The sequence below is a fragment of the Pagrus major genome, chromosome 2, assembly GCF_040436345.1.
Source record: "Pagrus major chromosome 2, Pma_NU_1.0".
Classification (NCBI taxonomy): Eukaryota; Metazoa; Chordata; class Actinopteri; order Spariformes; family Sparidae; genus Pagrus; species Pagrus major.
This window is the reverse complement of record NC_133216.1, coordinates 4,433,084-4,560,602: the sequence shown is the minus strand read 5'-3', so window position 1 is coordinate 4,560,602 and position 127,519 is coordinate 4,433,084. Positions and strand designations below refer to the sequence as shown.

The window sequence follows — 127,519 nt, the reverse complement described above, 5'->3', positions numbered from 1 at the left end:
CTCTCTCTCGCTCTCTACATTCTCCTCACTCCTCACACACACACACACACACACACTCAAACACATACCGTATTCACTGTAATCTAATCTCTACTCCAGCACTCTTATCATGTTATCACATTCTTCATTGTAACCGCTTTATGTTACTGCCTGTATGTCTGTATTATTTATTTTCTGTGTTTCTGTATTTCACCAATTAAAAAAACCTGCTGTGTTCAACTAGATGCAGCGTGTGTGTACGTCCATGCAGTATGATCTGCACCTGTGTGAATCCATGCTTGCTCACGTGTTCAGATGCCCGAGAGAATTTGTATCTGTTGTTTAAAATGTCTGAAAATGGTGACCTATAATTGGACAAACCGCCTGCACCCACTTCTGTTTATATCTGTGCCTGTACGTTCAGATGCCTGTGTGGATGCGCAGTGCTTTGCCTTTCTGTCTGTACAAGAATGCATTCAGACGCACGGGGATGAGCTTGTCGGCACTCTGTCAAACCAACAGATTTGAGGGGAGCAGGGACCAAATGTTAGGCTGCCCTCTGCCAAAGAGGAAATTGCTGAAAATGACGTGAACAGCCCAAAACAAATTACAACACAATGGAAACTCTTGTCTAGTGCCACGCTGCAGAGATAGAGGCAGTTTATTGGTCATTGTTTCAATGGACACTGCAAAATGTGGATGTTGCACCCTGTTGTACTATTACTTTATATTCAATCTTCTCAATGAGCATCTGAGAAATGCTTAGATCAGAGTGTTGTATTATGTTTTATTGTATAATAATGTATTATTTATTGCTGATGTTACTACTGAAACATTTATCATTGCAGTTAAATTCCCTTTTTCAAACCTAATACTATTCTGTTGTAAGTAATGTGATAAATAATTGATGTAGTGCAATAAAAGCAATCATCTCTGAGATACTGAAGCACAGAGGAACAGTTCCCACGCTGACGATGTGTTTGTGATCTGAATTTTTCTGCCCCAGCTGTATTGATGCCTCCTTCTCCCTGATCACAGTTCATTTTTCACATCACTTGAGCATCAGTGGAGCTCAGCTGTGATTACAAGCCAGCAACACAAATGTTCTGTCAACAGGCAAACACATCTGACCTCCTGTGCTGTGGGAGTTCACTATTAATCAATTTTATCAATTAATAATCTGTTTTTTGCAATACATTATTAAAAAATGCAACTGGCTCAAAACTGACATTTGCCCTCAGAAGCTGCGGCATCCTTTTCTGCCAGCACACATGGCTCTGTGTGAGACAGGTGCTGAGGGGAACGACCTTGATTAGCTCATATGCTAATCCCCTCTTTAAACAGAGCGACTCAATTAACCAAATGACCGTCTAACGAAGGCATCGCCTTGCATATTGATGCTTTATTTTCGAAGGAGGATTTGCATTCTAATGGTGTAATGAATTCTCGCCTGACAACTGACTGGTGGTAAATCACACAGCAATGCGATGAATCATAGAAAATCTGTCTCAATAATGAGTGTTGAAATGCGTTCTGGGTGCCGAGCGATTAGAAGAGATATGTGCTAATTGCCTGCTGTGTGTCCTGGATCATTCTTTTTTTCCTCAGGCTCAGCTGTCATATGCTCTGTTTCACAACTCATAGAATAAAGGGGAACAGTCCGCACAAAAGTTTTGCGCCATCAAAAGCAATTAAGGGATCACTTTGAAGGTTAAGGCCTTTATCCAGATTACATCATTTCCTTGGTGGCTGATTGATGGAGACTTAAAAAAAAGGTTATCTACTCCCATCTCATCTGTTTTTGATGTCATGGTATGAAGCCCTGCAGTAATCACCACCTGAAGTAAAATGAAACATTACCTTTGCTGTTTAGGTGTTGGCTCAGTTTTATGGTCGTTTTTACACTAACACTACATTAGCCCACGCTTAAAAGGCACAGTATGTAATTTCTTCTGCTAGGAGTCCCTCAATAAAACAAAAAAGAAAAGATGTAATTAGCATGGGTTCATTGGAGTTGTTCACTCTCTGACTCTACCCCGGGAGTTAGAGTGACAGATGAGATTTTGTCCACAGCATTAACTGTATAAAATCTGTGTCTGAAGTGAAGCCGATGCGTAAGTGCATTAAACCTGCATTCTTTCTAATTACTGATTCTTTGTAAGCTTATGAGAAAAAAAAATTTCACTTGATATGTTACCTCAGTAAACAGTTTCTAAATGAGTTTATAGTCTCAAACGCAGGTTTCAAGTCTTCTTTAATGCAGCATGATGTTCATTTTGTGGATTATGTTTCCATTTAGAGTAAAATAGACAGTTATGCAGGGTATACTTCAGGGTGCTCACTAGGATCTTTGTCTACTAACATAATCATTGGAAAGATGAGAAGCATTTAGAGAGAAAGAGAAGACCTTTTGGATGATACCAAGAAATTACAAGTGGTGAATGAAAACCATATGAGACAAAGATTGCAAATAAAGCCACTGTATCTCCCCACTTCCTATATGTGAGGATGTTACTGTACCACGGAGACAACACATGCGTGTGCATGAGTAAGAGAGATCACTGGTGGGCATCAGGTGAAGCTTATTTTCCAGTAACCTTTGTGTCCTGTGGTCTGCTCTGTGCTATTGAGCTCAGAGGGTTTGATTGATGAATGAACCGCAGGCAGGTTAGCAGGCGAGGAGCCAGGTCGCCTTGTGAGCTGAATCACACTGAGCTGATTATTATCCATCACACAGACGGACGGAAATAGAGACCTGTGACACTTGAATCGGCTCTAAGTGAGAGGTTTTTTTTTTGACCCTGAAACTGAAAAGCTGTTGATTCCACTTCTGCAACACACAGCTGTGTGATGTTTTCTGCACTTAACCTCTTGTGTAGAGTACAACTACAACACAATGTACCACTGTGTGTGTGTGTGTGTATGTGTGTGTGTGTGTGTGTGTGTTTGTACCATTACAGAATGGCCAATTATGGAGGGTTGCTGAAATAGGAACTGTTTGTTCTGTACATTTTTAGCCACACATCAGTGATCAAAGCTGTTTCCTGGTCAGTCACTGGGAAATAAAATGAATCACAACTAAACTTCGCATTTCCTGACGTCAGGATCTATCCAACCTGGTCTGGTCCCAGTGTTACAGGAGGAAAGTGTAATTTGATTAGTTTAAACCTGCATTAATCATGAATCAAATGAAAGCATGTTCATTTATTCAAACCTTTATTTAACAGGGAAGGGCCAATAAGAGCAAGCTCATTTAATACAATACACACATTACTAATCACGCTGGTCAAAGGTTCCTAAATTGTAAGAAACAGACAACCCTGTCAAATTTTTTATGGTTTGAGCATTTTTTCCTGTTTTTATGAAGCATAATATTTAAAAGCCAATTTTCCAACCTCAATATTAATATGTTGAGTGCAGTGCAAGTTTGATCTATTCTTCAAAAGACATGTAACATGGAAGCAGTCATTTGCAGTGATTAACAAACAGATTATTATCACTTTTAGCCACATTAAGCTCATTGTTTTGGTTATATAGCACATTTACTGTAATGTTCAGTCCCATTGTCTTCATCTACCTCTTTCATTTGCAACATGAAACTGTATTCAGCAAAAAAAACACCTCTGATTTCCTCGTTATACTGTACATTGCATGCCCAGCACCAAGTTGGAATTGGTGACCAAAGCAGAGCTAACAGGAGAATGAATATTGACTGCCCAATCATCACATTTCTTTTGGTTCAGTTTTCAATTTTACAATGACATGCTGAAAAATAACTGCCACAAACTCGGCTGGAAATTTTCCCGATGTCTCTTTCTCTTAAAAATATCCAGTAGTGTCACGCTTACAAATGTTGAAACACCTCGTCATGGTTCCTCATCAAAAATATCCAATGATTGGACACTGTGTCAACAACATTGAGACCCGAAGGGCAGTCACTGGCTTGCCAGCCTCCTCGCCTGTAACTCCACCGCTGTCCCCTCCACCTCCAGATATGAAAGTCTGGAAATAAACATCTTTAGAAATGTCTGTATGGTATGTAGCCTATGACAGTACAAATGTGAACATATCCGTTGTATGCAAAAATGTTATCTGCCAACATTTTTTCCTGGCGACTGCGCTGATATTGGACTTCCATCCATCAGGTGGACACAAACATGACTTCAAATGAATGCCAATATGCCTGTTGGACACATTCTTATCTGGTCGAGATAGAAATGGCAGCAGGCTAAGTAAAGTAGCCAAGACCTTCCTTTTGTTTTTCCCAGCCACATCCTCCGGCTCCTCCAGGGGATCCCACCCAGGCTAGATGGGACATGTAGTCCCTCCAGTGGGTTCTGCGTCTGCTCCAGGTCTCCTCCCGGGTGTACATGCCCCAAATACCTCCAGCTGTAAAAAGTCATGGACCTTTGATCTGAAGCTTATTCACCCCTAACATTTATTCTTGGTTTGGCACACAGTCTGTTGGACATGATTGAATATATATTTCAGGCAGGTTGCCAAGCTAAAAGACAGCTCTCAGGGCTGAATAAGACTCTGCTGATCAAATCCATAAAGAAGACAAAAAAAGGTGTATTCTCTGTCACAACTGAGGCGCTGATTGAGAGATACGAATGAAAACTTGAAAACTGAAATTTGACACACAATTGTTGATGCCATAAAGGTGCAAATGTGCATCAGGTTGGCTGCATATATGGCGTTATGTCTAATTGCATTAGAAATACAGCTGTTGTGCAATATATAACAGTTACTGTGGTCTACTTGTTTGTGAACATGCTATGGATGAAAAGCTGATAAGAGAAGGCACTTGGGAATTACCTGTTCTCTCGCCAACCTTTTCCTGAACTCATCTGAAACATGCTGAGCTTTGTATTTGCGTCAGTGCATGGAGCGTTCACAGCCCAGAGGGTTTTATTCCAACTAGAAAATATCCTCACAGCTTCTACTCAGAGCCTAAACAGGTCTATTTGTAGGGAAAAATGAAAAATGAAACACATGGAATAGCACCCATAAGATCCTTCTGTCACCCAGAACATGGCCGGGTCCAGGTTAGATATGTGTGTTTGAGAAAAGGGATATATTAATTTGATTACTGTCATCAATAAGGAAGTTAACTGTATGGTCCAATTTCTGCACATGTGTTATTTGATCAGGAAGTTTGCACAACTTCATAATGTCGACAGCCAGTGATGAATGTGTGTGTGTATTCTATGTAAATACTCCCTCACTATGCAAATCTGTATACAGAAAACATTTGTTAATCTGTAAACAGGCAGCACAAGAAGATTTATTTCAATCTAGTTGGAGCAAAGTCTTTGCATAATGAATTAATGTCTTTAATCTTCAGTGTTCTCTACCTGCATACTTTTCTTTGTTTCTTTTGGTGCTTGTCATATCTTTGTTTCCTAAATGTGTGGCACTGACACTGCTGCAGTAGATTTAGTAGTCATTTGACACGCTGTAATTTATTCTTCTATTAGAATAAAATTGTAAACTGAGAGTGATCATGAGGTATTTTGTGTGTGTGCAGAGTTTATTGATAGCTGTCAGTCTTTAGCACTTTGTAGGTCTTCTGTCAGCACATGAACACAACGAACATGTGAGCAGTCACTGAGCACAGATGCCTCACATTCGGTTGTTGTCCGGAGAAACTGTGCGTACTTTATGTGCTGCGTCTGTGAGCAGCGGGCTTGGCAGATATATGATAGACCAAATATAGGAACAGGAGGACTGTGGGATTGTGAGTGCAATTCACCAGGTGTGATGAAATTAAAGGAAATGTCAATACAGTAAAGGCTCTTGATGGCGACAGCAGGCAGCGCTAAGGAAGATATCATCCCAGTATACTCTGAAATCTTTCAGCTTGGATCATGATTGTTGCGGCATACAGATGAAGTTGCTGACATTTCCTGCTACACATATTCTGAGCTCCTGCAACATGTTGAAAGGCTGCAGTTGATCTAGAAAAACACCATAATTCAACATAGAATAAATGTCATCATACAGAAAAAACAGCACAGACCTTCCTTGAAATGACTGTATGTTTACAGGAGTAAACACATTTCTCCCAGCTGTTTGTGTAATTTTGTGTGTATGTCAGTGAGAACACTAAAAACACTGGTATAGGAATACTTGGAAAACCGCACACAGAAATAAGTGATGTTACACCTATTTGCATTAGATGTACAACTGTCATGCAATACATTATAGCCACTGCAGTATCCATGTTTGTGCACATTATGCTATGGATGAAAGGCTGATAAGAGGAAGCTACACATGGGAACTTGTCTAACAAATGCTGCAGAGTTCTGTATTTGCTTTGCAGCTGATTATGCAGTAGGATAGGTAGGATGGGAAAAGGCAGTGATGGAATGTAACTAAGTACATTTCCTCAAGTACAGTACTTAAGTACAATTTTGAGGTCTTTAATTGAGTATTTCTGTTTTCTGCTATGTTATGCTTCCACCCCAATAGATTTTGGAGGCAAATGTTGAATTTAACTCACAAATTGTTCTTGATAACTTTAGTTACTAGTTACTTTGCAGATTGCATGAAGCATCAGAGACAAAGTGAATGCTGAATGTCAGATCCAATAATCGGCCAGCCTGTCGACTCATAGTATACAGTATATACAAGTAAATATATGTATTATTTACTTCTACTTTTGATACTTAAGTAACCTACATTTAGCATCATTTACTTTAACTTTTACTCAAATACTATTCGTCTGGATCACTTTCACTCTAAATGACTTTTGCATACTTTTTACAACTCTGGGAAAAGGCAATTACATAAAAACACAGAACGTTAAAATAACAGAAATCCAGAGTGCATCAGAGGTATACGTCCAATAATACCAACTCAAAAAGTATAATAAAGTAAGTCTTAAGTATGTCAAAGAAAAAAATCTGTCAGTATGTCAGCTCCCAGTTGAAATGCTGCAAATCAGGAGACTATTGTCATTTTATTTGTTCACCTTATATGTGTTATTTGGGTCAGAACACACCTGTACCTCTCTGTCTGAACAGCTGAGCCCCAGAGTTAGAATATTGTCACAATAAAGAATAATATCCATGAAAAAGGATTTCAGTGCCTTGGCATTTTTTTTTGTTTTCCTATTGATGACAGGAGAAAGCATAGTAAGCATAGACAGTAAAATAGCAGAAATACAGCAGCAGAAGAATTGCAATATTTTGCACTAAAGTAAGGACGAACTGTCTTTTTATGTCATTGTTGGAGGCTATTGAGCCAGCAGGAGCAGCCACACTGATGCTTGACTGCCTGAGGAGACCTTTCTTTTTCTGAAGCAGCTGCAGTGCTGGGTACACCTTATCTACTGGCTCCAATATTTACTTTGAAAAACAAGGCAAGGTGGTTTAAGGACTTCCTATAGTGCAATAAAAACTGACTGACTTATCTGAATCTCAGCATCCAAAGTACAGCAAATATAGCCTCTGGAGGTTTTCTTCCATCTTGCTCTAAGTTTTTGTTTTCAATCATGGAGACAATATCTTATATCATTTATTAATGCATATTATAGGAACTTGAATCGTCATGACTGTCATGTCAGGTATTTATTTCATTTGTCAGTTGAGTATAGCAGTAATAATACTGTAAATACTACTCAAGCTGTAAATGGTGTTGTCAACATGACTTTCATGACGTAAATACAGTGATTTTGAAAGATAATGCACAATATTGAAATGCTAAGTATTACACTAACGCTGACATCAGGGCTGCTTTAATCAATCTGGAAATGATATTTCTGCAGGAAATACATGTACGTGTGTCACATTGGTTTTTGTTCCATGGAAAATGTCAGACACAATCAACAATCTGAAAAACAACAACTGCACTCTTCCAACAAGACATGCAGAAAAATGTACCTGCAACAATACAAAGCCCAAAACAAGCACAGTCCCCAAATGTAACGTACAAGTTACATCACATTAAAGTCTTTGTTTGCTTCAGAAAATCTCTTTTATGGCTTCTGGGCTCAATGAAATGCCAAGCAAGAATTTTCTTTTGCATATTTTTTACTATAAACAATGAAAGAAAATATATATTAACATACCACAGTTTCTCCATTTCAAATCACGTGGTAATTTTGTTTTATTCATGATTCAACAAGAATATTATCTTCATTTACAGACTGCTCTGACCTGCTTACTGCTTTTTACACTGTTCACTGCATTTCTGGTGATCAAGAAACTGTAAATGAATCCACCGTTTTTATTCTGGATACTGTTGTTAGTCCAGCAGGGCAGCTGTCACATGCTGGTATCAGGCGTCACCTTTGGTTCCAGTTCCTTCCGTCACTAACGAGGTGGCTGCTGCAGGATATGAACTGACTTCACTGTGATCCTCAGTCTCACCTCCTCACTGAATTTTAAAAAGGGAACAAAATGACCAAGGTGTGTTGGGATTAGTTTATACTGACTTTCATATTTACATTTCATTCACATCCGTACTCCCTCACAGCAAGAATCACAAAGCAGGCAATTTTAGAGTTGCCAGTTAATGGAGCCTGACTGTAGACTGTGGGAGGAAACCGACACTGAACACTCTAAACTGCCCTGAGGTGTGAATGTGTTGGACTCTGGTTGTGATGGATCAGTGGTTTGTCCTAGGTGTGCCTTGCCTTTTGCCAATGCATGCTGGGAAAGGCTGTTGCTGCCATGACCTTGAATGGGAATGAACTGGTACAGAAAATATTTTGACTGGTGAAGCATTTGTTGTTATTGTGATGTTGTTGATCAAAATGTATTATTATTATTATTATTATTATTATTATTATTATTATTATTATTATTAATAATAATAATACATAATAATATAATAATATTACTATTGTGGTTGTTGTTGTTGTGATGGATTGTGTTTTGGCTTGTTTTTGGTTCATTCTAGCTGAGCTCACTTTAAGGTTCAGTGTGTCAGATTTAAGGTGATTCAGGAGCTGAAATGGGATATAATATTGGCAAAAATATCATGTATAATATTTTTAATTATGTTTTTTATAAGAATATAATGACCTGAAACAAAGAATCATTGTATTATTGTTACCTTAGAATGAGGTATCCAAACAATGGCTCTAGAAAGGCCTTTTGAGGCTTCATTTTAGCTCAGAGAGTGATATTCCAATGCATGTAGCATCACAAGGATCACAGCTCTGACAATAATCCTTTAATGTTCACTGTGTGCATGTATCACAGTGGTGTTGGCTCAGCTTTACAAAGCAGATCTGTCTATTTGTCCCCTACAAAGATTCTCAGCAGCCAGAGGCTTTGTGGTCCTCAGCAGCTGTCGGGCGTATCAACGAGGACTTCAATCTCATTACAGCGAATCCAGAACAGACGTATTGACTCATTAGACTCCCTTCTGAAAAAGTTAGATGAAGCCACCGCAGAAACAGTGACGCTGTGACTCATTCCATCAGGAACACACACACACACACACATAGTACACTGCTCAGACATGCAGTCACAGTTACACATGCGCATACACACACCCCATGGTGATGAGCTTTCCAAGGCTCTAACTGGTGCAGGAACTGACCACAGATTGGATATGTGAAACATGGTGTGTGTGTGTGTGGATGTGTGTGTGTGTGCGTGTAAAGTCTGCATGAAAGGAAAAGATCAGAATAGCTCAGAGTGTTTCCTGCATGAAGCACATATTAAACACAAACCTGATAAAACTGCAAGCACCGCAATTTATTTCACAGTTCTCTCTCTGAATTAGTTCAGTAATGATTTTCCAAGTTCACTTGTTCACATATTGCGGGGTTTCTCTGCACTGCTGTCTCATTAACTTGCTGTGGTTATGTAGATGTTTTATTAATTACATTTCTTGTGGGACACATGGTTATGGCTGTAACAGCAGTCATTGTAATAATTCACTAAAGAAGGCGATTCTGATTTAAACACACACTGTGTGTATTTCCTGCCCCTAGGGGTCTCTCAATCAAAACTAAACAGGAGATGTAAGTATGGTGGATTCATGGGAGTTGTTGTCTCCATCGTTAAACAACCACCACTGATGATGAAAATCTATCTACGTGACTGAGGCAGAAACATTCAGCGACAAGGTAAAGTCTTAAAGTTTTATTTACTTTACCTTAAGTTAAGTTCTCCAGCTTCAATCTGTGACGTACCATCTGCTGTTTCACAGAAGTTATAGTGACAGAAAAAATTAAATGTTACCTTGCGTAAACCAACACATTCTCCAACCTAAACGACTGAATAGATCGATTACCAGTGACTCTTTTCGGATAATGTAAGTTCACAAGGTCTATTTGTTTTAATACATTGTAAAGCAAAAATGTTACCTTAAAAAGCTTGTGTTCAAATATGCACAGAACCAATGTAACTTCTGCCCTGCAGGCTCCTCTTGTTCCCACACAACCCACTGGGTAAATACTTCTCTGGTATCACAGGATCCAAGCCATCTACCCAAAGCCAAAGACCTGGGGGTGAGGCTCAACAATCGCCTGTCTTTCTCCATAAAGTTACATGTTATTGCCTTAAACTACAAACAGTGTATTCATTGAACGGAAGCTAGACTATAGAAGTCACATGCTGTTCCTACCAAAAATAATTGCTCATGCACTAATAATAGCATGACGATCACATGACCAAATCAATCTGCATGTAAATAATAGTCCTGGGTGACTGAAACCTACAATCAGGTGAATAGAAGCTTTTTCCTCCTGTAGCTCTGATTACAGTGTACACTGCAGCGTGTGTACAGTGCACTGTAAAAATCTAAGTGTTACATCAAAAGTAGATTGCAGATCATTGGTTTATGCACAAACGTGAGGTAGCATCAACATTTTCTGTCTCTTATCAGATTTTGCAATAAATGTTTTGGCTGTAGATTCTACTTCCTTTACGAAAGCTTGACTTGTTGTGCAGGTCCACAGGCTGTTATTTCACTGTGTCTTTGCTGTTTTCTATTACCGTGGTATGTTATTGTCTGTAAAATTTTGACTGAGCATTCTGCACAAAGAGGTTCATGTACACCGACCTCAAGTGACATTCCTGGTAAAATTAAACTTAAACTCTAAAAAGATAAACTAATACAGTGAGCGACTGTTTTGCAATGCAGTGGACTTTGTGTTGTTTCAATTATTAGGTATTTAGTCCACCAACTTGTGGCCAAAAGGCCACAACAATGTATGCTCCATGCCTAAGACATCTGACTCCTACATGGTGACTCACACTAAGTCACACTGGTTGAGAAAAACCTTAAAATGTGAAAAATAATTGTTGACAGTAAAATAATGGGTGGCATTTTTGGCATTTGCCCTTTTTTTGTCCTCTGGCATTCCTCGTAGGCACAATTCCCTTAATATACATTACCACCGTTGAACTTACAGTACCCCGTCAGACTAGGCATTTATCTGATTAAACTGACAGGAATGGGAATAAAGAAAAAGAGAGTAGGTGTGCAGAAAGTGCTCTGCCGTCAGCCTTGTAGCCTTCAGGGGAAATCAAACTGGCTTCTCTCAGAAAAGCATTCCACTGATTCTCCTCTGCTTTATTTTAACAGGTGATCTTCAAGACTTTTTGTTTTTGCAAAATTTTGGTCACACCTTTTTTGACAAGCAGTCATGATGGTGAAACACTCACTCACACTTTCATTACAAGCCATTTTGTTGTGATTCCCTTTTAACTGGATTGCCTAAAACATCTATAAGAAAGCTGCAGCTAGTTCAGACAAACAAAACGAAGATGGATCATATTAACGCTGAAGACTGGTTGCACTGGTTACGTCTTACACCCTTCATAATTGATTTTGAAGTTATTTGACTTGTTTGTAGAACTCTGAATGACCTTGCTCCTCCCAATATCAAAGATCTTCTATCATTTTATGTTCCAGTCAGATCCCTAATGCCCTCCACTGCTTTTCTTTTGAATGTGTCCCATGAAAGTACTGGTGAGAGTGCCTTCTGCTTTTATGCCCATAAACTGTGAAACCCACAGCCACTGGATATGAGAGTGGCAAGCTCTTTTCATGTTTTTAAAAAGGAAATAAAAGAATTGTCTTTTTAATCTGGTTTTTAATTTTAGAGTATTTTATAGCCTTAGTTTTAATCATTGGTTTTGCATTATTTCATCCCTGGTATTTTATTTTATTGACTTTTATTGGTCTTTTTTATTGTTTAATTGTTAGTCCTGTATATCTAATGATGTTTGTGTGTGTAAGCACTGGCTCATTTGAAGCATTTAGCTGATTATATTTCAAAGAGAGTGGTCCTTACTACAATATAAATACTAGAAATATACTGCTGAGACATTTCCCAGTTTTAATATCGACATTTAGATTTCTTTTGACCTGCAAATTACCAATAAAATGGTTCTGTAATAACAAAGACATCTGGTGACACTGCTTCCTGTTAAGTCCAAGATTGTTTTGATAATGATAATAATAATGTTTATGTGTTAATTGTAAAGTGGATCAATCACCTGTTAAAGTAATATCCACTTTATGGTATTAATCATCGTCAACACTGAGCACTTTATTTAAATGAAGACGTTGTATATAATCACTCTAACAAGTGCTTTCCTCAAGTGCAACAAATTTCAGGAACATGCTCAATGAACACCAATTAAGAGAAAATGTGTGGTGTGCTTGTTGGCCACCGCACAACCACCTGTTCATGTATTTTTTTTGTTCTTCTTACTCAGGTCAGGGTGAAGAGGGCAAGCAGAGCGACAACTACAAACCATTTCCCCTGCTTCACCTTCATGTGGGCTCAGCAGGTACTCAAAGACTTCCAGGGAGATGTTGAGTCTTCGCTGTGTGCTCAGGGTTGCCCTCTCGGATATCTGCATCAATGTTATCCTGAGAAACTGACTGTTTTAGTCACAGTTCCACATGTAGACAGCAAATATCATTTTGTCAGCTGTATGCTCACTGTCCTCTAAAAGGCCCCGGGTAACTTTTCATCTTGCAGAGCAGGTGTCACTTCTTGACTCAGCTCTATTTGAACATAACTCATCACTTACAGCAATGTCACCAGTTTCATAACAAGCCCTTTTATCCTGAGAGAAACACCAACCTGCAGTGTGTCAGAGCGAACCTTTCTGATTTATTCAGTCTTTCATCACAGAGTTGGTGGCTGCTGCGTCTCATCGCTCTTGTTTCTGTCTCTGGTAGACAGCAGTCAGTGTACAACAGTCTGAACTGGGGCATGCATCAGTGGAATAAGACTGAAGTTCTCAGCTGGAATGAAATAATGATCATCTGAAAGTCAACACAGTGGTCAGTTAAAAAATCACATTTGAAGGATTTATCTTATGCAGAAAAACTATCATTTATTTCCTTTGTGTCTCCTTCTCTACAACTGATTATATCTGCCTGTTCCTGCAGAACCAGAACCAGATTAGAGATGCTCTAATCTGGTCAAGGTCCACATGACGAGGAAAACAAAAAATAAATAAATTTAAAAATGTGCTACTTGTGTATGCAGCATGCAACCTGCAAAGTAATTTCTAAATCAAGAACTTAAATGAATGTAGTGGAGTAAAAAGTACAATATTTGCCTTCAAAATGCAGTGGGGTGCAAGTAAGTGTCAGGAAATGGAAATACTCAAGTAAAGTACAAGTACCTCAAAATAGTACTTGAGGAACTGTAGTCACATTATATCAGTGTTCATCATAGACTTCAGGTTGTTGTGATGGTGGTGCCATTTGAACAAGTACTTGGGAGTTTTGTAAAGTTTGGCAGAAATAATGAGAAACCCGGAAATTGGACTCTTTAACTTCAGAAATAAAAGTTAAAAACGAAACTTTCTGAAAATCAAAGACAATGACATAAAACATATATATGTAAATATAGGCTTTTAGATACATTATGAAGAGAAACAATGTTTTTTTACAGCAATGCTAAAATGTTTTGTGTTTGTGGCCAACAATGAAGGCATTATTTTGAAAGTTTGAACCGGAAAATATAATTTTTTTAGCTCCTTTGACACAGATTGATTTTTAAATGTGGAGCTGAGGAGGAGGCGCACAGCAGACATCTGTCCGGTCAGACAGCTACAAACAAACAGTTCAAGTAGTTTCTCCGGTTGAAAATGAAACAATAAACGTGTTCAGGCAAACGACAGTGAAATCAGCCAATCGCTGCTCTCCTGTTCGATTGCGTATTGATTTGGGTTGGAGTCTCCTGTAGCCGCCGGGCTGCTCTCATCAATCTCAGCCACATTCAGCACCTGTGTGTGTCTGTGTGTGTGTGTGTGTGTTTGTGTGTGTGGATCTCCAGTCCGCGGGATTAAACTTTGAATGAACGGACCTTTGCAGTTTGCAGCTTTTGTCTCTGACTGGACTTCACCGCTCGCGATTATAACCGGATGCGACGTGAACGAGAGGAGGAATTAAAACATTGATGAGAGTTTGGCGAAAAGTGCAACTCGATTGAATGCGCGGCGCGTCGCTGCTGCTGGACTTCATCTGAGAGGAAAATAAAACCCACAAACCAAATCTGTCACCTCTTCATCTTTATGACGATGGAAAGAAATGTGTGCACTGCATCCCCAAAATAAAGGATTAACTCTGTGAGAACGCGGCAATCAATCCGGATCGATCGACGAGCCTGGTCGAGGAGTCCACCACCACAGGTGTCTAAACTGGATCCTACCGCCAGCATCGATTAACGGATTTGACTGATCATCACACACTCGAGACCCTTTAAAGGTAAGTTGGGACATTAGACGATAAATTACCTTTCTGTGTGAAATGAACAGGCTGGAGCTCGTTGTTGCAGCCCACTGAGGTTTTTGGTTCGGTGCCAGACAAACAACTGTTGTTCGGATCGGTCAGGACCTGCTGGTGTCCACTCACACCACAGGGGTCCGCATAATATCTGCTATAATATTCATTTATATGTCTCAGCAGATGGTGAGTGCTGAGGAGAATGTGTGAGAATTAGGTTTTAAAATAAGTCAAATTAATTTTTTACTGTGCAGTGAGATTTGTTTACGACTGCAGCATCGTCTGATCCGTGTTTCATAAAGTTTTTTCATTCATTATTGAGGGCTGACGTGCTTTAAATAAACCGTCTGAAGATATCCCGCATTTACCACACGCCGTGCTGCTTTCAGGGACAAGCTTGTGTGATTGTTTTAAAACCCAACATCATGATTCTCCCAACACAGAATTCTGATCTTTTAATGAGAATATGGACACTAACGCCTGTTGGTGATGAGAGGAGCTGTTGCATTAATGTAGTTACTGTCACACTGATGACGAGCAGCTCACAGGAAGTGTGTGTGTGCGGGGTCGATGTGATGTACTGGAGCTGTGAACGGGCTGAGCTCTCACTGTGGACCCCCCGCCGGCCACCCACCACCACCACCACCACCACCATCATCATCATCATCATCATCATCATCTTCCCGTTGCGCAGCGTCTAACGCGCGCTCTTGCTGCTCACGGTGGCGCACGCTGTTACGCACGGCGCGCCCTCCCGGAGATGTGTCGCTCTCTATGTGATGCGCCTCCACAGCATCCCCGTGTTGACCTGCAGAGCGCACTGCAAGCTTCATCAGAAGGGATATAAAAGCGGCGTGTGTGTTCTTCCTGCACAAACACACACACTTGTCTTCAGCTGATGTCAATTTTGCTTCCTACTTTTTCGTCCTTGTCAGCTCTTGTTGGTCTGTCATTCCCAATTTTTGACTGTTTGTCTACACCCTGTCTCCCCCTTTTCTCTCTGTCTGACTCTCTCTCTCTCTCTCCCTCTCCCTCCCCCCCTGCCTCCCTCTACTTGTGTATTTTGTGAGCACAGCCTCAGGCAGGCAGGCAGGGCTGAGTCTGTCATTGGGACTCACTAATGAGCCCTCCACTCTGTCTCTCCATGTGGAGGAATGTTTGCACTGGAGAGTGAGTGAGAGAGCAAAGGGGGAGAGAGGGAGTCACAGAGAAGGAGGGAGGGAGGGAGGGAGGGAGTGAGGAGCCAAGGAGTGGAGCATGAGAGGAGCTGTCGTACCTGCTGCTCTCACTGCTCAAATATTAACAACGGGTTTCTGGGAACCAATGCCGCTGCTCTGGGACAAGCCCAAACTGTGGAGGCAGCCGGGCTCAGTGGTTTGTGGACAGGCAGTCTGCTGCTGCCGCTGGAGGCACCGCTGCATCTAAAGGAGTCTGATGGAGGAGGAGGTCACAGAGCCCGATCCTCAGACAGTGGAGCCCACCGGCATGCCGCCGCCGGGGACACACTCTGAGGTAAATGGAGACTTGCCAGGCAACCCGTACCTGAGGGACGGGGCTGTGGACGTGATGGAGAGTCCGGCGAGGGAGCCTGTTGTGCTGCAGGATCCTGCTGAGTACAGTGAAAGCCACCAGTATGGGTAAGAATCAGCAGGGGAGAGATGGAGAGAAAGAGAGTCTGTTGCTGCAGGAAGCAGCTGGTAATGTGTGCAGAGATGTGGCACTTCTGTGAGACGCTCCCGTCTCTTTTCTCAGTTTGACTCCTGTTTGCAGTGAGGGTTTGATGGATTGTCTTTGCACCCAGTTGGCTGCATTTTTAAAGCATCATGTGTGCCTCTACTGCACAGTCCACAACACTGGGAAGTCATTTGCACCCACAGAAGGCGTTATTGATCCATAATGATAATTTTCACCTTATTATTTACATTACTGACACATTGTCAAACACACATTTGTTTGGTTGTCTGCGTTGCATAACTTGGTGTCATTGTACACACCTTAGGATCAGATATGGTTGAAAACAGTTGGTAATTGTTCCATGTTAATCATGCCTTGCTAAAAGAAACTGCTTTGTTTTTACATTGATGATTTTTAGCATCTGTTTGTGTGTTTGCTGTAGCAGTGTAGAGTATTTTCAAAGGTGTTTGCACAGATCTATGAGTAGACAGTCATCAGACGGCACCAAGCTGCTTGGCTGTATGGAAACGCCACAGACGTGTCAATAAATTTAAGAGCGATCACAATACCTCACTTTTGACTTGATATAAATTTATAGATTCTAGGGCTGCAACTTACGATCATTATTATCAATCGATTAATCATTTAGTCCATAAAATGTCAAATAATTGTCAGGATCGCAGAGCCCAAAGTGACGTCTTTAAATTGATTCTTTTGTACAATCAACAGTCCAAACCCCAAAGACTCTTCATCTACTGTCATAAAATGACAAAGAAAAGCAGCGAATCCTCACTTTTAAGATGCTGGAACCAGAAAATGTTTGACATTTTTGCTTGAAAAATTACTGAAACGATTAATCGATAATCCAATTTTCATAATCCAAAAACAAATGGAAACCAATCTTTTTCCGATTGACTAATCGTTGCAGCTCTAACAGATTCTACAAAAATCACGATCTTAGCTATATTTTAACAATGCTGTCATTTTCTGAACTGGTCATTTTTATGACCAGGTGGCTGTTTCTATTTTTCTCCAGCAGTGATGGAAAATGGTGAAACCACACTGAAAACTTGCTGCTACATTTCTCTCTATGGGTGGAAAGTTTTAAAGCATTCAGCAAATGTGGCCACACCTCAGTGTGTGACGTCTTAGCAGGTGTTTTTTTGTTCTCGCTGTCACATCTCTGAATCCAAACAGAAATGTGAAGCGGCAGAGAGCAGTGCAGAAGGTGTTAACTGCCCTGTGTGATTCAGTAGGGGATTTACGCTTAAAGCAAAGCTCACCTATCCGTTGGTATTATAGTTGAGCAGTTTGTCAGTGTGATGGGAAGGAATGCCAATTCGTCACTTCTGTGGAAATGGAGTCTTTTTTTTCTGTAGCTTGAAAGGGGAATTATTGAAACTACTGGTGTCTTTTCTCAACATAGAATTTGAGCCATACAGTACTCATAAAGATGTCACTGTGTCCTGGTCCTTTTTACACAAATGGTTTTGTGGCTGGAGGGTCTGCTGCCAGTACACCGTGTTCTGCTTGTGTCCCCATCAGTATCGGCCCATTGCTATTGGCTGTTGTGCTGCAGGGTCTGATGTGAGAAATTGCCATCTGGCCTCCTTGTCATGCAGAAAGCTTTGAATAAAGCTGCGCTCTTTTCATCAGGTTGCACTCTCCAAGAGTCAAGACTCAGAACTGAGGACTGGTTCAGTGCTCTGGCGTGGTCGTTTGATTAGTCATGTCGTAAAGAAAGAGGGAGAGGCTTGGCACTCGCAGGTCAGAGTGACATGTCAAAATTCAATGCAGAGGAGAAGATCACAGTGTGTGGTTTGTTTACTGTCAGGCTACACTTTCTTTTAAGAATCATTTCATGATTATTGTTCAGTCTTTCAAAAGGAGACGATTAAGAGAGGGTTTTATTATTTTTGAGCAGCCTGTCCAATCAGTTTAGTCTGTGAGATGGTGACGGTTTCTTTCAGGACAATTAACAAACAATAAAGACATGAATATAGGGCTGCAACTAATGATGATTTTCTTTATCGATTAATCCGCTGATAAATTGTTTTCAAATTGCTCCTTTTGTCCAACCAACAGTTAAAAACCCAAAGACTCTTCATTCAGGATCAGCAAATCCTCACATCGAAGGAACTGGAACCAGAAATTATTGACTATTTCCTTTAAGAACGAATGAAACGATTATTCAGTCATCAAAATACTCAGTAACTTTTCATCCACAAATTGACCAAACGACTTATTGTTGCTGCTCTAGACACGAATGCACCTTTTTGTGCAACATGTTTGAATTGTACTGTGTAGATGATTTATCAGAAACAGAAAACACTGACAAGAATTTTGATAATCACTCCATTGTATTAATGAAGAAAACACACATACCTCTCTCTGGATTCTTAAATGTGAGAGTTATCTGCTTTTTTCTCTTTTGTTTGGTCATAAATTGAACTGTAAATTGTTTGGGCTTTAGGGCAGCCTCACAGTTTGAAGCATTGTGGCATCTCAGAGCTTTTGATGAGCATTTTGCATTATTTTTCTGGCATTTTGACTAAAAGAATTGATTCAAGAAAACAAGATTCCTTTTAGAAGTGATGCTTAACCACACCTCCATGTAAAAGTGTGACTCTCGTCAATGATTCCTTATTGGACACGAATGAGTTCATCAGGCCTCCTCATCGGTGCTTCGAGGACACGCAGCATTTTAATGGTTACAGCTTAATTGCAGCTCAGTGCTTCTTCCTTCAGGGTCAAAGTGTTTTGATTAGTCATGTCATCTTTGTCTTATCCTTGAAGTGTCAGTACAAGAAGTGCTTTCCCTGTAAGGCATGCACACGACTTCAGTGTAGGTGGGTTTATTTATGTCTCGGCTGTAATTGGGTTCAGTTTTACTGTGACCCAGTCTTAACAACACTGAAAAGACTTAAAAGCGGCTTTAATGACGCAGTAATCGTTTCTCTACTGTCAGGCTACCTTAGAATAGTTTTACTGTGGTTGAGTGGAAATGCATTTTTAAAAGAAAACCATACATTTATGCTCTGAATGGGTTTTTTTTCTTCTCAAGTTTACCATTTTCTAATAGGAGATGTCTTTTAAAATGAGAGATTTTGAAAATAGATTTGAACTGTACGTTCACACCACGTTAAACACAGTTAGTGTTTCTTGACTAATCATCATCATCATCATCATCAGAATTTCGAAACCCATCATCATATCCAGCAATAAATGCAGCCATCCTCTACGTATAATGTTCGGGTCTTTAGTTACTTGAATCCATCAAATAAAAAAAAAAAGATGAGTTTCTGCATGCTGTCCATTGAATATAGAGCTTTTTATCAGGAGCATTCAAAGTGTCCAAATATGTTGAGACTTTGATCAGTTAATTCGATCATCTTGATTGATATCATGCAGAACATTTTCTTCTGTTACTCTTCGACCTGTGAAACTTGTACACTCCTGTTGCCTCGACTCAGGTGGATGTTGTTATATGTAATAATAAATATCAGTTGTTCATTTTCTGTATGCCTGATGTACTGAAGGTATTGCTGAAATTAAATGACAGAATTCTGACCTATGCGGCCACCTTTTTGTGAGCTGTTAAACTTAATCGTTACCTATAGCGACTCAACTTTAGGAAATTAATAGACTGGCAATAGCCTGATCATGACATTGGCAACCATTATATAAATTGGCAACAAGTACTTGGTCTTTGGTTTCCGTCAGTGGCAACCACTGTTTAACATGTTAAAAATACAGACGGCAAACAGAAAAAAGTGCCCCGCAAAATAGATACATTTTTAATATTTGTTGCATTAGTGATATTTGAGTATTGCTGCAACAGTCTGAGCCAGAACCAGACAGTGCTAGTGTGTCTGGTGCTGGTGTGTTTACTCGCCAGTGTACAGGCATCTGTTTTCTGAGACAATGACAAAGCAACCAGTGACTTTCTGGATTCATTTTACAGCTGCACTGCCAGGAACCGAGGGTGGAAAGTTAACTGAAAACACTTAATTCTGTATATGCTTCATTTAACTATCAGATAAAACACAAACTATATAGAATCTTGTTCTGTCACTGTATTAAAACTTGTAAACATATTTTTTCATTATTAAGCTGAGGTATAAGTGCGTATTAATCTTAATCATGACTAAAAGTGGCAACCATGTATAAAATTCTGCAACAAAAAGCTGATTCTAGGTTATCATCTGGAAACCAAACCCTGGGAATCAATCTGTAAAGAAATACATTTTGAGCAGAGGAAAGAGCAGAGTGTCTGAATAAACTCCGCAGGTCCAATCACAGCTAGTGCAGCCGTGTGTCCGCTCAATTCAACGTGTCCTTGAGCCGGACACCGAATCTGACTTTACTCACTCCCTGAAAGTTACTCTGGATAACCGCATTAGCTAATGGCCTCAACGTGATGAAAAATTTGATGGACTACCCTGTAAAACCAGGGCAGGTTTATTCTGCTTTCAGTGTGTCATGTGAGATTTTACACATTCCTGAGTTGTTCTGCCTGCCTGGATGCAACAGCTCCACTACAACAATTAACTCTGGTAAGACCTCCATACTTTTACACAAGATAGACTTCTTTACAACCATTTAAAGGTAATGAGTAAAGCTGAAACAATTAGTTGATCAATTGATCAGTGAACAGATCTCGGAAACTGTGATCAGCATTTTATCTCCATTTTATCTTACTCGATAACATAAACAATCGATCAATCAAATAATTAATGAACAGTGATACTGAGAGGGATAGTGATCGCAGCCCTGTTGTCAGGTGGAAAAAGGATCTTGATTGTATCCTCAAAGAACTGGGAATGTAGAATTCATCAGAGCAGCTTGCTCAGTAAAATACTGAGGCGATTTTATCTCTGAGTCATTTCTACGGCTCATTTTTATCAGCTATTCAATCTGACTATTAAATCCCAGAATCCTCGCCTCTTCTTCTACTGAACTGATACACCAGTGTGCAGAGAATAGAGATTAGATGAGGGGAAAAAAGAGAAAACATTGGATGTGGTCTTGGTTGAGGCTGTGGTGATTACTTCCTGATTTAAGTGATTACTGTATGTTGCTCTGCTCCTGAAGGGCAAATTAGCTTGTTCAGCTGAGACCTTGATCAATTTAATCAAGTGTAATGATGCTGAGGGATGTGAGCAGCTCTGTTCAACACTGTCTTCCTAAGGGGTTGGAGATCAGTTGTTTCACTGTTTCAGCACATTATCTCACAGCTCATCTGCTGCATTAAAAACATGATATCCTTGTGAGATGTTAAAGAAAATACTGCAGTAAACGCTTATGTCTTGTTAAGATGCCACGCTCGCTCTATGCTCTTATAGGCACAACTACGTCTGTGTTTGCCCGTGCTCCTCTCCAGTTGTTTGGAAAGGTCAAATACGTCAATACATGTAATTTGTGTTGTTCAGTGATACAGAGAGTGTTCTTGTGTCAGGGACTCTAAGAAGTTGGCTCATCTTTGCAAAGCTGTCAAAGCAAATCGTTATACAGTTCTGTTGAATTGATGTCAGAAGCTCTCTTCTTTGGGGGAGCTTTCAAAGAACCTGTGCAGCAGCTAGAGTTATGCAGGGAGAATGGCTGGGAGGTATCGACTTTTTGCGGTATATCGACGTATTTTCAAACGAGATTTACGATAAGACAATACCATCAATTGATCTAGTTTGATGTTCTGTTAAAGACAAACCTGTTTCTTCCTGTGAAGTTGTGGGAGTGACTGCATCGAGCCTCTCTCATGCTCCACACGCAGCTGTGCCACAACTTTGCTCAGACGTTCTCCTTCTAACGAAGAGAGACAAGTGGCTTAAAGAACACTGGAGCCTTTAACAAGCACCGTTTACTTCATCAGGCCCACAGTAAGGCAAATCAAAGTTCTCAGGTGACGCTTAGTATCACACATTCAATGGTTGCCATCTTGACTCTCTTACTCTCTGTACACAGTCTGAACTAGTATCTGCTTTGCACCCCTAGTGGTATAAAGTAAAACACATATAAAAATATCTAGATATATATTGTGTATATATTATGCATCGCAATTAAGCCTAAAAGTACTGAGATATGATTTTTGGTCAGTATCGCCTAGTGATGCTTCATTTAATCGATTAGTGGAGTACGTACTGAGATTTACTTTTGTTTGTTGTTTTCCGCACCATCAGACCAAAATGAGAATATATTAAGATGTAAATTAATTAAGGGAAAGCACACAGTCCTCACACCTGAGAAGCTAGAACCAGTTCATTTGATTCTGGCTTCATAAATAATGAGTAGTTTCAAAGTCCACTCTCAGATGAGAAAACTGTCACCACAAAATCCATTTAGAATAGAACAGCTACAAAATATGTAGACCGTTGAGGTTATTTTCTCCGACTTGTCTCAGTGTCGTTCAACATCATTCAGCTCCTTGTTGTTGAACACGCCTGTCCTCTGCTCAGTGCTGGTTAGCGTGAGCTTTTAGCTGGATAAGCAGATTACTTAAGAGTGCAGAGACAAAGTGACAGAAACGTGAGAAGACTGACAATGTTGCACAAAACACACACTTCTGCCGCTGTAAAGCCAAAGGGCAATTTCCACTTTTCCCTCCATTCTCAGCTTTTCAAAGTAATTAAAAAAACTCAGAAAAAACTCAGTTATTCCGCACTGAATGCACAGCCTGGTCCTGACCGATTTATGGTAATGGCATGTAAGTAAATTCTGTCCCTGCATAGTAAATCCTTCTGACCAATAAACCCAGGATAGTTTACACCTGCGACAAACAGCTGACTTCAGACATTGTGTATATATAACAGCTATATGGGTTGGCCCGTAACAGAACAGACAAGAGCGATGATTGTAATATTCATAATGACAGCTGAGAGATGACTGAATAATTGATGAATTAGAAAATGAAAAAACCTGACATTACATGCAGGAAAGCTGGTCATAAAAAGGCTTGAGGCGTCGGTGCAGACGTCTTAATATTCATGCTTATTAAACTGACAAACAAGAAAGATGCAGGGGACCTTTTTTCAATTTGTGAGGTAACAGATGGCCGACAGCTCTAACTAGTGAAACATGATCATTGGTTGGTGCCGGACGTAGAGGTAAAAAGCCTTAAAGGGGCTAATGGTAGCAAAAAGTAAAATTAAAGATATATTTTACCATTTATTGAACAGATATTCCAATATAATTTACTGTCGCTGCCAAGAATCTTTTTTTGTCTTGTGCCTTTTTTATTGATAGGACTGCTGAAGATATGAGAGGAAAGAGGGAGAGGCAGAGAGGGGATGAACCCCTGAACACCAGACGGGCTATGTGGCGCCCCCACTACAAGAAAAGTTAGAAAACAGAGTTAACACTTACTTACTTAAACGCTTCTTACTGGTTCTGTTTGAACATACACATCAGATATTATGTGCAACACATGACAGTGCTGTTTATGTGTGTTATTTGTGTCGTTTCTATTCATATCTCATTATTCACTTTGCTATTATGCCAAAAACAAACATACTGTGTTTGTTTTTTTTAATCACTAGCTGCTGATCTCTGCCTGCCTCTGTGATATCTCCTGATGTTCATCTAACGCGAGGGGCGTCATTGTTTGGTAACATTACAACTTAATTGTGACAATAACAAACATTAGGCTGCAAACTTCCATTTCTGCTCCGTCACTGTGTGATACAGAATCTTCTATGTTCACTTCACATTGCAACCTAGAAATTTCCACACCTCTCGTTGCCAGGTTGTGAAAAATCCCTTTGCTGGTTTGTACCCTCCTCCAGTATAACTTGCTCTGACTTTTTATATCGCCATTTCTAAAAAGGCCTCATGTCTGCAGTTATAAGTAATATAAATGTTGCAAGTGGCTAAACTGTCCACAGAAGAGGTCTTAATGTGTTAGTACTGTATCTCTCTTCCCTTTATCTTTTAATTGCAAAAAAACAATTATCAGGCTGCGCAAAAAAAATGGCTTCTTGCTGATAAAGCATTGATAAAACATTTGTTACAACAAAAACAACCTTGTTACACTAAGTATGCTTTATTACAGAGCAGTATGACCAGTGCAGTAATGATTCACCTGCCAGAGGTATAGTATAATGTATAATGTCTAGTGTATGGGAGGAAACTAGCAACACAAGCACACAAGAGTTCGACTCATTCCCCTCAACAGAGAACACATTTGTGAATTTGGTAAGCAACCTTGAACAGCAGCCTGCACGTGTCACGCTGAGGATTACACTGAATGTTTTTAGTGTTTTACACTTGATGCTGCTGAAAACCCAAAGAGTAGAACTGCTGCTCGTCTTCCAAAGAGTTACTTGCTACTGTTAGACACATGTTGAATGTTGAAGGTTTGTATTATCAAAGCTACAGTAATTGTGAGGCTGCAGAAACATGTTGTAAAATTCAACTGATAAAGAGAGAAAAAAACATTGAGAAGCCCAAAGCTCTCTGGGTATAATGTTTCAGCCCATTCTGAACTCCTCATTCTGTCTCAAAAGCATCTCCTCCAGGTGCTCATCGAGACGAAATCCAATTAGAGAGAAGGAAGTCGGCGCCCAAATCTCTCTGCTCTGTGTGCTCTTATTTTCCTCCTGTGCCCTTGGGCTTCGATTTATTGAATAATTAATTGCCTCACTCACATTTGCACATACAGTACACACACGCATGCTCTCGCGCACAGACACATACACATACATTCACTACATTTACCTCTAGTTATACGAGTTCTCCTCACTGTGTGACTTCCCATTTAGCGAATGAGTTCTGCTTCATTTATCGATCTCGTTTATGCGGTGCCCCTCGGACCTTAATTTGTTTCTGCTTCACCAGTATCACAAATGGTCACATCAGCTCCTTGTTGCTGATTATGGCTTTACATTTCTTTTCTTTTTGTCTTTTACTTTGGTTTGGTTTGGTTGAAAAGAGGATTTATGCACCTCTCATGTTACTTCTCACAATATTATTCTTGATAAGTGGCTAGTTTGAATGCCTGACAACAGTGATGATCAAAAAAAATGCCACCCAGGCTTCCTCCCTCTTGATGAGCCTTGTTTAGAAACATGTGTAATGTGTGGAGCTTTTAATTGGTGTTTGTGCACAGAATTAATCTCCCAAAAAACCCAAGAGAGAAATCTGTTCAGCCCCTCTCCTCCCTTCACTTCTGTCTAAATGTGTCCTTCTGTTGTCCCTCAGGGAGGAGAAGATGCCGTTCCACCATGTGACGGCAGGCCTGCTCTACAAGGGGAACTACCTGAGCCGCTCGCTGTCGGACAGCGACAGTGACGTGATGGCCAGCATCTCTGTGGAGGAGCTTGACGGTAAGGCTTCTCAGTAAACTGTCTGGCTGCTGTCCTGCCGTACGCTTAATGTGCTTTAAAAGTGATTTGGCTGCTACTGCCTGCCTTTTTACCCCCATAATCATTGGCACCATTTCACTACTAATGAAGATGAGCAGATTATGCTGAAACATCTAGGCTACTGGATGTTGTTACTGTAATCTGACACATTTATTCAGTAGCATTTCAGTGTATAAAATATCCAGAACTCATACTCGAGTAAAACAAACATATTACTGTGGTAGAACTGAAAGTCACCTATGTGAAAACACTTGAGTAAAAAGTCTTAAAGTACATGTGCCCTCATAGCTCATCTGGTAGAGTCCTCAACGCTGGCCCGGGTTTAATTCCAGTCCTTTGCAGATGTCTTCCCTCACTCTCTCCCTCGTTTCCAGTCCCCCTCTAAGCTGTCCTATCAGATAAAAACTTAAAAAAGGTCCGTCTTCGATCGAATGTATCTGATATTAAATGTACTTAAAACAGAAATTGACAACTTTTCAACCCCCTCCAGCATTTCCCTGTGGTATTTTGACTTTGACACAACACTGGAGAGCTCTCCATCTAGTAAATGCCGGTCCGTTTACACTGAATGACTCTCCCTCTTCCCCTTCTTTATCTCCTCCATCACCCGCATTCTTTTTCTTTTGCAGTGTTTCCACAGTTATTCCAGTTGTTCCATTGTAACCTGGGGATGGCAACCAGGGAAAACAATGCCTCTTCCTGTTTTGGTTGCGCAACATGCTTCCTTTTGTGCCATAATTCAACCTTGAAAAATTGAGAAATGGAACAATGGCATTGTGAAAGCAGGTTATAGGGACCCAATCTATACATGGATGGTGTCATTATTCTACAGACATCAAGCTGTCTGTAGAATTAATTAATGAACTTATTATTAATGCCTGTGCTTGGGTTTGATCACATATAAAATCACAAACAAATACATTACCTCATCGTGATCCATCCTAGCAAAGATCTTTACAACAGCAGGCGCTGGTGTCGTACCGCTTTTGTTTTGTTTTAGAATCAACAGAAACTGAAAGTTCCTCGTTGTCACTTCTAGTATCAAAAGTAGTGACCATGTGTCCTGTGGCAGACAAAAATGTATTGTGATAGCAAGGATTACAGGGAACCAATGTAAACTTTGATGGTTTCATTATTCTACATCCATGAAAATATCCAATTAACATTTACTTCATAATGATACGTCGAAGTAGAAAATTTGTCTATTGCCAGTTTAAATACAGTACTTGAGTGATTGTACTTAGTTACATCCCACCACTGGCAGCATTTCAGTTGTTGTTGAAATCACAATCTAAACATAGTGCCTCTATCACAGTGTTCTGGAAGGAAAAATAAAGTACGTGTATTTGCTTTGTGTTTTCAGTTGTAGCCAAATTTCAGTTAATTTATTTTCAGAACCAACGCTGAGGTCAGCTCAACTGGGCAAATAAAAACAACAAAGTTAGACTAGAATGGTTGCAAATGGAATATAGTCCTGCATATAAATGATTAAAACTCACTGCAGCTTTATGTTTAGTTACACTTCATGCCAGGTTGAGGGGGACGCAGAGCCAAAACTAAGAAAAAACGTTAAAGCACTTAAAGAACAACATTGGCTGCAATTTCGATGGTCTTTGACTGTACAGTATGTACAAAAGCAAAGTGTAAACAAAGATAATGAAGCAGAGGACAACAGGAGACCCACGGCCAGTCACGTGATTTGAAGGCAGATCAGACGGTCACACAGTTGGAGCCACTGCATAAAAATGACTATTTTTGGGCATCAAGCCTGTTACACACTGCAGAATCCCAAACCATATGGAGCTTCGTTTTTCAGATAACATTTCAGGTTACCTAACAGATCCTCAAATGACATAGTATATCCCGGAGGGCTAATAGATAGACTTGTGACAGGTTTTGTTTTGAAGGACAGAAGGCGATCCAAGTCAGTTTAATAGTCAGCAATGCTTTGAAGACAACACAATGCTACAAAACCTCCAGCTTCATCCTCACCTGAGCCAACAGAGCACAGCGATGCATTATTCTCCTGGTACCTTATCTCACCAGGAGCATTCATGTCTGTTGGCTTCTGCCTCTGGCTTCACGTCTGTAGCAGCGGCTGTTTATGAACCTTTTGTTTTGGAGTCTGTCTGAGAGTAATCACCTGGGCCTGTAGAACACAAACCTGATCAATTACAGCCTGCTGGAGTCAGCAGTGGCAGCCTCACAGCCGGCACACAAACTCAACTCCTCCAGATCTCCAAAATATTAATCCATCGATGCAACATTAAGCTGCCGCCTGGAAAATTGGCTGCAGCGTGCACGGTAATAGCCAGATACTCTGTCAGGGTTGAGTTTTAATATGCATGGAGATATCTGCAGCGTATGAAATTCTCATTCCTGTTCCAGGGGGTTGATGTTGCTTGGAGAATAAGAAACTGCTCGTGTTTAGAGGGTCTTCATGAGGTCAACTAAACACTGTGAAAATGGAGCCTGTCACCTGTATAATTACTATGAGTATTTACTATATGCTGTTTGTTGAGTGGTGGTATCACAGCAGCTCAGGAGTGTGGATGTTACCACTCTCTGTAGTTTATTTGAGATCTGAGTGGGAGAAATTACTCATTCATAACATTCATTCTTGTTATGAAGTGCTTGTCACCAAAGCACTTAACCTCATAAAAAAATCTCACCCATTTTCTGAGTGTCATAAATTAGTCACACTGAAGTGCACAGATGTCACACATCCACATTCTGCTGAAATCACTACAGATTTCTCTCAGCAATGGTGTCCCTTGATTGTAAATATCCCTTGAGTTACTATATATAAAAACTCCTTATACACTTAAGATCCTGTCCTCTAATCAAATTCAAATTTTGATATTGGACACAAACGATGCAAAATGTAGACGTATTTAGGCTAAAGAGAGCGACTCGGGTGTAGCTCACAGCTGCAATGAGCTCACGGCATCATAACGTTTCCTGTTGAGTGATGTTGAATGAATCCCACAAAGCATTATTATTGCACCAAAACTGAAAACATTGCTCTCTCAAAGTGAAATAATCATTTTACACAAACTGTATTTTTTGACAGTTTTTATGTACCTGGAAGTAGAGCTGCAAAGATTAGTCGATCAGTCAGATGCAAGGAAGTAATAATTGATCGGGCAACTGATAATTGATCAGTTATTTCAGTCATTTTTCAGGCAAAAAGGTCAAACGTTTGCTGGTTCCAGTTCTTTAAATGTGAGGATTTGCTGCATTTCTTTGTCATTTATGACAGTTAATAAAGAGTCTTTGGTCTTTGGAGTGTTGGTCACACAAAAAAAGAAATTCGAAGACGTCACTTTGGACTAACATTACGATTAATCAATCAAGCAGCTTAATTGATAATTAAAATGATCATTAGATGCAGCTCTCCCTGGAACACTCTATCCAGTAAACAGATATTTGGATGTATTTTGAGAACTGAAGTCAAAGCCACCACACAATTTCCATTTTTCCTGTCATTGCAGCTTATTTTGAATGGATATATGGCATGTTTGCCAAACACATGTAGTGATTATGTAATAAATCTGCAAATGATTATGGTCAGTGGTGTGACAGCGATGGCAGTTTTGTGCAGAATACAGTATGTGTGTCACAATCATACATACAATCATCGTTTATTTGCAGACAATCTGGACATACAAGGTTTACATCAGACACTGTTAGAATTTACCTGCCTTGTTTCTTTCTCAAGCTTCATTAAGAACTCCTGTATGTGTCCCCACCGTCCCCACCCACTCCTCCTCCCAGTTCAGCTTACACAGCCTCCACATTCTGCACATTCAACACTCCTGCTTCACAATATTTAAAGAAGCAATTTACTGTATTTGTCCCAGGCCATTAAAAAAGCTTGCAGCAGCCGGCCGAGCTGTCACACTTGTAGGGGTGTGGAATCAGTCAGCTGGAGTGTTTTTGTAAACGTCTCGTGTCTCAGGAGAAGCTGCTGTTGCCTGCCGGGATTTATAAAGAGAACAACTGGCGCTCAAATAGGCCTGTCACAATAATTACGCTATTGACTAAATGCACAAGACCTCGATCCTTTTTGATGACCTCGATATCGTGTTTGCATAAGAATGTCACCAACATGATGATAAATAAACAGCGGGTTTTACCTTATATTGACCCTTATAAGACTTGGTTGCATCACTCAAGCCGAATGGGCATAAAAAAAGCAAATGTTTTGCTGTCATTTCTGGTTGCGCTGCTACTTGCTGCAGTTGCATGTCTTCAATGATGAAACGGCAAAAACAAAAGGTGTGTGTGTGGTGAGTGTGTGGTTGAGTGAGTGAAAGAGAGCGAGGGTTGGAGTGTGAAAAGCAGTGAAAATTTCAGGCTTGTGTCACGCAGACAGACAGCTGTTTTCTCAAACAAATTGATGAGGTGATTTTGTAACTGACTTAACCAGCTGACTTCGCTACAAGGCGCTCATTGGCAGCTGAAACAGGTGACGTGCCTTTTGCACTAAAACCAGCCGCTGGGACACTGGGACACTGGGACACTGGGACAAGCCGAGTTGCAGACTCGCTGAGTGGAGCTGAGATGGGCCAGTTCACTCCGCTGCAACTTCCTCCTGCAGCGTTCTAAAATCTTTTTTTGTGTTTTGTCTTTGGCCTGAACTGGGCTTTACTTGGGTGTTTATCTCGATGACTGCAGGAATGTGTGAGGTCAAGTTGAGTCAATTTTATTTATATAGCCCAAAATTACAATCATATTGCCTCAGTGGGCTTTACAATCTGTACAGGGAACGACATCCTCTGTCCTTAGACCCTCAATTCAAGTAAGGAAATCTTCCCAGAAAAAAAAAAAAAATGTAAGAAACCTCAGGAAGAGCCACAGGAGAGGGATCCCTCTCTCAGGACGGACAGGCATGCAGTAGATGTTGTGTGTACAGAACAGACCAACTTGATCGATACATTGTTGAGGCATCGCCAAGTGGTGCCTGAGCCCAAAGATGTCCTCTCCAAAGATAATACATTTGGGATCGGAAAGACATTCAAGTGGTCTACTATTGCACTCATATAACACTGTCAGACTCATTATGGACAGTTTAAAATCAAATTATCAAACTTGTTACGGCAGGAAGATATCCCCTTTTTTATTCCACACATTCTTCTTTCTTTTCAAGACCTGGTGCCTACATTACCCACAGTGTAACTGAAGGCAATTTCTCAGATCACATGCAGCCACAAAAGGCTATATACTACTTTTTTCACGTGTGCAGTAGTTACCCTTTAATCGTGAAAAGAATTGGCAGATCAGAATGATAATGAAAATAATTGTTAGTTGCAGCCCAGTATGTATGTATGTATGTATGTATGTGCATCAGGCAGTTATTCTCCAACAACTGTGGTGCAAAGCAGTGGTATGAAGTAATTGTCGAGGAAACAAGATTGACAAATCCATTGCATCACTGCCAATTTAGCCACTGAGACAACAATTATGTTCATCACTGAAAAATGAAACATGGCTGCTTCCTGACCTGTGTTTTCACTCCTGGAGAGTTGAGTATGTCATTACGGCAGGAAGGAGACTTAAATGTCTTATGTTCAGTCTTTTCACCAGTACAGGATCTTTAAATGTCACTTGAAGGATGTTGGGTAGGTATTTAATTCTTTGAAACATTCGCAAGATGTTCCATTGATCATAGAAATTTCAGTGAATGTGTGAACAAGTACACACCACCTACCAAGCCTGGCTGCAGATCAGAGCGTTTGATCTGATCCAGTCAGAAGCCAAAACCCAGAGCTCTGCTGTCACTCAACGGAAGACTTGCTCTGAAGATTTAGTTTGAGCTTTTCACACCCAAGTGTCAGTGAGAATTAATCTAGTGGCTCCATCTTCACACTCAGCAACGACATCCCCCATTCAGTCTGAAAGTAATGAACTAAATTTATAACGATGGCCACTGCTCACATTTTCATCATCACAGCTGTCATTTATTCATCTTAATGTGTAACACAGTGGGTACCATGCAGTACAGTCTCTTTGTGGGTTTGTTGTGATGCACTGCCTTTACTTCATGCATCTTTTGTGCCCTCTGAGAGCAATTTGTATTTCATATCTCGTTAATTTAAGAACAGGCAGGTTTTTTTTTTGTCTTATTCATGAACAAATTTATGCAAACTGATTCACAGTGTGGTGCAGTTAAGGAGTAAAAAAGAGAACAATGTGGGAGAATAACCCTCTCCTGACTGATTACAAGGAAAAACTACAGGTTTTAAGAATCCCCTTTGTACTCTCTCTGTGTGCACTCCGGTTTTTTCTTACATGCAAGTTTTACTAAACTGAACAAAGTCTCTGCTTGAAAGCTTTTGCCTATAAATAACTTTTGATAAAGAGATTAAATTGTTATTTTACATTATATGCATGACAATGATGGACAGAAAGAGGTCATTCTTGTTTGTTCAGTAGAAGCGGGTGCTCTTCCTTTTCTTTATTGGGCTTTTTTTAGCCCCATTGTTGCTGAGTGAGGTTCAAACCGGGCCAAGAGCTGCACAAGGCCGGTGACCTTTGGTGGCATTTGTGCATTTTGGGAAACTTATTTTCTTTCAGTTTTATGCAAATCAAATGTTAAATACATTTTCTCTGACCTCAGGCCAACATGGGTAGACATTAGCCAGCTTTTAAATTAAATTAACTTTGGGGACAGCAGGACATTGAGGAGCTTCATGACTGAGAACTAATATCACTCCACTTTTTCACCAAATATGTTGTACAGCTGACATTTCATTCAGTGTAATTTAGAGAGTGTAGTGTATACACTGTGTACAGTAGGGCTGAAACTAATAATTATTTTCCAGATTAATCTCTTGATTATTTAGTCTATGACATGTCAAACAATTTGAAAAATGCTCATCAAAATTTCCCAGAGCCCAAAGTGATGTCTTCAGACTGCTTCCTTTGTCCAACCAACAGTCCAAAACCCAAAGACTCTTCATTTGCTGTCATAAATGACAAAGAAAAGCAGCAGATCCTCACCATTAAGAAGTTGGAACCAGAAAATGTCTGACATTTTTTGCTTAAAAAACGACTGAAATGGTTATGACGATCATCAAAACAGTTGGTAATTTAGCTCTCTTTTGACATCTCCAGTCTGTTTCTAACAGCAGACTTCAGCAGTCAGCGTAATATTCAGCAGTCTAGCAGCATCAAGACACTCCACCACATGTTGAGCTGGATCTGTATCCAAAGTGGTGAATTTCAGGCAGACCTCGCAATAAAGAAGTCCTGGAGACAGGCTTTAGAGCAAAAACTAAAATAGGCTATTTTATTAAAGGTTTATTGAAAGGGCAGTGTAGGAAATCCCTCCTAGCTGGCACTCGGGCTGTCTTTTCACTCAGCACGCTGAGCCGAAACAGACAGCAGTAAGCCTGCAGGGAGGTTTGTGTCTGCTCAGCCCACCAGCGCTGAGCTTTCTATGAAGGAGAGCGGGAGAAAGAACAGGCAGGCTGACGGAAAGCAGCGTTAGGCAGCTTGTTTCCAACTCCATGGCCATAAAATCAGCCGTCCCTACCTGGCAGTTTCTGTGCTTTGGCTCAGAGAATTGGCTACCTACAGGACCGGTTCTGGGGTTGAAGCTACTGGGTATGGAACCGGAACCATCAGGTGTACAGTGTGTGCTGACTGCCTGCAGCACAAAGGCAGAAAACAGATAACTTTTCTCAGCAGGAGTTTGTGGAGCTGTCCAGAGTGCTGACTGTGTCATTGATAATACTGCTACCAGGAGCCGAAGATGGAACAAATGTATCTTCAGATCTCACAAAGTATCAGCCCGAGATCAAAATCAAAAGTCAAAATAATTCTTTGTGTGCATACATGCCAGAAATCAAAGCAAACAAAAAATGTTGGTTAGATATATGATAAATGTATGCAACAATTCTATTTCTTTTAAATTGCCTTATCGCATACTGTAAGTATAAAAATGGGATATTTAGTAGCATATACAGTTAATGTCTTTCCCTTTCCCACTGCATGCACATTTTTACTGTATTTAATTCATCAAATAAAATGAATCAGTCAGTCAATAGAAAATTAATCAACTGTTTTGAGAAAAAAAACGATTTCCTGTTCCAGCCTCTCACATTTCAAGGTTTACTTTTCATTATCATCTGAAATGTTATCTGCAAAATGATTTATTGATCATTGTAAAATAATTGTAGATTAATCAATATTGAAAAATAATTTTCAGCACTAAATCTAACCTGTTTCTTTAGCACGTCCTCATACCTAAATGACCAATTGCCACTGACTCCCAAAACAACATGCCTTACTGTATACGGCCATTGGAGAGTACCAGCGACAGTTGTATCGGATTAAGGGACCGTATTGGGCCCTGAAGCTAATGGTTCGGTTTAGGGAAAAGATTGTGGCTTGTATTAAAGTAAGACATGAGACATCAAGTATGTAGATCTCTTTCTTAAAGAATATATCGATAATGCTCTTGTTAGATTTGGGTGCACCTCAGACTGCTGGAAGGCTACGACGCAATCATGTTGTCTTTTTTCCTCACAGTTGTGTTACAGTTGTGGTCTGGTCACAGTGCTTGCACCTACAGTAAGAATAACATAATGAAAGTAAACAGGCGTCAGTCATGGACACAGCCACAATAAAGACATGCTCCCATAAACATTTTAACACCTCAAGACATCATTTGCATACAAAATTAACAAACTCTACCACTTTAGGATTCTCTTCCATCTAAGTTGGAGTTTGTCTGATGTCTTTGGTTCTTTTCTTTTGTCCTCTTGGTAGAAATATTGGTGTGCTGAATGTCAGATTTCGAGCTGGAAACAGCTCAGTATTCCCTGCGTGCCATGAGTTTTGATGGATAGGAGCATTTGTGCATGAAACGGATTGATTCGTTTGAATATCTAAACCTAGTCTCCGTGTTGTTGTTCTGTTCCAACACGCTCCAGACACAAGGAAGTACTCAACAAAGGCCTGAGTCATCGATAGATTTATTCATGAGACGCTCATTTTAATGCAGGGGAAAGAATCTGCACGCCTTTGATGTGTTTCAGCATCTGCGTGTGTGAGTCCTGGAAAATATCATCTCTAAAACTACACTTTGTATTGTTACAAATGATGATGGCGCTGTATTTGCTCAGGACCAGCTGTCTGGGGATGCAGTAACATGCTGTTTGGATGCAGGTCGGAGACTGTGACCTCTCATTATCTCGTGGAGGTGCTCCGCAGAGTCAATGTTCTCAATTTTATGAGGCAATTCATAATTCACGCTCCATTTATGGTTTGTTGTTTCAAACAATTTGCCAGCAGACTGGCTCAGAATGGTAGCAGTGCTGCAGATAATAAGATGATTGATGGGCTCATTTCTTAATGACTGGTTTTTGGTTCAGTTTGGCAATTTCTTGGTTCAGGCAGTCAGAAAATGCTGGTAGTGTGTTTGTTCCCTGAACAATTTTGAATTGAAGCACTCGATAACAATACATTTTCCACTCAGTTAGGATGGATTATTTTTTCCTTTGTACATTAATTCGATGAAATTGTCCTGGCTGGTCTTCCACAGCTCTAAAACAAATTCCTGGTAGTTTTTTAAAGGCACAGTATGTAACTTCAGCTGCCAGGGGTCTCTCAATCAAAACACTGAAAGGAAAAGATGTAGTTGAATGATGTTGTTAAGTAGTGTGGGATCATGGGAGATGTTGTCTTCATTGTTAAGCAACCAGCTTTGCTGATGAAAATCTATCTGACGTGACTCAGGTAGAAATGTTCACGGACAAGGTAAATGTTTAAAGTTTGATTCACTTTACATTTAGTCACGTTCGTTGACTTCCTTCCTCATTCTCTGACGTATCGTCCGGTATGTCCCTGGAGGTTATTGCGGCAGGCGACCAGATCAAAAGCACCATTACCTTGAACAAAACTACAGATTTCTCTGGGCTTGAACATTGTTGGAAACTTTAAGGTTAATTTAAGCACACAACTCAATAAAATATACAACATCTACATCTACATCTAGTTGTCTAGTTGTTTGAGAATTTAATGCAATTTCTGTTCCCCCTCAGCATCTTCAAGTGGTATTATGTGAGTTTATTCATTAATTTCTTCTACAGTGGAGACTTGAAAGCAGATAGAAATAGTGCCAGGCTCCCAGCCTGATTGGATCGCCAGTCAGCCTTCATTTTTTGGGAGATTTTGTGCCTGGTGGTGGACAAAAGTGCATAGTGAGGAAGGTTAAAGATAAAAACGTGTCTGTTGCCAGTTTAAGTATTGAATCGTGATTCTTGGATACAACTGATTTGTCAGTTTTTGTTGCTGTTGGATCCAACACTTACAGAGAGATGTAAGATGAAAGCCCTGCCTCTCTGGTGCCTGGGAGGGAAAGAGTTAAACCATCTATTCCTCTTCCCAGTCTGAAATTATTCAGTGCTCAACCGTGTGCTCATGCATGTCATGCAGTCATAGTGTTCTTCAGAGAAGTGACATTCCACCTCTATTTAAAAACACCAGATGCCTGTCAGTCTCTGTCTCTTCTCTTGCCACACACCCTCTCCTGTCTGTGGGCACACTTGTGAAATATGCATTTATTAAAGCACATTGAAGCCTGCTGACTCGTTTCACTGACGACTTGATCACACGTCGGGAAGCTGGTGAACCAGCTGCTGACTCAACTGTGTACAAGTGAGGCATTTTTGTCTCTGCTGCGGGAGTGAGTCCGTCTAGTAAAACGTGTCCGCTCCACGGTTAAAACAAACAGAGGTGATAATATGCTGATTTCATGAACTGATTTGAAACAGTGATTGAAAATAGGAGGGATGCAACAATCAGAATCCAATCAGTGGGCTTACTTTATCGTAAATACATGTGAGGTGGACAAAATAAAACACCTTGCATTACAAGACATTAACATTTTGCTGAGACTGAAGTCTTCTCTTTGGGTTTTTTTTTCTTCTGAACAAACTAAAGTTATGTTTACATTCAGTGTTACAAATCAAAATGCACTGTGTGGATCTTTGAGATCCAACAAACATGTTTAGTGTATTTCTTCCTTAGAAAACGACAATTATTTTTTATTGGCTGGTGCTTTGCGTTTATCTTGGCCTGTTGCCACCACCTGTTGATCAGGGGAACAGTGTGACACCACCAGTAGGATTGTGTGGATCACCTGTGTGCACCTGTCCATCTGGTTCTTTGTGCTCCATAGCGCTACCAGGGGTAAAACTAAGGGTGGGTACTGTTAGGATTTAATTTATACTCCTAATTGGTTCGGATCTTTATCTGATATATATTATCATACATATATGTTCTTTTTCATCACTAAGTAATGAAACATGTAATGTTTACTTCGGCAAAGTAACTATATAAAATAAATAATATCTCACTGGAAACTAATCTAAAATGTTAGTAACTTTTTCACAAACTAAACATGGCATGTGAAGATAAACAGAATACATCCAGACAGCTTTTGTTTTGACTTGTTTTTAACAATCGCTATCAGCTCAGCTAGTGCGTGCTGCTAATGTTAAACATACTGGCGGGGGATAAGAGACTGCAGACGGAGTGGATTCAAATATCACTTTCTCCTTGTTCAACAGGTGTATTGATAAAGTATTGGCTTTTTACTCATGAAGGTTTTATTGCACAGTAACAAGCGTAGTTGTCCTCAACTCTGGTAATCTTTAAGTTATCTTCACCTCACCTGGTTCAGTTCACTGTCTCCACCACGGCCTCTCTGATTTTTCGTAAGCTGACTTCACACATATGTGTTTGTTGGTGTGTGTTGTGTGAGGAGCTCAGCCCCGACACAGATAGCAGGGAGAGGCAGCGTTATAATGAATTACACCAAAATGTTGAAAAGTACTGCTATAGGGTCTATATAGCAGGTTTAACAGGGTATTTTATTATGTTCATTCCTGCACATTTGCTTTATGCTCTTGCAATATTTTTCAAAAGTATTGGTCAATAAAAAAGTTAAATTAGGGAAGACCTCTGAGGTGTCTTTTGCTCCACACTGCAGCCAAAGACAAAGCAATTTCATCAAGTAGAGTTACGACTGCAGTGTGTATCAGACCCTCAGGGGTCACAGTATAAATCCGAGGGGTCACAAGATGATTAACAGGAGAGGAAAGATGAGAAACTGTGTTCCTGTTACAAACGGGTGTTTCTGACTTTTCACAATCCTTGTTTTGTTACATCTCTGAGGCAAATGTGTGACTTTTGTCTCTGTAAATAAAACTGACCTGATTTTTGTCTTTTCAAAGTATATAGTAGATATTCTGATCTCTTTTAATAGTAATGTAATGAAAGTACAGCGAGCCTTGGAGATGAAACAAAATCTGTTTTATTAGATGAGTTGTCCCACAGTCTCTGCCAGAACCTATGGTGATAAATGAAGCAGTAATTTTTTTCATCTGTGATGACTAAACCATGTATACAGACATGATGCAACACCAATAAGAGCTGAGAATATTTCTTGACATCTGTTAACTGTACACAGCAGGAATGATTATGAATAGAGCAGCATCAGTGGGAGCGATATGCTACAATACCTTCAGTGGCTGAAGGAAAAGTCTTTTATCCTGAAGGTCACAAAGTAACCTTAAGCAAACCCCACCAATCTAACTCACTGACTCTTTGAATGTCACTTTAGACGATGGACTGCAGTAATTGAAAGATTAAAAATATATGAATGAGGAAACTGAAGATGAAGAGAATAAAGGAAACCACTGAAAGGCTACAGAATGGGGAGAGATGACAGCGGCTGTGACAGCAGGTGGAGAAAATGAATCGATGGGTGGAATTGATCTTGTTAACTTGAGGCAGTGGAGCGAGACCAATTGCATAATGCTCAGCCCAAAGCTGGGTCAGACAGGAAGAGAGAAGGAGAGGGAGGTAGAGAGATGCTGATCGAGGGGGAAGGGTGAAATGCCAACTGACTTCATTAATTGCAAGATGAATTCAAAGCTGTGAGAAGTGCAGCACTGCCAAAGAAAGGAATCCCAAAAAATACAGAGGGCACTGTGAAGAAATGAGGATGTCTGGCAGACTAACACACACACTGCGCTGTAAATGAATATGAATAAGTGTTTATGTTTGTGGAAGCAGAAGGGATGGGCGTTGTTTATAGATGCTGACTCGGTTTCCTGTTTGTCTCGGCAGAGATCCGGGAGGCGTTTAAGGTGCTGGATCGTGACGGAAACGGGTTCATTTCCAAACAGGAGCTCGGTATGGCCATGCGCTCACTGGGTTACATGCCCAGTGAGGTGGAGCTGGCCATCATCATGCAGAGACTAGACATGGATGGTGAGTCACATGTACACACACATACACACACGCACGGGTAAACATGTACTGTGTGATGCTGATCCCCTTATGTGTTAGATCATACACAAACACATTTCCCACGTCATAAGAATATTAATAGCATTGACGTATAGTCACACGGCGGCCATTTTCCTCTGACGTCACGCTCAATTTGCAAAGCTAGTCCTGATGCTGTGTTCCAAGTCACATAAACGTAGGGAATCTGATAAATCATTACCAATTCACCGCTTCCTGATTGATCAGCAACTGAAAAGATAATGGAAAGTTAAAATCTGGAGGGAGCTGGGCCATAATTCAAGGTATTTGATAACCAATTAACTAGCATTAGCATTCATTACATCCACTGTATTTCACTTCCAGGTTTCAGAACTTTTTCTGAAATTAGTTCAGCTCCAAGGCTATATTCAGCAAGATTTATGGCACTCAATTTTTCTAGTGAAAAATAAGCAATTTGTGAGGCTTAGACTACACAAACACAGAATCACACAATTGATGAAATTTAGATTCATGGGCTAAACTAAAAAAAATCAGAACTAAAACAGTATTTGGAGTACTGCTAGGATTTTGCAAGGTCCCAACAATTTAACAGAAGTTTTTATTTACATTTTTTCAAGAAATCCTTGACATGAACTGGCAGATCCAAGGTGAGTTGGTGTGGAATGACCCAAAGGAGTTTATGGACTTTGTTTAGATGCACAGATTACATATTCATCTCATGCATAACAGAATATTCATGCATGCCTGAGTGTGTACTCATTTCAATCTCAACCACTCGCCGTTTCTACTTGACATGAAGATACCACAGGGACACTGTTGTAGAGAGCAACCTGAATGTAGAGATACGTGAGATTAATGAAATGTATGCACATATGACACGGGTTTATTCAGATCGGTTGTCCAATTAGATCTAACTGTAGGCATGGATTTCCTGCAGCAGCTGAATCTGTGGGGAAATGCTGAGTGCAGGGAAAAATGTTTATTTCTGCTGCACCGTCCTCACCTGTGACCTTTTTAACCTTTTGTCGTTGGTGAGAACACTCAGCGGAAATACAAACACAGCCCTCTCCTTTCAGACAGTGTTTGTGCAGTTTCAGGCAAAGCCGTCTGCATTAACTGTGATTGACATTTTATAAAGGATACATTCTTAAAAGTGTCTAAGACGGGGATGGGGAAATGCAATATGCAAATGTCAGATCACTGGGAAAATATTCAAATTCTTCATGCTGCTATCACAGCGTTTGATAAGTGCTTTTCAGTTTCACAGTGGAGACAGAAATACTGTAAATGTTCAAGGCTGGATATTAAAGTTTAAGAAGTTAGATTGCCTTTATTCCTGCTCTGACTCATCTGCTTCAGAATCTCAGGAGAGCATAGCTGCTTTTGTGCCTCAGGGCTGTTTCTTGTTGGATCGTCTGCTGCAACTTGAAGAAGCAGGCGAGGCTGCTTTCGAAGCTGATGAAGGTCACAGCAGCTTTTGTCTCAGGAAGTCTGTGAAGTGTAATGCTGTTTATTTATTGATGCGCTCAATTCTCATTGTTCTTTCTGCCTTTGTGTAGTGAATCTAAGTTTTGGTGAGGTTGTTGGGGGAAACCATTTTCTCATTAAATGACCCAGGTCAACTTGTGTGTATTGATTGCTATCATTACTGAAATACTGGAGCTTTCTTGGAAAGGGGCAGTTTTCCAAACTTCTATTCAATAAAGAGAGCTCACTCCGATGTGATGTAAAAGGTCTAGACAAACAAATGAGGAGAAAGGTCCTGACTTTGTGTTTCTGAGTTTCTTTCAGGTGGAGGTATCTGTTTGATTGACATGAAAGGGATTGGGAAAGTGTGACAGAACTAACAGGGCGTATAACTGTTGCCTGTACGAGCCAAAGAGAGTTTCCAATCACTTTCTCACACACACACTTTGTTATTCTAGGATTATAGCCTATTATAGACTATTATAGAGACCCCCGCTATAGCCAGATTATTACTGAGCTGAAATCAGAATCAGAATTCCTTTATTTGTCCCGAAAACGGGGAAATTTCTGTGTCACAGCAGCCAAAGGACAGTAATATTACAATAAACAATAATAATAGTAAAAATAAACAATATAATAAAAAGAAATAGAATAAGAAATAGAAATAGGCTCGTATATACATTGGTGTGGCAGTGTGTTGTTATTAATAAATAATAAATATGAAAAATTGCCCAGTTAGTGCAATCCAAAATGGGAAATGAGTTAAGTGTAAATTAAATACAATTTAAAATGTTTTAAGTGTAAATTAAAGTGTGAAATGTGAAGTGCTAATGCTAAAGAACAGAACTAAATATCAACCTAAAATTTACATTTAAGATCCTTTTCACTATTTTCTCACAATACTTATAGAATAACAAGTTAGGCCTATTCGATTTGATCAAGAAGTAAATTGTAAGATTAATGGAAAAAATTGTTTGACGTAACTCATTCATTCATTATGTACGCAGTGGGCTTTAACCACATCCAGCACACACTGATTTTAAGAAATTAGTTAGAGGACAATGCGAGAACTGCTCCTCACAATATTCTGTTGAATTGACAAATCTGCGGTGTAGAAAATCTGGCCTGTTGTTGTTGTTTTTTTTTCTTTTTGTAATTTACAGAGCCGTTTGTGAAATTATCTTCTCGTATGCATGTGTGTTGACACGATGACAAAGAGCCAGTGATCAAAGGGACACGGCGTGGGGGAGAGGAGAGGCATTAGCAGATGGATGAGAATGGATGACAGTGATTGTATCTCGTCCAAGTGGGCAGCTGTGAGGATCGGATCCTCCGTCACAGCCATCGATTCTGAGCCCAGCGGCCAAGTCCACCTAGAAGATTGTGATGGGTTATCTTCTCTGCTCATCTCTGCTGTCAAGACAATCCATGTGATTGTTATTGAGCTCTGTATGCCCTTCATAGAGAGGTGTGACTACTCCTTTGTTCCAGATCACAGCATTGCACCAGCCTTTTTTTCAGTATAGATTCCTCTTTTTTTTCTTCTGATGTTAATGACCTTGATACCATCACTCTCTAACTTTTACTCTAATCTCTAACTTTGGATCGGTGTGGACATGCATTATCTAAATACCAACAGCAACCAGTATCTAGTGTTTATCTCCTATTGCCTTGAATCTGACTTGTTTGTCTTTAACTGAAGGGAGCAGGATTTCACACCTTCAATAATTCATTGTTCCGTTTCAAGCTGAAACAGGATGCTTGGTTGCGACGCAGCACAGGAAGAGACCGGACTAAAGCAGGTGCTTTGGACTATGACAGATACAGAAAGTGACTCAATGACTTTGCATTATGCTGAGCGGTCACAAACTGCAGATACATCAAAATGAGAGGAAAAGCAAACAGACCTCAAATATTAAACAGTATTACCTAATGTTGAGGGGTGTTTGGAATTTTTATGAACTGTACATTTTGTACATTCACAACATGAAGTAAAAAATGTGGAGTTTCAGTGTAAAAACCCATTATCGACTGACTAAAGTCATCTGGTTGAACATGTATAAAGTTTCTAGATTCAGCCAAATAAATGCAGAATTTGACTTCAGGTCTCGATATTTTTTCCACCTTGGGAGTTAGAGCTGCAACAATTAGTCGAGTAACGATGGAAAGAAAATTAATTGTCAGTTATTTTGTCAAACAAAAATGTCAAACATTTACTGGTTCCAGCTTCTGAAATGTGATGATGTGCTGCTTTTCTTTGTCATTAATGACAATAAATGAAACATCTTTGGGATTTAGACTGTTGGTTGGACAAAAGAAGCAATTTGAAGACATTTTGATGGTCTTGTAGATATAAAAAATAAGCACAGACACAATAATGTGTTAACTTTACCCAGTACCAATGGGTAGAACACCTCCCAACACGAAGTTGTTTTGATCCAGAAAACCAACAGATTCTGATATAAACATATAAATTAAAGCCATCATTGGTGTAGTTGTCAGTTGCAAATATGGGAAGCTTCTTCAGATCACCTCGAGCAGAACAATATAGTATGACTGCCATGAACAGGTATTTATATGTATCATTCATTCATTCATTCATTATCTCTACCCCTTTCCACTCAGCAGTGCCCAAAACATCCTCATCCTAAACAACCGAACAGGTCGATCACTCTTAAAACGACATACATCACTGTTTCCAAAACAACATGACCCTTACAGCGTAGCAGCAACAGGACCTTCATCATTTACCTGCAGTTTGGTTAAAATATGTCACTTCAGTTACATAATTTATGTGACATCGCTTAACTACATTAGTAAGTTAGAGTAACCGAGCATTGAGATTTGCTCAACTCACAACAATACAGGACTGATATTCTATTGTATTGTCAAGTGTGCAAGACACAGAACATCATGAAGTTCAGTTTCATTGTTTCGTCTCCACAAACTCTTTAGAAATACATCCAGCCCTTAAGCTGCTTCATCTTGCACTTTCCTCACTAGCTCGTCTTTCTCTGTCTGCTGTTGGTGCTGGGCAGGTGGTGTGCAGTTGGTTTGCCAGAAGTTGTTTACTGTTTCAGTGAACATATTGAAAATGTTACTTGTGTGAGAATTAAACAACTCACTTGTGTTTTGTAGCCTTGTCCTGATGTACACACAACCACAGAACTTCATCCTGTCTTACCTTGAACCCATTCACCCCGTCCCTGTTTAGCTCCACTGTCACCCATCCATCCTCCCATCCTGACGTTCTTAGATCTCAACTCTGCTGCACCTGGCCCGGTGCCTGGCGCTTGCCCTGCTGAATATGCATGGACAGAAGTGCAGTCAATAGCATTAAACAGTGTCAGCATGGCCCGGAGTGGCCGCCACTGTCAGAGTAGGAGCAGAGGTACTGCCTGTCGGTCGGGACAGATTGAGTCGTCCTGCATCGGTAAGTTTCAACTGACAAGGTCTCAGCCTCATCTGCTGATACAGGAAGAGCTGATGTGAAAGATCAGAGAAGTATAATAAGAGTTAACAACAGGGACATGAAACGCATGAGACAACAAAAAGAGAGGAGACGGAACAAAGTGGGTTTTGAAAGAATGAAAGGCTGCAAAGAATTCTGTCTTTTCTGTGCAATTACTGTTTTTGTTTCTCTTTTTTTTTTATCAAACCTTTATATTCAATTATTATTTGATCTCAAACCACCCAGCCTCAATTTGTAATTGTTTTATATATCTGTATTTTATTCTACATTTAATTACTTTAATTGTAATGGTTTAACATTACATAAATAACTTAGTTTATCCATCAAATTATCTATCATAGTTACAACTGTATTTCCTCCTGATATGAACTCTCTTTGTTGTTTGTAATGTAGCTGATGATGGTGGTCTCGTCCGCATATTTCGTAATAGAGTTCTCTCAATGTCTGGGAGTGCAGTAATGGGTGTACAGCGTGAAGAGGAAGGGGCTGAGCACACTGCCATGGGGGGCTCCGGTGTTGAGCGCTAAAGTAAATTTGCTGATTTCTTTGTTCCTTTTCTTAGTTTTAAGGGTCATGCCCCAGTGATCTCTAAATTATGGATAAAGGTCGAATGAATGAATGAATGAATGAATGAATGAATGAATATTAAAGTGAGTGAGTTTACTGGTCAACACATTATTTTAAAACCTAAAGACTTACCCATCTAATATTCACAGTTTCAAAGTCCTTAATGTGCAGCGAGAGCTCTTATTGTAGGTTTGGTTCATTGAAACAAAATAAAACCAGACCGACCCTGCCGGAGATAAAGAAACCTCCTGGGCTGATAAAACTTGCCACTCAAAGAAAGAAAAGAGAAAAAGATTCAAGGATATTTAACCACATCAATATGAATCCATGATTTGTTTGCTTGAAATAGTCGCAGATTTTAGATGATTTCTTTTGGCAGCAGCTTCAACAACTATCAGCAGGCTCCCAGATCAATGTGCACAGCAGGAGCTCCTTGTTGTGGTTGATACAGTAGCTGTACACTTTGATCTGCTTCATTTCCTGTATTATACAGCTAGTCATAGCTCATTGTTTTTACTTTGTCTTGTCTCAGTAGTAAGTGCTGTTTTGAGCTGTGTGATTTGAAGCATGCTAGGCCTTAGATCATAACAACAAAGACAGAAAAAAATAGCATCATATTTTCCCTTTAAGCCCAAACATATGTAACTTTTCCACAAACACATTCTAGAAGAAATAGATAATTAAAGAGACCTTTTGCAAACCCAAAGGCTTTAGTTATGTCTGTGCTGGATACCTATTTAATCCAGGAAGGTTCATTGCTATGTCCTGCTTTACCCTCAGCACCAGGCTTCACTTTTGTGCAGTTACACATTCAGCTGCAGGCTGTTGGCTACTGAGTGCTCTGCTCAGAGGCACATCAGCCTTAGCTGTTCAGGACAGGAACATCATTTGTCATTCACCCTGCCTCACCTCAGACTCCAAACCAATGAAGGAATATCAGCAAAATTGTGTTTAAAGAGAAGTGTAAAGAGAGCTGATCTTACACTCAGATACAGACCAAAAACAAGAAAAGTCGCCTGTTTGTTGCAGCCTGGATAAGGATTGATTGGGGATGATGGGGACTGGGGATGTTCAACATGGGAGTTAAAGTGTCATTTACAAACTGCAACTACAACAAATCAATAATATTTTTTTTCATCGTGTCAGGTGATGGACAGGTTGATTTCAACGAGTTCATGACAATCCTCGGACCCAAACTCCTGTCATCGGAAACAAGAGAAGGCTTCCTGGGCAGCACAATAGATACCATCTTCTGGCAGGTAAAACTTTATTCTCTTAAATCTGTGCTGGGAACTCTGCTGAGTCATGAATCGAATGGGAAACGGATGCTGTATGACTCAGTTGAATGCTAATCACTGCAAAGTAGAGCAGGGAAAGTAACGTTCAGCCAAAGAGGGTTTGGTTTTGGCAATATACAGAATTTATTAAAATGTTCCCCTACGTACAAGCTCACACTGAGGCACAGATGAACAGAAAACACAAGGAACAACTTCTCAGACATAAAACCAACCTTTGATCACACATAAATCCTTAAAGCATGATTAAGTATTATCTTCAGATAATTGACTTTAAATAGGTTCTGTCAGGGAGTACTCATCCCTCCTCTTTATCATCTGATAGATACATTTTTACAAAATGAGTAAATGGTCCCTGCACCTTTTAAAACATATCCGGTTTTCCTTTTTGTGTTTATACGGTAGGTCCTTCACTCTTTCTAAATGAAAAGTTATTAGTTAGTGATGTAATAATTACCAAAATGTAACAGTTGGTCTCTTAGATTTATTCCAAAATGTGTTTTGAGATCATATTTTCTATAGTTTTTTTTTTATTTCCACCCAAAAAGATTTTATCCCACTGCACTGCCAAACACAATGAAACAGAGCCCCCCTCACCTCAGTGCATTTTGTGCATAAAGCTGGCGTTATTGCTATGATATTGATTTTACTGGAGTGATGTATGTTTTCATCAGCCATTTAGGCTGTAACAATCTTAGTTGAGTATTATTTGATAGACCGTGGGCCGCCTGGCTTTTCCTGGAAACTAAAGTCCAAAATATTGTGCAGCTTTTTGTCTGATGAAAACAGTTTTTATATCCAGGTGTTGTTCAGAGAAGCAGTCATTGGCCGATATCTTTAAAACTCTGCAACTCACACCAAAACAATGTAGATCATAAATTCCCTGCAGGTGAGAGGAATAATACGTATTTTCGATTTATGAGTGAACTGTCCCTTTAAGAAAGTTACACATGTCATGGTCTTGCAAGAGTTTAGAGGATTTAATGTTGCTGAAAAGGAATATTTTTGGGTACAGACTCAAGTATTCAGTGACGAGCCCGGAGAGTCTTCTCTACCTCTCTGTGATAATGCCGTCTATAAATCACGTTAGAGAAAGTGTTACTTTATTTGACTCAGTTTCCATTACTTGCACTGTGCTCTTTTGAAGGCCAGTGCAAAATAAATGCTTTCTATGCAGCGCCTGACCACCTCTGAGTGATATTGTGACTAATGATGGTTACATGTGACCCTGACAGATGTGCCTCTGGACAGCCTGAAGGGTTTGAGAATCTCAAGAGACTCAAAGGGAATCGGTCGCGTATGAAACAAAGATGAGAGAGAATGTCAGTATGTTAGTGACAAAGACTGACTTTGAGTGAGAGGGACAGAGAGTGATGAATGTGCAGACAATAGAAAGAGAGGGAGAGAGAGAGAGAGCATGAATGGGAAGGATGACAGATTGAGCAGGTGTGAGGGAAAGAACGAGACATTTGGCTCTGATAGTAACACTTGGCAAGTCTGTCCTCTTGATGTAATCATCGGCTTGACCCGGGCTGTTTCTGTGGGGCAAGAGCGTATGGTTAACACCGCGAGGACACGAGTCTTTGGAGGTATGAGTGCAGTCTGGGTGAATGTGCTGCCAGCCCCATTTGGCTGCTGCAATAACCTTGGCTTGTGCAGGAAAGTGGTTGGCTTGAAAAGGTTTTATTTTTTACCCCTCCAAGTAGGCTAAGACTGACGGTTGTGGGTTGGGGTTTTGTTAGTTGTACACTTACAAACCCACATTTCTAGTCTGATGAATTCATGCCTGGAGCATGAATCAGCAGCAAAAACCTCATCTGATGTGTGAAATGTGTTCAGATTAAAAAAGTAATAATAAATAAATAAATAAACCTTGATTTTTCATGATTATTTATCCACATGCCTCACAGAGGAGTAGTTGCTTGAGGTATCACAGTTTTGTGCCTAGTTTAGTTTGTTGATGGACTGTGGTGTATGCCTCAGCCTCTTTCTAAGTATTAATTTTGTGTTCTGTCCTGCTTGAGTATCTGTTGTGAAGTGTTTCTAAGCCTTAGAATGGTGGATTAGATGCAGCATTTTGGATTTAAATCTTGCTGGAGGCCACCAAACAAGTGTCCTGTTCTCTCACAGTATATAAAACTAGCTCAACAACATTTTTTTTTACAAAATAAAACATTAGCTCTGCAGGACAGAACATGTAGTGTAACCTCTGAGTGACAATAGAATAATGGAAATGATGTTAACAATGCAAGTATACATGAAGAAAAATAACACTATCTGCTCAAAAGCCCACCCAACAGTTCTGCCAACACTGAATAAACCATCTACCAGGACAACTCATGCTGCTGGCTCATTATGTCCCACTCATCAACATTCAGAAACTACACCACACTCCTAATCAACAAACCATGCATGATTATAAAAACGACTTTTCCTCTGTCACAACTGACTCCAGGATATACGAGAATATATGTAATTAATATGTAGCATGTAGGCCTCATATCTAATGAATTTCTTAACAGGGACAGAAAATAATTGGAAGTTCGCAGCCTTCACAAAATTGTAGCCCGCTAATGTTGATTGTTCATTTTTTGGCCTCAGCATGACAATGACGTTGTAAAGTTACGTTGTCACATTGCAACGTTGCTCTCTTGCATTGAATTGTGGGGGAACATTAGGCTGATGTCACTTTTATATATTGGGACATGTGGTGGAGGGAGGCAGCAAGTGATTTAAACAAAGCACCCAGTGTTTGGACATTTCAGATTTTTTTTTCAACTTACTGAAAAGCACAAACTGTTTTTTTTGGAACATTTACTGAATGGTTCACTCTTGTAGCTCTTATAAGGCCATTTCAGGCCTTGGGTTTGTCAGCTTGTTCAGGAGTTTTTCCTGTTCCCTAGTGACCAAGTGATTAATGCAGCTCTGAAATGTAGTAACAGTGAGAAGAAACTGGCACAGCCGAGAGGGCTTCACATGAACTCGGTTATTTGGACAGGGAATATAATCTCCAGCTAACACTCACCTCAAAAACACATCTTTAAATCTACACATAGAGCTGTAATGAAATATTTTACAATGATCTAATGAGTGAACTTAACATTTAGATGAAGTAAAGTAAAATATTTGTATTCTGATTAAATTATTCCTAAATTCTTTCCAGCGCCAATTAAAACCTTCTTGGCATAATCGGGCTCTGAGTACCTGTACAGCAGTGTTGTTCATTAATGACCTGACAAGAAAATGAAACTATTTCAGATGTGTATCTATACAGTACGTAGAGAAAATATTGTTTTGTTAACTAGGGAGGAACCTGTGGCACTTCAGGGTCTGGAAAATATACAGTGGAGCTCTTTGTCTGTTGGATATGATAAATGATAAATCAGTGGAAAACAGTCTCTGCTTCTACGGTGAACAAAAATATCAGGTAACCCTGATAAGTTTCTGATTGTGTTTTAGTATATTAACCATGACTCTACAATAATACTGAGATGGTTTTCATAATTTTGTATAAAGGATGAGTCCATATCAGTTTAACATCATCTTAAATCTTTCTTGAGCTTTACTGCAGGACATTCATTGAGCACATCTAATTTTAATGATCTGCCTGTGAAGAATAAAAACCCAATAGACTCATCTTGAAGAATGAATCGGTCAGCCGCAGCACATTGTGGAGTTATTGGAAGATTCAAAGCAAGTAATTGTTGTTTTTCTTCAGTTTTATAAGTGCAGTAGCCTTTCATTCATCACAGCGAGCCAAGCAGACACTAAGGAGTGAGAACAAACTGCTCGGAGCTGTTTAATGAATCCACAAACCTATGTAGCTTCATGACTGATCAGCCTTCGAACAGCAAAATCTGAGTCAGGCTGAATATCCAGCCTCTTCCATAAAACATGAACCATGACAAACACACAACAACGATGCAACGCTGAAAGCGATTAGCTGGAGGGGTTTCGTGTAACCCTCATTAAATTCCACAGTTATCAAAGCATTTGACAGTGTTTCACAGATTACATTTTCCTCCATCTGGCATTTTGTGGGATTTTACCATTAAGTATTTATTTTCCTCAGCCGGCGTTGTCAGAGTTTGTCTCCATCAGAGCAGAGCAGGCTTCGCTCAGACCCAAGCTAACTCCTATATGAACCACATATTATGTTCTGGTTCTGTCTTCTTGAACCATGACAGCAGCTGAGTTCCTGTCGGCTGAGAGATTTTTCTCATTCCACTAATGTCAGGAAAAGTGTCACATCCTCACCAGCTGGAGTGATGGGATAATGATTCATCTGGTGTCACACACTCACCTTCCTACTCACTCGTTTCTGCTCTTCAACAGTTTGTTAATGTATCTAATTATCCCATCTGGATAATTATCATGAGCTTGTAATTGAACAACTGCAAACATTTATTTTCTTTTGTTATTCATCAGCAACATAATGAGCAAATCAGTCTTTCATTAAGACATGTATATAACTTTTTATTATATTTAATCTCTAGAATAAGCATCCATTATATAAATTAACTGTTTCTAACAAATACAACTTGTAATTTTTGTTCAAAGCCTATTTGCTATAACATTTCCTTAGAATGGATTGACATCACTTTGGTTTCACACATGTCACATTTGGGGACTTTATTGCTGTGTATGATAAATATTAAAGGAGTGCGGAACAGATCGAGTCTCCTTTGTGCTTTTAATTACAGTTCAGTGCCACTTACTTTGTACTAATTAATCCCTGAGCAGGGTTGTGACTCATCAGTGAGATGGTGATTTATGCCAGGTTACCTGAGTACAGTGATGTACACAGAAGGTCTGAATGAGACTGGAGGAAATGCACATATAAGTGCTTTAATCATTCATAACTTGTGAAAACTCATAAGGCAATATGTGTCAAAAGTCATAAGTCATAACTTGTCAAACACACTATGCGCCATCTCTGTCTGTGTGGGATTCATCACATGGTTTCACTTGTGGAGAACAGAGTGAGCTGAGCTACGTTGATGCTGAAGTTAGTCGGTTGGTTTTCATTTAATAAAACACATTATCATTATATTTTTGCTTTCTCTTCTCAATTTTTATCTTGTCTCTGAAGGAGAGAATCATTTGTATGGCAGGGATTGTGTCCAAAACAAAGTCTATTTTGGTGAGGTTGTCTGGAACATATTGTTCCAAAATCAATGCTGGAGGCTCATTCAATACTCTGCACTCTGCTGCGAAAATGTGCTCTACACCAGTTCGTTCTTTTGTTTCTGATAATGAACCCAGTGAAGCTTTAGCTTCCTCATTTGTTGCAAGCTATACAAGTAGTTCTTGGTGAGGACGGTCATGATGACATTTGGTAACGCTTTACAATACCGTTCACAAAAACAGGAATATATAGAAGACAGCGATGAGTCACAAGAGAGCAGAATGAAAGGTACTATATTAATGAACCAGTAGGTGAAGATTAGTTCATAAATATCCGTTGAACATCAGGGAACACTTGGCATCAACCCTAATGACTGAATAAATGTTAGCTAAGTGCGTTTCAGCAAAACCACAGATAAGTTACAACTGAATGTTTCTTTATGTTACAACCTGAGGTAAAATTTCTCTCGTCGCAACGCTGTGCTTGTGCTCTGGTTAAGTTTAGGCATTCTTCTTATTATTATCATCCATCTGCTAAAAGTGTGAATTTTCTCTGAGCTCATCGGAAATCTGATTAAAGAAGTGGGGCATTCAAGCGTGTTTTGGGACATCATGCATTGTTTGGAAGCCAATGCAGGTCAAATATTTAGCGCACACAGGTGTGATGTGGAAACTTGAAGCCTCCAGTGTACATACATTGTGAATAGATTTTACAGTGAAGCAGCTAAATGAAACATGTTTGCATTTTAATACATTTAGTATATTCTGGAGTTTTTAATGAGGGAGAGGGAATCATTTTAAGGATTTTAGTGTAGTAATTATGTCTGACAGTATTTTTACATATCTCAACACATCTGCAGAGGGTATTTTTAAGGAATAATATCTTGGTTACAGACTCATACTTTGCTCCTCACTTGCAAACAGTATAACTTTGGCATCACAGGGATGTACATTTTTTTGCTCTAAGTATTGCAGGTCTGTAGGTAATAGTTTGATAAATGGTCTTTCAAATGTGCATTGCTCTGTGGCGACCTGTGCTTCTGTGTGTTTGTGCAGAAGTGTGAGGCTCACTAGAGTAGTCTGTCCCCTCTCAGCAGTGTCTTGTTCATTATTAACTGTTGGTTTGAACAGTTTGGCACACAAGGGAGGAGTGTTTTAAAAGGGTTGTCATCACCTCGAGGACTGTACTCTGCGTGTTGTAATTAAAAATGTCCATAGTGTATGTAGTGCTTTCTTTCTGCACAAATGTAAAAAGTAGGTGCAGCAGTGGAGAGTGCCAGGCTTGTGGCTGTTTTCCAGAACTCCAAAAATGGTCATACACCATCTACAGATGAGTTTCAAGGTACAAGGTTTTAAAAAAATATCAAATAAAGTTTGAGTCCTGCTACATCTATTACCAATGATGATCTGGGCGGTTTTGATCATCCACTGTAGAGCCTTCCTGTCCTGGGAAGTTTCCTTGGATATCTGCATCTATCTGTACCATGGAAGCAACAAACACTATGTTTTGGTATCAGTTCATGAGAACCAAAGGGCTGCTTCCCAAACCCATTATCTACACTCTGATGTTTAACAATCACACTGGGAGGTATCCATCACAGAAGAGGTACTGAGGAAGTACCAGTTTCTCAGTTGATTGTAGCTTCATTTGAGCAGAATCCAATGCAGCAGCAACACATTTAGTTTTTTAAAGACAGGGGCTTGTACACTGTCATACACATTTTTCAATTTTCACAGTGTGCAAAATCTTCTCTTTTATTTATGGCACCTTTTTGCTTTGGTGGTTCATTTGAAAATCCTGATCATAAAACTACAAAGCTCATAATAAGTGCAGAATAAATGTGGCAGAAAATAACATAATCTTTCTGTAGGTATAATAATTAGCCAGCCATATTGTAATTAAAGTCCATAATCTATCCCCTCCCGTCTCAGCCCCCTGAGTCTCTCTGGCTCAGCCTTAGCTGTTGAGTTTCCTCATATTTTCACAAACGTACAGTATGTCCTCATTAAAGGCAATAAATGCATGATATCATCACTAAAATCAGTGATCCTAGCAGCCAGTGGACGGACAACACTAACAGGATGGGGGCAGGCAGACAATTCTTGCATCTGTGAGACTTTTCTTCTACATTGCCATGTATGCCATGTCCTGACCATCAGGTGATGCTCCAGCGGATCCACAGCAGATTGAGATTGATCCGATTGGTGGTGCTTGGAGACCTGTACTTAAACGAGTGCTCAATCGATTCAACCGATTTTTGTCGGCTGAATAGCGTCACAGCTGTGCAAGATACAGTCACGAAACCTTACAGGTGAGATGCAACTGAGAGCTACTCAGCTATTCGGATGTGCTATGCTAGTCGCAGCTAATGTAGCCTTGTGCCCCTAGTCACAATTAGAGAAAAGGAGCTTCAGGAGTTTGGTAACGGGTCATGTCCGGAAGGTAAATCCAGACCCGCAAAAGGTATCGAGAACGTGATCATTTTAGTCCTTACTACAGTAAATGCTTCATACAACTTTTCTCACATAAACAGTAAAAGCTCCCAACATTCGGATTTGTAAAATTTCCCCTTTTAATGATTTTCTTATTTTCCAAAGCAGTCCATGCAAAGACTAATGTGCTTGTTGTTGATTTTGCCTCCCAATCATGTTTCCCACAGGTGAACTGACAGCCAGGAGAAATGACTGATGAGGGGTTACATGCCTTTTTGACAGAACAGCATGACTGAGATTATTTTAGAGCTGTTTGCACTGTAATCATTCTGTGTGCTTTTTTACCGAACGCCCACTTTGAATAAGATGTGTTATTGCAGCCCTGAGGAGGATTTTTTTTTTTTATGGAAAATGAATTTCCTCATGCCACAACAAAGTTTGAACATTAAATTCTGACTCACTGGTGGATCAATCAGTCTTTTTTCTCTTTGAGCTTTTGGCACACTGAGATTAATACCCTTAATGATGAATTATTGTTCTGAACTTTGTCCTCTGCTCAGAAGTATAGTAGAGAAAATATCTCCACTGTAGGACGTAAACAGTATGGTCCTCTAACATGCCAACCCTTCAGAAGAACACTGATACTTGTGGTAGCAATGTGTGTCCCTATTGATTATCATTATTTTCAATTCATGGTGAATACAAAAAAATAACAAAAACTAAACACAATTTGAAGTTGCATTCATCTTCCCTGAATGTTAAGGTCATCTACACTGTATAACATAAGACTCACATGGACATGTTGAAATGAGATTCTCTGTTTTTATTTAGTTTGTTCCTCTGTTCATTAAATTTACTGTACAGTCGACCAGTGAGTTTGGTGTCATGCAGCCTAGTTCCTGAAGTAATTACCTCGTCTTAATTGCTAAAGGTATTTGAGCCCACTTTGGCAGATGTGGCGTAAAGTTTCTGGCTGTGTTAAACAAGTGTAATTAAAATAATTCCTACTGTAAAAATGTCAGCGAAAGTCTCTCCAAAAATAGAACTTTTTCCACGCTAATGAGGGAAAAAAGGGGGCAGAGAGTTTGGAGTTGGTTTCTCGGAGGTGAAGTGTGTTTTTGGAGAGCAGATGTCAGGAGGAAGAAGTACTCAGAGCAGTGTGAGGAACCCTAATGAGAAGATCAGATGAGTCATTACTCTCAGCTCACATTGAATCCTTTAAATTATCAAAACAACTGATAAGGATGTGGTTGATTTAGACAGCCTGTAATTTTTGATGCATTCGAATAAGTTGAACAGTGACAGGCTCCTCCGTGAGTTAAGACATGTTTTCAGGCCCTGAGGAGTCAAAACTGTCATCAGATCATCGAAAGACTTTTTCTGCTGACTGGTGAAATGCGTAGCCTACATTTGGGAAATGTTTGAAATGTAAATAGCTCAGTAGGTCTTAAAGCTGTTCTTTGGTCTTTCAACACTTTAGGTTTTCGTCCTTTTCACGTATTCAGAGACTGATGTTCTGAATCTGAAGAACTGAACAAACTGTTCAAGCAGCTGCCAACACTGCTGACTTTCAGAGGAGTCTCCCTGTTTTTAACCTTTTCTCTCGCTGTGCTCCCGATATGTAATTTATCCCAGTAATACATTTGAGTGTTTCTCAATCTCTGTGTGTGTCGTGGTACCTGACGTGTGTCATTCTTAGCACTGCTCGCTAAAGCCCTCCTCTTTGCTCAGTTTGCCATTTTAAATGGATGAAACGGGTCCAAAGACGAAGAAATATGCTTTCAAAATGTACTCAACTTGGAGGAAGACCTTCCCTTTTATTGACATTTGCCTCCCGTATCATTTGCTTGTCCTTTTGCCTCCACTCTGCAGACTGTAGTCCTGCATCATTTTATCCTTCATCTTCCATACAATCACATTCACTCATATCCTCTCACACAATGTTTTTTGTCATGTAAAGTTTAGATGGGGACTTTTGATCACTTTCTTTGATTATTGTTTACTGTATATTGTATATTTTACTGTGAACTATGAGTTTAAGACTAATAAAAGTCATTAATACTACGCAAATGTTGACATTTTAAAATAAAGTAAACCTTGTGGTTATCTGTAGTGTGAAAGGATCTGGTTTTAGACTCTGAGGTATTTGTGGTCCCAGCTCCAGACATTAAGACAGCTGGCTGTTTGAGTGTGCAACCTCTGCCTCATTCAAGCTCTCTAAATGTTGACTTTCATCCTAAATTAGATCTATTATCTTCCCCTTTTCCGGTCCTTTGAGCGAGGGCACGGTTTTGGATTGATAATGACTTTGAAACAATTCATCTCTGATGAATAATACATGGGCCACAATGATTTTTCTACAGAGAGGTAGGAGCAGGCTAATATTTATGTTGGCCCTGATTTGCTGTAGAAAATGAGAGTAAGTCATGAGCTCTGTAATTGTCTCTGTGCTCGGGCTGTCTTTTGCGACAAATGCAGATCAATATATGAAATATCACTTTGTCTGAGAAATGACAAGTCTAGTCAAATCAAGTTAGCAATAATATGTCATATAAAACATTAGACTTTCAGAATAAAGCTGGCTGACAATGCTGGCAAACAGTTAAACATTGTATGACATATAATGTCTTTTGGAATGTAGTTAATGTCAAGTGGTCTCAGTTTGGCAAACTACTTGGGGAGGTTTATGAAAAGATCATACTTTGGGTTAACATAACTACGTTCAGTATCATAATGTATAGTTAGCATCACGTTATGTACACAACATCGCTCAAATAATGTTAGTGATGTAAGTTTGATGTAAGGGCCACTGACCAGGCTGCTGTGTTTGACCCGCTGGGCTGGATTATCTGTGTATGGTTTGGGTTTAAAACTGTTAGGAATATGTTTAATATAGATGACTGGTTTGATTTTATAGATTAACTTGACATTATTCATGCCTTCCTGCAGCCATTCAGACATAATTTTCACCTTCTATCATCACAGTGAGGTGACACTGAACTTCTTTCTCTCTTCAACCTCGTAAAAGATGTGACAGAATGTGGATATGCCTATTTGATACCCAATGATGATTAAACATCCTCAATTATTACCTTGTTTCACCCTCATTGGTCACACTGATGTAGAAATAATTCAAGTGTCCCAAACTGAAACTCAGATATAAATGAAGAACTGCTGACAGTAAGTAGTCCTGTTCAAGGCAGGTAATGAGGAGGGCTGTGGCTCTCTGACAAGCGGCTGCTGGGTGTCTGATGGATTCCAGTCCGCCATGCAGGAGGTAAACACACTGAAAGGGCGTTCACATGCTTGCTTAGAAAGCAGAGAAGGGAGAAAAATCATATTCCCTTTGCCAGGCATGGCCTTGAATAGCAATGAAGGTGGCACAGAGATGTGATGTTACAGTTAATCAACACACACACACACACACACACACACACACACACACACATGCACACGTCCTCCCTGCCCTCCACGAACCTAATCACCCTCCTTCAAAAAGTCACATCAACTTTGAACATCGTCCCTCTAATGTGCTCCTCCTCAGATTCCAGCTCAGAGGTTGGGAGGTGAATTATGGAGGATTATCAAAGTGAAAATGACTCCATTCGTCTCAATCACGCCAAGCATTACAGCGCCATTATGCCAGGAAAGAGCATCATTTTGATCCCTGGCCAGAGTCTTCTCGTCCGAGATGTTCACTCTCACCGTGAGACAGAACAGTGTTTTCATGATGCCCTCCAGATGAGATTCAAAGCACTTACTTTGGTCTAGACCATGCAGGGTTTAATATCGTGGTTTTAAATGTCCTCCTTCTCATTTTTATTTTCTGTAGTTTAGGAGAGAATATTTAAATTCCAGCTTGAGTTTTTTAATTTCCTTTATATTTAAGTATTTCTGGCAGCCGTTTTTTTCGGCTGCCTCACAGAGGCAGTTTTTTTTAATACTTGAAGGGTTTATTCCTATGAAAATGTAATGAAGCAGTTAATATTGATCTAATTTCCTACAAAGTGGACTGACTTATTTTTGCTCAACTTTCCCCACACCCATGCACACCGTTTAAAAACCTGGTTTAGTTAGACTCCATCGTGATGTTTTCATCTTTGAGGAGGTGGTGAAGCTGTGCATAGAATAGGAAGTGGAGTCTAGATACTGGTGGTGGTGGTGGTGGTGGTGGTGGAAGAAGAAAATCCTGAAGATCTGATGCAAAGGAGAGTTGATTCTGGTGAATTCAACCTGGCCACTGGATATGTAGGACTGGAAGAGAAAGGGGTGGAGGACGCACGGTTGCCTGAAATGACAGCTGACAGCCACAGAGAGGAGGACAGACTGATAGTTTGCCTGCACTGACATGGCTGATAGTGTTCGTGGCAGAATCTGGTTAAATAGAGAAATAAGACGCCCATGGTCAGATGGTTAGAGGATGCTTACTTTGAGCTTCATTGCAGGACACATCACCACATGTTGGTGTTGATTGAGAACAGTGAAAGGTGGACAGGTAACTGCAGGAGGAATGTCACCTTCGTATGCATGAAGAACTTTGTGGATAAACGGACACAAATAAAGCAGAGTATTATACAGTGCACAGTAAGAAGCTTATACAGATTAAAAACCTCAAATATTCGAGCTATTATCCTGAATACGGTGTGGATGTAAATGCAGTCTGTCAGTCTGTGGTGAGAGTGCTGAGCTGCAGACTTCAGTCAGGCTGATAGCTGCTCTTCTCGCAGCGCTGACAGTACATGGACGATGCTGTTTGAAGTTCTGCTGCTTGTGGAGAAGCTGCAGCAGCAGAACCTCGGGCATCCTAAGAAGTGAAAAAACATCTGACTTTATATCATCTGCCTGCTTTCTGTATCATATGAAGCCACTCTGTGTGATTTTAAAAAGCCCTTTCTCGCGTTCAGTATGTGGCAGTTTTTTCCTGACCCCTCCTCCTTATGTTCCATGTAGCTTTAATTACATGTGAGTCAGCTTGGCTACCTCAGTGATTCACTTCATTACAGCTCTCTCTCATGCACACCGCAGCACCGAGAAGTGTCAGCAACACATTACTTCATTTTCTGCACAGTCGCTTAACTTAAAATACACACACTTGCATGCGCACGCACACATACACACACCGGAGGATCATTTGTGCTTTTGAGTGCCCAGAATTTTAATGATGCACCTGTCAGTCAGAATAAATGCTGGCTGCATTATAGTGACACGCTGGGTTTCCGAGAGGGGACCTTCTTCATTTTTATCTACTAAGTAATCACAATGTAGAATCACATTTAGATGAATTTAGAAAATCATTTGTCAGCTAAAAGCAATTGAAGAGACAGGCCTGTTTCTCGTTGTTTGCCATTTCACGGCGTAGTCTGGTGTGCTAACATCGCCTGAGATGGTTTAACCTTTTTACTCTAAGCTGTACTTCAAAGTCTCATCAGAGCTGCAGACAGCAAGGACGAAGTGTGAATATGGATGCGTGACTTCAAGAGATTTATCCCTATTGCTCGTCATTCATCATTTAACTTTTTAGTTTGTTAGCACTTCCTGAGATGGAAGGAGTTCAAGTTTTATTCTCTACGAGCTGAACTCATAATTCTGCATGAATTAACATTTTCCCCTGGCTTTTAAGTGCAGGCTTCAACTCCTCGCTGATGCAGTCCTCGAAATACTAAAACAGAACACCTAATGTGACATTTCAGTGAAAATCATTTTAATTTCTGATAATGCGAGTAAGCAGGTGGGTTGACACATCCCTCCTCTTTTCCCTGCTTGTCATGCTGGATGTTGTTTTTCAGAAAGAAAAAGGAGAAGAAAATGGCAAAACAGCCAAAGTCCAACATCTAAACTGCACATCTCATCACTCCAGCGTCTTTGAATGTTTAAGAGGATTTTTTTAAAGGAGATATTCACACATCCAACTATTTCAGATACTGCTCTTGCTCAGTGTCATAATTTACTGATCATAATATCACTTTGGTCCCTCTGGACTTGAGGAAAGAAGTCTAAAGGTGACCCGGCTTACATTTAGAGCCTGGGGTTTGATGCCTCGATCCTGCCCTGCGAGCCAACCGGATCTGGTGGTCTTGGGTCGGATTTGGTATTAGTTTCAACTACTTTAAGATGAGAAATATTATATATAATCAGTTCCAGGCTTGAGTATTGGTCCTGTTGACAAAAGCTGCTGCTACCCTTTGGGCTTAATTAAAGCTTGTGCTGAATATTTCCAGGATTGCATCGAGCTGCAATTGAATGTTAAACCCGCAAGTAAAATTGTGCTTGGAATTAATTTGGTCTCCCACTTTTCTTCCACCTTTTGATCCCACTGTTCTTCTATTCACTATCTGTCTTGCCTTCTGTCTCTTCTGTCCCTTGTTCTTCAGTACAGGCAGTGCATTATATGCGGCAGGCCATATGGATCCACTGAATCCCACTAATGACGACCATGACCCTCAGGCAGCTCCTGCTCTTCTCCAGGGGTTAATGGGAGTAATTTCTCCTTGATTAATCATATCAACAGTAATTGGCTATTGATAGCTTGCGCAGTGGTTTTTGGGCAGTTTCACTTCTTTTCTCACTTTCCTCAGACTGCCTCTGTGACTCTGAAGCCATAAAGTCTGTTGATGATTTGATGCTGGCGATGCATTATGTCATCATGCTTGCAGCAAATGAAAAGTGAATGTTAAGTAAGTGAACGTCTTCATGGGAGAATATTACCTTTTGTACACACAAATAGATTTCCCTGAAGGATTCGCAGACTGTTAAATACCTGATGTGAGCATTTATCTGAGCCTCTTTGATCAGTTGTCTGTCTGTGTCTGAAGAGGCCACAGAAATACTTAAGACGACTGCATAAGTTGTTTTTGTCACAGAGGATAAAAACAGCATGAAGGGTAAAGACATCAACAGAGGTCTGGTTATTTCCCTCAGGGCCTGAATGTGTAAAGATTTTGTCCATAAGAATCAAAGTACAATTCCATTTTCGTCAGGGTCCCATGTGGCCAATGTTTCTGTCACTTCCAACACACTGGTGACTGGTTCGAGATATGAGCCCCAATTCATTTTTCTGCCTGTTTGTGACTCTCATGGCGCATGTTATGTTTTTTTTTTTCTCAATTAATCTTCTGCCCTTTGACGGCTGGGTAACGCAGTGGTAATGGAGACATAATTTTTTCCTGAAGGCTCTGGGCTGTTCAGGGGGGATGGATAGGCAGAGATCGATAAAAATGCTGAGCATTCATTTCAACGAGGAAAAAAATGTGTGCGTGTTGGACCCAGACATTAAGCAGGAGGAGAGGTCATAATGAATATACTGAGCCGAGTCTGGTCTTATTACCTGTAGCATGTCCTGTGAAAAACCTGTAGAAATACAGCTACACCATGCAGTTAGTGTCCAGTGTGCAGTCATGTACTGTCTGTTTTTGCATCCTTGTTAAAGGCCACCTGTATTTTCTGACATATAGATGTTACAACGTAAGATGTTCATATTAGCCATTGCCAAAGTTTCAAATAATCAGTTAAACAGATGTAAAATAGTTCCTGTGAGCAAAAAGCTCTGAATGCAATGTTTCCACAGTTACTTTCAGGACAATCTGAAGACATTTTGTCGTCAGCTCGTTTACCGGTCAACTGTGCAGACACAGAACGCCCACAAAGTACAGGGATGCACCCATCCACCCGCTCAGTCTTTCTGGTTATTCATACTGAGGTGATTCATAGCGGCTCTTATTCTATGAAAAATATTTTCTGGTTTTCCCTCTGACGTCCCCCAGCTGCTCTGAGTGAACGTTCTGTAAAATATACAGTGTTTCCTCGAGGATACATAGCTTTACTATTTGCTAAAAGTAACGCTAACTGCTGCTAACTGTAACCTGACAATTTGTACCATTAGCTTTTTAGCTCAGCTATCCATGCAGTAAGAGGTCCTATTAGCTGACTCTCTCCCGCTTCAACAAAATCAGTGAATAAAGTTATGAAGTTGTGTTTTCGTACAGTAACCAGCGAGGTCTGACCTCATCAAGTTGGACTTTGAGGGAGGGGGCCTTTAAAGAGGCAGGAACTTAAACAGTGTGTTTCAGAAAGAGGATGAACAGAGGAGCTGCCTAAAGGCCAGGATTAGATAAATAAGGATTTTTTTTCCAACTGTGACTCATGAAAAGCTACTGAAGTGTAGTCGCAGAATAGAATATAAAGCTGGAAATGAGCATAATAGGTCCTCTTTAACATGTTTTCATTAATTTACAGAGTTAATTTTCAGGTTATATACACATTCAGGTTAATACGGGTGTTTTAAAATAATGAATCGTACAAAAAGAAAAATAAATGTGCTGGAATTTGGTGTCATTAATGCACAATAACAACCTAATTGTTGTTGTGTCATGGCCACAAACAGAAGTTACTTTGAAAGTCATGATATAGAAAAAAGCTTGAAATGTAAGAACTGCAGACAAAGAAGAAAGCTAAGAGAAGAACGTAAGAGTTGGAGCACTTGTATATTCTTGAAACTGAGAAGGGTCGTCTTGGGAAAACTGTGAGCAGATTCAGATACTCTATTGTGAATAATGCAAGAGTGTATATAAACTGCTTTGTAAATAATAAATGTCCCGGCAATAAATATTACCAGCCGTAAGCAGTGGAAAAGTTTGCAGGAGGGTTGTCCTGAAAAGTGATGAGAGCTCAGAGACTGTTAGATGGTATCAAGTAATGACGAGTCATTACTTTACAACTTCTCCCACATAGAGCAGCTGATGGGGTCAGTGCTTACTGACATAAAGCTGTCAAAACGTCAACTTGTTAATTTTCATTGTCACTGTCAGTGTACAGTACGCATATTCAGTCGGTGGATCGAACTGTTTTTCCCTCTCTCCTGGCTGGGTGGTGATGCAAGCAAAGCCTCCACAAAATCCAAAGGAAATGTTGAAATTGTTAAATCGACAGCTGTAACTTCCCAAAGTGCAAGAGGATGCAATTTTGTGTGGAGGGTAGAGAACTGTCATCCTCTTCTGGATGACACATCAACTTGGTTGCATAAGAATTTTTTTTTTTCCAACATTATTTTTCCCTACCACACTATATTTCATGGTCTGGCAATGCAGTGCAATCGTAAAGACATTATTGTATATACAGATACACACACCTGAATCTCATCTCAATATTTTCATTGTAGCCTTGAGATTTTTGTTGTGGCAGACTGACTGATCTCACAGGATTTGCTTCAGAGGTCTCGCCAGGTGCCTTTGTTCATGTGAGTTTGTAGGTTTGTGTAGTTAATTTACAAACCTTTGTTTACCTTGTGAAAATATATGATTCCTGTCTCTGACATAGCTCTGTTTCCCCTAGCTGTGAAGCTTGTATTAAATCCTGCCTTCATCATCAGAGCTGCATTTTGTTTCCATTCAAACCCATCAACCACATCTAGAGATTACACTGCTTGTGTTACTGTCAGGATGCCTTGCAAAAGAAATTGAGAGTGATAGAAACTGAAGTGCCATCAGTTCACAGATAAACACCACTTCACACTTTTCCAAGATTAACTTTAGGCACTGACAATGAAGAGACATCATATTCAACAAAGAGAGTCATCACGGGTAATTCTGTTTTTTTTAAACCTGGGCTCTAGTTTTACACGTTTATGTATCCAAATGACTAATAGGCACAAAACAGCTTTAAATTCGCCCCATCCAGCAGCCACGAAACATAATCCTTTAGGGCAACTGCGACCACCAAAGTATGTCCCCGTACAGTGAATTTTGTAGCCACTGACCGGCTCAAATTGTTCTTCTAAGCATCTGCCAACATTATGGAAAGGATCACTACAGAGATAGACCTATTTGCTTAACAGTAAGATCCTTTTTGTTAATCGGACACGGCCTTTATATCGCTCACCAGACTTCATTGACAAAAACAGTATTTTTACCGCAGTTTTACCAAGATAGATGTGAAAATATTCTGGCTCTATGTGCTGTTTCCTCCTCTATCCATTTTGATTCCTGACCTCCCTTCTCCTGATATTTTCACATCTTACTCAATGAATTAAGGGTTATGAGAAAACAATCACCAAATGAGAGTTGGGTGATTGTTGGGACAGTGGAAGAACAAGCAAAAGAGAGAGTTTTATTTTGTTTCATTAAGTTTGAATGAGGCCTGTTTTAGCTGATCTGTGATGTTAAATTGCTCTTTTTGTCAATGGAGTCTGGTTAAATGTGATCGCGAGAGGGAGCAAGAGGGAGGATTATTTAACTGTAAAACGACCGTGTTTGTCAATGGATGCTGGTGGCTTTGAGGAGAGTGATATAACAGCCGTCTCAAGATTTTACACTTTGACAATAATACAGAGCTAGAACAGAGATATAACTTTTTGTTAGACACTTAGAATAACAATCTGAACCTGTCAATGGCAAAAACAAGCACTTTAAGAGGACGCTGCAGCCATTGCAGCCTGTTACGCAGCTGCCGGCTGAGACAATCTACTGATCCAATTCCAAAATATTTTGCACTTATTAGTCATTTAGACACCGAATATGGCCCAGGTTTAGAAACTGAAATACCTTTTTTTTTTTTAAGGGCTTGTTGGAAAGAACAAAGCTCATAAAAACATTGCTCTGGATTCAAATCCACTAAATTTGGAGGACCCCTGCTGCAGCATGTTTCAAATGCATTCATATTTCTGCCTTTTAAAACAAAATACTTGCCAGCCCATTGCGTTTAAAAATTTAGATTAGCAGATACATGTAATTGGATTCAGTGTGTGCAGAGCATTATCTGTAGCTGTATAATTTGGCTGTACTGCAGAGGGCTGAACTCAGCAGATGGATGGATGCTGGCTATTGGCACCTTCTCACCGCCTGTGTGTGTGAAAGCAGCTGAACACGCCTCATTTACGAGTGTAGAGAAGAACAGCGCTTTCTCTTTAGGGTGAGTCCTGAATCCACTTTGCGGTGTGAAGGACAGGGGCGTAATCAATTGAGCAAAATCGTAAAAAGTTCACGGTTTAATCCAAGGACAGTGTTCCTGCCAGGGTGAGAAAATCATTCTCGTTCATCTCTTCAGACTGAGCTTGATTATGCTCATGGCAATAATACTTTTATTGATTTTTTTTTCCCCCCCCCCGATACCTAGGTGAAGAGATTGCTTTAGTTGATAATATTTAAGATAATACTTCTATAATCTCCAGATGTGGAGCCTAACAGAGTACTTAATGCAGTTTAAAAACATAATCTGAAATACAGATGCTAAAATAAAAACATCCGTCAATTAGCATTTGGGTTTTTGTAACCAAAACTACGCATTTGTCAGCTTTGTCATGTCGGCTGAAGTTGTGTGTTTTTATTACTGGTGTTTATTTTTTATGTATTTTGTGTGATGTGCCTCTGTGTCTACCCACCTGTACTACAAAATGCTTCTCTGGGAACAGTAATGTTCTCTGAACTATACTCAAACTAAACTGAAAAACCAGTAACAATCACTTCGTCAATCCAGTCGAATCTTTTCGGCATGAAGTGAACAAATCATCATTCCTTCCAACTCTGACCAAACACATATCTACACCTCGATCTGTTAGAGATTTGTTTTCACTTTGACAAAGATTTTTTTCCTGTTAATCAGAAGAAATACTCAACAATAAAAAAAAAATACTTATTACACTCACAGTTATTCTGTGTTGCTGAAAAACAAAAAAAAGTTTGAAGGTGGGATGAGTCATTTCTTTAGTTATCTCTATGAAAGGATATCAGCATGTGAATGGAGAAACAGAAGCCAAGGGGCAAGATTCTGGTACCAGAAGCATCCTAATTTCCATCTGTAGTCCGAGTTGTATTGATTTATCATGTTTCAGCTGGCTTTGGTTGCATACAGGTAAACAATCTTTGTGGAGAGCAAAAGAGATGAAACACATTGGGGGAAATGTAATGTTTGAGTCCATCGGCTAGCCTCTGGGTGCATCAGTCGATGTTTGAGGGCTTCTGATGTAGCCAGCAGATATCTAGCCGGTCATTGTTTACTGTTTGATTAACAAGCTGAGAACCCTGCGGCTATAACTTTAATTTTTACTATATTTTCAAAAAAATGTTTCTGCATTAATGTGAGGATATCTGTTTATAGAGTTTAGCCAAATAATCGTCAGAAGATGGTTGATGGGTTTTAAGATTGCTAATTGGACTGCAAACAATGACCAGTACATGGAAGAGGATGTCCTGGCCCGTTTCATCTGTTGTCTGTTATCCAGATACCTGGTGGCTACACCGGGAGCCCTAAAATGTTGGCCGGTACCTCCAGAGGCTAAATCATCATTAGACGATAGCCGATGGCTTCTGAGATAGTTCCTTCAGGCACTGTTAATGGAAAGTCCTGTGCTTGTCCCACACTGATGAAGCTGACCGCTCATATTAATCTCCTGATGTTAACAGTTTCACTGACGCTGCAAGAAACCCACTGCAGCTCTTCAGAACTCAGTCCAAGTATACACTAAAGAATCAGAGTAACGGTGTCTCAGATATCATAGATTATAGTTGGAGTCTTCTATTTCTTGTTGATGTTGTGGGAATTATTTTTAGTACAAATAAATGATTAATTCAGTTCAGAGAAGATGATTTTAGTAACAAAGCAAATCTCCATCATCACATCCTGTTTCAGCACCGAGCAACTTTTGAGCTGTAACCACAGCAGCTCTTAACAGTTTGTGACATTTCCAACTTTTCCAGAGTCATTAAAAGCCCCTGTGCCTGAGGCATGTGATTACACTTCGGAGGGAACTTCTGTGAAGACTGTGTGGCAGAAAAGACGACTGAAGGTTTCCTCTCTGTGCATGGGGTTCAATATAAAACTGTAGGTCACTCAACACTGGGCGTCTCACTAAATATCTTTTTTTGTGGGAGTCACTTTAGATCCTGAGGCATCATTCTTCTCTGCTCCCCTTTCTTTCACCATATTCTCCCGTAAAGGTCACTCCATGCTTGAATGTGAATGTAGACTGAGCAAGTCGTGGGATGTGAAAAGAGAAAATAAAATGGCTTTCTCTTATCTGCCACCGGAGTTCTCAGTGAATGAATCTATCCTCCGGCTTGTCTCTCTTTTCCCTGGCAAATGAAGCGCCAGCAGTCTTTGATGTCTGCCGGCGATGATGTCGTTAGGAGCAGCAAGGTTGCGCGAAGGTCGAGTAAACACAATTAGGCTGCCGACCCGTCTCCCTCGGGGAGAGGTGACACACGAGTTGGCTGTAAGTTTAAGTGGCAGATGCTGCGGGAGTGCTCCAGGTGGATCTGTCTGTTTAGGACGGGGTAGAGTTTCATCGGGGGAGGGAGACGAGAGGAGAAATAAACAAAGCTTTTCTGTCCGTGGGACATCTCATTTGTTCTGATACAAAAGAAACAAACATCTGTGTGATACCGCTCCACATGATGGGAGATATAAGATCGATATGGGAGATTTTTAGAGAGTTTTGATGAATGTTTCAGGTCGTGAATGTGGATGTGTGAGGACAGAATAATGATTATCTAAAACTTGTGCTGCAGCATCAGAAAATGTTGAGATGAAGTCTCTTTTGCTGTTCGATATCTTGTAATATAAGCTTGTGATGCCGACCACAGTTCGAGTCTGTATTTCAGCATTTGTCAGTGTGAAACCACCACAGCTTCCCAACATTTCTATACATTTCAGACATGCTTGTGGTAACCAAAAACAGATATTTTTGGCAGGAAGTGTGGCAATCGGCAGCCGTGTTTGTGCCCTCATTTTTAACGAGACCTCAGGACTTCTGCAGCCGTGTTTGTTGCGACCAAAACAGGTTTTTTAAGCCAAACCATGAAGTTTTCCTAACCCTAACCAAGTGGTTTTTGTGCCTACACTTAAGCACAGCTTTGTGATAAAAGAAAAGTTGAAAATTGAACGTAAAGAAAGTTCGTTTTGACTGTTCTGTGGTTTTACAGTAATACTTTATTGTGAATTGAGTTAAGATTCATATGTTGTTGAATGTTCTCTACTTTTATCTGCAGTAGAAGCTTATTAATCCAAAACCAAACACTCAGTGCTGTCTGGAGCACATTGCAACAGCCCATTTAATGCTTACATAGTCACATTCATAGCAAACGTGTGGAATAATTATTTCATCTTCTTTTAATTTACAACTCACTAAGACATATGTGATTTATCAATCTATCATTATGTACCTTTTATTATACCTTGGTCCTGCCAACATTTACATTTACTTTCTCCTTTGATTAATGACCAGGCAAACAAAGGATGAAACGCTGACCCCCAACTTTTAATTAGCTTTGATAATGAATCTTTATGGAGGCTGATTAACATTGGAGGCACGATGGGTATGAATGTTCATTAGCTGTCTCTGAGGTGGAGAGATAACGAATGGTATTGATGCTAAGTGTGATTTATGTCCAGCATGATTTATGCAGTGATTTATATAATTATCTACCCAGTAGGCTTGCCAGGAAGTCCAGTGAATGTTTTCCTTCTCTGTCTGTGCATGTGTATCATTCATCCCAGTATTAATGAGTGCTACAAATGCACTCTGGGATTTGGGGATTTGCAAATCAAGATGAAAATATGCTGAAGGATGTGGTTGAATGGGAGGAAGTTTTTCAATTTTATTCTACCTGTCTTCACAGAATGTCGGGGCCTAATGTCTATCAATGTAATCACCAACCTGTGTCTCAGATCCATTTCAGTCTATGTCAGCGCTCTCTGGGGGCTGCTTTATCAGATCTGAGCTGAAGTCTTTCTGCTTTCACACCCTGGAAAAACTTATTTCAAAAGTAGAACTGTTAAGAACCATAAAATGAGTCCAGATCGACTGTTAGATCCACCCAGGCACTTTAAATGTGTCCTCTACAAGTTCGTTTTTCATCACTCATAGAGAGACTTGACTTGATGTCACAGATTAGACTCGCTGACAGTTTCAAAATGTGGAAGAAACTTTCATCCCGAGGTTCAGTCCAGGCTAAAAATACAAGGCCATGGAAGGATATAAAAACCCTACATTTTATTGGTAACAGGAATGGCTTGCCCCAGACTGTCTTTAAAACTGGCATCAGGCCATTAAAGTGATTGAAATTTTAGATGTAGGGTCAGAATGCTCCCATGTTCAGCTGTGAGTCTCCCCTGTGATGTGGGCATTAAGCTGTAAGTCACTGCTCTTGGTAGTGGGGCTGCAGCTAAATGTTATTTTCATTGTTGAATAATCGATTAGTTGATTGGTCTGAGATATTAAAGATAGTGAAAAATGTCAGTGTTTCCCAAAACCAGGATGTCTTTTTATGTCCGCACAGATGTTCAGGTTACTGTCATCGAGGAGGAAAGAAACCAGAAAAATATTCACATTTAATATGCAGGAATCAGAAAATTTGGACTTTTTTCTTTATTCATCGATTAACAAAATAGTTTTTTTTTTAATAGATATAACAATAACAATTATTGTTGCAACTCTATTTGGTCATTACTTCTTTAAAATAGGTTTTTCACTATTTTTACGATTTGATGATTTTTATGATGGTATAACTGCTGCATGTCTGCCAAGTGCAGAAGTAACATCTCTCCTATCCTGATTTACTGTCCACTATGTTTAGAGTTCCTACCTCAGCTTGCTTCTCTGCCTGGCACAGCTCTATAGGCTTCACTAGTCTGACTCTTTATTATTGTGCGTATCCATCCATTCTCTGAACAGGTTATTCTGTTCAGGGTCACAGGGGGGTAGTGTCCATTCCAGCATGGAACAGGTGCTTAAGACTGTGAGAGCAGAGCACAGAAAAGAGCCAACAAGCTGGCAGGCTGAAGGCCGGACCTCATAACCACTCTGCTGCTTTGTTGAGGGGAGTTCAGGGATAGATGGAGACATCCCAAATGACCAATTCATGTCTGTTCCAAGTCTGTGACATCAGTTTGGATGATGCATCCTTGCTTTATATTTTTTCTTTCATACTTAATCTGTCAAAAAGGTTTCTCAACGTCATGCCAGATTTAGACAAGGGAGAGAGGAAAATCCATTATTTGCTAATTCTGTTGTTGTACCACTAGAAACTATCATGGAAGGCAAATAACACGTGTTCATAATCAGCTTGTAATCAGATGTGTACAGCAAAGACCAGCCTGATAAAATGAGTTGTGTTCATTGAGTCAGTAAATATGAGAGTGTGTTGATGCCAACATTCAGAGCGAATCAGAGAAAATCAGTCTTTTTAACTGCCTCTGGACTTTGAATGAGCCTGAGAGTTAATTAAACATCATCACACTCATTTCCCGCCATTGGTGCCCCTTTATTCACGTTCAAATTGTGTTTCTGCTTTTGAGCACCCTGATACAGATACATTTAAATCACTTTTTTCATTACAGCTCTAAAGCATTTGGTGAAGTGGTGTTTCATCAAAACACAAGTGTTTTCAAGCTGTTTCTCTGAACTTCTGAAACAAAAACTTTGTCAGCAGTTGGTCTCATATGACCTTCAAATCAAGTGTGTGTATGTGCATGTTTGAGTTGCGTAAATTGTCAAACTGAACAATAAATCAATCACTTTCAGGCTATAACCTCAGCACATTCAATTTAATCAATGCATCAACGCACTCTGATTAAAGTGAATGCATTAGAGCGAGGTATGTAAGTTACCGGGACGAGTGCGGTAAAGACTTTCTGGGACATGCGTCATGATTTATGAGTTTGAGCTTTTTAGTGCAAATTATTTATTGTAAGTTGCTGGCAGCAAAAAGTCAAACTCGAGTTATTATTGGAGCTGTTTTATTAAAGCTTAAGCACTAGTCCCAAAAATTGTAGAAGAGTTTTGTCAAATGAATACACACAAGTTAGTTCCTGCTCGGTTAATCCTGTATCCTGCCAGGAATACTGCAGAACAGTTTATTTATGTAAGAAGAAAAATAGTGTCTCTTTTATGAAAATATCCTCCTCTCATCTCTCTCCTCCTGCAGTTCGACATGCAGAGGATCACCCTGGAGGAGCTGAAACACATCCTGTTCTACGCCTTCCGCGATCACCTGACCATGAAGGACATTGAGAACATCATCATCAATGAGGAAGAGAGCCTGAAGGAAAACTCTGGGAACTGTCAGACAGAGTTTGAGGGAGGTGAGCGAATGTCCCTGAGCTAACTTCACACACAGGCACTTAGGCAAATGTGTATGTACGTGTGTGTGTGTGTGTGTGTGTTTGATAGATATACAGTTTGTGGTGGGTGTGTTGTGAGAGAGAAAGTAATCCATGCTGTCAGGAAGAATTTGCGATGTACAGCCAACAGAGTCACAGCACACCTGCTGATTAATTGATTTGGGGCTGGTGGTGGGGACCAGCGTCAGCTGGTCACCAATTCAGAAGTGGCTCAGATGAAATATGCATGACCTCGCTCTGCAAAACTAGCCATCCAAAATTTATGGAGAGCAGCGGAGGGTATTCTGGGACTTCTTCATTCTCTTGCTATAAAAATGGGAAATTGTTTTCTCTAAAACAAATTCTATTTCAAACCATTTTTGGATTCAGATTCAGTGAGTCAGCTTTGTGAGTCTTTTGGGGTCTTTATCAAAAAAAAAAGAGAGCAAGACTAAAAAAGCAGTTGAATTTACATAAAACATTTACAGTTTGATAGAAAATGAAACTTATAGACAGACAGTCTCGTGTCACAGTGTTCAGTATGCGGTCCAGGCAGTTCTCTATCACCAACATATGTGCAGGGCACAGTGTTAACAGGCATCTGTCTGGCTGAAACTGAGCAGATGCTTGTTGCTGTTGAGCAACAGCCCTTATGCGTTCAAATAAACAGTTACTTTACCTCATTTACCTCTCACTGGCCTCTTAACACATCCATGCAAGTCCTGCTGTTTACTCTCAGACTGGTCCTATTTTTTGCCAGCTGATTGAAAAGCTTCAGTCTACTAAAAATGCAAAGTCAAAACAGATCATTAAGGAGATTAATGTGGAAAACAAAATTGCAATTTTAGAATTTAAGCATTAATCTTGAACCTTTGGAGCAACCTTCTGGCAGTCTTGTGACATTTTCAGCACTGACTCATGCTACGTTCAGATAAATGTGTAAGTAGATATGTCATACTGAAAAATGTGACTGTTAAGCTGTATTATGTGACGTTATTGAGTGTGTGTATCTTGACTGATGACATGTGTGCTTCCTAAAAAACTGCAGTCTTGTCCTTTTCACACCACCAGTAATCACATTATTTTTGGATGTAGGCTGAGTCATAACATTACCAGTTCCTACATATCCTGAAGGCAGCCAGGTCGAGCAGGGTCCCAACCTCGTTTGTTATGTGAGACTGTCTTCATCAGAAGTGTTATTATTATTATTAATAATTCCATTGCACTGAGATTTTTTTCTTTCCAGTCAAGGTCATGAATATTTCTTCTGTGGGCCAAAATGAGAGGCCAAATAGCTCTTAATGTCCCTCTTCACCAAACACCACCTGCCTGTGAGCCTGGCCTGTCCTAGAGGGAATTTAATTGGCTGCCAGTGGTGTCAGTGAGGATGGACACAGATTGCGCCAGCACTTTATCAGGGTCTTAAAACTGGCTTGGAGTGATGACAACATGATCCTCGTACTGGGTTTATGATGAAGACTGACCACCGCAGGATCATACAGAGCGGTCACATTTGTTCACTCCAAGGTCCACGAGTACCACCTGCCACACAGGGACACCAAAAACTGCTCAGTCACGGAGAAATCAATACACTGTGTCACAGTGCGATTCATACCGAGCACAATTCATCATGCTACTCTGGTACTTACTGCTTCAGCTCGCTGATATATGAGGTGGGATAAAAGGCTCTTGATTTCCCTCTGGCTTCACCTCGCTCTGGAATCAATATGGTGTGGAGCTAAAAAAAAAAAAAAACAACAGAATACAGAATGTAACCACTGATCCATAGAAGTTCACCAGGCGCTGATTCATTGCTGAACAAATTGCACCAATAGCGTAAAGCGCAGAGAAACATACGGGAGAAGCAGATGTCCGGGGAGTGCCTGTCAGCCAGACGCAGGCATGGAAATCAACTTTGATCCGTGAATGTCACAGCTGCCATACACGTGTATAAGGGCCCCAGTCTTAGCAATATGTTCATACTGTGCATGTTTGAGATGCCAGCTGCACCAGTTGAAGTTGTAATTGTTTACTTTTTTATTTATGTGAATATCAATTTTTTTATTGCTGTTCTGAGCTCACTGGTGCGGCAGTGTTCACTGGGAGGCTGCTGAGTTCCAGTGGGGACTGCTAGCTGGACGGCTAACTAAGCTAAGGACAGCTGCAGTTAGCAGCAGTTAGGTTTTATTCTGATGAAATGCTGTCCACTATTTATTTGGAGTATGAATTCATGGCCAATTCTTAGATGCTACGCCTTTTAACATTTAAATTTTCTTCTTCAGGAGATGAACTAAATCATTCGTGCTGGATAGTTTGAAACTTTTTTCACCTGGAAAAATTTAACTAAATCTTTTTGTTTTGTGCGTGGTATAAAGACACCAGTGATCCTTCTTAGAATTTTGGTATCATTTCTTTCTCCAATAGTTTCACCTTGTCCACGCGGTTTATATTAGTGCAGCATATGCTCTTTAAAGTCAGCGACAGTCCTTTCTAAAAACTTTGGAGACAAAGGAAACGGCACTTTTTGAATCATCCTTCAAATGTCTTCTATGAAGAAAAAAATATATGTCTTGAGGGATGAATAGGAGACTGAGTTGTAAAATAAAAATTTTGTTGAAGGTAGATGGCCATAATTTAGCCGCCTGGAAACCAGCGTACACTTCATTACCTTCATGACCACAGTGGTCCACTGAAGAAAACCCTTTGTGGATATCTGGCAGCGGCGTAGTTACTTTGGGCGGTTGAGGAGGTGTTTTATGAGGCTGACGGCAGGTTCAGGCGACTGGACTGAGAACTGATGTCTAGACCACAACTCTCCTCCCATTTCCACGGTCCACCAGCAGCTAAACACATGGACTTTCCATTGACACCCTCCTCAACTCACCCTGACTTATACAACTGTATAGGTGGATACTTGAAATCTCTGTAGAACTGTGAAATACAAAAAATACAATTTAAACGCATTATGGTTATAAAACTGTATCACTTTTTAATACTAATGCCTCTTTATAACCCACATAAGCAAACAAGAGAAGACTGGCTATTTCTATACTGTAGTTAATCTTAACGCCCGTCATGGGGTCGGATTCCAGATGTTTAAACTGTTTCTATGCCAGAGTGCTGAGGATTAATTGACGAGTCTCATGGCCAGAGGAAAGAGGCTGCTCTGTAGTCTGGTGGTACTTGCTTCACTCACTTCCCAAACAAATGCACACACTAACCAGATCAAGATCTTCAGGACAGGTGTTGGTAGTTCAAAGAATCTAAAAAAATAACAAGACATGTTTTTTTTTTGTTTTTTTTAAATAGTTAATTTTCACCACTTTAAAGACAAAACAGCACTTGGCTGCACTAATATCACAGAAAATCTAGTGGAAGGTTACATTATACTGAAAAATCTGCTACGTAATCTCAACCCAGAGGGCATCCATCAGATTTTTTTTCTTGGTGACATTTTTAAACTAACTAATCTGCAAAGGAACAAGTATCAAAAGTAAATGCTATGGAGTAAAATGTACAATATTTGCCTCTGAATTGTAGTGGGGTAGAAGTATAAAGTAGCAGAAAATGGAAATACGTAAAAAGTACAAGTACCTCAGATTTGTACCTTAAGTAATGTGCTTGAATAAATGTACACAGTTGCTTCACTAGGGAGAGATTTTTGTGTTGCGTCACAGCAACAGTGGCCTCAAAGTTAGAAAAGCAGCTTGTGTCCAGGCTGGTTTAACCCTCAGACCTACAGGATGACACAGAGTGGATAAAGTGAACTCTTTCTGCCCGCTCATTCATTTCTTTTTGTTTCAACAGGCGAGGCTGTGCTTGTGCTTGGCAGCTTCAAGGTGTGCGTGTGAGGATGGCATTCCTGAAAAAGAGATTTGTTCATTTTAATTCAGGTTTTAAAGAAAAAACATATCGTCTACTACGGCTTGTGAGTTACATAACCTCGGGTAATTGGCTGCAAGCTCATTCTTAGATAATCCATTTGGCTAAAAATCACTTCAGGTCATGTTTTATGTGATGTGAGAGTCTGGAATAGTATTTTTCAAGTGGAGATTGCCTCCTAATGACACCGTCTAAACGCCTGAGCCAAGAACGATGTAGCAATTTCTGCCCTACTTTCCACATTGCATTTTCTTTGGAACAGCAGTCAAGAAGCATTTTTGATGACTTCAGTGCTTCTTGAATTGAGAGTTAAAAATAGAGCACCGAGAGTGTGAGCCATGTGGCTGTGGGTCATTGGCTCAGCTCCTCTAATTACCTCGGCTCGGTAAAATCGTCTCAGCCACTCGCAGTCCGCCGACCTGCTGCAGGGAGGAAGAGCTGCTGAGTTACCGGTCGGCGCCGGAGGTTGATTGAACCAGAAAATGATCTCATAGGGAGAGTCGAGACTGCTGCTGTGTGAATGTTTTTGTCAGCTCAGACTTGTATATAATGTCCTTAAGTTCAACATGGTGTCATATCTTTAAAGGGAGTACTATGGGAAAGAAAATAATTTATCGTCTTAAAGTGGATCCATCATGCAAACATTTGTTTATTTTACCCTGTGCTTCATCATTTGATAGCCAACGTGGATATCGTAGACCACGAATCAGAACTTCTAAATTTTCTTTTTTTCATTTGTGAAAAAATATTTTTTTTCACCCGGCTCAACACATGAAAAAAAATTCACTCGTGATAAAAAAACTTTTCACTCGGCTCGACAGGTGAATTTTTTTTTTTTTCACAAAATGAAATTACACAAAATAATTTTGAAAATGATAAAAATATTTTTTTACTCCGTTACACACATGAAATCTTCTCACACATGAAAAAAAAATTCTATTTGTCTCGACACACACAAAAAAATGTTTTTCACTCAGCCTGACACGTTAAAAATTTATATTTCTCAAGTGCGAAAATATTTTCTTACTCGTCTCGACACATGAAAAAAAATTTCACTCATGAAAAAAATGTTTTCACTCGGCTCAACACGTGAATTTTCAGGGAAAATTTCGGGAATTTTCAGGAAAATTTCCGGGAATTTTCGGGAAAATTTCCGTCAATTTTCGGGAAAATTTCCGTCAATTTTCGGGAAAATTTCCGTCAATTTTCCGGATTTCCTCTCATGTGTGAAAAATGTGTTTTCAGATTTTTTTATTTTTTTTTTAATCCGAAATTTTCCAGAAACTGTCAGGAAACTTTTAAACTTTTGCTAGAGCTGGTCTACACGTACATCTGTGAAATCAAAATTTTCAGCAATGTCCAGGAAACTTTGACACTCATATCTCAAGATAATCAGATTCAACACTGGATTTATTTCATTATATTGACTCTGTTCTTGAGTTCATTCTGGTGCTTGTTTATGTCCCACAAACACCATCCACAATACCCAATAGACACACAGTGCAGCTGAAGCTGGTGTGATGTCATCAGTGTTGGACACATTAACATGTGGAGGCTGATGTTAGCATTTAGCTCCAGGGAATGTTGAAGTGTAAACAAGACGTGAGACTCTCAGACTGACGGTTGTTGTTAACATGAGACTTTATTGATGAGTGACATGTTTTAGGCTGAAGTGTGAAGACCAAGTTGGAGGATCGAAATTCCAGGGTTTTCAGGAAACTTTTTGGGAATTTCCCGGATTCCCTCTCATGTCTGAAAATGTGTTCTCAGATTTTTTTATTCATCCAAAATTTTCAGGAAACTGTCAGGAAACTTTTCAATTTTTGGTAGAGCTGGTCCACACATAGGCCTACATCTGTGAAATCAAAATTTTCAGCAACATCCAGGAAGCTTTGACACTCATATCTCAAGATAATCAGATTCAACACTGGATTTATTTCATTATATTGACTCTGTTCTTGAGTTTATTCTGGTGCTTGTTTATGTCCCACAAACACCCTCCACAATACCCGATAGACAGAGTGCAGTGGAAGCTGGTGTGATGTCATCAGTGTTGGACTGTGGAGGCTGATGTTAGCATTTAGCTCCAGAGTATGTTGTCTCCACATATAAAAAGTGTAAACAGGAAGTGAGACTCTCAGAGACGGTTGTTGTTAACATGAGACTTTATTGATGAGTGACATGTTTTAAGCTGAAGTGTGAAGACCAAGTTGGAGGAACAACAGGTGTGGTGGTCCAGTTGGGTGGAAAAATTCAGGAAAAATTCCACGAATTTTGCGGGTTTCTTTTTATGTAGGAAACTTTCAGCACTTGGTAGAGCTTGTCTACACATACATCTGTGAAATAACAAAAATTCCGTATTTTTTCTTCATATATACAAACTGTGAGAAAAAACATCTGGAGAGTTTCCGGGAAGTGCTATAACAAGATGTTTTTCACATTATTACGGAATACAAACTTATAATGTTGTTGTATGCCAAGAAACTTGTCTTTTTAAGTTAACAATGTGCTATTTGTGTTGTATGGAAGCCCTGAGGGGCAGGTGAGATTTTTTTTTTTTCATTTTCTAAGTTCTAAAAATTTTTTTTTTTTCATTTGTGAAATGGACTGAAAAAGAATAATTTTCACCCGGCTCCACACATGAAAAAAATGTTTTTCACTCAGCCTGACACGTTAAAAATGTATATTTCACAAGTGCGAAAATATTTTCTTACTCGTCTCGACACATGAGAAAAAAAATTCACTCATGAAAAAAATGTTTTCACTCGGCTCAACACGTGAATTTTCAGGAAAAATTCCGTGAATTTTCAGGAAAAATTCCGTGAATTTTCAGGAAAAATTCCGTGAATTTTCAGGAAAAATTCCGTGAATTTTCAGGAAAAATTCCATGAATTTTCAGGAAAATTTCCATGAATTTCCAGGAAAAATTTCGTGAATTTTCCGGATTTCCTCTCATGTGTGAAAAATGTGTTTTCAGATTTTTTTTTTTTTTTAAATCCGAAATTTTCCAGAAACTGTCAGGAACCTTTTCAATTTTTGCTAGAGCTGGTCTACACGTACATCTGTGAAATCTGGATTTATTTCATTATATTGACTCTGTTCTTGAGTTCATTCTGGTGCTTGTTTATGTCCCACAAACACCATCCACAATACCCAATAGACACACAGTGCAGCTGAAGCTGGTGTGATGTCATCAGTGTTGGACACATTAACATGTGGAGGCTGATGTTAGCATTTAGCTCCAGGGAATGTTGAAGTGTAAACAAGACGTGAGACTCTCAGACTGACGGTTGTTGTTAACATGAGACTTTATTGATGAGTGACATGTTTTAGGCTGAAGTGTGAAGACCAAGTTGGAGGATCGAAATTTCAGGGTTTTCAGGAAAAATTCCGTGAATTTTCAGGAAAAATTTCATAAATTTCCAGGAAACTTTTTGGGAATTTCCCGGATTTCCTCTCATGTCTGAAAAATGTGTTTTCAGATTTTTTTATTTATCCAAAATTTTCAGGAAACTGTCAGGAAACTTTTCAATTTTTGGTAGAGCTGGTCCACACATAGGCCTACATCTGTGAAATCAAAATTTTCAGCAACATCCAGGAAGCTTTGACACTCATATCTCAAGATAATCAGATTCAATACTGGATTTATTTCGTTATATTGACTCTGGAGAGTTTCTGGGAATTGCTATAACAAGACGTTTTTCACATTATTACGGAATACAAACTTATAATGTTGTGTGCCAAGAAACTTGTCTTTTTAAGTTAACAATGTGCTATTTGTGTTGTACGGAAGCCCTGAGGGGCAGGTGAGATTTTTTTTTTTCATTTTCTAAGTTCTAAAAAATTTTTTTTTTCATGTGTGAAATGGACTGAAAAAGAATAATTTTCTCCCGGCTCCACACATGAAAAAAATGTTTTTCACTCGGCCTGACACGTTAAAAATTTATATTTCACAAGTGCGAAAATATTTTCTTACTCGTCTCGACACATGAAAAAAAAATTCACTCATGCAAAAAATGTTTTCACTCGGCTCAACACGTGAATTTTCAGGAAAAATTCCGTGAATTTTCAGGAAAAATTCCGTGAATTTCCAGGAAACTTTTTGGGAATTTCCCGGATTCCCTCTCATGTCTGAAAATGTGTTCTCAGATTTTTTTATTTATCCAACATTTTCAGGAAACTGCCAGGAAACTTTTCAATTTTTGGTAGAGCTGGTCCACACATAGGCCTACATCTGTGAAATCAAAATTTTCAGCAACATCCAGGAAGCTTTGACACTCATATCTCAAGATAATCAGATTCAACACTGGATTTATTTCGTTATATTGACTCTGTTCTTGAGTTCATTCTGGTGCTTGTTTATGTCCCACAAACACCATCCACAATACCAAATAGACACAGAGTGCAGCTGAAGTTGGTGTGATGTCATCAGTGTTGGACACATTAACATGTGGAGGCTGATGTTAGCATTTAGCTCCAGGGAATGTTGAAGTGTAAACAAGACGTGAGACTCTCAGACTGACGGTTGTTGTTAACATGAGACTTTATTGATGAGTGACATGTTTTAGGCTGAAGTGTGAAGACCAAGTTGGAGGATCGAAATTCCAGGGTTTTCAGGAAAAAATCCATGAATTTCAGGAAAAATTTCATGAATTTCCAGGAAACTTTTTGGGAATTTCCCGGATTTCCTCTCATGTCTGAAAAATGTGTTTTCAGATTTTTTTATTTATCAAAAATTTTCAGGAAACTGTCAGGAAACTTTTCAATTTTTGGTAGAGCTGGTCCACACATAGGCCTACATCTGTGAAGTCAAAATTTTCAGCAACATCCAGGAAGCTTTGACACTCATATCTCAAGATAATCAGATTCAACACTGGATTTATTTCATTATATTGACTCTGTTCTTGAGTTTATTCTGGTGCTTGTTTATGTCCCACAAACACCCTCCACAATACCCAATAGACAGAGTGCAGTGGAAGCTGGTGTGATGTCATCAGTGTTGGACTGTGGAGGCTGATGTTAGCATTTAGCTCCAGAGAATGTTGTCTCCACATATAAAAAGTGTAAACAGGAAGTGTGACTCTCAGAGACGGTTGTTGTTAACATGAGACTTTATTGATGAGTGACATGTTTTAAGCTGAAGTGTGAAGACCAAGTTGGAGGAACGACAGGTGTGGTGGTCCAGTTGGGTGGAAAAATTCAGGAAAAATTCCACGAATTTTGCGGGTTTCTTTTTATGTAGGAAACTTTCAGCACTTGGTAGAGCTTGTCTACACGTACATCTGTGAAATAACAAAAATTCCGTATTTTTTCTTCATATATACAAACTGTGAGAAAAAACATCTGGAGAGTTTCCGGGAATTGCTATAACAAGATGTTTTTCACATTATTACGGAATACAAACTTATAATGTTGTTGTATGCCAAGAAACTTGTCTTTTTAAGTTAACAATGTGCTATTTGTGTTGTACGGAAGCCCTGAGGGGCAAGTGAGATTTTTTTTTTCTGGTGCTCCATTTTCTAAGTTCTAAAAATTTTTTTTTTTCATGTGTGAAATGGACTGAAAAAGAATAATTTTCACCCGGCTCCACACATGGAAAAAAAAAATGTTTCACTTGTGATAAAAACACTTTTTCACTCTGCTCAACACATGAATAAATTTGAAAACATGCAAAAACTTTTTTTTTTACTTGTCTTAACACATGAAAAAAATTATTCACTCTGTTACGTAAATGAAAAAAAAAATGAATTTATAAAATGGAACACTAGAAAAAAAAATCGTATTTGCCTCCCAGGGCGAGTGAAAAAAAAAATTCAACAGGAAATTAAGGCTCTGTGTGTCTTTCTGTAATACTCATTTTGACCACAAGGGGCTAAACTGCATCACTACTCATACACTAAATAAGATAAGATTGTTCTTATTCATGTGTTGAGACGAGTAAAAAAACAAAAATTTCAGGACAGAGAACATTTTTATTTACTCGTCTTGGCACATGAAAAAAACAAATTTTCACTCGTGAAAAATACAATTTCCACTCGGCTTGACGCATGAAAAGAAACTTGCCTCTCAAGGCAAGTGAAAAAAAAAATGTCAACAGTAAATCAAGGCTCAATGTCTCTTTCTGTAATACTCATTTTGACCGCAAGGGGTCAAACTGCACCACTACTCATACACTAAATAAGATAAGATTGATTTTTTCATGTGTCAAGACAGGAAAAAAAAATAAAAAATTTGACGAGTGAGATGAAATTTTTCCTGAAAACCCTGAAATTTCAATCCTCCAACTTGGTCACACTCTAGTGAAGACCAAGTGTTTTCAGAAAAAAATTCTGGGAATTTTCACTAAATTTTTTCCGGAATTTTCCGGATTTCTTCTCGGAATTTGTCCTGAAAACCCTGGAATTTACGAAATTTCAGGGTTTTCAGGAGTAATTCCGGTAATTTTCAGAAAACTTTCCGGTCAAGATGAGTAAAAAAAAAAAAAAAATTCTCATTCGTCAAAAACTTTAAAAAAAAAAATCTAAAAACACCTTTTCAGATTTTTTAATTTTTTCAAATTTTAAAACACACCAAGAATTTCCCCTGAAAATTCCAAGAATGAAATGAAATTTAGTGAAAAATTCTTGGAATTTTCAGGAAATTTGTCAGGAATTTCCCAGATTTCTTCTCGTGTGAAAAATGTGTTTTCAGATTTTTCAAAAAAAAAAAATGTTTTTGACAAATAAGAAAATATGTTTTTTACTTGTCTTGACTGGACAGTTTCCTGAAAATTCCCAGAATTTTTCCAGAAAACCCTGAAATTTCGATCCTCCAACTTGGTCTTCAACTTTAGTGAAGACCAAAACCCTGAAATTTTGATACTCCAACTTGGAGGATCAAAATTCCAGGGGTTTCAGGGAAATTTTCAGGAAACTTTCCGGGAATTTTCGGGAATTTTCCAGATTTCTTCTCTTATGTGAAAAATTTGTTTTCAGATTTTTCGAAAGAAATGTTTTACTCAACCGACACATGAAAAAAAACAATTTTCCACTCGTGAAAAAACAATTTTCTTTTTTTTTCACTCTGTTACACAAATGAAAAAATAAAAAAAATTCACGAGTGAATAAGTGTTTTTGTCATGTGTTGAGATGAGTAAAACATCTTTTTTGAGAAAAAAAATTTCACTCGGCTCGACACGATAAAAAAAAAATTTACTTGTGAAAACATTTTTTTGTATTCATCTCAACATGTAAAAAAGAAACATTTTTTCACTCAAATGAAAAACAAAATTTGAGAACTTAGAAAATGGAAAACCAGAAAAAAAAATTCTCACTTGCCCCTCAGGGCTTTCGTACAGAACCTTTCACATCCTGCAGTAAGTGCTGAGGGAGGTTTTTAACAAGTTTCCAATAGAGTAGGATTTATTGTAGAGAGGTTTCATGAGACTGCAGTTTTAGTCTTAGCTACATGTACCATATAAACTAACAACTGACTTTATGAAGACAATTTGGAGGATCAAAAAATTCTGGGAATTTTCAGTGAAACTTTCCGGGAATTTTCCAGATTTTTTCCTCACGTGTGAAAAATGTGTTTTCAGACTTTAAAAAAAAAAAATGTTTTTGACAAATAAGAAAATATGTTTTTTACTCATCTTGACCGGACAGTTTCCTGAAAATTCACGGAATTTTTCCTGAAAACCCTGAAATTTTGATCCTCTAACCCTGAAATTTTGATACTCCAACTTGGAGGATCAAAATTCCAGGGGTTTCACAAAAATTTTCAGGAAACTTTCCAGGAATTTTTCTGGAATTTTCCGGATTTCTTCTCATATGTGAAAAATGTGTTTTCAGATTTTTCGAAAGAAATGTTTTACTCATCTTGACACATGAAAAAAAACAATTTTCCACTCGTGAAAAAACTTTTTTTTCACTGTTACACAAATGAAAAAAATGAAAAAATTCATCTTTTTTGAGAAAAAAAATTCACTCGGTTCAACACGTTAAAAAAAATTTACTTGTGAAAAAAAATTTTGTATTCATCTCAACATGTAAAAAGAAAAATTTTTTTCACTCAAATGAAAAACAAAATTTGAGAACTTAGAAAATGGAAAACCAGAAAAAAAAAATTCTCACTTGCCGCCCCTCAGGGCTTTCGTACAGAACCTTTCACATCCTGCAGTAAGTGCTGAGGGAGGTTTTTAACAAGTTTCCATTAGAGTAGGATTTATTGTAGAGAGGTTTCATGAGACTGCAGTTTTAGTCTTAGCTACATGTACCATATAAACTAACAACTGACTTTATGAAGACAATTTGGAGGATCAAAAAATTCTGGGAATTTTCAGTGAAACTTTCCGGGAATTTTCCAGATTTTTTCCTCACGTGTGAAAAATGTGTTTTCAGACTTTAAAAAAAAAATGTTTTTGACAAATAAGAAAATATGTTTTTTACTCATCTTGACCGGACAGTTTCCTGAAAATTCACGGAATTTTTCCTGAAAACCCTGAAATTTTGATCCTCTAACCCTGAAATTTTGATACTCCAACTTGGAGGATCAAAATTCCAGGGGTTTCACAAAAATTTTCAGGAAACTTTCCAGGAATTTTTCTGGAATTTTCCGGATTTCTTCTCATATGTGAAAAATGTGTTTTCAGATTTTTCAAAAGAAATGTTTTACTCATCTTGACACATGAAAAAAAACAATTTTCCACTCGTGAAAAAACTTTTTTTTCACTGTTACACAAATGAAAAAAATGAAAAAATTCACGAGTGAAAAAGTTTTTTTTTCATGTGTTAAGATGAGTAAAACATCTTTTTTGAGAAAAAAAATTCACTCGGTTCGACACGTTAAAAAAAATTTACTTGTGAAAAAAATTTTTGTATTCATCTCAACATGTAAAAAGAAAATTTGTTTTCACTCAAATGAAAAACAAAATTTGAGAACTTAGAAAATGGAGAACCAGAAAAAAAAAATTCTCACTTGCCGCCCCTCAGGGCTTTCATACAGAACCTTTCACATCCTGCAGTAAGTGGTGATGAAGGTTTTTAACAAGTTTCCAATATAGTAGGATTTATTGTAGAGAAGTTTCATGAGACTGCAGTTTTAGTCTTAGCTACATGTACCATATAAACTAACAACTGACTTTATGAAGACCAATTTGGAGGATCAAAAAATTCTGGGAATTTTCAGGGAAACTTCTGGGAATTTTCAGTGAAACTTTCTGGGAATTTTCCGGATTTCCACTCGTGAAAAAAACAAATTTTCCCTTGTTTGACACACGTAAAAAACATTTTGTTCACTCTGTTACACAAATGAAATTTTTTTTTAAAAAATTCACTAGTGAAAAAATGTTTTTTTCATGTGTTGAGACGAGTAAAACATCTTTTCTGAGAAAAAAAATTTCACTCGGCCCGACATGTTAAAACAAATTTACTTGTGAAAACATTTTTTTTGTATTCATCTCAACACGTGAAAAGAAACATTTTTTCACTCAAATGAAAAACAAAATTTGAGAACTTAGAAAATGGAGAACCAGAAAAAAAAAATTCTCACTTGCTCCTCAGGGCTTTCGTACAGAACCTTTCACATCCTGCAGTAAGTGGTGATGAAGGTTTTTAACAAGTTTCCAATATAGTAGAGACTGCAGTTTTAGTCTTAGCTACATGTGCCATAAAAACTAACAACTGACTCTACATCTGATGACCATGAGTAGCCTTTGTCCATGCAGATAAAATTAAACAGGTAACCCAGTGATTTTATTGTTCCACTTTGATAAAGTCAGGGGACTCGACAGATTTAAAAAATATTGGTCACAATCTTAGCACGTTCAATCCTACGTTTCCTATAATGCAACTAAATAGAGTCTTTCATTAGATCTTCCCTTCCTCCTAAATGCTTGCCCAATTTCTTACAAACATCTCACCTCCAATTAGTTTAACAGGCTTTCTTTGAAAAATGTTGAGCCTAAGTTCCAGTCAGAGATGACATCGTGAGGGTTATTTTTCAGACAAGAAAGCTCCCTCTGACAGACTTTATACGCCTGTTTTCACAGGCTGAGTAATACCCCTCATAACAAGTAAGCTAAACGTCATCTGTAAAATCAGTGGAGTGTCCCTTGAAGGGGCATTCAACAAATGATGAGAGTGTGATTTCTGACACAATGAAAGAAACAATACAATAGGATTTTTCTATTGTCACATGATATATATCATGGCATTGCACAGCCCCAATAGCCGGGCGTTTATATTCTGAGTTTTGTCCTGTGAACCTCAGGCTCCCTCTCTGCTGATCACTTCCCGGTTACCTGCTGCTCATTCAGCTACGAGCCAGAGCAGAGCTGTTAATCTACCTGGCAACACTAATGTGAGATCACACCTCAGGTTTATTTCCTTTGGTCCCAACTGCAGTGGAAAATTTTACTTCACATTACATTTGTGTGGCCTAATCAGAAGAGGACAAAGACTTGTGAACCAAAGTCACCTGAATGCACAAATAACTTGTTTACTGTGCCTGTTGTCTTGTCAAGTTTAAAGATTGAAGTAGCAATGAGGTAGAATCCAATAATGTGTTTTTCCAGCCTGTGTAACTTCAGCTGTATGAAATGAGCACATACTGTAGTATCTTCATTCACTGCTGAATTGTAAATCTTCTCTGCCTTGAATACATCTTAAGAATATATGAAAGAATAGATGAAAATGAGCTTCTGTAGGTCCTCAGTTTATTTTGGTATGCTGTTGGTATTCCAAGCAATAGATGTCAATATCTGTCTTCTAATGACCCAAACCCATTAAGTTAGTTTTTCTCCAAACAAACCACAAAGCAAATCTCTTGACAGAAGAGAGACACTTGCATTTTAAGGCATCCTAGTGCAGTTATTTAAGTTTAAATGGCATTATTGACCGATAAACTAAAGGAGTAAACACAGGATAAAAACAGCACGCCCAGATGTGCTTGGTGCACTCTCTTGTTTGTCTCCATTATATTCTTTCCCTGGCTGCAGAAAATGATAAATCCAGAGACAGGTCAGAAACTGAAGCGTTACCATCTTTTAAACTGGCCCTTGAGGAACTTTTTTTTATTTCTCTTCTTCGTCTTTCTGTTTGTCTCCTCAGTTCACCCCTCAAAGAAGAACCGTCAGACGTGCGTGAGGAAGAGCCTCATCTGCGCCTTCGCCATGGCATTCATCATCAGCGTCATGCTCATCGCAGCCAATCAGATGTTGCGGAACGGCATGGAGTAGCGGCGCCCACTGTGAGTGGGGGAACAAGCCAGCCTGCATGTGCATGCCAGTGGGTGAGGTCATATCCCTGTTGATAGGAAAAGAACTACAAGGAACAACACTCAAACTAATCATCGACAAAATCCATTTTTGAAATTATTTTTAATTTTTTTCAAACGAGTGGCACCTCTCCACCCGACGTCCAATGAAACCGTGAAGCCAGCATGAGGAGTCATGCAGGACTCCTCCCCCTTTACTCTGACAGGGACACTCAAGGGCTGACATCACACATAACACTCTGTCTGTCTGTTTCCCTGATGCAATAAAAAATGTAGAAAAAAAAAAAGTGCATGAGTTCAGAGCTGCTCGCTTTCTCAGCAGGCGAGATTTGACGTGTGTGTCTGCAGATCTGTCACCCACCAGGAGTCTGATGAGCCACCAGGGCTGCAGTCTGGGCCCCGAGAGAGAAGAGAGGAAGGGAACAATTGCCCTCTTATTATAGTCCCTGTAAGGACGATGGCAGAACTCGCGGCCACTCGAGTGTATAGAAGGATCTGTACGTGTCAGGCCACAGCTCCTGGAGCTCTCATGGTGCTACGATACTTCAGCCCTCCAACTTTCTATTTTCAACTCCTGCGTCTGTGGGCTGGTATGAGGTGCTGGCATCAGTTCATCAGCCCTACCAACGAAGCAGTCAAGCGAATAAAAAGTTAAATCGTAACTTGAGTCTTGTTGAATTCATGAATGAATTCAGAAGCTCTGAAAGTTCACTTTTAGATCTTCTCTTTCTCCTGGACACTGTTGGATGAACAGTGTTCAGAGTGAAAAGAAAAGGTTTCTGTGTCCTATTAAAGGGAAAAAATCCAACCTCACACTGTTATATATCATCTATCTGTGGTGTTCAGTGCACTCCAGGAGTTCCTTTGTAAGGTGATTTAATTCTACTTTTTGGTCTACCGACTTTCTCTCAGTCCGTCTCAGTTGGGGATTTTCCCAAAATGACTTTTGACAACCCCCAGAGAACACCAAATCCTAACATACCATTGAGGTTTTACAGGTCTACTGTGTAGGACTTTGGGGGATTTAGGGGCAGAAACGAAATATAATATTTATAAATATGTTTTTTATGAGTGTATAGTCACCTTCGCGGAGTCTGCCATGCTGCACCACAATGTTTCTACAGTAGACCAGAACAGACAAATTAAACCCTGGCTCTAGAGAGGGCCTTTTCACGTTTTTAGTGATTTTAAGCAACCAGGAGGGATCAGTTGGTTGTCAATCTGCCACTTCACCAGTAGATGCCACTAAATCCTGCACACTGGACCTTTAAATACTTTACCATTTTCCTGTTCTCAAACTGAACCCCAGTTGGAAATATGTGATGCTACATAATCTGGTTTGATAAGAGAAATAAGAGAAATTGACTTACTAGTCGAGTATAGAGATTTAACAGCGTTGAAGTGTTTTAGGGTGGATTTTTTCGTCCTTCAGATCACTATGAATTGAGTTAATGAAGTATAATTCAGTGCTGTGAGAGGCTGAATCCCCTTTTGTTTCATGCACAAGTCGTTGCGCTCAAAAACTGCTTGAAAATTCAAGTTTTTGTGATTTATGCATCATTATTACCTTTTACATTAACATCATATTTTTCAATGTAAACTTGAAAGAGTAAGACTGAGGCACTGATTGATCTATCCTCTATATCCTATCAACATTTAACTTGTGTGCTTCAATTGTAAAAAAAACAAAAACATTTTCTATCTCTCCATGTGTGATTCTCACAGTTTAGCACACTTTCTGAATTTGAATACATCCTGCAACCAAAATCCTTCTCTGTGTGTCCATGACTCACATACTTACTTTAGCACTCATCTTATTTGATGTATTTTAAGCATATTACATTCACAGAGCAGAAGAAAAATCTGCTCTGTTTTTCCTGAATTTCCAGGATAATTATCTTGTTAATTCAGGAAAACAGAGCCCGATTTTTGCAAGTGGATGCAATACACTTCCATATGTTTCCTGTTCGGTGGTTAAAAAAATCACTGTTTAGAAGAAATCAAATTATTTCATTTTAAATCATTTTGAAGCAAGAAAACTATGAAAATCTTGTGGGATGTAAACTGTCTCACAGCACTGAATCATTCGCAGACCCCAAGTTGAGTCCCCTCTGAGGTCGGCTCTGAACTCGTGTGCTGAATCTCATCTCAACCTGTGAACCCAGCCGGGGCTCAGAAACACCCATGTTATCAAGTGCATGCGATCAAGTCAGTGTCTTCTGTAAATACCGTAACCTACGTCTGATGTGTCTCAAGTGTCTGTCAAAGGTGTACAGTATCTCTGTATGTGCATGACTGTCGGTGCTCTCTGCTCACTCGGGTACAGAGGTGCAGGGAGGGAGATCAGCAGGTAGAGAGGCGGTTGCTTCATCACAAACGCATCAGGCGGTGAAGGCCCTTTCTGCTTCCTCTCCACCCTCTTGCCAAAGCCATAGAACTCCGCAGAGGTGAACCAGACATCACAATATAGACGCTTTTCCCTGTTCCCACATGGAAACACAAGATCAAACTGCCCTTTGTTGGCAGAAATCTGTCTGTCTTGTAGGATTTGTTTTGTTCCTGTTCTTGTTTTTGCACTGTACCTGTCATCCGTTCCAATGAAATGTCAAGGAGGGCTGTAGTTATGTGCAACAATGCCATCTAGAGGTGAAGTGAGATCACATTGTCCATGCTGTTCTCCCATCACAGTGTTTGTGTATTTCTTACTCCCTACGCACCATGGGAATGTGATGCCAGGACTCACAGCATCGTACTCACAGTGTCTGGCAATTGTTGACCTTAAATGTTAAAATATGAGGATTTTTATGTATATTGTATAGGATGACTTTGATCTACCAACACTGCAGATAGGGCAGCACTCGTATGTGAACACATATTTAAACGCAGTGTATTTGTAGGAATAGACTTCTTGCCTATGGCAGAAAACTCTGTTTGAACCTGTAAAAGGTTTCATTCACAGATGATTTACAGATTATAACGTTTTGGAGACTGAAATGAAGAGTATACTTTGTGCAAAAAACGTCTGCAAAGCCTTGTAGGTCACACTGGTTTTTATTTTTTTTCTAATATAAAACCGTCACACTGATTAAAATGAATTTGTTCTCTTTTTTTGAATCTGTTATTCATACAGTATTGGTGGAAATTTCCCACCAAATTCACGGCGAGTCACTGCTGCCATGTAGTGGTTAACTGTAGAAGGTGTTTTATCATTTATTTGTTCTTCAAGAAGAACTTTTAAAAAATGTTATTTTTTATTTGGGTATGTTATTTGGGATTTGAGTTACAGTTACTGTAATGAAACTGTCCCTGCCCCTGCATGTCTCTATCGATTGAAGTAGAGTTTTACTTTGGAGGGGAACCACATAGTGTCTCTTCAGTAGCATGGTGGTTGGACCCCACATGTTTTTGTTATGTAACTTTGTACATAGCTAATAAGACAGCATATCTATTAGACAAGCACACACTATACATACTTTGCATGTGCAATATTTAAACATGTAGACTAGAAAAAAACTTTAAGTTGTACTATTTATTAGAGGCATAATAATTATGAAATTGTAAATACTGAAATCTGTACAAAAGTTAAAGGATTAAGCATTGAGGCAATAAAACTGTGTTTTTTAAACGGCGTTCTATGTTTTTATTTGACACTGGACTTGTGTGTGCTCATTATCATGACACTTAACAGTGTCTTTGCAGCCATCGAATACATGTGACAAACATACACAGATTAATATAAACTAATTGACCCCTAAATTAATCAATTTAGCTGCTCAGTGTTGTCCCCAGCTACTTTGTTTAGGAGAATTCACTGTTTTGCTGTGAAGCTCCAGAACTTGTGGACTTCACCTAACTTTCCATCAGCAATGGAGGTAAGTAGATAATGACTGAATTTTCATTTTTGGGTGAACTGTTCCTTTAAATCAGCCCCCTTGTGTAAAAGTCTGTGAAACATACAAAGTCACATATTTTTAAATTAAAAACCTTAACATCATAGACACGCTCCTCTTTCATGGAATCGAGGTTGAGGCCGGCTCAGAAATAGAAACACTTTTCCAACAATGTTACCAGAAACTTAACATTATGAAATTTGTGAAGATGGTTGTTGTATTAGATTGCATTAGGCATTGTACACGTGTATCTAATAAAGTGGCCACTGAGTGAATATTAGCTATTTGGGACCACACTAACACCACAAGAGGGTAGCATTAGGCACTGATCTGGTGAAGCTGTGCTGACACCAATACATTGATACAGTGCACAACCATATCAGCCATATTTAATTGAAAAATATATATATATATTTACATGTAAATTCATTGAGACCTCCACATACGGAGGACCCAGTCGGTAAAGTTATTCTAATTTTGTAACCCAAAGATATAATTATATGTTTGATCTCTCAATCACTTTTTTCAAAAGGCAGACACACCTTATTGAAAACAAATTCAACATTTATATTATAAAATGTGTTGGAAAAAAAAGGTCCAGCTGCAGTGACTCATCACAAATTGTCCCATGTTAAAATATATCTGAAGATTTCCTGCCGTTTCATCAGTTTCTGTCAAATAATGATATTGTCTATGTTGCTACAGATAATTTCAGCTCCACACGTGAAAGCAGAAGAAGAGGAAGAGGTGACAGGTCGTCTGCAGACGCTGACCTGCAGTCAGGTAACTAAACACAGTGTCATACGGTACAAATTATTATTTTTTTTATCATTAGTGGATTATTTGCCCTGTTATCAAACCAGCTTCTGTTATCTTCAGAGACTTTTTGTTCAGCAAGATAATCGTCACAGATGGACACATTTTTATGATTTTTGAAGCGTAAATTAAATCAATAGATGTAAAAAACATTAAGCCACTGAGTTTCTTAATACACTATACCATGCATACTTTACTATAAATTGATCAATATAGTTAGAATAATTTGCAACTAGTCCGCCTGGAAAGACGGACTAGAGAGTAAATGGTCTCTGTGTTCGCTGTGATGACCTTTAATGTCCCCGACAATTTCTGTAGTCTCATTTAGCCGCTTGTTAGCAACCACCGTTTTTAAGACACATAAATGCTTTAAAATTCACAAGCAGGGTATTTACTGACGTACTTTATATCTTTGAACAAGAAAACATGTAAGCTTGTGTTAACCACAGATCTTACAGTATTTCAGGCAGTTGATTGAAAACCCATTCAAAAAACCCACTGACTTTAAGGGTTTTAGGACTCATTCCTGCGGCACTCTATACTATAACTGATTCCAATAACTCATCATGTTCCTATAGCAGCCTAGAAGGGACTACACACTAACTGTAGAGAGGACCTTTGTCATTTTGTCCACCACCACAGGGAAGGGTGAGACAGAGGATATTCAGTAAGTTGCAATTTTCAACCACACCACTAGATGCCACTAAATCCTACACACTAGTCCTTTAATCAACTAGAATTTTAATATGATCTAAAATGTTCCTTTTTTTACATTTTAAAATCTACAAAGTAGGCAATTTTCTGTCCCTGTACAACCCACCTGATACAGTGCTTAAGTAACATAACGAGAGTCTATTAAGCTCATTTGATCCGACTGTCCTTGGTGTTAATTACAGTAACTGTTGACATTCAGCAGGATTTTAACCACCCTATATTAATCCTTTTTAATGCAGGGAAGAGATGAGCAGGCCCGCTGTCGTTAAAGAGTCTGATCAGCAGTCTGTGTTGTGTTTGCATGCAGACTCTGTCCTCCAGAGCTGCACCACCCTCTCCAGCTCTCTGCTAAAAACAGGCCCTTGTGCTCCCAGCAGGCTCCTCCTGTTTCATTTACATCCTAAGCATTTAGCTGATGCTTCATCCAGAGGAGCTTAGTGAGAGTGAGCAGACAGAGTTCAGCGTCTGGTTCAAGGACACTTTTCACAGGACACACGGCCCTTTCAGGACTGACTCCATAACTTCTCTTTTATAGGACAGTATCTTTTATGTCGGGCCACCTGGCTGCCTCAGATGAGGATGTGTAATATTTTGGTGTGCTGCTTTTATAAAGCATATGTGATTAAACTATTCATAAGCCAAGTTGGTGTTCAGTCGCACCAGATGCCATGCAGCTGGAAGCTGAGGGTGAAATCTCTTTTGAAGTAGTCTATTTTTAGAGATGGTTTAAAGGGTGAATCTCACAGTACGAGAAAACATTTTAACCAAAACCATGCAAATGGACGGAGCAATTGAAAACAAAGGGGCCCTGCATGGGAATGTTCGTATGGGGAGTTGATAACAAAGTAATAAGTTAATATCTTTTTTAAAAAAAACAGTTTTGCACAAAGACAATTTGATCTACTGGTTGAGTGACTCTACAAATTAAAGTGCATAAAACTAAAAAAATTTATATAAATCCAATTACATTAAACTTGAAGATTAACCAACCAGAATCAATCAAGAGATTGAAAAACTGCAACTGTATCTTCAGAGAGTCACAATGAAAAATCCAGGAAATCAGTTGTTTATTGGAAGACAATCTTGGGAGCAAAAATCCAACTGATAACATTGAATTAATTGAATATATGACATCATATACATCTCAATACATTAACAATACTGGCCTCGAAGGCCTCCAGCATTTCCACAATCGTTGCACTTGTGCACTTTTTAATTACTGACTCAATATTTCTCTCGGAGTCTGCACTTCTATCTCTGTGTCCAAAAAAGTGCTTCAGGCTGCAGCCTGTTAGTTTTGGCCATCTGCAGTAGTTATGGCACTCAGCAGGTAACAGAATAAAACGGCTCAGCTCAACTCAACTTTGTCCCCTTGTGCATACAGTACTTACAATCATGCTACAAGATGTGCTGCATTTGGTGCTACCGAATGCTTTTCATAAAAATAACAATAAAAAAGACAAATGCGTCCACGACATATAAAACCATGATTTAGCCCAGTAGCCCTCGACAGTGTGATTTTTGAGATGATTTACAACAGCTGCAAAAAATAGGCTCCAATACACCAAGTAATATTTATTGTTAATGCCTTTTTCTTCAAATTATAAATATTTACAGGGTCTATACTTCTGTGAGAAGAAAATAAAAATTACTTTTGGGCATTATTGTTTGTGGGTTAATCTTCATTTACAGGTATCTTAAGCTAAAATGTCAAACCACTGATGATGCCAATGTATTCTGATCAGCGTTTACTGAAAATGAAATTCAAGTTTTTTAAAAATTCTTTTAGAAGACCTAACATGATACAGAATGAAATAATGCTGAAACATTTTGAGAATGACGATAGAAACCTCACTTTTCCCCCCACATGAAACAAAACACAGTTTTGGCTGATCAAATCTCCATCCTTAAACCTAAACACACCGTAGAGAAGTGGCACGTACAGGAATTATGGCAACGTCACATCGAAAGGTTGTCAAATTTAGATGGAGAGAAAAACAGTCCTCACCCTAAACTTACATCATTTTGAACGTCCAGTTTGTAAAAAACATTTTTCACAAAAGTTTCTTTTCTTGAGATGACGAGGAGCCTCTGCCTCATCAGGTGCCCCTCGGCCAAGCTGAGCTCAGCTGAGAGCTCTTGAAAGTGGCCTCTGGTGTGATTGGTCCCAGTGAAATTGGCTCATCAGCTACTGCTTCATGGTGTTCTTGATGGTCCATCTCTGCCCCGAGCAGGGCTGCAGGACCAGCAGGTGACCGAAGTAAACATTAGCCGGCACCACCTCCAGACAGCGCCCCGTGGCTCGATTTATGATGGACTCATTCTGCAGGGCAGGAGGAGAGACAGCGTGCTGGTTTTATCAGGTTTAACAGATGGCCCTTGGACCACATGTGACTGTGATGGGATGTGATGAGAGCCAGGCCTGATGTGGGACGATGTTTCTCATTTAACCTTCTCAGGTGTTAATTATAGTGTTTTAATTGTGGAAAAAAAAAAATCATCGGCACATTAATTTTGAGACTTTTGTAACACTATTGCCATGAACAAGACCACTGCAGGAAACCACAACCTGTTTCTGCTGGACTTTTCTTCACTACTTTTTACTGACGGTCTGCTGTGTTCTGTGTGAACTCTCCTTTTCTAGTGCAAATACAGCTTCAAAGCTTTGACACTTTAGCTTTAAAAAATCCTCAGGTGGAAATGAAAGACTGATGGAAAAATGACCTTTTGGGTTTGTGTCTAAAAAAGGGGGAAAAAAATGTCAGACGTGCCAAATGTCTAAAGTGGCAACCTGTCTCCTTGAAAGTCAGCCCATTAGTTTAGAGTAATTACACTATAAATCACATATTGATCCTTTAAGCTCAAACATTTAAGTATATTTTGGCGGAAATCGATAAATTCACTTAAAATAGCCTCACAAGGTAAATTGTTAACCTTGTTTATTGCCACCAATTAAACACTCATTTTCATCTCTGCTTTACTCTAATTTCCACATCAGATTCACATCATTTAGCACTCACAAAACAACAAAATTTGGCTTCTTTATGAACAACCTCAAAAACAGTTTTCTTTCTTTTTCTCACCTGAGAGAAATGCCATGTCTTCTGCTTCACGTTGGTCACCTTTTCACAGTTGAGGAGCTGAGGAAAGCTGTTGATCTGGTCATCTACCACACAGCGAGTGTCCTCCCCGGTGCTGCCCAGGGGGCCCAGGAACAGATGACCCTCTTTGGTGTAACGTCCCAACTGAGGCAAAAGACAAACATGCCAGATGGTGTCTACTGTTAAATTTTCCACTGAGATTATGGCTCAGCCCATGCAATATGAATGATTAACATGTGTTCTCTGTCAAGTGCTATACTGTAGCTGAGATTTTCCTTTCAAACCACACCCGTCTTATCAGTCTAAATCACAGGGTTGCTTCAAAATTTCCAAACAAACCCTAATTTTAGTTTGCTAAATCAAATTCTTGTGATGCATGGTATGGATTGTGATGCATGGTATGGAAACTGGTGAGAAACCACCTCGTACTGAAAGTAAAAACTCAAGAGTAACAACAAAACTTGATTCATAATACTTCACATTAACCTTTTGTTCCACTGGCTTCTTTTCCTGAAGTTTTCTGTCCATTTTCTAAGATAAATGAGCATCTACGCGCATCTAGAAAAGACTGATCAGTTATGTGTTAATCACCTACAATTCTGACAACAAAGTGCAGGCTGCAGTTTCTCACTTTGAAGTGCACAGCTTTACAGTAAAAGGTTTGCAACAGCACAATGAAGCAGTCAATTATTGAGTCGTGCTTTAATTCAGTCTTCAAATGTTAAAGAAGCCCAGTGTGATGAGTCTCTCCATGCACTGTCCCCATCAGGGCTCTGGTGTTAAACTGCTACAGAAATGTTGAAGCACATGCAGAAAACTGTGTCATATGTTTGCAGTGCATAAACAGGGGGTTGTGGGTATATTTTGAGCTTAAAATCCTAACAATGCCACTTGCAGTCCCTAGAGGTCACTGCTGCTTCTTAAGACACCTTGGGCAGCAATTACCTGCATAAAGTGTGAGTGAGAAACTGCTGCACTCGTTTCATCAGACAGGTGACTTAAAAATACAACTGAAGTGTGACTTTTGAAGAAAGAGGGTATTGTGCTGCACAATTGCCAGAATTGTTGTTATTTTTAGCTCTGCAAGCTTCTCGCATTTTACCACTGAAACCAAGACCAGTGCTCCCCGAAGCACCTGTTTACCACTGCAGGCTAAAAAGAGATGCCCCGTGGGCTGGAGGGCAAAGGAAGTGACACTGGCTGACTCAGGGCCTCAGCACAAAAAGTGCAACACAGAAACATTTTTATCCTGACAGCAGAACTCTCTCCTAAGAGGATTTCAGCTGAGACTGTGTGAGAAACACAACTGTAAATCACGTCACTGGTGAAAAGTGGTAATGAGTTGTGTGTGTTTTCAAGAGAGAGGCAAAGAAAGTGGTGAGAGATGCACTCTGTGGCCAGGGCCGGATGTATAAATGTGTGTACGTATGAAAACCACACGTACACCTTTTCCCACATATAGAATTGTATTTAAAGAGGAGAATGTGCAGTGAAAAAGTACTGTACATGTTTTATCTCGAGGCAGCTGCAGGTGAAATGGTGAGGTGAACATGTAATATAAAGTGAAAGATGTAACCTGAGAATAAAATTTATTTTTTCTTGTTTTCAATATTTCACGAATGACTGAAAACATCACTAGGAGGTGCATTTTTAAATGTAATTTGAAATTATTCAAGAGTGATGAATTTTATCATTGTTTTTATTCACACTGGAGCCACTACCTCCCTGTTGATGATCCTTTTTCCTGATGCTGTTTGCTGCAAATCACTTAGTAAAGTCAATTTTGGACAGTTCTGTTTGAGCTTTATATATTAATCATGACCATCCTGATGTTTAATAATGATGACTGGGATATTACAACAATGTTGGTTTACAGATACATGAACGGGCACTATAAATAGCCACAGCTGTGCGTAATGGTCGCTTGTGACGACAGCTGTCTTGATGATGTCGGAGAACCTTGCTGATGAAACAGTCGGTTAAATTGCACTGCACTGTTCTTTTTTGGGTCTGTTGACAGGGTGCAAGTACTAATATGCAAAGAGTATATTTATGGGTGTTTCTGCATCCATTTATGGACAAATGAACCTGATGCACGGAAGCCAACCACCAGAATGACTCAGATTTATGAAACAGAATCGTGTCGTCACACAGCCTGATAAATCTGACAAGAAGAATGCGTATGCATAAATTAGTCTTTATACATACAGACAGTTTTAGTCATGAGTCTACAGACTTGAATGCATCGGGCTCCCATGTCCATGTCCTACCTGAGGACCCCATCCATGGCAGGGGTGCAGGGTGGCTGTGTGGTTCTCCTTCACACCCTGATCCATACACAGGTGGCTCACTTTAGAGTTACGAATCTGAAATCACAGAGCATCTTTTAAAATCACACTCAACTTCACCTGTCACAATTCTTTGTATCTTTGTATTTAGGTGTTAAGTTCAGGATCCAAATACATATTAAACATTTTCTACAACCCTGATTCCAGTCTTTTGTTGCTCTGTCCCAGCTTGTTTGAAACATGTTGCTGAGTGCTGAGGTTACACAGAGCCCAAACCTTTTAAGTAATCAGGGTTGTATTATTTTTATACCACAGCGCAGACAGTGTGTGGGGATATGCTCTCTTTTTGTTTGGGGTTGAGCTTTTTTTTTTATAAAACCCCCCCAGGATTTATTTTTCTCACCTCATCTCTCATCCGTTTTCAGCGGTTTCATCTATATGTACAAATGCACCACACCGTGAAAGTACAAGCTTGTCTTCCCCCCTCTTCAATGTCAGTTTGACTGCTGACTCACCTCGCCGTAGAAGAGCGTGTTGTTGTACCTCCTCATCTCCGGGTAAACATTGTCGAGGTACCACTCAAAGCTTTTACACTGCAGACTCTTCCTCAGTGCAACCCTCTGAGAGATGTCTCCATAATCAATACCGTGGTTCTGCAAGAGCACAGCGAGTCATTATGGGAAGTCTTTGCTTTACGGAGGCATTTTTTCCACATGAATAGTTTAAATGGTGCTGCAGAATATTTTAACACAAATTTCCACTTTGCTATAGTCTGTTGATTACTCCCACAACAATGATTCAACTAATTCCCAGTTTATCAGAGTTTGGACATTTGTTATCTGCCATGCAGGAAACATTGTTCTTTAGATTTTGATCAACTGCGCTAATAGTTCATGTGCAATGAAAAAGAAAAAGAAGGGCACAGAAGTTAGCATCACCGTCATCCTCTCTGCAGGAACAGTCTCTCACCTCCACAGGGATGTTCCAGGCCAAGTAGACATTGGACTTGTACTCATCCATCCAGACCTCAGCCACGCGTAGAGCATTACGCCGTGTGTGGAAAGCTATGTTACTGTGGTAGGGTTTCTTCATCCGTGCGATGTGAGCCACTCTGGAACAAGGCAGCACCTCCATACTGCCTCCACACAGCCACACCTGCAGGTTGGTGGTTTAAAATAAACATGAAAATTAACTTAAAGCTAGCTAGTTACATTCAGTTATGTTGGCAGACTCTCTTCTCCACTCTCTGGCGTATCATTTAATGTTTTCCCAGAAGTTACAGAAACAGGTGACAAAATGAAACACACCTTGACTAAAATGATTTCTCTGGGTTCAAACATTGTTGGAAATATTTGGGATAATTCAAGTACAACTCAACAAAATATATATTAAGGTCTAGTCGTTTTTAGACATTTCAATGCAGAAATGTCATGTATCTTTAACGTTGGTATTAAAGTAATTGATTAAATCAGGTGGAAAGTCTTACTTCACTAATCCAACGGCAGAACTAGAAATAGACTTTTATCATACTCATCACTGACACTGAGAGAAATTTGGAAAATGTTCAATTTTCTTTCCTCTGCCTTTTGGCAAAAAACCCCCACAATAACTGTGCAGAACAACAATTGACTCTCCATCTCTCAAGATATACAGCAACAGACTCCCAACCTTCTCGCTCCATCTGACCTATTTATCTCCATTGCCCTGCTGTGAGCTGCACACACAGGGCTGGTCCTCCAGGACTCCTAATGGGGCCTCATTTATCAGCGGTGCTACGCTACGGTGGCCACTGCTCCACTTAAACCTACAGGGGTAAAAAGGGAGCAGGAGGAGGAGGAAACTGGGTGACACACAAACCCTGATGCCCAGTTCGATGTTCTCCCCTCCGTAGACGTCCATGCCTGAGTCGAGGAGGCCGAGTTCGCCAAAGTAGTCGCGGTTGGCAACGAAGGAGCAGCCGATCATGGCGGGAGTCCTGCAACGAGGGAAACACAACAATATGAAAACATGCTCCTGCATGTCTGGTGTGTGTGGATTTGTTGTGATTTGTCTGTATGCACTTGTCTGTGTGAATGCAGCACGCATACAGATGTTTAATATATACTTCTGCATGTGTACAAGTGATATATGCATTTTAATTTTCTATTCTCAAAAATCTGCTTATTTATTAGTGTTTATTTTGAATTTCAAAAAAACGGAAAAATGGATTAAACACAAATATCTGGGTGGACATCAAATTATAAAAATCCAATTTGCAGCACAAAAACTGCTGTTTTTTAAATGACTTTGAGTCTTATTTGTTGTTCTCCTCCTTATTTATTCCTCATTTATCACACGAGTATATCCCCCAAGAACTTTTGATAATATAAGGAGACAAACTGGGTAAATACAAAACCCTGCTTCTCCCAAAAACACTGTTTGTTTTCTATTATATAGTATTTCTATTTTCTGCTACTTTACACTTTCATTTCACAACATTTGTTTGATAACTTAAGTTATTAGTTACTTTGCTGAATGCATGCTGAATCATTGCCAGAGTAGCACAATTTAAAATTAATTAATTTTATTGGCAACTGGATAAAAACAAAAAAAGACAATTCTGATAATCAAAAAAATGCTGAATATCGGATCTGATACCTTTACCAAAGTTTTATTATGACACGATATCTTTACTTTTACTCAAGTATGACTTTGGGGTAAACACTGATTGTTTGTCAATGGGATTAAGTGAGTGCGGTGAAGTTGGCTCACCTGATGGGAGCAGATATGTCCCCCTCATCCCACCACTGTTTGGGCGGGTTGATGTACATGCACCACAGCTCCCAGTTGTAGCCGTGGCCTGAGTTCTCATAGCGCTCCACCTCAAACGTGTCGTGCTTGATGTTATCGATGGAGGGCAGAATAATCCTCTTGTGGTCCTCTTTTATTCTGGCCAGAACCGGCTCGGCCCTGACGGGAGAATAAACACATACACATGTCCACACTTTACCGACACAAACTGAAAGACAGACGACACAGAGCTTCTTTTAAGATCTCCCCTCTCTCGCCCACTTCACTCAGTTATACGGTCCCTCAAGTTGTACCAACTTTATCACAAATTCCATTTGATTCAGCTCAGCACAGCTCTGGAGGGCATGTGTCTATTTATGCTGAGTGAACTGGGTTGTGTACATACTCTAAAGTACACACTGAGCTTGAAAACGAATAGGAGACCTACAAAAACGGTACCAGTGGGATTTACAAAAAGGCAGTCAAGTGTTCCCGTCTCAGCCAAATCATTTTCATCTTTTAAATGATTTCTTGAAATGTACTTTCATGAATGTCCTATTTCATTGCTTGCTTTATGTTTTGTTTATTTGACAAGCTATATGTCCGACAGTATCTTTTAATCCTGATTCTACAGGCTTTACCCTTCTCCTTCACTCCTTATCTTAAAGCCTCTCAGGTGTGAAATTGCTTTTTGTGTGTTCGTTTTATGCTGCCTCTGCTATCCTTTGTTCTCTCCTTTAATGATTCTGTAAAGCACCTTGTAACTTTCTTTTTAAAGTGATACGTACAGTCTGTTCTTGTTATTGTTCTTATCACTATTTGTAATTCAATGGTTATCACAATGTTTGGTTTGGAATACTAATTTCTAACATTCATAAATGTGTCCAAGTGAAGGTCTACCTGAAAAGAGGGAGAGGGATCCTAAGATGTTTTCATTCCAGACATCACTGACACTTACAGAACTATATATAAAGGAGCAGGTGTCAATAGTAATTCCAGTCTTACTCACCAGGATGGGGTGAACTCCACATGGGCGTCAAAAAATCCCGTCACCTCGGCGGTGGCTACCTTCCAGCCCTCGATTCTGGCCCGGATCAGTCCCTCTCTCTTCTGGTTCCTGACGATCTTCACCAGGCCGGGGTAGCGCTTGTTCACATACTCCTCGAGTGGTCCTTTCAGCTGCTCTGCACTCCGTAAGACGAAGATAACACAGCCACCAAACAAAACAACGGGTGATAGTTAGACGGGCTGTCCTGTAATGTGAGACCTTGAACAGCATATTGAAGCCCTGATAGTTCCAGTTTTGCAGCACAGGACAGTAGCTGACCTGAACTTTTCAGCTCTTGAATAAAGACTAAATCATTTCTTTACAGCTCTCAGTAAAGTATGACATGTTATGTTTCTGCCTTTCCACTCACCACAGACTGTTTGCCAAATAAAAAAAATAAAATCTCACTTGTGTCCTACTTCAGACTGAATGAATATCACTCACAGCTGAGTGCACAGTTGAGTTGAGTTAATTTGATTTCAAAATGCTTATTTTTTCAACACCACGTTAGTTTTCCTTTTTAAAAACACTCTATTCTTGTGCTGTTGATGCGGTAATGTTTTTGATTGTTCGGGCCCTCTCTATAGCCAGTTTTGGTTTGTCCATTCTGGGCTACTGTAGAAACACAGTGCTGCAACATGGCTTTGTGGATGACGACCTGTTCCCTCTCATAAAAAAGGCTCAAGGCTATAAAAGGCTCATTCTAAGACAACAACAACACTGACTTTTAGTTTCAGGTCATTATACACTAATGAAAACATAATTGTGAATATTATATTCCATTTTTGCCAACAGATCCTCCTAAATCCCATAAATCCTATAATAAAAATGTTTGAATGCATCATTTATTAAACTGTAATTAATCAATGAAGCATTATGACAGTGTTTTGTTAATTACAGTAAACCAATGGCAGACTCAAATGCCAAATCAACATAGCATAATAAAATATGTGAAATTAAGCTTAAAGCTCCCAATTAAAGAAAAAAAACAACACTTTGCACACAAATCATCATTATTGCAGTGAACAGTTGCATCAGCAGAGAGATCTGACCTGACTCTGAGCACTGAACTGTACAAGCTGAGGTAGACCGTTATTATATAGCCTCTCATTAATTATTTGCCCCATTCATTAGGATAATAATCACATTATCTCTTGTCTAGGACTGACATTGTGATGCCACATCCTCCAAGCCTGACACTGACATAAACAACCAAACAAAAAGTTTCACCACAAGCACACAATGAGATTTATGTCAAGAAAGAAAAACAAATGACGCACACACAAACAGTCAGATGACATAAATCTGTTCTCTCGGTTCTCTGCGGTGCCGTTCTGAGCTTCAACAGACTCCACACAACACGAATCAGAGTCTGCGGCTTCCTGAGTGTCATCGACTGCTCCACCTTTGATCTCTCCATCAACTCATCAGCCTTTTCCCCCCGGACCCAAACACTCACAATCCTTCTTCCTTTGCATCGCAAACACACACATACTTAAAAATTCCCTTAAACAAAAACACATTTCTCATGCTCTCTGTCTTTTCTTTTCTCTTTCTCTCCGCTTTTTTTTCTATTTCTTTCTCACTCACACACGCTCTTGATCACAAACTCATTTCCTATGCCGTGTCTTCTCTTTCTCAAACACACACACACACACAGACACACATCACATCACTCAAACACACTCGGGTGTGTACACTGCAAGGCCACGGATCCGGGTGACTCGTGCAGGCGGTGAGAGTGGTGAGTGTTATTTGTTTGCATGCCTCGCCCTCTGCGCCGCTGCAATCTCTTCCCCGCCGTGATGGATAGCTGGCTCTCAGCCAATCAGCAGTTTCAAGTGAGAGAGGAGTGATGGGGTGGTGATGGGGTTCAACTGTCTCTATTTCCTTTTGCTCCTCCTCTTTCTCCCTCAGATATTTTTGAAGGAGAAAAAGGGCAATATTCTATATTTCTCTTATCATCAATAAATATTTGACGCTTGAGTAATGTTTGCAAAAACAACAGTGTCCATCTCTTTTAGGAAATGATTTAGCCTTTTTTCAAAAACAATATATTTGTGACAGTTTTATAGCGAGGATTTAATTCTTCGGTAGAAACCAGCAGGCTTAGTGCTGAAGCAGACGAGGCAGGGACATCAGAAAGTGTTGAATGACAGACTATGGCATTGTTGGTTTTTCATGAGATTTGTAGAAAATAAGAGAGACAGAATAACATCAGCTTTATCCTTTAATCCTCGACTATCTCATCGTTCTCTTCCCTTTCCCTCATTATTTGTGTTTGCTTTCCGTTCTGTCTGATTGCTCCCTCTCTCTTTATTCTGGATTTCCATCGCCTTGCACTCGTTCTTCTCCTCTCTGTCAACCTCATTTATCTTAGAGCTTCTCTGTCTCTCATCCTTTCCCAGTCACTGCCACTTTCTCTAATAGCCTAGTTGCTCTTTCAGCCTCTCTTTTCATCCTCTGATGCCTCTTCATTGCCGTTTCTCTCTTCTTCTCTCCTGCTTTTTCACTTATGTCTATATTCAAAACCCCTCCACCCTCTTCACTCAACCCTTTTCTTCCTTCCTTTATTTCTTCCCTTCTTCCCGAATTTCTCTCCAACACCCCTTGCTCTTTATCTTTCCCGTACCTCCTCTCTCCTTTACGCACTGCCTGGTCTCATCTCCTTCCCCTCCCCTCGTCTCTCCTTCCGTCCCTTGATGTCACAAAGCCCAGCTTGGCAGCCCTGCCCGATAAATAAGACAGGGACATTTCTCCTGTGACATCCAATTGTGGCGCTCCGCCTCTATCTGCCTGTCTGCCCCTGCAAAAATTCGACACCATCAGTCACCTCAGCAAATGCTGCTCCTCCAAAGCAATGACCACGGCTTTTGTCAAGGAGATGCTCATCACCTTGTCAGGCCAACAAAGGCATACCACAAGTTTGACGCCTTTATCCCGTAACACTTCAGAGAGCAACGTATCAGCATGTTCAGGAGGAACATATGAGGATGTGAATGTGTCAATCATTTCCTATAGTACAGATGATAACCATAGTTTATTTTACTTTATGAGGCGAGAACATGTCATCTCATGAATCTATCCTGCTTGTGGCTGAACCACAGTAGTTCTGACCTATCAGCATCCTATGAGGAATTACTGGACGCTTCAGCTGTGGTTTAGATATGACGACCGGCGAGAGAAGCAGCTGTTCGTTTGAAAACAACAATGGTAGCTCTTGACGAGGTTAGTGTAGATGCTACTATAGCATCTGTTATATCAGATCTGAAAAGTATTTCTTCATTGAAAGAAGAGCGAAGAAAGACAGTAAAGAATTCCCTCAGTGAAAAAAACATGTTTTCACTCTTCTCTCTACTGACTTCAGTGAAAGTTTGATTTACAGACACCCTCCACTGGTGGTGGCTTTAAAGGAACAGTGTGACATTTTGGAAAATATTTGCTTTCTTGCAGAGAGCTGTAAGTCTAGATTGATAACACATATCTCATACTTGCCCATTAAATAGTGGCCAGGACCAGTAACTTCCCAGAGTCTCTGCTGGCTGTGACGAAACTGTTCAGAGCCAAAAATAGACCAGGACAGAACCCCCCGCCCCCACCTTTTGTGCGCATTACACAATTAAGATTTAGCGAGGCCCTCTCAGCTCTCCCTGTATCTGTCTGCTCCGTTGACTTTCTTCATCAGCAGTATGTCTTATAAAGTCGCCCATAAAACACAGCTTTGGATTTTTCTCATCCGCAATTCCGTTTTCACAACAGCAGGTGATTTGCATGTGGAGGAGGCTTGTCATTACTTATGTAACCCTTTCGAAACTATCAAAGACAATGTGGTACTGAATGAAATCGCCACGACCAGGTGAACTTAGAGGCTTGTACGAAAAAAACGGCTCAAGTAGGCCCTCGGTGAAGAGGAGAGGTTGCATCACAATCTGTGCATTTACAGGATGGATGCAATACCAGCGCACATCTCTCTCTCTCTCTGTGTTTCTCTGCAGAGCATGTGCGAACTTCAGCAGACAGGAAGGGTAGAACGAGGGCAGACTGTCCACTAGTTAATCGATCGTGGATGACGTCATCGTCTCGGACAGATAACAAAAAAAAATAAAGTAAAAAATGTGAAAATGGGCCGCCAGATATACTTTGGCAGCCGTTAATATACTTGTGCGGCCTGCTCAAGTAATGTCTATGTGTGGGAAACACATAGGGAGTCAATAAGCCTCATATTGACCATACAAACGTGAGAGCATTATCGATCGTATTATCTCTTGGCAAGACATCCAAAATTCACATTTTCCAAAATGTCAAAACTGTACTGTGAAGCCACTTTAAAGGTTTTTATGTGATTACAGGATCTCTCACAGTGTTCTGACAGCAGGTTTTGTTTGTAGAGAAATGAGACAATCAAGGTAAAAAATGCTGCAGTCTATGTGTTACTTTCAAACCTTTAATCTCACTGAATCATCTCAGCTAAGTTGTCACACCAAAGTCAAAACAAATCTTTTGCCTGAAATGCTGCCATATCATTCGATGTAACTTCAATTTACATGTCTCCTTTACAGAATCGCCAAAATCTAATCAAAACAAACAGGATCGCAAACACAACACCTCTGGCAAGAAATAATGATAATCTTTGCAATAAGAAACCTCTGAAGCTGACCGGGTAAAATCATTTCTATCATTTGGTGGTTGGTCAGGAGAGAACAGGCCATCTATCAAACTAAGAGGCCTACTAGGAGCCTTCTGTCACCCTCTGGTTGTTTTGTCCTCTCTTCATCCGCCCCTAGAGGCAAATGTTTTCTCTCACTTAAGATACAAGAATTTTAAAATCATTTGTGATTTGAGAGAGGAAATCTTCCTTTTCGACTGACCGTCATCGCTGTTGTCGTCCACCAGGATAATTTCTTTGAGCAGGTGAGCCGGAGTGTGATTGACAGCTGAGTGGACGGAGCGCAGGATCACCGACAGAGCCTCGTTGACGAAGATGAAGATGAGGGAGATCTGGGGGAGGTCTCTCGGGTAACTGACCTTTCGGCATCTGTACAGAGACACGCAAACACACCACATCTGTAACACAAAAACCGTTCCACGCTTGCCTGTGAAGCCACATTCTGGGCTTTGCACGCTCCACTTATCCTCCATCATTGCTGTAAAAGACCAAACTGCCTCCATGGGGCTGCTGACATCTTGTTCGATGAGGCTGAAAGGCAAACCACGTGCCGCTTCCTGTTCTGCCAAGCAAATTGGCCTATTCATAGTTTGTCTGCTGCAGATAGGAGGCCTGTTTTTTCTTTACTGCTGTTTTGTTTAAGGAGCTCTAATGAAGAGGAAAGAGGCAGGGCGAGGCTCTGGCTCTAAGTTTAGCAAGAGTGGTAGAGGAAATGCCTTCCGTTACTTATCTCTTTTTCTTGTCTTATTTGGTATCAGTAATCTCATTTCCAACATGAAATTACATTTTAATTACAAGCAATTCTATAATAAATCCAATGTTTTCATGAAAAATTTGTGAAACCAGATGACACTTCTCAAGGCTTTTCGGCAGGAAACACTCACATCAGCATCGGTTGTTAGTGGATGAACCATGAAGAACGGTGCCACCAAAAGTTTTTTATTTATTTTTTTATTTTTATACTGCTTATATTTTGTGAAAGTACCAAGTCATCCCTGCAATATTGTCGTACTATAGATATCGAGGTATTTGGTAAAAAAATATTGTGATAGCATTTATGAAGTCCTTTTGAAAAGATTTCAAAATATCGAGATATATTGTGTATCCTGATATAGCCTAAAAATGAAGTGCATACAGTTGCAGAGAAGGTTCTGTGTTTGAAGAAGTTCTCTAGATGAAGCCAATTAAAAGTGGAAAAGTCTGAGGGAACATATTAAACCCCCCCTAAGGGCAGATACATAAACTCACTGATATGGAGAATCTATGTTCATAATATACAAGGCAGGGGATGCCATGGCAATTATGGTAATAAGAACAGGAGGAGGCCTGGCTGGTGCAAAGCAGCGTAACCAGTAACAGCAGTGTGTAGCAGATAGAAGGGAGCAGCATGAATAATATCCAAGTGTGAGAGTGTGAACTTGTCACTTTACAAGTACAGCTTCATTGACTAATCTGAATGTGACTACAAGAGTCAGCTCATCAGCTGATGGCTTTTCTTTTGGCATTTCTGTACAGAAGTACGTAGTTTCTTATCAGCCGATATATACTGACATATCTGAGATAAGCTAAAGTCTGTTGTGTTTATGTATCAGTTGACGCTTAGTATTATTTTGTAATGCTGGGGAAAGCAAGTTTGGGCAAATAAATGTAATAGCTCTGAAGAAGACAGTAAGCAGATTTAGAAGAATTCCCCTAAACTACATTACTTCTTTGTTTCTTTACATCTCTCCCTCTCCGTCTTTTCACCACCACCTCCGGCTGTGTGCGTGTAAAGGGACCTTCAGTTAAACACAGGAGACTCCTCAGAATCCATCATACATGCTGCTGCTAAGCCTGAAGATATCACACCCCAACACGCTTCACACGCCGCTTTGATCCCGGCAACATAAAAGACCCCCCCGAGTGACAAATGAGAGTGCTGGATTCTGATTCCTCCACTCCGCAACCCCAACACACACTCACGCACAGTTGGTGGCAGCGTTAGGCCCAAGGCTTTCTCATCATCACTGACTTTCAAATAGAAGGACTGTTACTCGATTAACCAGCAATATGGGCCAGAGACAGACAAATGCTTTACAGGACCTGCACCATGAATGTCACTACAATTTACTACACAGGGCACACTGGAAGAGCACGAGTTGACGTGTGCACACTCACAGACATGCACAGGGATCTGCATATTCATCAATGGTATGCAGCACAATTCAAAGTGTTCCTGTTGTGTGTGGTGGGAGCATCCATGCGTGCCTGGAGATCAATAGCCAGCCTGTGATTGCAACTGCATCAAACATGAGTAAGAGGCAGCGAGGGAGGGAGAGATAGAGCTTCAGTGGGACGGATAAAAACTACATGTGTGTTGCCTGATCCCATGAGAAGGGTCACCAAAACAAATTTTACATTAGTGCAACTCAGCGTGCATGTTTTGGACTTCTACACAGATGATGCACGCTCAACTTTCATCCAATGGGTAATGGCAGAAGAGGAAAATCTAAAGGTTATTTCAGATTATTTGTATTCACATATAAAGTAACAGGTTACACATTACTAGTAAGATCGTACAAATATAATAAGGAATGTCACTATTTTAATTATTTCATCAAAATAATGAAACTTATTACACTTGATTACTTTTTGATTACTTTTCTAAAAAATGTTTTAAATCGGGCGATAACTCTGTTTCTGAACAACATCAATCTTAACCAGCTACATCACAACAAGAACATATAAATAACATTGTGTAGGCAGGTACTTTATTTTATGTGAGGTTGGACTGATGTAGGGAGCTGCCATCAGCGTGCCCACAGAGTAACAATGAGAAGTGTCAGGTGGGCTGCGTGGTACATGATCCAGTTATTGTGAAGCATGAATGAACCAGCTGATGCCAATCACCTAAAGCCAGAGGGACTTCAGCGCTCAGAATGAACTATGTTCAATTTAAATGATTCATCAGCAACATAAACAGGATCCCAGTTTGTCTGGTTAATGCACAGAAATCACCGCGAACACTTTTCATTGTAACTACATTGGAAGGTGTTTTTCATCTTATATCTATATCTTGTTTTTTCTTATTTTCTTAATATTTTGCTGGGTTCCGGGCGTTTCTGGGTGATTCTGGAGAAAGATAATAGATTGTTGACCCAAAGCATCAAATACTATCTCCACTGTTCAACTGTGTGTCTACAAACAACAATCGATAAATCCTGCACAGTATGTCTTTAAATGTAATTGTACCGAACTGTTAGCATCACAAACAAATTCCATTAATCTCCATTTTACTCGGCTGAAGCAGAAATCTCAGAGATGGATTGTGTCTCGAAATTGTTCAATTGTTATGAACCAGCATTACATTTTAAGTTTATCCACTCTTGTACTCACTTTCCAGGCCGGTGGTCCGGTATAGTCCGATCCAGAGAGATTCTGTCACTGAGGTAGGCGTTGTAGCCGTACTTCTCCCTCAGGTATTTAGCGTCGCTCTCCTCAGCTGGCGACAGTGTGGCAGGGAGGCCGCCTTTACCCCGACCCCCGAAGCCCTCAATCAGACCCAGAGATTTGGACAGACCTGGGTGAGGCAAACAAGATTACATGTCAGGATCCTTTAGTCAGGCTGAGTCACTCTCCCCTCAGTGAGGCTCTCTGTGGCTTACAGCCGATAGCCCGCCTCCACATCACAGCTCCAACCTCACATGAACATACAGTGTGTAGTCAGTGGTTGTCAGCACAGGTGAACCTCTGAGCTGAATTCACATTATGACAAGTGCTGGCACAGATTCACACAGAGTACCTTCACTGTACAGATATATTTTCCTAACAGGGATGTGTGGGCCTATTCCAGGACTTCCTACTCTCACTGAGGTCAGTAGCTCCTGTGCGAAAACACGACATGAAACACTTTTAATGATAAAACACTCAATTCAAGGCTGCAAACTGTTAATGAAGCTTCAAGGATTTCACTGTTTCAAATAAGGGATAAAATAAGCTTCTTCTTTGTGTGACTGGATGTATTTGTGGGCGGCAGTGTGATTAAAGTGACTATCCTTCAACGTGGTGAGCTGCGTTCAAAGCCTCTGCGTTGGCAAACATCCTGCTGAAGAGTCCTGAAGGAAGCGAATCTCTAAAAGCTCCTGCTCTGTAGTCGACCCTGACCTCTGAGCCCCCTTTACCCCCTGGTCAACACAGTGCTCCTCCAGGGATTCGTTAAATACAACACTTAACTAGAAGGGCACTCTGTAGAGCCCACACCTCATAGATACCAGCTGCCTAAAAACTCCTGATTTGTAAATTCAGGATCCAGGCTTGACTCCCTGAGAAATGTGTGTAAATGTAAAAAACGCCCTAGCTTGGCATAATAAAGAAAGTGAGAAAAAAGCCGAGACTCAGCCTCCATCAAAGTTTTGGGGGAATCATGGAAATTGAGTAGTTTTTGTGTAAACATGCTGACAAACCAACAAACAAACAAATAAAAGGACCCAGGTGAAAACAGAACCTCCTCCACTGAGGAAAGAAAGAGGCATCTGCATTATGATGTTTTAACTTAAACATAACTATTAATTATCATTAATTAATGGTAATTTTATAGTTTATTAAACTTTAGTTAATAGTTGTTTCGCTGTTAAACTGCGACAAGCCTAATAAACCATTTACAATGTCTTATAAACATCATTTACAACACATTTTATTGTTTGTTAACCGTGAAATAACTATTAACTGAAGTTTAATCAAATATAAAATCACCTTTCAAAAAGTTAATTTTCTGTTTCAAGTTCAAATTTTGTTCCTTTAGTCATGAATTCAGGATGATAACCTTTATTCATCCAACTAAACCCAAATCTGACCTTTATGTAGGTTTTTAAAATGAAATGTTTTATTGTAAATGATTCATCATTTCATTGCTGATCTTTGCTATCAGCTGCAGAGGTTAAATATTCGTATATGTAACAGTTGGGGATGTTTGCTTGCAGGTCAGTTGGCTGGATTTTTATAATCTCATCAAACATGCTTAACATGAAATAATGTGACAGGTGTTTGAGGGGCCCAGGAGGAACCTCACTATGATCTATAGAGGAAGAGGTCATACTGTCACATCCTCACAGCTCCAGGAGAAACTCTTCCTCCCTCTGCAGATTCCTTGAGGGAAATCAGGTCGACGTGTTATTTCAGTTTAAATGTTACACTGCTCTTTACCGTTCAACTGCCTGTACACCACGTCCTCCAGCGAGCTGAGCCTCTTCAGCAGCACCTCATGGCTGATGTTGGGCCCCTGCGCCGTCCCGTTGCCCCGGGGCCTCTTCCCGTCAGCCGGAGCCTCCGGACCGGCGGCTTGGACGCTGCGTGTGTTGCACTTGGCCCAGAAAGTCATGAAGCCAGCGACAGCGAGCACGTTCAGCACCAGTAAAACCCTCCATCTTCTGAACACAAAAGCCATTAAAAAGTCGCCGGTGTCCGGGCTCCGAGCGGCGGGGGGGGACAGGAGGGGGGAGAGTCTCCGGAGAAGCCGAAGGTGTCACAGATTCAGGGCTCCTGAGGCTCGCGATGTGCGGAAAGCTGCAGGGATAATTCAGCATAATGATTCGGGTTAAACCTTACAGAGAAACAGCAAAGACCAACAGACACGTTACTGCAGTTTGCAGCCTTTCATTGCATTGACTCCCGGTCATTAATCTGCTCTCTTACCATTTGGCACCGGGGTTATTTTAGGTTGCATCCCCCTTCTGAGCAAATTTGGGGCGCCTGGCCATCGGCTTTCATCCGTGTCACCGCCACTTCCAGCCCGGCTGTAAGATCATGCACGGACGATGTTAAACAAAGACAGCAGCATATGTTGATCCTGAGGAACAGATACTCCTAAATAATTGAACAGAGAGCAGAAAATCAAGTCCGTCTTTTTTTCCCCTCCTCCTGCGTCTAACAGAAGTCGGCAGTGATGCGACTGAGGAGGACTGCGCGCAGGAAAATCCTCGCAGATACTCAGAGAAAAACCCTCCAAATGTTCAGTCAACCTTTGTGCTCCCTGTATGCCCGCTCGTACGTCGTCTTCCAGCCGTCACACGCTGTAATATTCACAGTGAGATGCAGCTGAGGAGACTGTAGCTTCGGGTTGCGAGCGGATAGCAGCGCTTCAAGAGACGCAGCATCCTCCGGTGGAGGTTCAGATGATCCGGGAACGCGGCAGCAGAAGAGAAACGCGTCCTGATTTCTCGTTTTTCACATTTTCCATCATTCACTCAGCACATAGCAAACGTTTTCCTGTTATTCTACACGCCCCTCTTGTTTGTTGCGCCTTGTTATTTCCTCTAATTCTCCTTATAACCTACACAGAGCTTAATAAGGGCGCAGGGAAAAACGTGGAGTGGATCCGGCGACGGTTCACTTCACAGCAGGGCAGCGTTGGTGGGTGGGGTGTCTGTTCACTGCTCCCTTATTATCTGCAATTAGGAGAATATTCAAATGTTTCACAGGGTTCCCACAGTGGGATTCTGGGTCCACTGGGGATCTTTAGGGTGGGTTTTTTAATCCCTTATAGACTGAAAATGTATTTTATAGTTAACTTCAGCCATTACAGAGATAATCACAGCGGGATAATGTTTAATACAGACGACTCTGCAGAAATATCATTACCCTCACAGAGCTGGTACAGACAGTAACCCAATTCTGCACGTCTCAGGTTGTGTTGCTCCTCATAAGGAGACATCTTATCGATTAAGGCACTGATCATCTGATATGACACCCTGTGGTTTGTCTGTCACCCAAGTGGAAGGAACGAGTGGTGGAAAAGATATCCTCCTACTGAGATAAAAGTAAAACACACCACAACACAAAAACAGTCTATGAGAAGTAAAAATGTCTCATTCTTATCGTTTAAACACGGCGTGCAACAGCCAAATGTGTTAAAAGTGTTAAATTATTGACACATGAAGTGAATGTTAGCAGCATTTTAATGTTGTAACTGCAGGTGGTGCTCGACTGATATATATATATTTATATATTTTTATTTATTTTGCATGCTGAAATATTCTGGTACGTATCTGCAAAGGAAACAAGATGTTAATAAAAAGTTCACAATGTCCTTCACACAACAGCCAGAATGCTTTATAATGTGGACGTCTGTACGTCCTTTGATTGTATGAACTGTGTGAAGGAGTTTCCACTGCTGCATCGTATATTCTGTGTAATAAAGCTGTGACCCAGTTAGAGTAAAAAACTCTATTAGTCACTATTAGACTTACAAAGAACACAGCAGTATTTCACAGAATGTCATCACTGTTAGGCAAAATGTCAAACAGTAGTTTTATGGTTGAAGCCTGGTATGTAAGAAGAACTCACTGATCCTACAGACTATTTTCTTCGTACTATATTCGTCTAACTGCTGGCTGAGATGTGGAGTCAAGTCATCGAGACTTGGACCTGAGTGGACCTGAGTCGCTGTTTTGATGACTTGCAACTTAATCCGACAGAAAATAAATGACTAGAGACTCAACTTGGATTTGGAAATTAAACATTCACGACTTGACTTGAGACGTGATGACTCGAGTGACTTGTCTGTGTTCATTTTATGTTTTCAGGTTAGGTTCTCTAGTTTTTCTTTGGTCTGGCTTTCAGTGTTTAAAAGTGATGAGTTGGACATGAGTTTACTGAGCAGAAGTTAATAAATAAACAAGCGTTTATAAAAGTTTTTTGTTTGATTACATTTACTTCACTGAATATCAATAATTATAACACAAATTCTATTTATTGTCCTACTGTTTGATGAGGTCTGATATACTGGCTAATAATCTCATTATTAGACAGGCACTAATACCTTGTCTTTCCACTTTATAAACACCAGGTACTGCAGGGAAAAGTGACTTGACTTGAATTAGACAGTCTTCGACCTGACTACTGGGAGTGAATATTCCAGAGGAACAATATGGATTTTTTTCAGCTGTTACCGATAACCAATAATTACCTGCTTCTCATGATCATTATCACTAAGTTCAGAACCTGTAGTTTATGCACACCTGAGGGTAAGAAAGAAAAGATGTAGTGAGCAAAACTAGACGATGTAATATTTCATATAACAGGACAATTTTCCTCATATTGGACCCCTTACAGAACATTCAATATTTACGTTCTGCTTAAAAGAGCTCTGGTGCTGGTGGGATTGATCTCTTGCTGTTTTAATTTTTTAAGGATTTGTTGCAGGATCATTTGTTGCAGGCAATGACAGGCGTTTATCTGATTTCCGAGGTAGGAGGAAAACGTATTTCTTTAGTTGGGTTAATGTGCATTTACTTTGTCCTTCATGTGGATCCTGGGTGGACCAAGAATGGACCTCTGTGGTACTCCATTTAGAAAGCACACAAAGGCTTGATTTATAGATGTATAGTGGGAAAAGAATCAAATGGTGGCAGTATAGATATATTGTTGAACTGATGTGGTAAAACACTTTACAGTACTTCATTTCAGAGCGTTAAAATGTGCGAGATTGTGCAAAAAATGGGTCACCCAGTTAGCTGGGATGAATCAAGGAGCTCGGTAACTCTGCAGCTTACTGAGAACCATGCCAACTCTGATCTGCAGGCAACCCAGGAGGAAAGAGACAGTCTGAGTGTGTGTGTGTGTGTGTGTGTGTGTGTGTGTGTGTGTGTGTGTGTGTGTGTTTGTGTGTGTGAGAGACTGAGAGAAAGAGGTATAGGTATAGTGAGATCAAAACCAGTGGTAGATTGTGAGATGAATCAAGAAACAGAAAGAAACATCAAGGGGGAAGAAGAGAGAGATCATCAGTGAGACGCACACGAGGAGGCAGAGAAACAGAGAGAAAGGGAAAAAGAGAGTTTTAGAAAAGGCAGGAGAAAGCGCAGACACTGGGGAGGAATCAAAATTCAAAGGGAGGAAAATTCCTAAAGCAGTAGAGAGAGACAAGCTGAGATGCAGGCGAGAACAAAAGAGAGAAATGTAAGAGGGAGAGATTGCGTGACAGCTCCACAGAAGACAACCGGGTAAAAAAAGAAGTGTAAGAGTAGATTTGAATTGATATTTGTTGAAGGGCTGAATGAGATAGTCTCAAGTACTCTTGTCAACCCATCAAGTTGCTGTAGAGGAGTTAGTAAAGAGGCGGACAGTTCATGTAAAGCAGGCAAGTTGAACTGCATTCAACCCCTGAAAAAACACAAACTAAAAACTCTGAGGCTGTGCTCTGAGGATGCCATCAATGTAATGTCAGTGTGTGTCTGTCAGTGTGTATGCCGTCTGTTTATCTTTGGAGTTTGCACTGCGTTCACCCACCAAATAATGCATAATGCTTCTCTAGTGTAGTTGTAGTAGTGTAGTAACTACCTCTCTGAGTATTCCTATTTACTCTATTTCATCCTGTCCGCATGTCAAAGTGTCCTCGAGCAAAACACTGAGCCCCGAATTGCTCCATATGTGTGCATACTTTGGAGAAACGTGTCTGGCAAATGAATGTTATGTACTACTATTATATATCTATTTAAATCACAGGGAATATAAAGAAGAGCAGATACATCTGAAGCTTTGTGACAACTGGTGTTTACAGTGTCATGAAGAGCAAATCTGTGAGTTCATGCAGTGTTTTGAATGAAAAGGACACAGGGGGAGATATGAGTCTATATAGTGTGTCTTATATACAACAACTGATCAGACATATGAATGATTGGTTGTATTGCAAAATATGGCTCATATTTGTGACCTTGAGCCACCTAGATATTTTGAACAACTTGTAATAAAATATTACATGAAACATTTTACTTGGTAGCTCTGAATCTTCATCAAGGACATAAAATGTAAACATGGAGCCCACAGTAGAGTAAATACAAAAAAAGCAATTTCAAAAATAGGCACAAAATTAAAAATAATGTTCCTTCTTACTAAAATGTTACTCTCTTGGTGTTGGGTCATACAATAAGTCTAAAAATCAGACAAATATACGATAGGAAGTAAAAAACAATGCCCTGATACACCCTGATAATTACACTTAGTTTAGCAAGTTGTGCTGACGATGGTCCTTTAAACAAAAAACTCTTTTGTAAAATGTTTTCACATTGTTTCATCCTTTTGCACATTAAATAATTCTTTTTGAGTCTCTTCCACTTTTTTTTTGTATTAATCAGGCAATATTTTAGATTTAATGGGACTGCTGATTTTGCTGCTGACATTATCCTTTGAAAAACCTGGATTAACCACCAATGACAACTACCTCACAGTCCTGTTGAGCCTCTTAAAGCAGGACAACCTACACCTCCATCAATGTTATCGTTGCACTGAGTTTGGTCTTTCTGGCTGATTAGAACAGCGCTCTAATCAGCGAGAATAACTGAAGAGACCCGCGTGGGTGTGCAGGGGCTTTGATAGTGAGACAGGATGTTCCATTAAGTTCGACTACAGGGCAGGGAAGAACAGGGAAAGCGGAGAACAAAGTCAGCAGGATAATTATAAGTGGGAGGGTGAGGGTGGGCTGGGAGTGATGGGGGGATTTCATGAGCTTATCCTATAAATAGTGTGGCAAGTTTCTTTAGTCATCAGCGGCAGTATGTAACTCTGGCACACCAGTGATAAAACTGTTCCAAAAATTAGCCCTGGGCTTATACCTCTGCACAAGTTAATACCATTCTCCATGAGACTTTATGAGTTGCTGAGCAGGATTTGAGTGTGATGAAGTTAATCACTGCACTGCGGGGAGAGGAAAAAAAAAAAAGTAATCCAAAACCTCCGGCTCCGTCTTTTACCAAAAGCTTGTGTCATTTATGCAATGGTACAATTATCGGTCCTGTGGGAGTCTATTGTGATCTCAGCTGGCTTTGGCAGATGCAAAGACAAATTGACCTTCACGTCGAATTGAGTGGAGGGTGTTTTTCTTTTTCTTTTTTCCGAAGGATCAGAGAGGGTATGCAGCACATGGCAGTGGGGTTGAATGTCTCTGGTAAGCTCAGCCAGAGAGCCGAGGGGTACTTTAGGTCAGTCAAGGTTTCAGCCCACCTACATGCACCCGTCTTAAATGCAGCCCTGTCATGGTGTGATTGGTTACCAGTGGCCTCAAGGTCACCGTGTTGGAAGGACTCTAATCAAACATCATAACTCTAACAACTCTGACAGATTGAGACTCACGGTACAGTTCTCTGTAAAACAACTGTTTTAAGCTCCTTAAAAGACTTTTTCTTTTCTCACACTGTTAGTTCTTACTACTACTAATGATACATAATTAAAACAAGAAGACTTTACTTCCATTATCTTTGCCCACAACTCAAGAAGTAGCCTAGTACATAAACACAATGCACAAAATAAGTCTATTACATTTCGTCATTCACTAGGTTCATCTGTGAGGAACGTTCAGCCTGATCTTACGAAACTGTTACAGGCGAATTGTTAAAGTTGAGAAATGGGTTTCAAATTTATGATTATTGACTTTTCTGCATTAATACATAAGATTGGAAGATTGTCAATTAACTGATCAGTAGAAGGAAACTGCCTATTTTGATAATCAAAATAATGAGACTAAATGATTACTGGATTAATCATGAAAATAATCATTGGATTAATTGATTATATAAGTATTCGGTACATGCAGCTCTAACCAGGTCAGTATCTTCTGTCTTCATCTATAAAGTGGGAACACAAAATTACATGTTTTGGGGGCAAATAGCTTTTTGATGATAACAAAAACAATTTAAGAGATTACTGAACAAAATAAGGAAATAATAGCTTCAGTTACAGTTTGCAGCAGGGATTCAGTGACTCGCTCAAGGATACATTAGTTAATCTGATGCTGTCGAAGGGCTCTGAACTAGAATCTTCTGGTTTAAGAGTTACTCTCATCGAGCCTCCTTGCCATCCTAACTGGCTAACTGAACTCAGCCTCAAATGAGTGAAGGAGTTTCTCACGGTTTTGTCTCTGATGCTCAGTGACAGTATCACAGCAGTCTGATCTTTTTAAAGACAAGATGTGAAATGATCAACTGAGATACAATTTTCCCCGACATGTTTAAACACTGAGAAAGACATAAAATCACCAACATGTCAAGAAACGTCTTTTAAGTACACCCATGCTTCAGACACACGCACAGTCTGCAACAGCAGCAACTGCTGCACTGTGTGTGTCATCCCTGTCCCCATCCTGTCATCGTCTCCGTCACTCTTCAGCCTCCCACATTCATGTTCTGCGAGGGTCCTGCGCTCCACTCAGCTCCCACACTCCCCTTGGCAGGATTCAAAATCAAACTGCGCAAACTGTCAAATGCATCAGATGTCAAAAACACTTATACATCCTGGTGTCTGTGTAATTTACACGCAACCTTTTCACCCCTGCTTCCCCTTGCTCGAGATGCCATGTCGGGGACAGGCATGTACAGTTTGATCGGATCTTCTTCAGCGTGGTTTTAGACCCATGTGGGGTGATGGCTCGTTGGCTCTAATTTAAGATGTCCTACTTCCCATCATGCCTCAGGGCTTTAGAGCCAGCAGTGTACTTCTTCAACATTGCTTTTATAACTTTGCTTACAGTCAGTGTCACTCCCGCGTGGCGACTTTTTAGAAAGTTTAGAGTATGATGAGTTTGTTGAAGAAAAGAAGATTCTGCATAACTTCTTGTTTTTTTGAAAATAATGTATTACCTAAAGTAATACTGTACGAGAAAAGGAATACTAGTCATTACATGTCTGGTGGTTTTGCAGACGTAATAACTGGGTTAAACCAATGGGTGAAGTCATGGTGTGTTTACACTTGGTACTGATTCAAAAACAGGTTGATGAACAGAACTTTTTATGCTCAAAAGAACATTTATTACAGATGTACCATTACAGGAACCAACTGGGCATGCATGACAGCAGATGTGTGACCTTTCAACGTACATCAGCACAGCAGTCATCAACTATGGGACCTCTGCAATGGTTATGTATGACTTGCCTCAATACAGTGTGCTGTTTTGGTAATCTGATAAAAGCTGATTTGAAAGGAAAAAGGAATCAGTCAGAACAGCATGAACAGCATGGAGAGAGACGCAGCTTTCAAAAGTTCAAAAGCGTCATTCTGGTATAGCTGGTATATATTGACTGAACCCACTGTGAAAATACTGGCTGGGTCAGATTTAACATCTCATTAAAAAAGAAAAAAGAAACTGAAATTCATTGGTATCCCCATTAAAGATTTAAATTCCAGCTTCTTTTCTGCCTGAAGCTATCCCACTGCTTTTCTCAATATTACCTTTTGAAGTTTAGTAATAGCTTTAAAAACCTATTGAGATTTAAAGTCTTACCCGCTGCGAGGTCAGCATCTGTTTCATTAGCTTTCACTTTCAGTTTTTCAAAAAGTGAAATACCTTTATTCTATTTGTGAGAACAGAAAAACGGCTGATTTCACAGGTTTTTTCTGTATCCAGACCACATATGATAAAGTTTAGATCAAAAACCCCTGTACTTATACTCAGTGCTTCATTTTTAAATCAGGAGGACTCAGAGCACAGAGGTGGTGCTGTTCTGGCAGGTCAGGAGGAGAGAAAAAGTCATGAAATCCATCAGACATCCACAGTGACTGGAGCACATTGGACAACACCTCGGTGCTAGCTGTTAAAACTTAACAAAACTAACATGCAAAAGGAGACACGTAGAGACAGCTGTTCATGGTTGTATCTCTCTCATGCTCTCTTGAAAGCAATCAGGTTAAGAACCCAAAGTAAGTGATGTGTTTTGTTTGTTTGTCTCTGTGTGAATCCATCGATCTCCTTCGCTCCGTTTCAGACAGCGTGGCACCGACACACGCACCCCTAAATCTGCCAAATTCATTCCACCATTTCAAAGCACAAATTCCAACATGCTGGTTGCTTTTATATTGATCATATGCCAAAATATTCAGACATCAAAAAGTATTAACATTCCGGCAAAGCTCACGTGATGTGCACAAAACTCAGGCGTCAACGACTGACCTGACTTTGATTTTGTTAGTGACAAAGGAAGTGTGAGATCTAATCAAACAGGTGCCGCTCCCAATCTGGGATTAAGACTGTTTTATACTGAATTATCCTTGACTGACACAAGATAACCCAGTTCTGAAGTCTAGACTTAGTCTTACACGGCCTAGATGGAGGAAAACTGGTGACCTTTCCTTCTGTTTTTAGTGATAAAGGTTTCAAACCTTCATCTCTGAAGACTACTTGTTTATTAGTCCATGTCTGACGAGTCTAAATATAATATTTAGATCTAGACCTGGTCTACTGTGGTTTGGATGGAGAAAAAGAATTGCACTTTGGTCTGATTTCACAAAGAGACTTCATGTTTCTCAAATTTATAATTGGGCTAAAACAACTTTATGGCATCTATTTTGACCTCTAGCGCCCTTTTCAAAACTTTAAGTGGTTTAACAACAGAAAATTGGCAGAGAAATATGACGAATACCCATTAACTGTCCTCTTTTTTGATTGGAAGCATTAAAGTAGCTTTCCATAGCTTACATTAACTCTTTGGTAACACTCAGAGGCACTTTAACAGAAAGGCACCACACAATAAAAGAGCTGTTTAATGTGTCCGACTGTGTGGTCAGACCTTTGCATTCAGGTTGCTCTTCCTCAGTTTGTGGAAGCAGAGTATGGACGAGGCCTCAGGAGGGAATTCCTCTTCTGTCTCATCACGGACTGTTCTTCGTCTCCGCTGGCTGGCAGTTCAGCTGTCAAACCTCCTCAGCCTCCTCTGCCTGATCTCTTCAGCCGTCGCCTCCCCAGAGAGGTTGAAACCATAAGGAGGCGGAGCTCTTCTCTGGTCGCTTTGTCCTAGAAAACAAAATATTATTACATTTACAGTGTTCACTTTAGATTTCACATGATTCTTATCTGGAGTGACTTTTAATTGTCAAAGGTTTTCTCATTCATCAGTACTCTCCATCTCCTCCCTTACCTCTGTCATTCAGGCTGTTTCTAATGGCCGCCTCTATCTGCTCTACCTCCGTCAGTCCACCTGTATAAGATGCTGTAGGATCTGTTGTGTAATCTGATGCATATTGATGATTTCCTGAGTATCCTCCACGAGTGCCACTGTAGCCTGCAGACACACACACACACACACTCATGGTATAAGAATTTAAATTTGAGAAACATGTTAAAAGGTTAAGGCTGGTGTATTCTATATTCCTCTTACTGAAAAGAAACAAAACATATCAAATTCTGTGTATATATCATAACTTTCCTTGAATGCTCTGTTACCTGAAGAGCCTGTAGAGCTGTAGTACGCACCGGGACGGGAGTTATATCCGTTTGCTGTCACAAACTCTGGTAAAAATGCATACGAACAGACTTCAGTACAAACATAGTGTGCATTTAGGTTTACATACTGATAAATACTGAGGCACAGAGGTCTGCACACGGACTATTGACCATCTCCAGTGACTGAATCATTGACATAATGTTACTGAACAAACCTGTTTTGTTACTGAAAATAAGAGCTCCCATGAGGCCAGTACATGGTCATAGACATCTTAAATCACACGGTGCGCTTTAAACAGGATACACGGGTCAAGGGTTACAGTCGCACATAAATACAGACCTGCACATTTCTTCATGATGGCCTTCAGTGGTCCAGCAGTGTAGAGAAGACCCACCAGGATACCTGCCAGGTGACCGATGAAAGAGGTCCTGAAGAAGAAGCAGGTAAACTCTTAACTAATGAAACACTGACATCTGGTGGACACTTTCACCCACTGCACCAGGCAGCATGTGTTAACGGGACCTCACTAATTGTCAATCATGTCACATCAGTCAGTGGAGAGAAGATGGAAGTACATTATACATAAAACATTATGCAGTTCCTCAGATTCTGGATAGTTAGTGAGTGGAAACAGATGCTGTATAATTGAAAAAGGCAATAACACTCTCTGTGAAGCAGCTGTAGAATACTAACATGATGTTTGGACTTAAACCCTAAATGAGTTCAGCTTCCTCAGAAAGTACCGCTGCTGCTGCCTGCTGCTTCTCTCATTAATGTTGCTGCCAAACTTAACTCTGTTCAATGACTGTACCTACGTATGTACTTCAGAACGTATCACTTATTACTGTATAGGGCTGGCCGATTATTGTATTTTCATTGTCATTGGGATATGAAAATGCACGATAAGCACATCACAAAAGATGGCCTGAAACGCAATGAATAGGAAAAAAATCAATGTATTTACACACGCCATGCACCGTGTGAACCGGTCCTTGATTGGACATTGATTATCTCACTGAAAACAGAAGCACTGACCTCTGCAGTACTACTACTCTGCTATATGTGTCAGTACTGTTCACACTAGTATCTCTACAATGTGTCTGAATCCTGGTACATTTGTTATACAGATTTCTGGTTGGTTGCTCACCCTGGTGATGTTATATGGATCAGCACCAGCTCTGCCCAGCTAGCATAGCGATTAGCAACAGGTAAACCCATCACATAAGTCACACCTCCAGGGTGGTAATGGTTACTGAGCACCTTCAGAGCGAACAGGACTCCTAGAAACACAGTCATATTAACAAGAATTATAAACAGGACGGTTAAGAAATGTCACCCTAGTGTGATTAGAGTTAAAAGTATAGTAGAGATTAGAGTAAAAAAAATGCCGTAGACCATGTGGTATGAGAAGATACAATTTATCAGTTGTTATTCTGCAATGTAATGTTACTTTGATGCATTTTCACAGAAGAAAAAGCAATAAAAATCCCAAAATATCAATAAACACATGGATGGATCAATGATGACAGAATGCAGAGAGGGTGTTTAGAGCATACAGAACAAAAACAAACAAAGTAATTAAAAGCACCATAAAAGAAAATATATTTAATGTTGACGATGTCAGAATCAGATTTAAAGCGAGTTCTTCAGCTTGTTAACCAATTGTCCACATATTTTTAGTTAGTCGACAGTTGCATCTTTACAAATACCGTCGACGTCCCTGAACCTACAGATTTATCAATAAATATGTACTCACATGTATTTATTTAGCATTTAATTATAATTCCATGTTGTTACAGTAGAATTACATGAAAGTAAAATCTTTTCGACCAACTATACAGTTCATCTTTTGTGAGTCTGCTGATGAGTCTTTACCTGAGAAGCCGACAGCACAGGCCATGCTGTACGACTGGTCCTGGGTGAGCTCTGTTAACAACGCCTCCAACACCAGATAGACCAATCCGGTGAGCAGAGAGAAGACCGACAGCAGGTAGACGAACCAGGCTCCGCCCAGCCGCCTCTCCAGCCTCATACCTTTCCAGAGGAAGGAGGTCATGTTGAAGTAGAGGTGCCAGTCGTCTGCATGATGCAGCGGGGACAGCAGAAGACGGCGCCAGTCTTTAAACCAGTACGCCTGCTGGACGCTCACACAGGCCTGAGGATTGGAGCAGCAAATCGTCACATTAGATGAGCTGGAAACAAATGTTTGCTTGATAAAGTCCTTTTTTATTGTTAACTATTTATTTGCTTGTTTAATCATCTTTAAAACAGAATTTAAACGTCTCTCGATGTCTAATTTTAATATACCTCTGTGCCTCTGTTAAATTGCCTTGTGTCTGAATGGTGCTACTCTGACTTTCAGTGCCGTATTACTGCATTACCTTCATGAGTGGAGCTGCAGGAAACAGGTAGAGGTACACGTTGAGTCCCAGGACACCCAGGGTGACCGGGGGGATGTTGTCCAGGCCCACCTGGAGCAGCTGGGAGGCCAGGAGCAGCAGGCCCAGATGGGATCCCCTCTGTCGGTTCCTCATATTGAAAAACTGGCTGAGGAGAGACAACTGAGAGATTATGTTTCAGTCTTTTCTCCCTTACCAGAATATTTACAGTGGAAGGAACCAGGGTCCGGTACACTGTTAATCTGAATATCCACCAAAACACTAAAGCTCGACATCAGAAGATCAAGAATGTGTGTTTGAGATAATACAAACAAATGAAGAGATTGTGTGTCCATAAATATCAATTAAAACCATTAAAAGCATTGGCACCGGTCCACTGGCACACTCTTGGGCTCTGCCTTATTTGATAATAAGTAAAAGTTAAATGTAGAGTAAAATGAGTGTTTGCCCATATTAATGCATTCATTCAATGGACTTTTGCTCCAGGTTAGTTTCCCCCAACAGTATTTCAAGAGATTTGAGGACATGTTTTTTCTCCCCTGTGCCTACGAATGACTCAGAAATCACTGCAGCTGCTGTTACAGTATTTACTGTCTCCAGACTGCACCAGTCTGTCTCAGTGCTGTTCAGACAGTCACATACTAACATGCAGTTTCACTTAATGCTTAAAAAAGACTGACTAGACTCAGAAACGATGTGACAAAACTTCGAGGCAGGTTTTATCTCTATTCTTCCTCCTAAAGGAAACTATCTAACGACAGTAAACAGCCAAACATCAGAGTTTGAGACGCATTTATCAGCAGCATCGACGATAATTCAAATCAAACTTACTGTCAGTCGCGTCAGACCACTTCCTGCTTCTGTGACGCTCCGGCTAATGCTAATGCTAACTTTGAATATTAGTTGGCTGTTTTAGCCTCGTTCGCGCATAAAGTCCGCTTCAAATGATTCACCGCTCACAGACGAGTTGAGATTGTACTTATAAACGTGTTAGACACACGTCAGCACAGTGACTTTCTTCGTGTTTCATCATTTCCAGCAGAAACTAGAAGCTACTCAGCAACAGTTGGTGGTTGCGTCCGCTGTCACGTGACCATAACAAACCTACGTGGCGGCGCATGCGCATCACGGATCTCTTCTTCTGTGGTTTTTAGTCCTCCTCGGTCCTTTTCTCCTGAGGATGCCAACTAAACATCTACAGCCTTTAATATATCTTAATAATTCAGTTTGCTTTTTATTCATATTTATATTATAAACTACTTTATTGCCATTAAAGTTTGGAGACTTTTTTTTTTTATTATGTTTCTTTCGTTGTCTTGATTTTTTGTGTCTTTCCTTTAAAAAAGACAATTCTGCAAGGTCATAATCTCTTTAGGGTCACATAGCGTTATGATCTACTTTGCTTTTGTTTCTTCCTTCCAGTGATCCAACTAGATTTCTTTACTTACTGGCAATTTTAACAAAAACATATTCCCTAGAATGTGACTGATGGCGTCCAGACTAGGCTACTCTGTCCTATTAAAGTAACAGAGTTAATAGCAGTCTTAATATTACACACGCAATATTGAGCCCTGCTTAATGTATTTGATTAAAGAAACCTGTATTAACTACTACCTTTGTGGAGATCTTTCCATACATAAATCTCTGTTGTGCATTTTAGTTTTCAATTTCTGATTTTCATTATTTATTCAACCTAAATATGAAAAATGTAAGCATAGTAATTAATCCATTTAACAAATGTATTTATATGTGTACTTATATGAGTTGACTGTTGAATGTTTCAATGCAGAACTGTGAATGTTTACTGCCCTCTAGCGGCCACAGGGAGGAACTACAGCCAGACAAGATCTGTCAAGTTAGACACCATAAAATAAAGGTTACACTTCCGGTCAATACTTTCTAAATAAATCAAAATGCCCAGGCTGAAACAAACAAATTAATAAGCAGATTATCATGAAATTATTATTTGAATTGTTGTCTAGTGGTCAACAGCTCCACATTTCCAGTCGGATCAACAGAGAAATTTGTTATCATTATTTATAATAGATAACTATTATTATTTAATATGGGTATACGTTAGTTATTTATGTCAGTGCTAATACCTTTTCTACTTACAAAGATGTTACAATCCAAAATTATGAATTCCAGCACCACATAATGTATTTTAATAAATACTACCTTTATCTTACTGAATATAAGCAGAGACGGACACAAAGTGAGAGAATATTAGCAGATACTTAAATTAAAAACATGAGCGTGTTGAGAAACACGAGTTTTCACTGCCCTCCAGTGGCCACATTGAGGAACTACATCAGGGCAAACTGTCAAGTTAGACTTGATAACAGGATGGAGCTTCCTGTCAGCAGTTTCAAAATAAATCTAAGAAACCAGATTGAAACAAACGCATGATTTAACATATATTACCATTAAATTATTATTGATAATTATTAGAATTGTTATCTAAAGGTCAACAGCTCCTCATTCTCCAGCGGGATAAACAGAAATATGTGTTATCATTATAATATTTTTTATTATCATTTAGATGTAAATATGGGAATACATTAGTTTGTAAGGTGTTTATGTTAGTGCTCCTATCTTTTCTACTAAAAAACGCTTGGTGATAAAAAAAATAAATTAAAAAAAAGGAAATCCTGCACCATGTAATGTATTCCAATAAATACTACATTTAACTCACTGAATATAAGCAGAGATGGACATACAATAAGAGGATATTAACATATACTAAAATTAAAACATGCACGTGTTTAGAAACATGAGTTTTCACTGACCTCCAGTGGCCACAGTGAGGAACTACATTGAGGCAACATGTCAAATTAGGTATAATGAAATAATAGCTACACTTACAGTCAATACTTTCTACATAAATCTAAATTACCAGGTTAAAAACAAATTAATTTAAATAGATTAGTTGTTATTTAGTGGTCAACAGCGCTACATTCTCCAGTGCTAGTATATTTTCTACTAATAATAAAGACTTGATTATTTAAAAATGATTAATTCCAGCCCCACATAATGTATTTTAATAAATTCTACATTTATCTCACTGAAGATAAGCAGGGACAGACACAAGTGAGAAAATTGACAGATACTTAAAAGAAAAACATGAGCGTGTTGAGAAAAACGAGTTTTCACTGCCCTCCAGTGGCCACAGTGAGGAACTACAGCAGGGTGAACTGTCAAGTCAGACACGATAACATGGTAGAACTTCCTGTCAATACTTTCAAAATAAATCTAAGAAACCAGATTGAAACAAACACATGAATTAACATATATTACCATTAAATTATTATTGATAATTGTTATAATTGTTATCTAGAGGTCAACAGCTCTTCATTCTCCGTGGGATAAACAGAAATATGCGCTATCATTATAATAATTATTATTATTATTTGATGTAAATATGGGAATACATTAGTTTGTTAGTTGTTTATGTTAGCGCTCCTATCTTTTCTACTAACAATAAAGACTTGATGATTTAAAAATGATTAATTCCAGCACCACATGATGTATTTTAATAAATACTACATTTATCTCACTGAAGATCAGCAGACGGACACAAAGTGAGAGAAAATTAGCAGAAATAAAAATTAAAAACATGAGCGTGTTGAGAAACACGAGTTTTCACTGCCCTCCAGTGGCCACAGTGAGGAACTACATCAAGGCGAAACGTCAAGTCAGATACGATAACATGGTAGAACTTCCTGTCAATACCTTCAAAATAAACCCAAGTGACTTTGCAATTAGCGACAGATCAAATAGTTGTTGTTTTTTTACATCAATCTACATGTGACTTCTCTCAACTTTTCTGTATGACTGTCAGCCTCAGCGGAGGCGGTTTAACCTCTCGCTTTGCCTAAACAGTCTTTGGCATCAATTACGTGCACGTGCGCCACATTAGCTCACCGCGTCCCGATGAATAATGGAGGAGCGGCTCTGACACCGCATCACGTTTCTCTGCAGAAAGTCGAGCTTCAGTCAGACGCGTGTTTACAACCGACTCCACAACTTCCTGTTTCTGCAACGCACGCACGCACGCACGCACACACACACACACACACACACACACACACACACACACACACACACACACACACACACACACACGCGTCGTTCAGCTGCGTGTCTCTGCCGCCTCCAATGAGCACGAGCCGGAGCGTGCCGAGAGGCTGTTGCTATAGTAACAGCGGTAGGCGAGGATGTGTCGTCAAGACAACGAGATTCAAATGGACCATCACCGGAAAGACTGGTGGTGCCTGCTTCAAAATAAAAGCACACGTTATCATCTTTTTATTTTTATTTTCAGGTAATTGGCATAAATACTGCTGGAAAGCCAGAATGAACAGTTTGAAATATAACACAGTGCAATGATTAAAATTAGGTTATTTATTAAGACATGAATTTGATGCAAACTACAGTAAAGTGTGTGACTCTTACTTTTGAGTTGTTATAATTTACCAACCTCAGAAAACAAAAACAAAAAAAACTGCACAACAGTAAACTGAGCTGAGAGCCACGAACAAAACAATCCGTCATGTTAAAATCGGCATGTTTTCTTTTATATATTATGTGAAGATATAATTATTTTATTTATTTATTTATTTTAAAAAACAACACTTTTATTGCATTTAGTTCAAATGTCAGTACAGCCAGAGGGGGTCTCTTGTGTTTACACGCATGTGTTTCCCTTTTTATACTTCATACACTCACTGATAGAAAAAGCAAAACGAACAGAACAAAACGTTTTAAAAGAAAAACAACAAAAACAAAGCAAAGTCAAAAACTATGTTAACATATTCATCTATACATGTCCACACCTATACATATATGGATCAAGCTGCATATTTGAAAATGCGTTACATCTTTTTTTATTCATGCATATGTAGAGATTAACTGAGAAAAGAGATAATTATAAGATATCATTCTTAATGTAAGAGCAGAGGACATGTAGAGAACAACAAGACATTGTGATTGACTAAATAAAGACTCCTCTTCAAACAATGGAGCCTAAC

The 127,519-nt window shown here is 39.7% G+C and overlaps 3 protein-coding genes across 3 annotated transcripts; 1 reads left to right on the top strand and 2 right to left on the bottom strand.

The window, feature by feature from the left end:
- Positions 1-14,107: 14,107 nt before the first annotated feature.
- caln1 (calneuron 1) lies at positions 14,108-85,581 on the top strand. The gene is made up of 6 exons (XM_073491240.1): positions 14,108-14,679; positions 25,564-25,688; positions 38,874-39,017; positions 45,688-45,800; positions 70,310-70,466; positions 85,454-85,581. The coding sequence occupies exons 2-6, from the start codon at positions 25,574-25,576 to the stop codon at positions 85,579-85,581; spliced, it is 657 nt and encodes a 218-aa protein (XP_073347341.1). The 5' UTR covers positions 14,108-14,679; positions 25,564-25,573.
- A 6,654-nt stretch (positions 85,582-92,235) lies between these two features.
- On the bottom strand, positions 92,236-110,333 carry galnt17 (polypeptide N-acetylgalactosaminyltransferase 17). The gene is made up of 11 exons (XM_073489160.1): positions 110,093-110,333; positions 108,287-108,470; positions 105,114-105,280; positions 100,207-100,381; positions 99,180-99,377; positions 98,286-98,403; positions 97,398-97,583; positions 96,944-97,081; positions 96,411-96,506; positions 94,123-94,284; positions 92,236-93,362 (listed from the first exon to the last, which is right to left on the bottom strand). Exons 1-11 carry the CDS (start codon positions 110,331-110,333, stop codon positions 93,228-93,230), a joined length of 1,800 nt encoding a protein of 599 aa, XP_073345261.1. The 3' UTR covers positions 92,236-93,227.
- Positions 110,334-117,658: 7,325 nt separating this feature from the next.
- Positions 117,659-123,612, bottom strand: rhbdd1 (rhomboid domain containing 1). Its single transcript, XM_073492735.1, has 8 exons — positions 123,321-123,612; positions 122,472-122,637; positions 121,966-122,245; positions 121,238-121,370; positions 120,430-120,518; positions 120,090-120,155; positions 119,785-119,928; positions 117,659-119,660 (listed from the first exon to the last, which is right to left on the bottom strand). Exons 2-8 carry the CDS (start codon positions 122,622-122,624, stop codon positions 119,554-119,556), a joined length of 972 nt encoding a protein of 323 aa, XP_073348836.1. The 5' UTR covers positions 122,625-122,637; positions 123,321-123,612; the 3' UTR covers positions 117,659-119,553.
- Positions 123,613-127,519: the final 3,907 nt, after the last annotated feature.

What these genes read in the sequence shown, in the direction of transcription:
- caln1 (XM_073491240.1), top strand. Translation starts at nt 25,574, where the DNA reads ATGCCGTTCCACCATGTGACGGCAGGCCTGCTCTACAAGGGGAACTAC. An exon ending in GCAGAGACTAGACATGGATG is followed by an intron (nt 39,018 to 45,687) that starts GTGAGTCACATG and finishes TCATCGTGTCAG; the next exon opens with GTGATGGACAGGTTGATTTC. An exon ending in TCAGACAGAGTTTGAGGGAG is followed by an intron (nt 70,467 to 85,453) that starts GTGAGCGAATGT and finishes TTGTCTCCTCAG; the next exon opens with TTCACCCCTCAAAGAAGAAC.
- rhbdd1 (XM_073492735.1), bottom strand. Translation starts at nt 122,624, where the DNA reads ATGAGGAACCGACAGAGGGGATCCCATCTGGGCCTGCTGCTCCTGGCC. An exon ending in CAGCTCTACAGGCTCTTCAG is followed by an intron (nt 119,929 to 120,089) that starts GTAACAGAGCAT and finishes GTGTGTCTGCAG; the next exon opens with GCTACAGTGGCACTCGTGGA. An exon ending in AAACAGCCTGAATGACAGAG is followed by an intron (nt 119,661 to 119,784) that starts GTAAGGGAGGAG and finishes TTTGTTTTCTAG; the next exon opens with GACAAAGCGACCAGAGAAGA.
- galnt17 (XM_073489160.1), bottom strand. Translation starts at nt 110,333, where the DNA reads ATGGCTTTTGTGTTCAGAAGATGGAGGGTTTTACTGGTGCTGAACGTG. An exon ending in ACACGCTCTTCTACGGCGAG is followed by an intron (nt 96,507 to 96,943) that starts GTGAGTCAGCAG and finishes CTGTGATTTCAG; the next exon opens with ATTCGTAACTCTAAAGTGAG. An exon ending in AGACATGGCATTTCTCTCAG is followed by an intron (nt 93,363 to 94,122) that starts GTGAGAAAAAGA and finishes CCTGCCCTGCAG; the next exon opens with AATGAGTCCATCATAAATCG.